Genomic DNA, 144,179 nt, shown 5'->3' on the forward strand with positions numbered 1-144,179 from the left:
GGGTAAAATGAGTGAATCTTAGATGGAGTCAAGTACCATCTGGTGAGAAGCTTCAGGGGGGGTTCTCTAAATGCAGCTGCGCAATTGCTTTTACGCAGGTTGTCAAACATGTTGGACCAGGATTCAGTGGAGAATGTGCAGTTTATGTCGGATTCCCAGCGCAATATGAGGCCAGACTTTTCAGGTTGATTCAGGTTATTAAGGTGGCTGTATAATAGTGAGATTAGACCCTTGTCGCGTGAGGAGGATATGCAAATGTGCTCAAATAAGGTATTTGGGGGGTCAATGGACAGAGAGTAGTGAGTTTCATAGAATTCATGGATTAGAGTGTATTGAGACAATTCTGAAGGGGGAAGTCAAATCTAGAATGTAAGTGGAGAAGGGGAGGAATTTTGCATTAAGTCTGAAAGACTTCAATGTGGTGAGGTTGTGGTTAATTCAGTTATGGAATGGTGTGTTGTCCAGGAAGGCAGGGGGGAATCTGGGATCGCCTAGGTATGAGGCTAGGGGGGGGGACACGGAGGAGAGTTTAAAAGCAGCTTTGATTTTATTCCACAGTTGTATAGAGTGGGCAACTATTCTATTTTGTTTGGTTAAAGTGTGATGAGGCTTCGTGTTCGACCACAAGATGCCTGCAAGGTTAAGAGGTAAAATGGAGATAGATTCAAACTTTAACCAGGATATATTAGTGTCAGGGGAGGACCATTGTGCCATCTGGACCAGTCTGGCAGCCAGGAAATAAAGCCAGAGGTGAGGAAGTCCCAGGCCACCATTGAGGTGTGTTCTATGCATAAGGGAGTAGCTACATCTGGGTTTTTTAATATTGTAGATAAACTTATTGATTTCACGTTGGAGAGCATCCAATCTAGTTTTGGGAACATTGATAGGTAGTGACCTAAAATAATAAAGCAGTTTGGGGAGAATGGTCATCTTAAATGCACAAATCCTACCAAGAAATGAGATGTGGTAGGTCGACCAAATTTTTAATAAGGAGCTAATATGAGAGAAGAGGGGGAGGTAATTGGATTTATATAATAGATTATGGGAGGCTGTAATATTTACTCTAAGATATTTAAGTGATATTGGGGACCATATGAAATGAAAGTTTTTTTTCAGTAAGGATAAAAGATCAGGGGGGCAGTTGATGGCTAAGATGTAGCATTTGTTTGTATTAATATATAAACCAGAGAGTTTGTGGAATGTATGGAGTTCTGATAGGAGGTTTGGAATAGAGATGAGTGGGTCTGTAAAAAATAAGAGAGCGTCATCAGCATACAGACTAAATTTGCATTGGTGTAGGTCTTTTCTGTAGCCTTTAATGTTAATATTATTTCTAATGGCTTATTCTAGGGGCTCTATGGCTAGGGCAAAGAGGAGGGGAGAGAGGGGGCAACTCTGTCTGGTTCCCCTACTTAAGGGAAATAAATCTGAATTATTTCCAGGGATTTTAATTCTAGTTTGAGGGAGATGGTAAAGGGCATTGAAGCCATGTATAAATTTATCAGAGATACCAAACTTGGGTAAAAGGTGGTTTAAGTAAGACCAGTTAACACTGTCAAAGGCCTTATGTATGTCAAGGCTAAGTAGACACAAGGGACGGGAGTGAAGGTTGGCATTTGAATCAAGTTGGTGACCAATCTGATATTGTCAACTATGTGCCTGCCTGGGATGAAGCCAGTTTGATCTGTGTGAATTAGGGAGGTGATAACAAAAGCTAGTCTATCCGTAAGCAGTCTGCCAAACAGTTTGACGTCATTGTTGAGGACTGAAATGGGGAAAAAGTTTTGTGGTAAGGTATGGTCTTTTTGGGGTTTGGGTAGAAGGGACAGATTAGCCAGTAACATGTCTGCTGGAAAATGACCACCTTGAAGAATATGATTGAACATTTTGGTAAGGCTAGGAGTAATTTTTTTATAGTATGTGGCCGAGAAGCCATCAGGGCCAGGTGCTGTTGAAGTTTTAAGGGATTTTATCATCCTAGTGATTTCTACATCTGTGCAGGGCTCATTTAGGGAAGAGATTTGTATTTCATTGAGTTTTGGTAGATGTAGGGAGTTCAGCCACTCCAGAGTGGAGGGTTGGGGATCTGTGCGAGAGCCTGAGAGAAGGTTTTTATAGAAGGATGTGAATATTTGAAGGACATCATGTGGGTGGTTCACCAGGTTACCCTTTTGGTTACGAAGTTTGTAGACATGAGGGGGCTTAGTGTCATGTTTCAGCTTTCTGGCAAACATTGCTGAAGATGAATTGCCATGTAGCAGAAATATAGCTTTGGAGAATCGCAGGGATCTTTCGGTGTCTTCTGACAAGATTGTGTTTTAAGGCTTGGAGTTTGGTAAGGATAGATTGTGTTATTTCTGGTGAAGCGTTGTTGCTTAATTTGTTGTATAATTTACCGAGTTCCCTAGTAAGGCTCTTAGTTTCTGCGAGTTTAGCTTTTTTCTTGTCTGCTGCAATATTAATTAAATGTCCTCTCAGGACGGCTTTGTGGGCAGCCCAAACAGACGTGGGTAGCAACTCCTCTGAGGTGTTGTTTTGGAAGTATTCTTCAATATGGGTACTAATTAGCTGGTGAGTAGAAGGGTCCGAGAGGAGTGAGTCATTAAGACGCCAGTTAAAGGGGGTGGGGGTCATTCCAATATGGGAAGTTTCAAAGGCTACTAAATTGTGGCCTGACCATGGGCAGGGGTGGATAGTAGCTTTGGATGAGTTTGCTAAGAGAATAGGTGTACAGAATATGTAGTCTAAACGGGCATAGCAATCGTCGGGGTGGGAGTAGTGAGTATACTCCTTAATTCATATGTTGTGTGCTCTCCAGGAGTCGATCAACTGGAGTTTACTAAGTGTGCAATTTAAGGATTTGGAGAAAGCTTTGGAGGAGGGAACCACTCTACTTCTGTCTAAGGCTGGGTGAGCAGATTGAAGTCTCCTCCAACTTTCATGTGGGCGGAGTTATATTGATCAAGGATATCCAGGAAGTTTGTAAAAAATGAAGACTGGGCTTCATTGGGAGCATATAATGAGGCTATTGTGATAATACGTCTGTTCAGGCTGCCTTTTAGGATTATAAAAATAGCAACACCTCTTGATTTATTAGAGAAGGTTGTATAGTGGAATTGGTTAAAAGATTTGTCAAAGTACTGTGGGTGGTTTGCCGTGGAGAAGTGGGTCTCTTGCATTAAGATAATGTCTGCCCCTAGTCTCTTGTAGTGTCTAAAGGCTTTTTTACGTTTGTTGGGGGAATTAAAACCCTGAACATTTTAAGACCCATAGTTAGGGGGTAAGGGGTCACTAGGTAAGTGAGGAGTGATAAGATGGGGCAATATGGTATCTCCTATTAAGTGGTAGGGGGCAAAATAGTGTTGAATCATAGAATCACATCTATGTAATTATAGGGTAACACAGTAGTGCCAACTATAATTAATTGTTGGAAAAAGTGAAACCCGTAAAAAAGGTGTAGTGTAATACCAAATCTGAGAAAAACGGATCTAAGAAATATAACATGTCTTCCAATATAAGAGAATACTGAGTTTGTTGCCATAAAGGCAAAAAGAGTAACAACAGAAAAATAGAAAAGAAGGGGGCATGGGAACTGTGAGTCTCCCAGCCCAGCAAAACTATCTGGAGTACTATGCAGTCCTAATTCTCCCGGGGAGGCCAGCAACCCCCCCCCCCCCCCAAAGGGGGCGGGGCAACAGGCCATTAACAGTGTTTCTTGTCTGCTGTACTAAAATGTAGGGCTGTGGAAATTAAAGATTAATTCCTCGATTAATCATTATTATTTTTTTAACGATCAAAATTCTTTTGATCGGTACTAGTGGTGTAATGGATTGTAAATGATCCGTGATCCGAACGGGTCACCATATGCGGATCGGCACACCACGTTATCCGCGGAGCTCCGCTGCTGCCTCGGCCATAGGAAAGGCCGCAGCTTCGGCCCAGCTCCCGGAGTGGCAGCCATCTTGGTCCACCCAGCAGGGAAAACTAGGTGAGCCTAGAGCGGCACGCTGACGTCATCACCCGGCTTCTCTGGTATGACTAAGCAATCACTTATCTTCCTATACAGTGTGTCTGTGGATTACAGTGGGGAGATGTCTGTGGATATTACAGTGGGGGTGATTGTGGATATTACAGTGGGGGTGATTGTGGATATTACAGTGGGGGTGATTGTGGATATTAAAGTGGGGGTGATGTCTGTGGATATTACAGTGGGGGTGATTGTGGATATTACAGTGGGGGAGATGTCTGTGGATATTACAGTGGGGGAGATGTCTGTGGATATTACAGTGGGGGAGATGTCTGTGGATATTACAGTGGGGGAGATGTCTGTGGATATTACAGTGGGGGAGATGTCTGTGGATATTACAGTGGGGAGATGTCTGTGGATATTAAAGTGGGGGAGATGTCTGTGGATATTAAAGTGAGGGAGATGTCTGTGGATATTACAGTGGAGGAGATTGTGGATATTAAAGTGGGGGTGATGTCTGTGTATATTACAGTGGGGGTGATTGTGGATATTACAGTGGGGGAGATGTCTGTGGATATTACAGTGGGGGAGATGTCTGTGGATTACAGTGGGGAGATGTCTGTGGATATTACAGTGGGGGAGATGTCTGTGGATATTACAGTGGGGGAGATGTCTGTGGATATTACAGTGGAGGAGATGTCTGTGGATATTACAGTGGGGGAGATGTCTGTGGATATTACAGTGGGGGAGATGTCTGTGGATTACAGTGGGGGAGATGTCTGTGGATTACAGTGGGGAGATGTCTGTGGATTACAGTGGGGAGATGTCTGTGGATTACAGTGGGGAGATTTATGTGGATATTACAGTGGGGGAGATGTCTGTGGATATTACAGTGGGGGAGATGTCTGTGGATATTACAGTGGGGGAGATGTCTGTGGATATTACAGTGGGGGAGATGTCTGTGGATATTACAGTGGGGAGATGTCTGTGGATATTACAGTGGGGGAGATGTCTGCGGATATTACAGTGGGAACTATATATGGTGGCGATCCGAAAAATGTATGTGCATTGTAATTAATCGAAATTAGTCAATCGATTAAAAAAAAATGATTAATCGAACACAAACATTTTAATCAGTAACAGCCCTACTAAAATGTAAACTTTTTTTTCCTTGTAAAATCCTTTCTAAAGAAAAAATGCATAGAAAATAGGTACTGATGTCACTCATCTTGTTTTATTGTATTTCTTTATTCTATTTTTGGATGTAGTTTTTTTGTATTGAGATGTTTTTCTATGGTATATGTGTTTGTTGGGAACAAAAAAATTTTCAATAAATAAAATATAAAAAAAAACATAACTTCTTGTTTCTTGATAAATAAATATTATTTTGTTAAACAATCAGATTTATCTACTTGCAGTATTAAAAAAATAACACATTTAACAGCAGATACCAAAATATATTATTTATTAATTTTACATCGTATTAGTAGGGCACTTGTTTTAGAGACACATAAAAATACAAATCATGTGTACAATGTGTTAGTAAACATCCTTTTTTTTTAAAAGGTAACAACAACAAAAAAAGTCTGTAGAGATAGAAATATATTATTTAGAATATTTTAGGGGAGTTACACACAATTATTTTGAACAATAGCTTCTAATATGACAAATTAAATACATATTACAGTAATAAAACATAAACAAATCATGATGTTCACAAGTGATTTCAAGTGCTGTAAATTCACATTTAGTCAATGAAAGCTATGTGTGCCATAAAGAATGGTACCAATCCAATCAATCTACCCCTTCGCTGTACAAAACGACTGTAACTGGTTAGATCTACTTCTTTAAAAGATTTATGCCGCGTACACACCATCACTTTATGTGATGAAAAAAAATGACGTTTTTAAAAACGTCACTTTAATTGACCGTGTGTGGGGGAAAACGTCGTTTTATGTCTTGTAAAAAACGACAGAAAAAAATTGAAGCATGCTTCAATTTTATGTGTCGTTTTTCAAAAGTGCACTTTTTACTTCACAGAAATTGACCGTGTGTAGCAAAAAACGTCGTTTTCTAAGACGTTTTTTCATCCACGCATGCCCAGAAGCAAGCTTCAATGGTAAAACGTGGTGGAACGTAACCTCACTTTGCAAGATCATTGTGAGAAAACGATGGTGTGTAGGCAACTTCGTCTTAGAAAATTGAAGTTTCAAAAACGTCATTTTTTACTTCACAGAAAGTGTCGTTTTTTTTCATCACATAAAGTGATGGTGTGTACGGGGCATTAGAATCTCCTTGTCACCGTATCAATTATTGCACAAGTACATGGATGGAGCCATACTTTTCATCTACACTTTATACTTAATTATACTTTTTTTTACTTATTTTTACAAATTTTTACTTTATTAATTACAGTACTTAGTGCCTCTTTTATTTCAGTGCAAGTCCAAAGACAGAATTTTGCTTATGAGACCTAAGCAATACTCTCACATTGAACAACAGTCTCACATTAATATATGATGTATTGCTTTTAAAGTGGCATACATTCAGTAAGGGTGTTGACTGCATTGTCTGAGAGTTATTTGCCATTCAAGGATCAACTAAAAAAAATTATATACACAAATCAAGCAAGCAAAAATTGTGAAAATTAATCTTAGTTTAGGTAAACATTAGAATTCTGTTCTGCAAATCCATGATATATGGAAACATCTCTGTGGATGGGGCAGGATCTTTTCTATACACTCTATGCTAATTGGCCATCCTAGGCAACACTTGAATCTTGTATGGGTTGCATATGGTTTAGGGCATTGATCTTCATTTGGTATATCACTCTGTTTTTAACTCTAACGCTAGCTGTTCACAGTAGGCAGTGTTTAGATAGGGAGCATATTTTTTGTGCTAAAACACGCTGTATTTGTTCAACAGCTAAATAGGAGGACTGCATTCTAACTCAATAATATGGGTCTATTATATCTGATCAGGTCTGCCTAAAGTGCTAGTTAAACAGTTCCAGGAACTAAATAAACATTCCCACTCATTACTTCTATGCGTAGTGAGGAATAGGGTCAGTCAGCTTTGTACATAATGTTCTGTAGACGTTAGAGAGCTTTTCACAATGCTTGTTGAACTGTCACATTTTTTACATGGTACACATAGCACTGGGAAAATGAAGAACACACAATCATTATTCTTGTTTTAATACACAGATTAGAAACTATCTCCCCCAATAGAATAGAATTAATTAAACCTACTTTTGGCTAAAGCTTTTACCTCTCATCCATATTAATATTACAGAATCCAACTGCATTTAACGGTCAATTAATAACATTCCCTTATGCCTCGTACACACGATCGGAATTTATGATGAAAAAAGTCACTTTTTCCATCGGAAATTCCGACCATGTGTATGGCCATCGGATATTTCAAGGAATTCCATCAGAGTTTACATAGAGAACATGTTCTCTTTTCCTCCGATGGAATTCCATTGGAATTCCGATGCGAGTTTGGTCAGGCAAAAGCCTGATCGTGTGTACAGAGCATTAGTCATCCAAAATAATATATTCATGGATGATACATATTTACATCTATGTTACAACCTGATCACAAATCAGTACATTTAGATCTAAATGATAATTGATGAATTGGTAAAATATGAAAAAAAAAAATCCAATGTGTTGTATTGTAGTGTTGTAGTGTTGTACTCATACAAGTCAACATGATGTTCTCTGTTAAAAGTAAATGAAGGGTATAATTATAATTCAGCTTTTTTTTTGTGAAATCCTTTATGATACAAGTGAACCCTTCAACCATTTGAAGCATGTAAATGTCCTGACTAATAACCACAGGGTGCCTCGTGCCTTGGCTAGCCAGAAAAGTCTTATCTGTGCTCTCCTCTGACCCTCATTACCCTGTTATGGATGGGCTGAATGACCTGACTTTTATAGCAAAGCTCTTCCCACTATCAATCTCTTTATTTGGCCAGAGTGCCTCAGTTGTCAGTATGAGTGCTTTTATTGGACATAGGATGTCTGGAGAAGGGGATAGTCAATGCCTTACTAACAAAGTAAAACCGGCCCACATAGAAGTGAAACAATGGATGTCGGGGTTATTTTAGTTAATACAAATAATATAAGGTGCGTTTTGGTGCTCTTAGATAAGGATTTTACAATAAACCTGCAAAATAAAGCACAGTTCTTGACTCTCCAGTGATCAATGGATGACAGTATATATTAAATGTATAGGTCACAGAAAATGATTATACACTTATCTTTAATGGGACTCATTTTACAACAAAGTACAAAACTAAGATTGCAACCAGTCATTATTTTGTTTTCATTAGTCTACAATGAATTAGACCGATCATAGAAAATTGCTGATTGGCTGCTATGGATTATTGCACACAGGTAAAGCTTCCCACTTTGCACATTCCATTAATGGAACAGCAGCAACTCTCCTGATGAAGTGAACAATGTTCATGAAATGCGTAGAGAGTTTCAACACTTCTTTTAATGGAATAAGCAAAACATGTGGTTCAAAATGTTATTGGCATGTCTAAAGGTAGATGTGTGGTATATTTTATACAAGGCACCTCCTTTGAAATCTTTTACCAGTCTTCCAATTTTTGAAAATGTATTTGTTGGGTAAAAGAGTCACCTAATTTCTAGTCTGCAAGTTTGTCTTATACAAATCATCTAATGTCTGTGGGTATGATACCTAATTATACAACAAAACAGAGCTCAAATCTCCACTATACAAATGTAGTCAAATTCCACATACATTTACAGTAAAATGTGTATGACTACCTTAATAAAGTACTTCTTTTTTTATGTTTAAAAAATTATATATTTTTATCTGTATTAAAAAAAAATCACTGGCTAATATTTAAGATTTGTGAAGATGCAATAGACCTCTTTTCGTGACTTGATGCAGTAGTTTACATTTCATCCTATTGTTGTCTTCACAATTTTTTTCAGTAAGTCAGTTTGCGTCCGGAATACCACTTATTTCCTAAAAAAAAAGAAATGCAAAAAATGACTTTAAAAATAATACCAGTAGTAATGTTGAACAGTTTAAGTATATGTAAACCTAAATATATTTTTATTATGTGTGGCACCATGCCCTAATCCAAAATATTGCCACTGAAAACCTCAAGCATTTTAAAGTGATTGTAAAATGTTGCAGTAAAAAAAAACAAAAAAAAAATGTTCTCCTATAAGACAATTGCATAATTTGCTAGTATGCATTGCTTACTAGCGCATTATGAAATACTTACCTTAGAACAAAGCCCTCAGCAGTGGTAGAATAGCTCTGTCTTCTCTAGCCGTCTCTTCCCTCTATTCTCCTCCTTGAGCTGTCTAATAAAGGAATTGACAAAAACCGGCTCTTGTGTTTTTTGGTGAATGGGTAGGGTTACGATGTACCCGATACCCAGTCACATCTTTTTTTTTATTCTCTATTTCTTTTATTTTTAAACAAGGGAGGTATATAGAGATAAAAACAAAAGAACCATACAGAGTCCAATGACAATACAAACATTATATATATATATATATATATATATATATATATATATATATATTGTGGCAAAGTCGCTTGGGTTAGTAGAGATAGTGAAACATGCAGCGCAGCAAAGTCACCAAAAATAGCAATAAATATGGCTTTATTGCATCAAAATAATAATACAAACAAAAAGGCCTACTCCAGCTTAGGAGGCTAACTAAACAGTAGTGTCCCTCACTACGGGTTACTGGAGCGGCTAATCCGGCCTCCAGTATAAACAAACAAAAATAATAGTTTCAATATAAACAATAAGTTCTGACAGACCTTGTTCCTCAGATACACAGACAGACTTCAGTCTGCCCATCCAGCACAGCCTGGATCTCACACTGAGCTCTCCCTTCCCCAGCTCTATCAGGTGCAGGCTAATTAATGGAGTGAGAGAGGAGGTTTATCTGTTGGGCCAGGCTTAACCCTTTCTAAGACAGGGAAAGCTGACCTTTCCAATCTCTCACTGACATACCTGGAATTATGTACTCTGTCACATATCCTCCCCCCCAGCTTAACACCTGTGTGGGAAGCGGCCACCTCTGCAAACCCATGTACTCGGGACAGAGCATCTGCGTTACTGTGGAGGAGACCTGCCCTGTGTCGTACCACAAAAGAAAAGGGCTGTAGGGACAAAAACCACCTCGTAACCCGAGCGTTCTTGTCCCTGTTGGTGTGCATCCATTTTAACGGAGCATGGTCCGTGACCAGGGTAAACCGTCTGCCCAACACGTAGTAGCGGAGTGTTTCTACTGCCCACTTAATCGCCAAACACTCTTTTTCGACTGTGGCGTAGCGCTGTTCTCGGGGTAACAACTTCCGACTCAAATATAGGACAGGGTGTTCCTCACCATCCACATATTGGGACAACACTGCACCCAAACCCACCTCTGAGGCATCAGTCTGGAGGAAGAACTCCTTCCCAAAGTCGGGAGCCACAAGCACGGGTTGGGCACAAAGCGCTGCCCGAAGACCAGCAAAGGCTTCTTCAGCCTTGCTGTTCCACTTTACGGTGTCTGAACTTCTGGCTTTAATAAGGTCAGTGAGCGGGGCAGCCCTTGTAGCAAAGTGAGGAATAAACCTCCGATAGTAGCCTACGATCCCCAAAAAGGCTCTGACTTGTTTTTTCCTCAACGGCCTGGGCCAGTTCTGTATAGCTCCTATCTTGTTCATTTGCGGTTTAACAAGTCCCCTGCCAACCAGGTAACCCAAGTATCTAGCTTCAGCTAGACCCAAGGCACATTTAGAGGGGTTAGCTGTCAACCCCGCTCTTCTAAGAGTGTCCAAGACTGCCTGCACTTTGTCCAGATGGCTTTCCCAGTCCGGGCTATGAATGATCACATCATCCAAGTATGCGGCTGCGTATTCGGTATGGGGCCTGAGCAACTTATCCATTAGCCTTTGGAAAGTGGCTGGAGCTCCATGGAGGCCAAAAGGCATAATCCTGTACTGGAACAGGCCATCAGGAGTGGCAAAGGCTGTCTTCTCTCGAGCATGCTTTGTCAACGGGATCTGCCAATAACCCTTTGTCAGGTCCAACGTGGTGAAGAACCTATCTTTGGCTAATCGCTCTACCAGTTCATCTACCCTAGGCATGGGGTAGGCGTCAAACTTAGACACCTCGTTTAACTTCCTGAAGTCATTACAGAACCTGATGGACCCATCAGGTTTAGGCACTAGAACAATGGGGCTGCACCACTGGCTGTGAGACTCCTCTATCACTCCAAGCTCAAGCATTTTCCTGACTTCAGCCCTTACAGCTTCCCTCTTGGACTCCGGAATGCGGTAAGATTTCACTCTTATGACAACCCCTGGTTCTGTAATAATATCATGGGTAATTTCTCGGGTTTGTCCAGGGTCAGGGGAGAAGACATCACTATTCCTCTCAACCAGGCCTCTAGCTTCCTCTACTTGCTCAGGTGTCAGCTCTGGAGAGATTGTCACTGAAGAACTAGGTGCCTGTGGAACAGGCGGGTTGTCACCCACTGTGGCCATGCAGTCCTCTCTAGCCCTCCATGGCTTAAGGAGGTTTATGTGGAAGATGGCCTCCTTCTTCCGGCGTCCTGGCTGACTAATTTTATAATTTACTGGGCTCAGTTTTTCCAGGACCTCATAGGGTCCCTGCCACTGTGCTAGAAGTTTGCTTTCTGCGGTGGGTACTAGAACCATTACTCTGTCCCCCCTTTCAAACTGTCTCACTAGGGCCCTCTGGTCATAGTAGGACTTCTGCCTACTCTGCGCCTGCTCCATATGCTGGCGAACAAGAGGGGCAATCTGAGCCATACGCACCCGCATATCTTCAACATACTGGAGGACATTGGTCCCAGTTACCCCCTGTTCTTCCCAGGTTTCCTTTAGGATGTCCAGTATACCCCGGGGATGCCTACCATATAAAAGCTCAAATGGGGAGAAGCCCGTAGAACTTTGGGGAATCTCTCGAACTGCAAATAACAGGTAAGGAAGTAACAAGTCCCAATCCTTCCCATCCCTGCTAGAGGGTTAGTAGACCCTTGGGTAGTCATCTTATCCAGGGTTGCTTTGAGAACAGCATGGTCTGACTGTTGTGCTTTAGTCAAAGCTTCAATCTGCAAAGTCAGGAGCCTGTTGGTCTCCTGCTGTACTGCAGCTGCTGCAGCTACATGTCTATTAGTTTCTTGATGCACTGCAGCGATCTGTCTATTAGTTTCTTGATGCACTGCAGCGATCTGTCTATTAGTTTCTTGTTGCGCTGCAGCGGCCTGTCTATTGGTTTCTTGCTGCACAGAGGTAGCTTGTAACAGGGCTTTTACAATATCTTCCATTTCTGGGTCCTGTACCTTTAAGGCCACTGTAACTGTAAAGTGACCGGTACAACAGCGAACATCCCACTGCTGACACCACTTGTGGCAAAGTCGCTTGGGTTAGTAGAGATAGTGAAACATGCAGCGCAGCAAAGTCACCAAAAATAGCAATAAATATGGCTTTATTGCATCAAAATAATAATACAAACAAAAAGGCCTACTCCAGCTTAGGAGGCTAACTAAACAGTAGTGTCCCTCACTACGGGTTACTGGAGCGGCTAATCCGGCCTCCAGTATAAACAAACAAAAATAATAGTTTCAATATAAACAATAAGTTCTGACAGACCTTGTTCCTCAGATACACAGACAGACTTCAGTCTGCCCATCCAGCACAGCCTGGATCTCACACTGAGCTCTCCCTTCCCCAGCTCTATCAGGTGCAGGCTAATTAATGGAGTGAGAGAGGAGGTTTATCTGTTGGGCCAGGCTTAACCCTTTCTAAGACAGGGAAAGCTGACCTTTCCAATCTCACACTGACATACCTGGAATTATGTACTCTGTCACAATATATATATATATATATATATATATATATATATATATATATATACACACACACACACATATACACTTTACATTATCCTCTTCAACTCTATTGTCATTCATATGTTAAATCAGAGGGAAATATAAATGTAGCTTCCAGATTCCAATAAGCCCCCTGCACACAGACCCCAACAACCACCGCCTAGGGTTGTCAGGAAGAGGCCCTTGCCCTCATCAACATGGGGGAAAACTGCTTTGGGGAGGGGGGCGCAGAGCCCCCTGCTCCCAAAGCACCCACACCCCATGTTGAGGGCATGCAGCCTGGTATGGTTCAGGGGGGGGGGGGCGCTCGCTCGTTCCCTCCCCTTCCTGACCTGCCGGGTGGCATGCTCAGATAAGGGTCTGGTATGAAGTTTGGGGGGAAACCACGCCATTTTTTTAAAAGATTTGACGTGGGGTTCCCCTCCAAATCCATACAAGACCATTTTTTTTCCGCAAATTAAAAAAAAAATACATTCAGATTTCAGCGGGGAACAACTGATGACTAATGGGTTGCTAAGGACATGGAGGCATCCTTAGCAACCGGCTATATACAGTGTGTTTTACAGTGCGTTTAAAGAGGGGAATTTTTTTAATGCAAAATGCATGGAAACTGCATGCAACACGCATAAAAACGCTGGTTTAAAAACGCAAAATGCACTGAAAAACGTGCCTGAAAATGCATCAAGCGCAGCCGCATAGATGTAAACCTAGACTATAGGAGCACCCATAGCATGCTGTGAAGTAGTGGCTTAGTGTTATCAGCCTACAAGATATGTTGGTGCTGCCGGGTCTCTAGGTAAAACTCTAACAGATTCTCCAAAAAGTATTTGATTAATATACTATAAGGCTAAACCTTAGGCAAAAAGATGAAATGAATAACAAATACATTAGGAAAAATCACAAATGTATCTTCAAGCCATTTGCCACGGTGGTGGTTCATTCATTCACAGAACCATGTTACATGATACACCCTAAATACAGGTGCCAAAAGGATTTATAATTCTGTTCAGCCAATATGTGGTCCAGGAACACCTGCCAGAAAGCAAATCCAGGCCCTGGACCTAATGCAGCCCAGTCCAAGACCATCCCTGCCTATGATAAAACAAGGTTCAGCAGCACTCTGATGACGTTATCCCTCTGCTCTTCCCTTCTGTAAGCATTATCACAGAAAACACCATGCAAAGCAGTAGACATTGATAGTCCCAGATTGCTGTCCATTGTTTTCCACAGTGCTGCGTGAAGTGGATTACAACAGGCTGAAATTCAATACAGATTCAGTGCAATGTATTTACATTTAAGCCTCGTACACATGATTGGATTTTCGTGTTGACAGACTGTTGGCCTAAAATACGACCGTTTGTACGCTTCATCAGACAATTTTTCGCGGGCAAATGTTGGATGGCAGGCTTTAAAATTGTCTGCGGACAATGGTCTGTTGTCGGATTTTCTGATCGTGTGTACACAAGTCCGTCAGACAAAAGTCCAAAGTACAAACACCCATGCTCGGAAACAATGATCACCAAACACGAGGTGCCCAAAGGGTGGTGTTTAAGAGCTGGAACTTCACGTAGTACGTAACTACGTTTGTGTTTGTTGGCCGACAGTTGTGTGCCATTCGTATGCAAGACAAGTTCCTGACCAACGCCCTTCGGACAAAAGTCAGACTCTTTAATCCAATCTTTAGAGGCAGCATTAAATGAATGGAACTATAAATTAGAATTGGCACTAACTTTTGCATACATTTAGTAGACTTACTTCTTACAGCTCCTAACACAAAGTGTTATAGAACAGGCAAGGAAAATAACACCACCAACACATATTAGCACGATCCGTATAATTTCCAGCGCCTTCATTGGCACAGTCACACTTGATTTAAAGGTTTTTGCCGAATCATCACCAATAAGAGCCGTCTAAAAGAAACAAAGCAAAACATTAGTAATTGTATCTGACTTGTAGTAGTCTAGTATAATACATTACATAGAATAGAAGAGAAATTGCGCTGCAACTGGTAACACAATTGCCTGTACAGTGATATTGTAGCCTTTAGATTTAAAACATAAATAAAATAACTAACATTAGAATCCAGGACAAAACTTAGTATATGGAATGTTGATTTCTTCCTATTGTAACTTACAGTTATCACATACAGGAAAACAATAATATATAAGAGATCAGACGCATAACTTTTTAAATCACGCAAACGTTTTTTTTTTCTTTTTACAGAACTATTAAAGGGGTTGTAAAGGATTTTTTTTTCCTAAATAGCTTCCTTTACCTTAGCGCAGTCCTCCTTCACTTACCTCGTCCTTCCATTTTGCTTTTAAATGTCTTTATTTCTTCTGAGAAATCCTCACTTCATGTTCTTCTGTCTGTAACTCAACACCGTAATGCAAGGCTTTCTCCCTGGTGTGGAGAAAGCCTCTTGAGGGGGCGAGCAGGAGTGTCAGGACGCCCACTAACACACAGCTCCTTTCTCTATCTGCAAAGTAGAGAGTGTCCTGACTTGCCTGCTCGCCCCCTCCCCCCTCAAGAGGCTTTCTCCACACCAGGGAGAAAGCCTTGCATTACGGTGTTGAGTTACAGACAGAAGAACATGAAGTGAGGATTTCTCAGAAGAAATAAGGACATTTAAAAGTAAAATTGAAGGATGAGGTAAGTGAAGGAGGACTGCACTAAGGTAAAGGAAGCTATTTAGGGGAATTTTTTTTTTCCTTTACAACCCCTTTAAGGTATCAAGAGATACCACATATCTGTCATTCAAGGCCAAAAGGGGAAATGGATATCTAATGACTGTATAATGTTTGTGGCATACAAACTATAGTAGGTTAAAAAGTAATATATATATATATATATATATATATATATATATATACATACATACATACATACATACATACATATACACACACACACACACACACACACACACACTGTGAATATACAAAATAAAGAAGGATTGCCGCTCTAAGCCCCAGTCCTCTTAAGCACACTCCCTTTTAGGAACTTACAGGTGCTGGCTCTGCAACGAGTTAGGGAGGAAGACAAAAATCCTGGACGGCTGCACACCGTTAAAGGCATCTTTATTGAGATCTTGTGTAGCAGATGAAATTCAATTCAGTCACTTCATGTTATAGAAAACAGGAAAAGCTCCTGATGCGTTTCCTACCGTATGAAGGTGCTTAATCATAGCAAGCTATTAAGCACCTTCATACGGTGTGAACCGCGTCAGGGGCTTTTCCTGTTTTCTGTAACATGAAGTGACTGTATTAGATTACATCTGCTACACAAGATGGCCCGGATTTACAGACACTGGCGCATATTTATGCCGCCGTAGCGTATCTCCTTTAGGCTACGCCGACGCAGCGCAGAGAGGCAAGCACTGAATTCACAAAGCACTTCCTCCCAAATGTGCGCTGGGTTTCCAAGCCGTAAGTGGAAGTGGTCGTGAGCTATGCTAATGAGGCGTGACCCCATGCAAATGATGGGCCGAGCGCCAGACAGATACGAATCGCTAACTGCGCATGTGCCGTCCCGTGGACGGATCCCAGTGCGCATGCTCACAAATACGTCGGAACAACTGCCTAAGATACGCCGGATCACTGCCTACGGCGTGAACGTAACCTTTGCCTAGTCATATTCACGTCCTACGTAAACTACGTAAAATACGTCGGCTTGTGTTCCCTGGTGCAGCCCTTTGAATGGATGCTGCTGAGTTACACCTCCTTTATGGGGCATAACTTTACGCCAGACGTATGACTTTACGCGCACTGCGTCAGACGGACATACGTTCGTGAATCGGCGTATCTCCCTCATTTGCATATGTGAATAGAAAATCAATCGAATCGCCAAATACGTCCAGCGTAAATATGCGCCCACTCTATGCCGGCGTAGGCAAGTTACGTCGGTCGGATGAAGCCTATTTTCAGGCGTATCTTAGTTTCTGAGTCCGGCGCATAGATACGACAGCGCATATTTGCACTTACGCAGCGTATCTCGAGATACGTCGGCGCAAGTGCTTTGTGAATCCGGGCCGATATCTATAAAAATGCCTTTAACAGTGTGCTGCCGTCCAGGATTTTTTCTCCTTTCCATATACCGTATTTTCCGGCGTATAAGACGACTTTCTAACCCCTTAAAATCTTCTTAAAAGTCTGGGGTCGTCTTATACGCCGGTAACCTAACCTTACCTTATCCTAAGACATGCAGAATCGCGGCCGTACGTTTTTTCAAAAGCCGCACCTCCTACGTCTTCTGTTCCATGATAGGCGGAACACTCAGCTTCCCAGGAGACACTGTGTTTAGTGTCCGCCTATCACGGAGGCCCTCTCGTCCTGTGTTTAGTGTCCGCCTATCACGGAGGCCCTCTCGTCCTCGGACGAGAGGGCCTCCGGGATAGGCGAACACTGAACACAGTGCCTCCTGGGAAGCTGAGTGTTCCGCCTATCACGGAACAGAAGACGTAGGAGGCGTGGCTTTTGAAAAAACGTACGGCCGCGATTCTGCATGTCTTAGGATAAGGTAAGGGTACAGTCTGGCATGTAATGGGGCACAGTCTGGCATGTAATGGGGCACAGTCTGGCATGTAATGGGGCACAGTCTGGCATGTAATGGGGCACAGTTTGGCATGTAGTGGCATAGTCTGGCATGTAATGGTGGCACCATGAGGCGAGGCATGACTAGTAGGAAGGGGGTAGTCTTATACGGTGAGTATATCCCAAAACCAACATTTTGTCTGGAAAATTAGGGGGTCGTCTTATACGCCCAGTCGTTTTAATACGCCCGGCAAATACGGTATACAAAATAGTATTACTGTTATCACAAACTTTTATTTTACCTTTATATTTTATTTGTGAAATTATACTGTATTGCCTTTGTCATGTGAATAATAAACATAGAAAGAAACTATGTTTAAAATCACTGCACATCTTGCTTATTGGATTTAAATATATGTGCATTTATGATTGTGCATTAATCAAGGAAAACATGATTGTGTAGCTACTGTATGTACAATTAAAAGTCTACTGACAGGAGGACTCGTGTTCGCTAACTGTGGACAGCGGTATTGACTTGTTGAATGTATAGAAATGGACACATATGATTTATTTATAACTAATATTTTAATAGACACTGTATACTGTAAATACAATATGACAAGTACATAAGTATTTACTTACTTCGTTCAGCCACAACACAGGAAACACAAATTCTGACGTGATATTTGCCAAAACACTGAAAAGTAAAGTTAAAATAAATAAATAAATGCAACTGTATTATTCATACCTGTCAGGGGATCATAACGGCTATCCCTGGATGAAAAACTAAAGTATTCAGCAGGTAGGTTGTGCTATCTGTATGCAGCACAATGTTTTATTTTCTGCTGTGAACACAGTCTACATTTAATGGTCCAAAAATGAGAGGACCATGGCAACAATAAATCTGTAACTACCATACAAAAGTAGGCGTAGAACATAGTAAGATTTAGTTAAATCATTATAGCTGCTATTATATTATATACAGTAATACCTAATTTCACAATGCAAGCCATTTTTTTTTTTTAATCTTGACTCAGTTTGCTAGAGTTGTCTTGCAAGACGAGCTGGATTCAAGCCTCTGGGGTGTGCAGTACCACTTTTGGCCAGAGGTGCGGGGGCGCCGGTGACACTCGGAACGGCTCAAAAAACTTTTGAAGTGTCTCCAAGTGCTTCGGAGCGGCTCCAAGCAGTCTCAGAGTGTTTCTGAGCGTCTCAGGCCCCCCCACCTCTGGCCACATGCAGTACTGCATACAATTGCAGTGCCACTGGAACAAATTATCTGAGTTTCCATTGACTCCTATGGGGAAACTCACTTTGATATACGAATGCTTTGGATTACAATTTCTTCTGGAACGAATTATACTCGTAATCGAAGGTACCACTATATATATATATATATATATATATATATATATACACACACACACACACCTGCCTTCAGCTAACAACTGGATCTTCTATTTCCCTCATCATTTCATTTTTCCCACAGTCACAACCTTGTGTTTCACCAGCCCCTCCCTCGTGGATTGTAAGCTTGCAGGAGCAGGGCCCTTCTAACCCTTGTGTATTGTATTGTATTGTACTGTACTGTTGGTGTATTGTCTCCCTTTATATTGTAAAGCGCTGTGCAAACTGTTGACGCTATATAAATCCTGTATAATAATAATATCATATATGTATATATATATATATATATATATATATATATATATATATATATATATATATATAGATAGATAGATAGATAGATAGATAGATAGATAGATAGATAGATACAGGTATATCAATATTATATATTAAATAATGTTTTCTTAAAGCAGACATTCACTCAGTACAGGTTTGTCAAAGTGACGTTCACACAGTATAGCAGGAATCATAAGGTGCCTCACCTACCTGCCCTAAACTCTACTGCCAACAAAGCTACAGATTCATGGGCCAAGATAAACCCAATTCTTTGGGACACAGAGGCTAACACCCCCACTTCAATTCAGCACTTGAGATCTGAGCACTGTCACATGGAGGCAGGGGCTTTTGTTGTTCTGTGTAGGTTTCAACATTCTGGAAACTGATCTTGTACAGGAATCTCAGGGGACACCAGAAGTAGATTTACGTAGAGGTGGAACTTGGGGTAGGTACAGGTGGGCACCATTTACTTTAAAGCAAACCTCTTAGATATGAGCTATGGTCACACTGTTTGCCAATTGCCCTTTTCAGGCAGTCAATAGTGGAAACATCAGTAAACTTGTGCTCTTTTTTTAAATTTGGAAAGCTATAAAAGAAAGCAGCTCACATCCGTCTTGGTTTTGGCTTTGCATTTATTCTGAATATGCTATACCAAGTGCATTGCATTGTAATATGACTCAACCTGCTGACAGACTCAGTGAAAATATGTTAATATTTCTAATTTATAAGGCACTGCTCTACAAATAGTTGTTTCTTGGCAACAGGTTACTTTCTAAAGTAAAACTCAGCTGACTATTATTTCTAAAATCAGAATCTAAAATGGCTACATAACAACATCACTCATTATAACTATACCAAAACTAAATCCAAACTAAATGTATTATTTCTACAGTGTTCTCAAGAAACACAGAGACATTTGAAATTATATTCCTATATGTAAGCACTCTGAAGCACGCTAAACAGTCTGTTTGTTTTATTAGGAGCTTAAAAATGTACATTATGGACCTAGAAAACGCCCTAAAAGAATACTTAAAAAATAATAAATCCTCAGATATATCCCCACTAACACTATGGGAAGCGCATAAGCCTGTCCTTAGAGGGTATTGCTTACGTCAAGCATCACATCAAAAGAAAGAAAAGAAAAAACTGCAACAAAAACTTGAAACTGAATTTAACAATTGTCATAATAAATTCCAATCTAGCCCTACACCACAGAATAAAACACAACTCGAGAAAGCTAGCTTAAATCTAGACCTATTTTTATCCGAATCTGTAGATAAAACTCTTCGTAAATCCAAACAAAAATACTACTTCCAAGCCAATAAACCTGGCACTCTCCTTGCACGTGCACTTAAAAAACTAAACAACCCATCCAAACCAATCCGACTGAAAATCTCCCATGATAAATATACAAGTAATCCAGTCAATATCCTTCATACCTTCCACAAACATCTCACCTCCTTGTATAAAAAAGAAGGCTCTTTCGACCAATCCTCAGCAGAAACTTTTTTTTCTCAAATAAAACTCCCTACTCTATCCCAAAGTCAATGTGAAAGCCTTGAAAGCCCCATCACTCCCATTGAAATTGAACAAGCAATCAAATGCCTCAAACCTAATAAGCGTCCGGGACCAGATGGGTTTTCAGCCCTTTACTATAAAAAATTCTCACATATATTAACTCCCATGATGTTAGAAGCATTCAACTCCATCATTAATAACCAATCATTCAGATCTGAAACTCTAACAGCAATTATATCTATGATTCCTAAGCCACAATCTGATGACTCTTCCTGTGCTAATTTTAGACCTATATCGCTCTTAAATCTAGATATAAAATTATTAGCAAAAGTGATTGCAACCCGATTGAATAGCATAATAGGTACCTTAATAAGTAACGACCAGGTTGGTTTTATCCCAATGCGCCAAGCAACTGATAATGTTCGTAGGGCCTTGTTGCTGATCCAAGCAGCCAAAAAAAGAAGAATCCCTATGTGTCTACTGTCACTAGACATCAAAAAAGCCTTTGACACGGTAACGTGGCCCTACCTACATTTCACTTTACAAAGATGGGGCTTTGGCCCACATTTCCTTAGTTGGGTCACATCTTTATATAATAACCCAAAGGCATACATCAAGTATGCAGGGTATAAATCAGCTATGTTCAATATTAACAGAGGCACTCGCCAGGGGTGCCCCCTCTCCCCACTGTTATTTGCCTTACTCATCGAACCCCTAGCTCAAGCTATTCGAAAAAATCCATCAATTAAAGGTATAGAACTGGCTGGCCACCATCATAAACTATGCTTATTTGCTGATGATATTTTAATTTTCATGTCCTCCCCCCATATTACAGCTCCCAACGTTATAAACAAACTTGACCATTTTGCCCATATATCTGGATTAAAAATAAACATGCAAAAATCTATAGCTTTAAACGTTTCTTTGCCCCCAGATATACTTCAACAAGCGAAGATATCCCTCCCTTTTACATGGTCCGCGACACATCTCTCATATCTAGGTATTGTACTTACCCCTGATCTAAAAGATATTTTCTCCGCCAACTACCCCCCACTGTTACGGAAAATTTCAAATTATTTAAAGCAATGGTCCACTCTCCCCTTATCTTGGTTAGGTAAAATAAATGTTATAAAAATGACTATATTACCCAAAATGTTATATCTCTTTAGAGTTTTACCCATTCCTATTCCAGCCTACTTCCTCAGAAACCTACAACGAAAAACACAATCATTTATATGGAGCACTTTAAAATCTCGAATCCCTCCACACACCCTATACCTCCCTAAACTTAAAGGAGGTTTAGGTTTCCCAAACTTTGCCACTTATTTTCATGCTGCGCAAATAGCAAACATTCCCAAATACCATGTAAGCCACGAAATTCCACTATGGGTAGTAATTGAAACCATTGATAGCGACCCAATCTCTATACCAAATCTCATATGGTCCACCTCCTCTAACCACAAAATAATCGACAATAAGATTACAAAACATACAATCACTATTTGGGAAAGATTTAAAATGTCCCAGGGTTTACAATCCCCACATGTACCCCTCATATCTTTTATGAGAAACTCAAAGTTTTACCCAGCCCTCACATTTCCTAGAACCTTCACAAGATGGATTTCAGCGGGTCTAAGACAATGTTGTGACTTTTTAAAACCTGCCTCATTTAAAACATTTCCAGAAATACGTGAAAGTCATAAACTTCCGGCATCAGAAATTTTTCGCTATTTACAAATTAAAAATTTCTTTGCACCATATTTACAAGGTAGAAATAAATTGAGTGACATGACGCAGTTTGAACGAATATGTAAACGAGATCCTCATTCAAGAGGACTCATTTCAATACTATATAGCCAACTAAGTACTAAGCTTACCGCAAAATTACCTTCATATGCTGAAAAATGGATGAACGACCTTGGTTTCAATATAGATATATCTACCTGGAATAAAGTATGGTCAAATACTAAAACGTCCTCCCAAAATATACTTGCTATGGAAACAAATTATAAAGTTCTCATGTACTGGTATTTGGTTCCTGTTAGAATAGCAAAATTTGCTCCCCGTTATTCCCCGCTTTGTTTTCGCGGCTGTGGTGATCCGGGAACACATTTACATATTTTCTGGGAGTGCCCTGTTACAAAAAATTACTGGAAAGAAATATTCCTCATGATTTCAGCAGTTTTCAAGAAATCCATTACTCCTGAGCCGACTACCGCACTCCTAAATTTAAAACCGGATTGTATTTCCTATGCTCAATTTAAACTGTTCCTACAAATCACCACAGCCGCAAAGCAAACCATCTCCAAAGCTTGGAAAACAGCTACGCTTCTAGTTTCTGAAACCAGAAATAGAGTACATCAAGCCATGCTCCACTCAAAATCAGAAGCCATAACCAATGATTCCATAGACATATATGAAACAATATGGAACCCATGGGTGACCTATACTATCTCATCTAACCCAGATGATTCTCTATTGAGACCTTGGTAGGATATTGTAAGCCAGTAACATTCTGGATACAGTCCCTCTATATTATTACTATCTCTATTATGTAACGATCCCGGAGCCTTTCCTCTATCCTGTACTGCCTTTCCTATCCTATTGTTTTCATCACTTTCCACTTTTTATACTCCACATTCTGTCCTTTTTCTTTCTTTTATCTCTCACTTCTTCAAATATATAGCTCAAGCTATCTCATTATATAAAATGGTAAATGTGAATATGTAAATACGATATCTAATTTTGCTCCTATTGTTTTAATACTTAACATGAATAAGATCCTTCTCCCCCCTATTTCGGCCAGTTTTTGAACCGATTCATTGCTAAAATTACAATTGCTCCATAGCTATAGTTCATATCATAATTATATCCGGTTCCATTTATATCACAATATTCTATAATATTTTATATGAGTTCAAGTGCAATAGACTAACATGATTGGTTTGACTATAACCTGCTTTAATGATTCCTTTAATATTCCTCATAGGATCTACAAATATTTATTGGATTTGACTATGTTTCAAATACTCTCTTATTACATGATACCATTTTTATTTTTCTGTAATCTTTTATTGTCAATTGTATCTACTGTTTTCTCTTTACTTTAAACCCAATAAACTAATTTGACAAAAAAAAAAAAAAAGTACATTATGCTGCAAGTTAATGCAGTTGATGGGAATCCATATACATACAAATTTTAAGGCTGTCAAGTACTCTGAAAACAACGAAAAGCTCCCTAGATGTGATAAATTGATATAGTCTGATCGGTTAGAACTTGAGAAAAATGTAATATTGTGTATTATAGAGACCGGATTTCTTAATTTCTACCTTAGGAAGCAAAGACTATTGCATTAATGATCGCATGTTTAAGCTAGAGGAAGGAGAAAATGTATAGTGGAAAATGCTTGGAAAATACGATTAGAATGGATGCAGTGATCATTCTAATGCCGCGTACACATGATCATGAAAAAAACGTTTTTAAAAAAATGTCATTTAAAATGATCGTGTGTGGGCTTCACATAATTTTTCGGGTTCTGAAAAACAATATTTATTTTTTTCGAATATGCTGCATTTTTCAACGACGTTTTGAACAATGTCATTTTTCGGGTTGTAAAAAATGATCGTGTGTGGGCTAAAACTACGTTAAAAACCCACGCATGCTCAGAAGCAAGTTATGAGACGGGAGCGCTCATTCTGGTAAAACTACCGTTCGTAATGGAGTAGGCACATTCAACAGACAGAAAAGCGCGAATCGTCTTTTACTAACAGGAAATCAGCTAAAGCAGCCCCAAGGGTGGCGTCATCCGCATGGAACTTCCCCTTTATAGTGCCGTTGTACGTGTCGTACGTCACTGCGCTTTGTTAGAGCATTTTTTTAAAACCATGGTGTGTGGGCAACGTCGTTTTAATGATGAAGTTGGAAAAAACAAAGATTTTTTCTACATGCCGAAAAACGTCATTTTTTTCATGCCGAAAAATGATCGTGTGTATGCGGCATAAGGCATTAACAAATGCACAAAAATATATATAGAATTTATACAATGACTGGCTTTAACTACACCTGATTTTTCACACTTCCAAGATGACAGTTCAAGAACATGAACTATCATGAGATTTTGCCTCCTAAAGACCTATTTATGAAAATTGCTGCAAAAACACTGCAGTTAGAGCCCATTCACACAGGTCCGACTTGGGATCCGACTTCAGGTTGCCCCTAGTCGCCTTAAGTCGCGCTGCATGAAGAAAATAATGTAAGTGAATGGAGCCGTCTTAATGTACACTACTGCAGTCGCTCCGACTTGAAAAAAGGTTCCTGTACTACTTCAATCCGACTTGAAGTCGCCTCCAAGTCGGATCCCCGTTCACAGTGAGGCAACTTTACAGCAAGACCGGGCCCCGCTGGTAAAAGAGCTGAAAGAAGACAGCGGTGGTGCCCGGCAGAAGGGAGAATTTGGAAGACTCCCGAAGTCGCAAGATGACCCCCGGAGCTGCCTAATAAACTACTTTAAAAACCTGTCTAGTGTGATTTTATTCTTGACACTTTTTATTAGGTGATTTGGTAGGGGTACGTTGCCCCATATTTATAAACATAGGGTGGGGGGCCAGGATCTGGGGGCCCTCTTGCCCCAAAGCACCTACCCCCCCATGTTGAGGGCATGCCGCCTGGTATGGTTCAGGAGGGGGGAGTTCGCTCGCCCCCACCCCCTTTTCTGACCGGTCGGTCTGCGTGCTCGGATAAGGGTCTGGTATGGATTTGGGGGGACCCCCACACATTTTTTTCAGCATAAGGGTTCCCATTGAAATGCAGACCAGACCTAAGGGCTTGGCATGCTCCCAAAGGGCAAACCCATGCCGTTTTTTTATTTAAAATTTGGCATGGAGTTTCCCTGTGGGAGGGGCTTGCCTTAGAACTTCCTGTAAAGTTGCCTCACTGTGAACGGGGGATCCAACTTGGAGGCGACTTCAAGTCGCCCCAAGTTGCGTTGTGATTCAAACTCAAGTCGTGTTCAAGTTGCCTCCCAAAGTCGTGCTGAAAGTCGTGTTGCCCCTGTGTGAATGGGCTCTCAGCTACAGAATATCAGCGTTGTTTGTTTCCATCTTTAAAGTTGATAAATAATGGTCACTGTCAAGTAACAGTCCTACATTTTCTCCAGTTTTCTGTTCCTGTTTTTATTAATCAGTCACATTTAGTACACAAATGTAAAAAGACAGAAGGTGCAATCAGTGCAAAAAATCTAATAAAATCAAATAAACTAAAATACACCCACCAAATGCAAGCTGGACACTAAAGAATTTTCACAGAATTCAAATAGCAATGGTAAATATGGATATAAGTGCAGCCCAAAAACAATTAATAAAATAAATAATAACAACAGAAAGAATAATGATGATAAATCTAAAAGCAGTGAGAGAGACAAAATAGCAGTCCAGAGAGACGATAAACAGCCAGTTCCACAAGTTCTTTCACTAGTGCTGAAACAGTCCACAATAACGTGACAATCCCTCCACCTTGGGTCTAACTAATCACTCTCACCTTATAGCATGGACCCTTAACCCTCCTGGCGGTATCCCCGAGCGTGACTCGGGGTTGATTTTTTCTACCAAAATCGGTAACCCCGAGTCACGCTCGGGGTAGATATGCAGAGCCTGCAGCGCGCGCTGGCTTACCTTCTCTTGGATACAGCGATGTCACTACACTGTGTGAGCGAGCGGGACCTCGCTCGATTCACACAGCGTCCTCCTGTGCCGCCGATCTCCGTTCCCTGCGACGTTACGACGCACGGGAGCGGAGATCGGCGCCAAATTAAAAAAAGTTAACAAACACTATACATACAGTATACTGTAATCTTATAGATTACAGTACTGTATGTAAAAAAAACACACCCCCCTTGTCCCTAGTGGTCTGCCCAGTGTCCTACATGTCATTGTATATAATAAAAACCTTTCTTTCTGCCTGAAAACTGTAGATTGTCCATAGCAACCAAAAGTGTATTTTTATGTCAAAAATGGTTTTAGATCAGCTAGAAAACAGCGATAATAAATTATAATCACTTGCAGAATTGTGCGATAGCGATTTGCGGGGAAATTCGTCATAACAAAATAAAAATAATGACAGCAACAATTCTGCAACTGAGCAAATTTCAGTGATTTTGAGTTGATTACATTATTGAATAATTGTTATTTTAATTATATTATTACTTGCTATAATTATTTATAATTATTTATTATATTATAATTTAAAATTTTGTTTTAAAAAAAATACCCGGGATGCCTATTAGATTCTTGTTTGGTCAGATTTAAGTGAGTTATTCCTAAGAATTACAGGCCTACAGTATAAAACGCCAAATTTCCTTGCAAATAATTGTACCGCTTTCAGCATGTTTTTTCAGAAAGAATCATACCTCCAGGGAGGTTAAGAAAACATGTGGTCATGCAAGCGGGTATCCAAAAGGGTTAACACAGACTATAAACTTCTCTCACGTCTCCTTAAATCTCAGCAAGGACGCCAGGTCATGGGTAGAAAGAAAACATCTAAGTGCTCACCGCTTAAGTAATATAATTTATTTTTGTGTTTAAACACAAACTACTCACATAGAGATGATTAAAATACAGCATGTCTGTATTACTTCCGTAGGGCAGCAGCGTGTGACGTCATACATAGCTCCTCCCCGTACGTGTTACGTTCAATCATAACTTCCTCAGCGGGGCAGAGCTTTTCTTTCTACCCATGACCTGACGTCCTTGCTGAGATTTAAGGAGTAGTGAGAGAAGTTTATGGTCTGTGTTAACCATTTTTGACACCCGCTTGCATGACCACCTGTTTGCTCAGGGGTCCATGCTATAAGGTGAGAGTGATTAGTTAGACCAGAGGTGGAGGGAATGTCATGTTATTGTGGACTGTTTCAGCACTGGTGAAAGAACTTGTGGAACTGGCTGTTTATCATCTCTCTGGACTGCTATTTCATCTCTCTCACTGCTTTTAGATTTATCATCATTATTTGTTCTGTTGTTATTATTTATTATATTAATTGTTTTTGCACTGCACTTATATCCATATTTAACATTTAATACACAGAACTCCAACTTTCTGTCCATGCGATACAATGCAAAACAGACAGCACGTATGCTGAGAACACAATTTTTATCTACAAATATTATTACTATAATCCTACATACCACAGCTGGAGCAAAGCACAGGACTACTGCAGGTTAGATATAATATTTGTTGCATACTCACTCTATTTGTTTTGTTGGCTGAAACATTACATTGACCTGTAATCTTTTAGCAAAGTGCATTGTAAACCCGGTTATCTGAAAAAGAAACATATTAAGTGCATGAGACTGGCATATCAGCACAGAAATAAGACTGTAAAATAGCAAGACTTTGTTACTGTTGATTACTATGGAAAAAAGATCAAGTCTTTTCTTGTTTCTTAAAGTCATAAAACCCACAACAGAACTAACCATTCTTTTATTGCATAGCTTTATTTAATATATAGATCACAGTATAAACTGCACGCTGCGCAGTGCATTTTGCACTCTGTTTGGGCAAAACGTTGCCCAATCAGGGCACAGTATAAGCTGGTTGTTAAGGAGCAGGCCGCAGCGTCCTTCACAACCGATGAGTCATCAGCTGTCAATGAGCTTCCCCCCCACTGAAAACTGAAAAAAAAATGCTGTAAAATGTTTTTTTTTTAATAAAAAAAAACTGTGTGGGGTTCCCCCAAAATCCATACATCCCCATAACTGTGGCCGGTGGTTGTGGCGATCTGCGGACAGAGGAATCTGGAAACCCCCTTTAACAAGCATGCACATCAGAGGGGGGTGGTGCCACCAGGTGACGTAGCCAGGTGACATAGCCAGGTAGCCCCACCCCTTACGTATATCAGAACTGTCAAATGACTTAGTCTGCAGTAGGCAGCCAGCCTTCATGTCGGTGAATTTAAAATAAACAGTATTCTGCGCAGACATATAAAACACACACACATAAAACCACAATTGCAAGCTGACACTTAGGTTAATTCAAGATAATACCTTATATGAACAGAAAAATACAGACTAGTGCAGCCGAAAAAATTTATAATCTAAAAATGACTAAACTGTTCATATAATCATCCAAGGATGTCAATTGGAATGGCAGCCCATATAAAATCATCCAAGGGTATCACTTCAAGCACATGGATAAATAACTTCTCCAAGTGATCTTGCAGAGAAAACAATGTAGGGTGAGTGAGGTCCCTCCACCACACATACTTCTAGCCTCTCACCTCATAGATTCAACCTGAATCAGGCCACTGAACCTTAAACCCACTCCTGGGGTGATGATGTAAATCAGTAAAGATGTTGATCTCTCACAACATATGATAAAAGAGAGGAAGGGAACAAAATAGTGCTCTCTGTATAATATAATTTAATGAACGAAAGAAATAATACAATCTACTTACAAAAGGTTGCACTCACAAACGAGTGCCGATAAAGCAAGCATATACAGTTGTTTTTAACCTAGAAGATGGCCGCGGGCGACGTACAATGTGACGCTTTCCCCGTACGCATTAGGCGGGGACTTCTTCAGCGTGGGGTCGGTGAAAGAATCTTTTATTTCTTTTTGGGTGCCGCAGGTGGCATGATTAACAATGTATTTACATTGGGGGGCATTGTTATTTATCTTTTAATAAAGGAATTGTGAAAAACTGTGTGTGTGTTTTTTTTATAACTTTTTGACACTTTTTTGGTAAATGCCCATGGATGATGGTGGCAAGCTTACTGAGGAAAAACAGGAAGTGAGAAATTCAGACAAAGAGAAAAACCATTTAGAAGGGAAATTGAAGGAAAAGATAAGTGAACCAACAATGCACTAGCTTAAAGGAACCTATTTAGAAAATAAAAAAACAACCCCTTTTATCCCTTAATGCAACCTCTCAGTGGCCCTTTAGTTATTTCCATTTTGAACGTTGCATCTGAATTTACTTTAACTGGTCTGTTATATTCGTGATGCCTTTTCTCAATAAACACATTTACAATAAACAAAAACTCCTGTAGTGAAATGCAGGCAGTCATTTATCGGGTTGTTTTACTCACAGGCTCAACATCTACAAAAGTTTCATGTTCTTCTTTACTAGGATTCAGACCAGACACTTGTTCCAACAGGAAGTCACTTCCATACAAGAAGTGAGGCAGAGATAGGAATATGGGCTTACCTAGACGAAAATAAATATATATTATGCACAATGAAAATGTCATTATTGAATCATGACATCTCCCGTTGACCAAGCAAGCTATAAAGATACATTTGTTAGGCAACTACACGGCTATGTACCCATGTAACCAAATCACACAGAATTGTGATTTAAAGAAAAAATACTAATATAATGCCCATGACAGACTTCAACCTCATTTATTTTATGATTTTCGGTTAAAGCCCAACTCTGGGCACAATAGCTTTACCAGGATCAAAGCAGATATACTGTACATTACGTTTTCTCAAAAGCAACCCCCATCATGCAGGTTTTGAGGTGTTCACTTCCATTTCCTCCAGGCCATTCACAAGACACAGACCTAGGTGTCAGTTTGTGAATAGCCATTAGAAAAGGAAAGTAGAGACAGGGGGCCAGATCCACGTAGCGGATCGTAATTTTAGTCCGGCGTAGCGTATCGTAGTAACACTACGCCGCCGCAACTTTAAGAGGCAAGTGCTGTATTCACAAAGTTACGGCGGCGTAGCGTAAATCTGCTGGCGTAAGGGCGCGGAATTCAAATGTTAAAGATGTGGGCGTGTTTTATGTTAATTTTTTAACGGCGCATGCGCCGTCCGTGGGGGTATCCCAGTGCGCATGCTCGAATTTAACCCGCAACAAGCCAATGCTTAGTCTACGCAAAGCCCTATTCGCGAACGACTTACGCAAACTACGTAACATTTTCAAAATTCAACGCGGGAACGACGTCCATACTTAACATAGGATACGCCTCATATAGCAGGGGTAACCATACGCCGAAAAAAGCCTTACGGAAACGACGTAAAAAAATGCGCCGGCCGGACGTACGTTCGTGGATCGCCGTATCTAGCTAATTTGCATACTCGACGCGAAAATCAACGGAAACGCCACCTAGCGGCCAGCGTAAATATGCACCTTAGATCCGACGGCTTACTAAGACGTACGCCAGTCGGATCTAGCCCAGCTTCGGGCGTATCTTGTTTTGTGGATACAATACAAATATACGCCGGAGCAAACTAGAAGTTACGCGGCGTATCAATAGATACGCCAGCGTAATTTCTTTGTGGATCTGGCCCTGGATCTTAGCACTTGGGTCTATGAGACCTGCATCACTTACATCTGAATGACCTGGAAGAACATCTGAGTGGCCTGGAAGTACAGGGCAGCAGCTGTACTAATCTTGGCATGTAAAAAGGCAGAAAAAAGCCTGCATGATAAGGGATTGTTTTTGAGGCAAAGGGATGTATGACTAATTTAACGCTGGTAAGGTGATTGTGCCTGAATTGGACTTGTAAGTTGGGCTTTAAATAAATTGTAGAAAATTATAGCAATACATTGACTTACTGAAGAGACAGTTACAGTTGATCCAGTCAGAGCCGTCTTTAATATGGATTGGACCCTGGGCAAACATTTGCTTGGGCCCCCCCCCCCCCCCCCCCTGCCTATGAAATTTAGCTCTCCACCCCAACATCTCAAAAAACAAACACACATAGAATAAAAAAAAAAAGGAAGTTGACAGGCTGCAGAGACAAAACTGCGCCCCCCTGAATATTGCGCCCGGGAAGCCGTACCGGCTGCCCCCCCCCCCACGCTACTGCATGTAGCATTTTAAAATTTCAGTGGCCTTGAAATCCACCCTGCTTTTGCACCATGCGACTTACCTGCAGTTCCTGCACTGGCAAGCTTTCTGCGTTTTTAGGTATGTGGGCCATGCATTTAAAAACACAGTGCGTTTGCATGACACAGTTAACGCAAATGCACTGTGTTTTTAAATGCATGGCCCACATACCTAAAAATGCAGCAAGCTTGCCAGTGAAGATACTGCAGGTAAGTCGCATGGTGCAAAAGCAGGATGGATTTCAAGGCCACCGAAATTTTAAAATGCTGCATGCACCTTATTTTTCTTCGGGAAACGTAGGCATATCAGCCCATTCAAATGAATAGGATGCTGTGCCTTTGGAAATGTGGCCCCCAACCTGCATACATGTTAATCAGGCCTAAAGTAGGCCCATTAAGCAGTGTCTGGTCTGGTGGTGGCCCAGGCCATGCAAATAAATCCTTCTGGACACAGCCACAGCCTGGACTAGTCAGGATTTACTAACTAATTGTCTGTATTAACTACCTATATGGGGAGCAGGAGCCTAGGGAGGAGAAAGACCTACCTTGTCCGGTCCTGGCCAACTCAGCTCGCTCTGATCAGTGGCTGCCTGAGCTGCCTAACTCACAGGAGCACTCTGCTTCGGCTCCACTGCGCAGTCCGACTCCTACCTCCCCAAGGCCCCCCGCCGTGTAGCGCACACACCATTCACGGCAAGGGGCGGGGTCAGAGCGTCAGTGGAGCTCAAGGCCCCGCCCACTCCCCTCTCCTCGCTAGAGAAAATATTCAGCAGCAGAGACTGCACAGTGCGCCGATGCCAGGGCCGGCCGGGTGCCGGCTTCTGTGCACAGAAAGTGCAGTCAGGCGACCGCGGCTTAAGGAGCAGCTCTGCTTAAATTGGGCCCCTAAAGATTGACAGGGCCCTGGGCAGCTACCCCTTTTGCCCTGCGGTAAAGACAGCTATGGATCCAGTGCTATTTTTAAATGCAACATTTTACACATGCACATTCAAAAACAGAGGTTTGGGCCCCTGGATATGAAATGCATTGTTTTTTACATGTCAAACTTACCACCTTGGCAAGCTCGAAGGTCCAACACACCAGCACCTGTACAGTTTCTGGATAGCACTTGATCAGTGCAAAAGCAATGATTTTCTGGATTGGTGACGGGTGAGGCAAGAGCCGCGGTTGGCACTACAAATCGATACAGTTTAATTCCCTTCTGCATATATTCAGTTTCAAATAATCCATATATGGATCTATAGATGGGGTAAATGAATAATATATTATTAACATTTATAATAGGTACTCTTAAACTTCAGAGGAGCAGCTAAATAGATGAGTTAACAATGCATTTAAACCAGTTGCAGGCTCTGGGCTTGCTAGATACGCCAACAAAAATGTCATCAGTGTACACAGGGCATGTCTAGTACATCCAGCCGATTACACAGAGAAGGTCCAGCTAGAGCTGTTAAAAAAAGCTGTATGACAATGTTTTCAACAACATTGCTCAGCCGCAAATACAGAAAGATACAAAGAAACATGGTTACATTTTGTATCTTTCTGTTCATTCATCTACAGCAGGGATATGCAATTAGCAGACCTTCAGCTGTTGCAGCTGTTGCAGAACTACAAGTCCCATGAGGCATAGCAAGACTCTGACAGCCACAAGCATGACACCCAGAGGCAGAAGCATGATGGGACTTGTAGTTTTGCAATAGCTGGAGGTCTGCTAATTGTCTATCCCTGATATACAGGGTTGAACTTCGATCTGCAGATGAAGTTAGTTAAAAAAAAACTAACAAGTTAAACAACCTAAAATGTTCCTTTGCGTAACGCCTTCTTAACCCTTATGCCGCGTACACACGATAATTTTTCAGGGTTGTAAATAAACTACGTTTTTCAGGCTCTAGAAAAAACAACGTTTTTTTCAACTTGATCATTAAAACGGCCTTGCCTACACACGATCATGAAAAAAAAATACCCTAGCAAAGCGTGGTGATGTACAACACGTACAACGGCACTATAAAGGGGAAGTTCCATGCATGCGGATGGCGCCATCCTTTGGGCTGCTTTAGCTGATTTCATATTAGTAAAAGACAATTTGCGCTTTTCTGTCTGTTACAGCGTGATGAATGTGCTTACTCCATTACGAACGGTAGTTTTACCAGAACGAGCGCTCCCATCTCATAACTTGCTTCTGAGCATGTACGGGTTTTTCACGTCGTTAAAGCCCACAAACGACCATTTTTTACAACCCGAAAAACGACAACGTTTAAAACGTCGTGAAAAAATAGAGCATGTTCGAAAAAAAAATTGCCAGTTTTTCAAAACCCGAAAAATGCTCTGAAGCCCACTTATGATCGTTTTAAATGACATTTTAAAAAAACTTATTTTTTTACAACACGAAAAACATTTGTGTGTACGCGGCATTAGACCCCATACACACTATTAGATTGAAGATAAAAATCTGCAGACAGATTTACCAAAACCATGTAGTGCAAGGGCCTGCCTACTTACATACAAATTGAAACTCTTATGTCTCGTACACACTATCGCGATTTCCGACAAGAAAACTGCGTTTTTTTTCAGCAGGAAAACGGCTGAAACTTGTCTTGCAAACACACGGTCACATCAATCTTGGATGAATTTCCGAATGTCTAGAACGTGGTGACGTACAACATGTACGACGAGCCGAGATCAATGAAGTTCTTCTGCCTGATTCTGAAAATGCACGTTTTTTTGGGCGTCTTAATTGCATACAGACGATCGCGATTTCCTGTCACGAAAATTGAGATCATGCTCTCAATCTTTTTTTGGCCGGAATTCTCACAGAAAAAGTGCGATGGAGCATACACACGGTCAGAATTTGCGACAAAAAGCTCACATCACACTTTTCTCTTCGGAATCATGATCGTGTTTACGAGGCATCAATATTATATGGTTTTGGTAAATCTGAATACAAAAATCTGCAGAAAATCGAATAGTGTGCATGGGGCATAAGGGATGATTTACTACAGATTTCAGAAAGCCTACTTGGCAACGTAAAGCTGTATGCACTTTAGGCACCAAATCATTAGCAGAAGAATAAAACATAACTTTGGATGATTGGCACGAGCATTACTCAACTTTGCTAAGTGAACATTCTCTACTGTTTTAGTTAATAAGTCGCACTGATAAGCTACACTGTATTAGGGTGGAGAAATTGTCTATAAATTAGCACTTGGTTATTTTTTTTTTAGCTAAATGATGCCTAACATGAAGTAAATAAAAAATAAAACCTTACCTGCAGATTTCAGATGAAAAGAAATATAAAGGTTTCTTTTTATTAACGGATGGAGGAAATGAAGCTGCATCTGTTATACAAAAAATGCTAATATTAATTTTGTTGTAAACATTATTTAATACAGCCCAGTGGCAGTTAATTAGGTGAGATTTATCTTCTGTTTCTAGGATCTCTAGGACTCTAGGAATGTGGCCATAAACAGGCAGCTCTCTTGACAACAATGTGAAGTGGGAGTTCTGCACACGTTTACTCAAACTGTATGCCTACCAAACCAGCCACAGTGCTTTTTCCCAGCACAATCAGTAAGCGGCTTTGCATAGCACAATACTTGTGTAAAAGATTTGTGATTTTCTTTGTGGAGAAAAGCAAACAAACAATCTGCAGATGTTTGCAAAGATTTTCCAGCCTATCAAAAGGTCTCTACATGAATTAAAGCTGAATTATAGGCACATATAAAAGGCACATATTTATGCAGCTCAATTTTTTTTTGTTTAATGCAAGCGGTTTATTCGATTTATTTTCATTTATTTGTAAAAACAGGTTTCTGAATTTGACCTGGTATCATCAGGGCGGGATAAGGGGTGGCTGCCCTGGGTACAGTGGTTTCTTGTAGGGATGAGGGTGCCTTCCTTATCTTACAAAGCTGATAGGAGTAGTGACAACAGCAGTGATTTTGACAAGCTAGTGACTGTTGGGCATAGGAACCCCTAAGCTTGCACATCATGAACAGGGGAGGGGGAAACTGTTTGGCATCTTTTTCCTCAGCTCTGTATAGCAGGGCTGGTGTTTAAAATTAAGTAGCACTACAATGATCCAGGGAAGATAAGTTATTTAGCTTCCCTTGCTAAGCAACTCAGAGAGGCCACACCTGGTAGCTGGGCAAGAGATCTGAAGCCAAGTGAGCCAAATTAAAGTGGTTGTAAACCCTTACAGACCACTTTTACCTACAGGTAAGCCTAGATCATGGGTCTTCAAACTATGGCCCTCCAGTTGTTCAGGAACTATAATTCCAATCATGCCTAGTCATGTCTGTGAATGTCTGAGTTTTACAATGCCTCATGGGATGTGTAGTTCTGCAACAACTGGAGGGCCGTAGTTTGAGGATCCCTGGCCTAGTTTAAGGCTTACCTGTAGTTGCAAGAAATATCTCCTAAACCTGCACGGTTTAGGAGATATTTGCAAAAGACATGCACCGATATTTACGGCCCACTGAGAGTGCCGCTTCTAACAGAGGGCGCCTACAGCCTCCCTGTCATTATTATCATATCCTCCACAAAGTCCAGCTCCGATCTGCCCTAGGACCCAACAGCCATGCTCCAGTACTGGGCTTCCACTTTGCCTTCCACAGTTCACACCCCTCTGTTCTCATTGGCTGGGGAGAAGCTGTGAGCCATTTCCTGAATGGAGAGGAGCACAGGATGAAAACAGCCCAGGATGGGGAAGTATCTGTGCTGTGTACTTGCAACATGGAATGGTAACCAGTGGCAGTTTGTCTATAGAGGGTGCTGGAGCGCCGTCCCCTTTGGATCTCTCACCGCACTGATTCATGCATTGCTTTAGGTATTGAAATTTCCTTTTAAATTTGGCTGTTAGTGAACATATAAAAACCCAAATTTATCCGAAGTTACGAATTATCTGAAATAACGAATGCCGTATCTAAACAACTGGAACGTAACTAATTAATAATAATAAATAACAATAATAATAATAATAATAATAATAATAATAAAAAGGTTATTATGTTATTATTATTTAATTTGTTTTGTTCCATTTGTTTAGATGGGGCATTCGTTTTTTCTGATAATTTGTAACTTTGGATAAATTTGTATTCGTTACGTTCACTAACAGCCAAATTTGAAAGGAAATTCCAATCCCTATGATTTAATAGTTAGTTATTATTAGCTAGTTAGTTATTCTTTTTCGAATTTTCAGATTTTCTTTCTTATTTTTGAATTTATGAACTTACGAATTGTGATCATAACAAATGACCCGAAAAACCGGAAAAAAAAAGACAAAAACGAATGTAACAAAAACAAACATTTTTTTCGACAGTGCACATGTGCACTGATTTCAGTCCTGTGTAGTGTGGAGGGGAGGAGCAGTGACCTGTCAGGGGTCCCTGTGCTTTGATTCTTCAGTGTGGAACCCTGTCCTCTGGTGTAAGGAGGAACTCTGGGAGCCCAAAACTATTAGGCCCCGTACAGACGGGCAAACATGTACGATGAAACCGGTCCGCCGGACCGTTTTCAGCGTACATGTCTGCCTGGAGATATCTGTTTGATTGCTGTACACACCATCATACAGAAATCCGCGCACACTCGATACGCGTTGATGAGACCGCGCCATCGCCGTGACGATGACGCGGCGACGTGCGCGGCCCTGGCAGTTCAATGCTTCCACGCATGCGTCAAAGTCATTAGACGAATGCGAGGGATGGCGGCCGCTCGGACATGTACGGTACAGACGACCAAACATGTCCGACGGACAGGATTCCAGCGGGCATGTTTCTAAACATGTTTAGAAATATTTGCCCGCTCGAAAAAGGCCCGGCGGGCAAATGTAAGCTGGAATCCTGTCCGCTCGGCTGTACAGACGACCGAACATGTCTGCTGAAACTGGTCCGCGGACCAGTTTCAGCAGACATGTTCGGTCATCTGTACGGGGCCTTAAGCCACTTTGAGTTTCTTGGCGCACGGTGGGTGTATCTGCAAGCACGGTGGAAGTGGTGGGTGGTAGTGAGGGGGACCCAGGTCGACTTTTGCATCAGGGCCCACAAGCTTCAAGCTACGCCTTTGCACCAAACACTTCTGTGCTTGCCACAACAAAAAGAAAAGACTGGTGGTTCCTCATTGGCAAAACATGGTGTTTCCCTTTATTTATCAAAGAAGAAGTGCAGTACTTATAAAGCATAAATTATATCCAACTAATAATATTGTGCATAAAGTGCATGTATATCCAACAAGTGATAGAGATTTACGTATATCACATGTGTATTACATCAAAAATGTATGTATCAGAATGAAAAACAAATCACACTAGATAATCGCACCAATAATAAAAGTGCTCAGAAAAGCGTCTGAAAGGTTCTGGTCCTTTAAATAGCCAACGGGTAGGGCTCCACTTGATAAGTTTTGTGTGTATGTAAAATATTGTTTCTATGGTTGTTTTTATGGATGTACTGCAATACAAACAAATACTACACTATATACTTTTCTGGCTCCAATGGGTGTGCATTTACCTAACAGGATGGATGTTTGGCAGCACTTTATACTTGGAAGGTGGATTACGATAATAGGCTAATATCTATTAGGCCCATTTTACACTGGGGCAGTATGTGCAGTGGCAGTATAGCGTCGCTATTTATAACGTCGGAATTGCCGCTGAATTGCGGCGGTATTCGGCCGCTAGCGGTGCAGTACTAACCCCTCTGCAGAGGCGCATTGACAGCGGTATTACTGCGGTGTCCCATTGTTTTCAATGGGAGGGAGCGGTATACACACCGCTCCAAAGATGCTGCTTGCAGGATATTTTTTTTTCTCCCACCAGCGCATCGCCTCAGTGTGAAAGCCCTCGGGCTTTCACATTAAGAATGCTGGGGCAGGAGTATTTCAGGCGTTATTTATGTGCTATTTTTAGCGCTAAAACATCTGAAATACTCCTCAGTGTGAAAGGGACCTTAGTCTTCTGGTGAGTGCATGGTGATGGAGGATTTGCACCAGCGGATGAGTGTATGTATCACACACTTTTCCTTTTGTATACTACATCAAGGCACTTTATGGTTGGCAACTTGGAGCGATAGCCACATTTTAGGATTATTTTATTTTGGACTACTTAAAAGGAGCAGCACCTTTTCTAAGCGCTTTTATTACTGGTTTTAGTGTGATATATTCTTCATTCTGATATATATTTTTGATGTAATACACATGTGATATAAGTCTCCAGCATTTGTTAGATATACATGCACTTTATGCAAAATATTATTTGTGAGGTATAACTTCACTTCCTTTTTGATTTATTGCTTTAGGGTGGTCACCTATTTAGTGTGAGTTGCTCTTTTTGTTTTTGCGTGTTTACTGTTTCTTTTTTTTATTATAAGTTTCATTTATTTATGTCTGCACCTTTCCCCTTCTGCTCCAAAAAACAAACAAAAACATTTTACATCAGAGTCAGCATTTTTTGCTTTTAAGAATTTTTTTGCAAAAACTGATTGAACGTAATTACACACACCTGTACCATTTATCATGTCACAGTAGATATCATCCCAGTATGAGAGATTACTGAAAAAGAAACATTCATTTAAGTATGATTTGTAACTTGAACAAAACATGGGAAAATAATTAAATAAAGTTTATAGTAAACCTTTGTTTGTTAACATTGTGCGCAATACATTGGCATGCAGCCCCCTAATACTTACTTGATTTTCTGCTGCTGTCAATCACAATCAGTCAGCCAATCAGGAGAGAAAGGGGGTGGGGCCAGGTAGCGACTCCGTGTCTGAATGGACACAGGGAGCTGTCACTCAGCTTGGGTGCCCCCATAGCAAGCTGCTTGCTCTGGAAGCACTCGTCAGGAGGGAGGGGCCAGGATCACTGAAGAGGGACCCGAGAATAGGAGCATCTGGGCTGCTCCGTGTAAATTCAACTGCATATAGAGCAGGTAAGTATAACTTATTTGTTAATTTGAAAGCAAAAAAAAAAAAGAGACTTTACAATCACTTTAAACCTATCATGCATTTATACTGTATATATATATATATATATATATATATATATATATATATATATATATATTATGTACAAGGAACATTTGTCTAGGAGAGTCCTGGTAGCAGTGTTAATTTTGTCAACTAAAATATTTTCCCAGATGAAATTACCATTATTTTAGCCAACAAAAATATGACTAAAACAATTCAGATGATTAATGATTATATAATAATATCCGCGCAAAATGGAAAAAAAATGGCTGCTGACCCCCTTACAAGTGTCCTAAGATAGGAACCAGAAAAAATAATAAAGAATGTGTAATAGAGGTAGTGGGGCTGCCTATGGGCTACAAGAGCGTCAGCACCTTACGGCACACTAGGTGACGTATCACCGCACTCCTAGCGTACTGTGTGAATATTGTGCGGCCCTTAGGCTGTGTATGAGATTTAACCTCCCACAAAATCAAAATAAGGCGTGAATAAAATGAAAAGGGCTGCGTAGTAGTGTTAAAGTGCAATGTTCTAATAAGTAAACAATCCCTTAACTACTGTATAAATACAGGAGCATAATTTGCAAAAGGTTCACAAAAACAGCTAGGCTGAAAAATATTTCATGATTTTTCAGCCTAGCTGTTTTTGTGAACCTTTTGATCTCCAGAGTTGTTACTTTGGAGACATTCCCTGGCACCGCCGGTTTTCAGTCCCATTATGATTCCCTGTGAATGCACGCCAGGCATTGGCTCTTGGAGGTGCATCTCTGGGACTCCCTTCCCCCACAGTTCTTGCCCTGTTTTGTATATCACTGGGCATCTGTCTATTCCCTTTGTGCCTCTATACACTGCTTTCCCTCTTCCAAAATGGCGGCATCGGCGCTTCCGGTTGAGGCGCGCGGATGCCGCTATTGGTGGTTGGAGGAGGGTTTTTTTTCATCGAAGAGAATCTACTTGTGTTTGTGGTTTCCATGGACGCGGTGGGGGAGTTTCTCCTTCTTCCACGTCCATGTACCACGGGGTTCTCTCAGTGCATAGAGCCTGGGTGAGACTCGGTGACTGGCGCGGCTCATGAGGTGGGCGGTACCACGCCACCCTTCATGTTGCAGCTCATACAGTGATTGGTGCGACCCGCAAAGCGAGCGGGACCGCACTTTGATTGTCATGTGACGCATCCCTCATACATAAGGACACCGGGAGACTGTATGGCATCTTTCCTTCTCCCCAGCAGGTTGGCTGTGGAACTTTTTGTCCTTAGAGGACCTTATGTGTGCAGCCTTTGCGGAAATATTGGATGGAGATTCCTATACATCTTTTTGGGATCTAAGTTTTCATCTTAGGTAAGCAGTATCCCTTTTAGGATGCATATATATCCAGATGCATCTCTGCCTTTCAATATCAATGGGCTATTTTCATACTACCCTTCTCCTTAGATACAATATGACGCCATGGATATTGGATCCTTGTTCCTAGTCTCTGATGAGACGGTTGGGTGACCCATTATCTGATCAGAGTGGTGTTTTGGATTGGGAGACTCTTTTTGACAGCGCGGAGACTGCTGGGGGTTTTAATGCATACACACAGGCATTTAATGAAGTGAGTTCTGTTATTGATATTTTTGTATGATTCTATATTGGATATGATTAGTTTTATTCTATTCAATTTATTTTTCTTTATCTAGATACAATAAGACACAATATGATATCCCTGAAGAAGATCATTTTGTAATGACTGTTTTGAAACGCGTTGGGTAAGCCACTTTTTCTCATTAACCCCCAAGGGAAAGTTTGTATTGTGGCATTGTGTCTTCTTGCTTATTTATATGTCTGTTATCTTGTTTTTATATAAAATTGTATTGTTGTGAATTTGTTCTACTATTTTGTAAAGTAAATATATTTTTATATATTTTTTTGATTATTATTAGTTGCCCACATAATCCCAACCCTAGAGGTTTTCATTTTCGCAATTTCCAAGGGATGATGGCAACCACATGGTCATTGGTTTAGGCTGGTTTATCTATAGTATATGTTCATACCTTAATACCATAAATAATAATGATAATAATAATTAATGTTATTACATTTTTAGTCCAGGAGTATATAATGAGTTTGGCAATTTTAAGGAAATGTTTAAGCCCCTGTTCACACCAGTGCGACTTGCAAAGTCGGAATCAGTGTGAAAGGGGCCCTAATAATGCATTACAATTTAACTAACCCATTCGATTTTAGTCGACTAAAATCCCCAGTCCATTTTAGTAGACTAAAATCGAATGGGTTAGTTAAATTGTAATGCATTATTAAAGGAGTTGTAAAGGAAAAAATGTTTTTGCCTAAAATTAATGTTTGCAAGACAGACAGAATAGTGTAATGATTCTGTTAAAAAAACGAGTAAATACCTATTAAATTCCTTCATGTATATCACCTACGGCGTTCTAGTTTCTGTTCTCTCATTCACTTCCTGGTTTGCGGCGCTCGTTCATGTGAGAACTACATTTCCCAGTATGCATTGCGGCACGCCCAGTAATTCACACCACCTAGAAGTCTCTAACAAGTAGAGAGCGTCCTGCCACACAGATGTAGTTCCCAGGAGGGGGCAAGCACGTCACTGATCACCGCAGTAAAGCCTCCCATCACAGTGGTGAGTAATAATGAGACAAGCAGGAAGTGAACAGAACAGAGAAGAAATAGAGCAACTTCTAAGCAAAAACGAACAATGAGGAAGTGAAAAGAGGAATGTCTGCAGGTAAAGGATGCTTATTATGAAAAAAAAAAATCCTTTACAACCCCTTTACTAAAATGAAAACAATTTAGATGACTAAAATACGACTAAAACTAAAATGGAATTTTGATCAAAAGACTTTGACGTAAACTAAATAAAAATTTGTCGTCAAAATTAACACTGCCTGGCAGGGATGATTTCAGAAGAAAGGGTGTGCTGGAATGTGGAAGTAGTAAGTATTTACCAGGGCCGGCTGCACTATGGGGGGATTTATTACATGATAAGATCACTAAAACCGAATGTGTCCCTAAAGTGATAACGTTTTTTTTTTTTCTTTAAAAAAATAACAAAAATGTTATACTTACCTCCTCTGTGCAGTTGGTTTAGCACAGAGCAGCCTGCATCCTCCTCTTCTTGGGTCTCTTTGCTGCTCCTAGTTCCTCCCTCCTTTGAGTGGCCCTCAGCCAGCAGCTTGCTACAGGGGTCACCCAAGCCGAGTCAGAGTATCCATTCAGACATCCCAGCCTTATGCCGCGTACACACGGTCGTTTTTTGTGATGAAATAAAACTACGTTTTTTACCATGAAACAAAACAACGTTTTTCAAACTTCATTTTAAAAAACGACGTTGCCTACATACCATTTTTTCAAAATGCTCTAGCAAAGCGCTGTTACGTACAACACGTACGACGGCACTCTGTTCCATTCAAGCTCCGTCTCATAACTTGCTTCTGAGCATGCGTGGGTTTAAAACGTTGTTTAAAACGTCGTTTTAGCCCACACACGATAATTTTTTATGACACAAAAAACAACATTTTGAAAAATTTAAGCATGTTCTAATTTTTTTTTTGTCGTTTTTCAGAAGACATAAAACTACGTTTTCCCCACACATGGTCATTTTAAATGACGTTTTTAAAAATTTCTTTTTTTTTCATCACAAAAAACGTCCGTGTGTACGTGGCATTAGTCTGTAGGGCTCAATATGAAGTTGGCCCACCCTTTGCAGCTATAACAGCTTCAACTCTTCTGGGAAAGCTGTCCACAAGGTTTAGGAGTGTGTCTATGAGAATGTTTGACCATTCTTCCAGAAGCACATTTGTGAGGTCAGGCACTGATGTTGGACGTGAAGGCATGGCTCACAGTCTCCACTCTAATTCATCCCAAAGGTGTTCTATCGGGTTGAGGTCAGGACTCTGTGCAGGTCAGTCATGTTTTTCCACCCCAAACTCGCTCATCCATGTCTTTATGGACCTTACTTTGTGCATTGGTGCGCAGTCATGTTGAAACAGAAAGGGGCCATCCCTAAACTGTTCCCACAAAGTTGGGAGCATGAAATTTCCCAAAATGTCTTGGTATGCCGACGTCTTAAGAATTCCCTTCACAGGAACTAAGGGGCCAATTCCAACCCCTAAAAAATAGGGGTTTGCATTGTGTGTCTGTGTGTGCCACACTAAGCATGGACAACAGAAAGAAGAGAAGAGAACTGTCTGAGGACTTGAGAACCAAAATTGTGGAAAAATATCAACAATCTCAAGGTTACAAGTCCATCTCCAGAGATCTAGATTTGCCTTTGTCCACAGTGCGCAACATTATCAAGAAGTTTGCAACCCATGGCACTGTAGCTAATCTCTCTGGGGTTGACGGAAGAGAAAATGTGATGAAAGGTTGCAATGCAGGATAGTCCGGATGGTGGATAAGCAGCCCCAAACAAGTTCCAAAGAAATTCAAGCTGTCCTGCAGGCTCAGGGAGCATCAGTGTCAGCACAAAATATCTGTCGACATTTAAAAAAAATTAAACACTATGGCAGGAGAGCCAGGAGGACCCCACTGCTGACACAGAATCATAAAAAAGCAAGACTACAGTTTGCCAAAATGTACTTGAGTAAGGCAAAATCCTTCTGGGAAAACATCTTGTGGACAGATGAGACCAAGATAGAGCTTTTTGGTAAAGCACATCATTCTACTGTTTACCAAAAACGGAATGAGGCCTACAAAGAAAAGAACACAGTACCTACAGTGAAATATGGTGGAGGTTCAATGATGTTTTGGGGTTGTTTTGCTGCTTCTGGCACTGGGTGCCTTGAATGTGTGCAAGGCATCATGAAATCTGAGGATTACCAATGGATTTTGGGTCGCACTGTAGAGCCCAGTGTCAGAAAGCTGGGTTTGCGTCCGAGATCTTGGGTCTTCCAGCAGGACAATGACTCCAAACATACGTCAAAAAGCACCCAGAAATGGATGGCAACAAAGCGCTGTAGAGTTCTAAAGTGGCCAGCAATGAGCCCAGATCTAAATCCCATTGAACACCTGTGGAGAGATCTTAAAATTGCTGTTGGGAAAAGGCGACCTTCCAATAAGAGAGACCTGGAGCAGTTTGCAAAGGAAGAGTGGTCCAAAATTCCGGGTGAGAGGCGTAAGAAGCTTATTGATGGTTATAGGAAGCGACTGATTTCAGTTATTTTTTCCAAAGGGTGTGCAACCAAATATTAAGTTAAGGGTGACAAGAATTTTGACCAGACCATTTTTGGAGTTTTGTGTGACATTATGTCCAATTTGTTTTTTTTTCCTTCCTTTTTTTGTTTTGTTCCAATACACACAAAGGGAATAAACATTTGTATAGCAAAAGATGTGTTACTGCAATACTTTTCTGTGAGAAATACCTGATTTTCTGGAAAAATGTCTGGGGTGTCAACAATTTCGGCCATGACTGTGTGTGTGTGTATATATATATATATATATATATATATATATATATATATATATATATATATATATATATATATATATATATATATACATAACCTGAAGTTTAGCTAAAAAAAATCCTACAGCGTTTGTGGCATCACTTACCTGTAATGAAGTATGGCCATGTTGTGCAGGCTGCTGAATTCTGTAGAACTTTTCATTACAGGGATGCCCTACTTAGAATGAACATTTCCTGTCTCTTCAGGGTCTGCAATAGTTAACAGCTTCAAGCAGAACAACTTATGGTGCAAAGGGGACACACCCCTCCTTCTTCCTCCTCAGTGAGACAAGTTATTTCATTGATTACACTTGTAGCACTATCTGTGAATATGGAATAGTCTGATCAGACACAGGATTCTCTCCCCCACACACAGACAGGTCTCATGGGTCATCTGTAATACTGTTCTGCCTGAAGACCCAAAATTGTTAACTTTTGCTGTGTCAGAAGTTTAGAGAGGAAGAGGACAGGCACTCCTGCAATGAAGATTTCTTCAGGATCCTGCTGCCTGCACAATGTGGGATATCCTTCATTACAGGTAGGAGATGTGACTGAAGCTTTAAGGTACCTTACTTTATCAGTCCTATAACAGTCTAACAATATAGTTGTTCATTAAGCTTCACAAAAGTGACAGATCTACCGGTAGTAGCAAACAAAGCAAACAATACTACAATATTTACCTTGATCCCTTATATGTGGTAATTATGGATACTCTACTGATATCATTCTTGCCATTATACACTGTGTAAGGCCCGTCCATTGTTCCATTGTACTGCAGGTAAGAAACTATAGTTAGTTCAAACATTAAAGCAATCATTGCTATTTTTAGAAGACAAAAAAACAACACACACTGAAAATATATTGTAACAAGAACTTAAAGTGAAGCTCCACCCAAAAGGGGAAACTCTGCTTGTTTGCTGCCCTGGTTTTGACAGGTACCCGCTCCCACTTCTGGGTGACTTTGCCCTGGCGAAGTCACACGGAAGTTTGGCCCTCTCTTCCTTCCCCCCGCAACCAGGCCATTCACAAAGAGCAGCACGCTTCACACATGCACAGTAGGGAGCGGCTTTACTGTCGGTTTCCCTTACAAGAAATGGTGGCGGCATCACCCAAGAGATGGATTCCTGGACAGATAAGTGTCCTAATATTAAAAGTCAGCAGCTACAGTCCTCTTCACAGTGTGCACCCAAAGCTACCTGAATACAATTGCTGGTGGTCTCATACTAATACCACAGGCAGGGATCTGCAAGTATTTTCACTTGGTGTACTGTGTCCTCTGCACAGTGTGCACCTAAAGCTACCTGACTACAATTGCTGGTGTTCTCATACTAATACCACAGGCAGGGATCTGCAAGTATTTTCACTTGGTGTACTGTGTCCGCTGCACAGTGTGCAACTAAAGCTAACTGAAGACAATTGCTGGTGTTCTCTTACTAATAATACTACAGGCAGGCAGTTGATTCTGCTAGCTGCAGTATAATCAGTATATATATACATTCCAGCTTTGTGCAGCTACATCACCCTGCTGGCCATTAGTATGTCTGGAAGGACAACAAGAAGAGGCAGACAGTCACGATCCGATAAAAGAGGGCAAGCAAGCTCTGCATCTAGAGGCAACAGTGCTGGTCGTGGACACGGTGCATCCTCATCAGCAAGTGGCCATGGGATACGCTTGTCCTTTTTTTCGCCAGCTGGCCATGCTGAGCCACAACATGCCGAAGACTTGGTAGAGTGGATGACCAAGCCATCCTCATCCTCCTCATCCTCTCTCACCCAGGATCAGGGTACTTTGTGTGGCAAAGCAGCTGCCAACGCGGCCTCTTCCCTCTGCTCAATGGCATCACTCACTCCTTCCCTAGCCCACCATGTCCTCCTGAGGAGTCCCTCGAACTGTTTGACCACAGTGTTGGGTACATGCTGCAGGAGGATGTGGAGCGTTTTGAAGGCTCCGATGATGGTACCCAGCTAGAGGAAGGCAGTAACTTGAGTCCAGAGAGAGGGGGTGCCCAAGAAGGACAGCAATCTGGCAGTCATGTTCCCCCAGCTGCATCATACTGCCAGGTTTGCTCCAGTGATGAGGAGGGAGGGGATAAGGTCACTGACTCCACATGGGTGCCTGATAGGAGAGAGGAGGAGGAGGCACCAATGAGGCATGATGCCCTCCAGGGGCCAGCTTAAGGGCAGCACACCGACTGCATCACACCGCAGAGCTCTGCATGTGCAGGGCGCAGCTGTCTCTCCGCGTTATTCCAAAAGTTCTTTGGTGTGGTTTTTGAGACGAGTGCATCAGATCGCACTGCTGCAGGGACCAGACATTACATTAAAGCCACAAGCAGTTTAAATGACTTTTGTCCTATAGAAATGTCATTTTGTGCAGGGACAGTTCTAGAAACGGGAAAAATATATTAATAAAAATGCCATAAAACTATCCCCTATTTTGTAGATGATATAACTTTTGCGCAAACCAATCAAAAAAGCATATTGCAATTTTTTCAATTTTCAAAAAAACATTTGTCATTGGGACAGAAAGTGAGGTGAAATTTTCTGAACAGCAAAACAAATGTTACAGGGGTAATAACCCTTCCCTATGTTTTCCAAAAAGCTTAAAAATAGATTTGTTGGCTGGAGCTACACTTTAAAAATGTACCAGTTCAAAATTACAAACAGATTCTACTTAAAGGGGTGGTTCACCCTAAAAACTACTTTTTTTTATTAGACTGGCCCCCCACATTACAATACGATTAAGGCTATTATTATTTTTTTGATGCTGTACATACCTTTGTACAGCATATTCACCCGTTGCTTCGGGGTTGCGAGTCCCGCGGGAGTGGGCGTTCCTAACATGTCTGTGATTGACATTTTGACCAAAAACGAGCTCCCCCCGTCGCGTAAGCTGCGTCACGATTGGCGAAAGGAGCTGAACGGCAATGCGCATGTGCAGTATAGCGCCGACTCGCCGTTCGGCTCCTTTCGCCAACCGTGACACGGCTTACGCGACGGGGGGAAGCGTTTTTGGTCAAAATGTCAATCACAGACATGTTAGGAACGCCCACTCCCGCGGGACTCGCAACCCCGAAGCAACGGGTGAATATGCTGTACAAAGGTATGTACAGCATCAAAAAAAAAAATAATAGCCTTAATCGTATTGTAATGTGGGGGGCCAGTCTAATAAAAAAAAGTAGTTTTTAGGGTGAACCACCCCTTTAACAACAAACCTATAGTCCCTGTCTTGTTTGCACCGCCTGTATACTACTGTTCAGAGTATATAGTATATTTACAAGAAAACGCCTTTCCTTTTTTTAAGTTGGTTGTGGGGTTCCCCTTAATATCCATACAAGACCCAAAGGGGCTGGTAATGGGCTGGGGGGGGGGGGTACCCATGGCATTTTTATCAATGATTTTCATCCATATTGCAGGGACCAGACATTACATTAAAGCCGCAAGCAGTTTAAATGACTTTTGTCCTATAGAAATGTCATTTTGTGCAGGGGCAGTTCTAGAAACGGGAAACACGTGCCAGTTCACAGGCATACTATAGACACCCAGCAGGTACGATATTTAAAGGAATATTTCACTTTTTTTTTTCACTTTAAGCATCATTAAAATTAGGGTTGTCCAGATACCGATACCAGTATCGGTATCGGGACCGATACCGAGTATTAGCGGGAGTACTCGTACTCGCGCAAATACCCCCGATACCTAAATAGAATACTTTTCCCCCCCCTTTCCCCCCCCCCCCGCCGCTGCCGCCGCATCGCGCCGCCGCATCGAGGGACATTGCTGCATATGTGAGGGACATGGCTAGAGGGACATTGCTGCATATGTGAGGGACATGGCTGCATATGTGAGGGACATGGCTAGAGGGACATGGCTGCATGTGTGAGGGACATGGCTAGAGGGACATTGCTGCATATGTGAGGGACATGGCTAGAGGGACATGGCTGCATATGTGAGGGACATGGCTGCATATGTGAGGGACATGGCTGCATATGTGAGGGACATGGCTAGAGGGACATGGCTGCATATGTGAGGGACATGGCTAGAGGGACATGGCTGCATATGTGAGGGACATGGCTGCATATGTGAGGGACATGGCTAGAGGGACATGGCTGCATATGTGAGGGACATGGCTAGAGGGACATGACTGCATATGTGGGGGACATGGCTGCATTTGGGGACACATTTAAAAAAAGTATCGGTATTCGGTATCGGCGAGTACTTGAAAAAAAGTATCGGTACTTGTACTCGGTCCTAAAAAAGTGGTGTGATACATTTGCCTATATGTCTCAGTTTACTGCTCCCTGCTAGCCAGGTTATTGATGTGCTAATGTCCCCTCACTATTTCTAAAGGTTAATTGATCTATTGTGTTGTGTGAAGGAGAGCTGGGTTTAAGTGGCTTGTGTTAATTATTCTGATTGCTTCATTGTGGTAATTATCTCTCTATATGCGGGGTCGAGCGGTCTGGTTGATGTATTCAGTACAGCTAGTGCTCAGCGTCATTGATGTCATTGTCTAAAGAAAATGTGTTTCAGCATCGGCCCCGTCGTGTCTACCTAGTCATCTGTATGGAAGCCCCAGTGTGAGGGGGGCGGAGATTTGTCATTGTAACAGTTTTGGAAATGACATATAAGCTGTGTGTGTTATAACATTAAAGTCTGTGTTGTTCAAGCAGTAAGCTTGTCTCATGTGTGGCTTTCTGGGCGATTCCAGGGATATCCCTCCTCGTGGAATATTGGGGTGATTTTCGTTATGGGAAGAAGGGAACGTTGACGGGGATATCATACCGTCACAATTGGTTGGTAGCAGTGGGATTTTTCCCTTCTATTCCCCTTCACACCCGGATTCCAAGCAGACACTGGAAGAACTACTGGAAGTTCGTGGAAGGATTGCTAGCAACAAAACCAAGCGGGTCATCATAGCAGAATCAATGGAGCTAGACCAGGAGGACGGGATTGCAGCAACGCCAGCAGTACAAGAGATGGAGACACCAGTGATTCAGGAGGAGGAATCGCCAGCCAACAAGCTAATGAGAGAGAAGCTAGCGTGGTTCGGCCCGAACCCAACGCCAGATGTGGTACTAAAAGTGATGGACCTGTTAGTAAACGCAGAGCTACAGAAGGATAAACAAATAAGAGACGCAGAGCTACAGAAGGATAAAGAAATAAGAGACGCAGAGCTACAGAAGGATAAACACATAAGAGACGCGGAGCTACAGAAGGATAAACAAATAAGGGACGCAGAACTACAGAAGGATAAACAAATGAGGGACGCAGAACTACAGTTAAAACTGGCAGCAGTCCAACAAGCAGCCGCACCTTCTCCAAACAGTGAGTACAGCACAGCAGACGCAAGGAAGATTCCGTTTAGCGCTTTTAAAGCTTTTGATGAAAAGGACTGTGAGATTGATAACTTCCTGGCGGATTTTGAGCGACAATGTAACCTGCACCGAATAGCTAGAGGAGACTGGGTTGCAATATTGTCAGGCAAACTGTCAGGCAAAGCTTCTGATGCTTTCCGGACCGTGCCAGATCAGGATATTCATAGCTACGCCCGGGTTAAAGAAGTGCTCCTGGCTCGTTATGCAGTAACCCCAGAGTCCCACCGACAGAAGTTCAGGGACTCACGCAAAACCACGAAAGACTCTTATGCGGAATGGGCATGCCAATTGTCCCGGTCGGCCTCTAACTGGGCTAACAGCAGCCAGGCCACCACCGCAGAGGACATTTTGCAACTAATGCTCCTGGAGCAATTTTACAATCACATCCAGACGGACGTCAAAGATTGGGTGAGAGATCGCAGGCCCATGACTCTACCAGAGGCCGCGAAGTTGGCGGATGAATATGCAGATACTCGCAAGACGAACCAGGTCACACCACAGGAACAACCTCCACCACAAACGGTGCCCTCACACCCACCAACCGCTAGATACCAACCTCCTAACAGACCGGTGACATCTAGCCCTCGCTATCATCGCCAGGAGGGCAACGAACAACGCTGCTTCCGGTGCAAACAGCTGGGTCACTTCAAGCAGAATTGCCCCATGAATGACAACACCAGGTCAAATTGGTCTCAACCTGGGTACCGCCCACCAGCAGCAGCCCATTGTGTAGACTCGGCTTGGGATCCAAAGGAGCTGGGTCAGGAAGAACCATTGGGCACCCCTTACGAAGCCCTCATGGTACAATCTGTTATTACGGACAACAGGGAACACCATTGTCAGCTGGTCATGGGCGACAGCCCTGAGCCGGAGGGGCCCTGGAGGGAGCTGGGCAGAAAGAGGCACCGCCGGCCACCCTTCAAGAAGAAGAGGTCCTGGAAGCCGTATAACAAGCTGACCTGGGAGGAGAAGAAGCGACTGGAGGAGAGGGAGTCGCAGCGGGCGTCCCAGATGCGTGCCGAGATGTTCGCCAAGGGCCCACCGGTGGCCCCTTACACCACCACCCAGTTCCTGATGATGAAGGACCATGTGGAGAGCCTGCAGGACATGAGCAAGCAGGAGCTGATCCGTGAGTACATAGAGCTGGAGGAGTGCATAAGCCGCATGGAGGAGGAGAACAACCACCTGAGGTCACAGCAGCATGAACTGGAGATGGAGCTGGAGAAGCTCCAAGAGGAGAACCGGCGGCTGCGGAGGGAGCAGGGGGTGGCTGACCTTATGGGGCTCTGATTCCCCTTCCCCCCCCCCCCCCCGGACTCTGAGCACCAGTGCTACAGCATTTCAACAAATATAACTTTTTCTTTTTATGAATCTCCTGGGATTGTCACTTCAGAGCCATAACCTGCCCCCTCCCATAGCGGGACACCTAGACGGCGGCGCACAGACCCATTCGCTGTCTTCACACTGACTTCTGGTGACTTTGCAGATCGCACAAAGACTTGGGGACTGACCGGCGTGTGATCTGACGACCCGGTGACATACCTGAGTCTGAAGCAGTTGCCAAGGGAGGTCAGTCATGCCAAACGGAGTTAACCTCTGACTAATAGCTCTGAACCCGTCAACCCTACTGGACCAGGGAAGGTCCAACCGGGTTTGCCGGAGCAGGGAGCAAAAGGGGGGCCATTGTGATACATTTGCCTATATGTCTCAGTTTACTGCTCCCTGCTAGCCAGGTTATTGATGTGCTAATGTCCCCTCACTATTTCTAAAGGTTAATTGATCTATTGTGTTGTGTGAAGGAGAGCTGGGTTTAAGTGGCTTGTGTTAATTATTCTGATTGCTTCATTGTGGTAATTATCTCTCTATATGCGGGGTCGAGCGGTCTGGTTGATGTATTCAGTACAGCTAGTGCTCAGCGTCATTGATGTCATTGTCTAAAGAAAATGTGTTTCAGCATCGGCCCCGTCGTGTCTACCTAGTCATCTGTATGGAAGCCCCAGTGTGAGGGGGGCGGAGATTTGTCATTGTAACAGTTTTGGAAATGACATATAAGCTGTGTGTGTTATAACATTAAAGTCTGTGTTGTTCAAGCAGTAAGCTTGTCTCATGTGTGGCTTTCTGGGCGATTCCAGGGATATCCCTCCTCGTGGAATATTGGGGTGATTTTCGTTATGGGAAGAAGGGAACGTTGACGGGGATATCATACCGTCACAAGTGGTATCGGGACAACCCTAATTAAAATCACTGCTCCCGGAAAAACTTTCCCTGGGGCAGGACCCGGGTCCCCAAACCCTTTTAAGGACAATAACTTGCAATAACTTGCATAACTTGCCTTTAAAATTAGCCCTTTTGATTTCGAAAGTTTGAGTCTCATAGACTTTAATGGGGTTCTAAAGTTCGCGCGGTCCGTTCGAAGGTTCTGATGCAAACCCAAAATGGTGTCAAAAGTGTCCGATGTGTCCACCATAATGTCGCAGTCACAATAAAAATCGCTGATCGCCGCCATTACTAGTAAAAAAAATATATTAATAAAAATGCCATAAAACTATCCCCTATTTTGTAGATGATATAACTTTTGCGCAAACCAATCAAAAAAAGCTTATTGCGATTTTTTTACCAAAAATATGTAGAAGAATATGTATTGGCCTAAAAGGAGGAAAAAATGTTTTTTTATATATTTTTGGGGGATATTTATTATAGCAAAAAGTAAAAAGTATTGAATTTTTTTCAAAATTGTCACTCTATTTGTGGGGAAAAAAAAAAAAAAAACAATTTGGTTTGGGAGCCACGTCGCACAACCACGCAATTGTCTGTTAAAGCGACGCAGTGCCGAATCGCAAAACCTGGCCGGGTCCTTTAGTGGTTAAAACGTCATTAAAAAATGCAGGATGTTTGAAAAAAATTTTTTCGTTTTTCAGAACACGGAAAATTATGTGAAGCCTACACACGATCATTTTAAATGACATTTTTGTAAAACGTCGTTTTTTTCATGCCGAAAAACGATCGTGTGTACGCGGCATAAGACTAAAACTAAAAACTGGAAATTGTAGAGAAATGCTTAAAGAATGCATTACAATTTAACTACACCCATTAGATTTTAGATGAATAAAATGAGTTTTAGTCGACTAAAATTATTTTATTCGACTAAAATGTACTGGAGATTTTAGTAGACTAAAATGTCCTGGAGATTTAGTCGACTAAATAAAACTAAACAATTGCAGAAGACTAAAATGGGACTAAAACTAAAATGCTATTTAAGTCCTAAGACCCCTTTCACACTGGGGTGGTTTGCAGGCACTGTTGCGCTAAAAATAGCACCTGCAAACAGATCCGAAACAGCGACTGCCGTTTTTCCAGTGTGAAAGCCAGAGGGCTTTCACACTGGAGGGGTGCGTTAGCAGGACCGCTCCAAAAGTCCTGCTAGCCACATCTTTGGAGCGGTAAAGGAGCAGGGTGTTCACCGCTTCTCCACTGCTCCTTCCCTTTGAAAGCAATGAGAAACCGTGGCTATACTGCCGGCAATGCGCCTCTGCAGAGGCACATCGCGGTTGGTATTAACCCTTTTTCGACCGCTAGCGGAGGTAAAACCGCACCGCTAGCGGCCGAATACTGCCGCAATTCTAACGGTAAATCGCCGCTAAAAATAGAAGCGCTTTACCGCCACCACACCTCCCTCCCCAGTGTGAAAGGGGCCTAAAATGAAATAGAAATTTGCTGCCAAAATTAACACTGTAAAGTACACAATAAAAAACAAAACCCATCCCTGCCTTGTCCCACTGCTTGTCCAAAAAAATCAAGAGCTTGTTATGAACCCGAGTTCTATAAAAGATAATAGAGTAAGTTAGTAGGAAGCAACTTGCTTCAGGGTTGCCCACTATTTTCAAGGCAGACCTCATAAAATATAACAGCATCAAACCTTTTTTCAGTTCTGTTGCAAAATTTATGCACAGGAGGGATAAATATGTGTATCACTCATTTTCGTGTGACCTTTGTTGAAGTGCATACAGCCTAGCTTTCAACTGTCCCTGATTTCGAGGGACTGTCCCTGATTTCGAGAAATGCCCGTTTGTCCCTCTGTTCTTCTCATCTGTCCCTCATTTTGGTCTGATCTATATAGATGTATATAAAATGCACCTTTTATCGATTAAAAAGTGTTTTCCAGCGCAAAGCATTTCATCTGATTTCTAAAATTGCTGCATTTGTAAATTCTAAGAGCCAATATAAAGGAATAGTAGTGGTAAAAAAAAGCATTTTGGGTTCAACCAAGTTCTAGTTTTTTTTGTACAATTCTCCTTTAAGGGGCGTGGCAATGGGTGTGTCTTATGCCCGCATACTTTTGCGGATAGGTGTCCCTCATTCCCATCTCAAAAAGTTGGGAGGTATGCATACAGCTAAGGAATGATGTTAGACTGGTGTCTAAGGCCAGGTTCACATTTGTGCAATGTAGTAACGCATGCAAAATTGTGCATTTTCCTGCAGTGTATAAAAACATGCATTTCATTTGCAGGTGTGGTGGAGTCATTAACTCTTAATGGCACCCCAACCCACCTTGCTAAAGTGATGTCCTACTAAAATGTGTTTTCATGTATAGGGCAGCCCATTAAAAAGAAAGGGCTCCCCTTATCATGACTCTACAAAACGCACATAAACACACACTGACACACCTACATAAGTGTGAACATATACACACAGGCAAAGGTGACAATAGTTTTGATAGAAACAGTAATGTGTAAGCTTTAAAAATGTACCTGAGTTTGTTCTACAACTTACTTGAATTTGCTTGCTTAATTTTGGAACTAATAGAAGAATTTACAAGAGGGGACTTATTAAATGAACGTGGAATCATTGGTCTGAGGAACCACAAATAAATATGTGATAAATATTACACTTGCATTTAGACCTTTGTATAGCTTTATCATCATTTTTGATGTTTTGTGATATACTAGTTTTATACTTACCGGATAGAATACTCCAGTGGTTTTATCTGGTAAGATGCCACCTAGTATTTTTTCCAAGAATGGATCTCTGTAGCCCCACAGTAACTCCTTCACACTTCTGACTTGAAACAACGATGAATTGGAATTTTTTATGGCATCGTTTATCATTCCCAATAACGGAAAAATGCCTGGAGCAGCCTGATGTGCAAAAATAATAGTAGGTGATCAGTAAAAAGAAATCGAGCAGTATATGGCAATTCATTAATTTAATGATTTTAAAGTAGAAATAGTGAAAGTGTAGAAATGCATTTTTTTTTCAATAATAATATATCATTTTACTTCAACGGTTTTGCCTAACATGGCTAATCACCAGGAACTCCCCCGATGGGGTTCTTGCATATAGTCGTTGTCGGGCATATTTGCTAAACATGTGCGGTTCGTTTCGAATTGAAATTCAAATACATTTTTGATTTGCGGAAATTCTGATGTACCCGAATTACAATAGTACCGAATTTAAACAAATCCAAAATAACAAATTGTTTCCAAATACTTTTTGAATACGAATAGTTTTCAAATTCAAAATCAAAAAGGTTTTCAAATTCGAATTAGAAAAAGTATTTGAATTTGTTTTCAAATTTGAATAGTTTTCCAATTTCCAAACATAATAAAATAGAATATAAAATAAAGGAATAGAATAGAAAAAAAAATTAATACAAAGGAATATAACAGGAAAACAAGAATAGAATATGATAGAGTAAAACTGAACAAAATAGAATAGAAAATAAAAGATGAATATACTAGAATATAATAGAAACAAATAGAATAGAATAACAGAAAGAATATAACCATCTTTTGAGATTCAAATTTCAAATAGATAAAATTTGAATACAAAAGAAAAAATTGAATGGAAAATAATAGAATAGAAAAAAAGATTAAAAAAGAACTGAATAGAATTAAAAAAAACAATAGACTAGAATAGAAAGAATATAACAATTTACCAAAATTCTAATAGAATCAATTCAAGAATCAATTCAAATTTAAATAGAATAGAAAAAAAATAGATAAGGATCGAATAGAAAATAACAGAATAGTATAGAAACAAAACAACAGAATAGAATACGAAGAATATAATCATCTTCTGAAATTCAAACTTTGAATAGAATCAATTTTAATTTGAATATAAAAGAATAGAATAGAAACAAATAGAAACGAATAGAATAGAAAATAAAATGTAATGGAATAGAAAATAATAAACAAATAGAAAAATAATATAATTAAAAAACAATAGAATAGAAAGAATATAACCATTTCCCAAAATATAAATATAATTAATTTGAATAGAATAGAAAATAATAGATTAGAATAGGAAGATATATTCATTCTATTCTGTTTTTTCTACTATTGTGTTATTTTTCTATTCTTTTCCACTCTATTCTTTTCTATTTTATTCAAATTTGAATTGATTCTATTTGAATTTTGAAAAATTATTATATTATTTATATTCTATTGTTTTTTTAATTATATTCTATTCAAATTTCAGAAGATGGTTATAAACTTTCTATTTAATGTTATTCCTTTTTTATTATATTATATTCCTTTCCATTCTATTCTATTTCATTTGATTCTTTTTTTATTTTATTTCCTATTTTGTTCTGTTTTACCCTATTATATTATATTATTTTCTTTTAAGTTATATTCTTTTCTATTCTGTTATATTTTTTTCTATTCTATTCCTTTATTTTCTATTCTATTTTATTCTCTGGAAATTGGAAAACGATTAGAATTCGAAAACTCAAATCGTTTTGAGTACAAAGAAACAAAAATTTTGAAAATGAATTAAACAGATTAAACAAATTTAACAATTTTTTTTATATAAATAATGAATCGAAACAAAACAAATTTTTTGTTCTGCACATGTCTAACATTCGCTAGTGTGAATATAGTCTAAATAAAATATGACATAGTAGGGTTGATTTACTAAAAAAACAGACTTAACTTAAAGAGGTCTGCCCACTGCTGAAAAAAGGAAAAGCCAGCAGCTGCACATACTGCAACTGCTGATTTTTAATAATAGGACACTTACCTGTCCTGGAGTCCAGCGATGTCTGCACCGCAGCTGATTTTTCTATCAGCTGTCGGGTGCTGCCGTCACCATTGCCAGTAAGGGAACCTAGTAATGAAGCATTACAACTTCACGCCGAGTCCCTACTGCGCATGCGCGAGGCACGCACTGCGCTCTCCTACTGGCCCGGCGGTGGAGGAAAGAGGAGGGAGGAGGAGGGAGCCATTGCGCTGATGTCAGCGACCGAGACTCCTGGAAGTGGGGACAGGATACCTGTCAAAGGCAGGTATCCTCTCCCCCCTCCCCATCGAAAGGTGCCAAATTTGGCACCAGAGGGGGAAGGAGACAAATGAGCGGAAGTTCCAGTTCCTCTTTAAAGCCTTATGCCGCGTACACACCACCGTTTTTCATGATGAGAAAAATGCAATTTTTTTAATTGGTCATTAAACGATCGTGTATAGGCTCTAGAGCAGTGATGGCGAACCTTTGAGCCCGAGTGCCCAAACCGCGACGCAAAACCAACGTATTTCTTTTAAAGTGCCAACACAGAATTAAACCTACCAGCGGCTCTGTACAGAGGATGGGACTGAACATCCTCTCTGAATGAGCCCTAAGAGACTAAAAACGTAAGATTCTGACAGATTTGCTCAGAATGCAGGGTTCAGGAATGCATTGTGCTCAGAATGCACTGTGCAACATACACTGACCTACCTGACACATGCACTCACCTACCTGACACATGCAATGACACCAATAATGAGGCACAATGACACCAATAATGAGGCACAATGTTTCCCAAAGACACTAATAATGAGGCCAAATAATGGGGCACAATGACACCAATGAGGGGGGTAAAATGTTTCCCAATTACACTAATAATGAGGCCAAATAACAGCAATGATGGGGCACAATGACACCAATGAGGGGGGTAAAATGTTTCCCAATTACACTAATAATGAGGCCAAATAACAGCAATGATGGGGCACAAGGTTTCCAAATGAGGCACAATGACACCAATGAGGGGGGGTAAAATGTTTCCCAATGACACTAATAATGAGGCTAAATAACATCAATGATGGAGCACAAGGTTTCCAAATGACACCTATACTGAGGCACAATGAGGTGGGTGAAATGTTTCCCAATAACACTAATAATGAGGCCTTTTTTAAGATAATTCCTGTCTCACCTTGTTCCGAGTCCGGCAGCACATTCCCGCACGTCTAGAGGTCTCTCAGCATGTTCTCCCGGTCGCGTCCAGCATGTCAGCACTGATTTGTATGGGCGGTGTGGATGAGACAGCTTTTTTAATTTGATTTGCGTTCTCACACGCATGCACGTCACCTCTGTGGGCCTATTCTGTGTCACACCCACTCCGACGCGTCACCGCTAGCCCAGAGAACCGTGGGAGATGTTGTTTGCGGGTGCGTTGTGGCGATTCAATGCTAGGGTAGGTTTTATTTCTCCTACCTATGGAATTTTGCTGACAGCCCCCTCTCATGGGCTGAACAGCATTGGCTGCTACCAGGCTGTGGATATATGCGCATTTGCTCCTATGAACTTTGGTTTCTCTTGCCCCGCCAGAGATCCCAGCCAAACTTTTGTTTGTACTCTATATACATGACATGTTTTGTTGAACATATATAATCGAAGTTCTTTTAGAGCTTATAATGTATGCATATGTTAAAATTGTTTTATTCTTTTTCATCTCTTTAGAGTAATCTAGAGAGACGATCTTGTCCTAATTCCCCTGAAGAAGCCAAGAGGCGAAACTAGTAGGGTCGACCTGATCGAAAAAATTATTTCTAGATCTTGCTCCCACAAAATAATTTATGCACTATCTGTATATTGAATTACTATATTTTGTAAAAATTGAATGAATAAACCTTTTTTATATATTTTTATATATACATACATACTTTGTCTGGTTTTCTTCATCGCACCGCAATAATCCCCCCAACTCTTCCAAAAAATTCCCCTCCTTTGAATCTATTTTGGGATGAGGTGCTGTATCCTTTTTTAGGACTCTCGATCACATACCCCCCAATCTACCCCATGGCGATTCAATGGTTTTTCGGTGTAATTTCTTGATCTTCATGGCGTGCCCACAGAAATGGCTCTGCGTGCCGGCAGCGGCACGTGTGCCACGCGTTCGCCATCACTGCTCTAGAGCATTTTTTCGACGTCATTTTTATTGTCGTGAAATATGGTCGTGTGTAACGACGGGGAAAAAAACGAGCATGCTCAGAAGCAAGTTATGAGAAGGGAAATTTGCATAATCAGCCCAAAGGGTGGCACCATTCTAATGGAACTTCTCCTTTATAGTGCCGTCGTACGTGTTGTACATCACCGCGCTTTGCTCGAGCATTTTTTTTCACGATCGTGTGTATGCAACCAGGCTTGAAAAGAATCACGTCGAGAAAAACTTTTTTTTTTTTTTCCATGACATTAAAAACGGCCGTGTGTACGCGGCATTGCACTTTGAAATAGTCCCCACCACCAATTCAGAGCTGTTCCCCACAGTAATTCTGTGTTGAATGATTCTGTCTTAGAATATACCATGAATGCAGGGTTTCATGAACCTGTCCCCTGAGGAGGCATAACCACAGCTTTTAACATTCAAAGTAATGATTAGGAGAGTGGCAATAATGTAATCAAGTCAGATCCCCTGTACTGTAGAGCAGTGGTCCCCAACCTTTTTGGAATCGGGGACCGGCTGCGTGGAAGAAAATTGTGCCAAGGACCAGGGGGGGGGGGTCACGATTTTTCTCGGGCAATGGCTGGTGTTAGCGCTTCAATCATCCCGGCACCATGCTTGTTATGGTGTCAGGGTGATTGAAGCGCATTTTTTCTATTATTACATTGTAGTAATAAATTAAATAGTTCAACTTACCATAATGTAGAATCAGTGGAAGCCCTGACGTGTCACTTGCCACTGGCGCCTGCTACCAGATGTGGATAGTCACTTGCCACGATGCCTGTCACCAGATGCGGAATGTCACTTGCCACATGACCTGCCACGCTTACTGCCACAAGATGTGGATTGTCACTTGTCACGTTGCCTGTCACCAGATGTGGAATGCCACTTGCCATGCCACAATATGTGGATTGTCACCTGCCACGTTGCCTGTCACCAGATGGGGAATGTCACTTGCCACATCACCTGCCACAAGATGTGGATTGCCATCTGCCACATTGCCTGTCACCAGATGTGGATTGCCACCTGCCACATTGCCTGTCACCAGATATGGATTGCCACCTGCCACATTGCCTGTCACCAGATGTGGATTGCCACCTGCCACATTGCTTGTCACCAGATGTGGATTGTCACTAGCCATGTTGCCTGTCACCAGATCAATAAAGCATAGCATCTGGTCTCCCTTCCCTTGTTCAGAGGCAATCTGCACCGGCAAGTTTCACACAGCGAGGAGCTGCAGGAGAGCGGTGATGCGGGCAGTATGAAATGATGTCATCTCTCTGCTCCCCGCTGCATCTCCGACACAGACATGGCACTGGCTTTGAGGGCGGAAGAGCGGTGATGTGGGGGGGGCAGAGAGAGATATCATCTCTGCTTGCCCGCTCGCTTTTTCCCATCCACACAGCGCTCTCATGCCGGTGTTCTGCGGGCATTATGTGCCGGGGGACAATTCTCGGCAGCACACCGGCAGCCCAGCATCTCCCTTGCCGGCCGCCTGCACCCGTGGCCCGGCTGCAGAAGCGCCACGGCCCGGTAGTGGGCCGGGGGTTGAGGACCCCTGCTGTAGAGGACTGCTCAATTTCCATCAGGAGAAAAGAAAGAAGACCCTGAGTGTGATTTAACTGGTCTGAAAACAAAGATACATATAATGAAACAAACAATAAAGGGGACCAGTGGCAAACCTCTACTTCATATTCCCATCACACACACATTCCTGGATGAGCTCTCAAATTAGGGTGCTGCAGCAACAACCAGCTGGAAACTGGTTCAAATCACAATGTAGATATTTTTGCCAGCACACCATGGAACGACGTGAATAGTGTTCAAACGGATGATTTATTGCATGATCACAACACAAGGAGAGTGAAACGTTTCAGAGTCACGCAGGACCCCTTTGTGGCAAAGCCAGACATTCTGTCACCTAGCGAAAATACTTATTTTGCAACCCCCCCCCCATACCAGAAAAAAAGTTATTTACTGCCAAGGGCAAGGATACCAAACTGTCAAAAATGCCCCTGATGTCTGATTTTTGAGACATAGAAAGGGACTGAGGACAGATTCCCCAATCCCCTTTTCTGCAGTCTCAGCTGCACTAAACAGTGACTGAATGGGAAGTGCTCTGTGCTGAGTGGCTTCCTATTCATTCCTATTCATTCACAAACTGAAGCATAGTAAACACAACTGTGTTCATTCAGAAAAGGAAGGGGCTGGTAAATTACATACTTACTGGCTCTCAAGAGAAAAATGAAACTACGACAGGGTGGCAATTACTATACTGTATGCCAACTCACAAAATGTGTGCATTGTCCTGGTGGTCATCAAAACAATCAACTTAACTACAAATCAAGGCATAGACACCCTGAACTGAAGTGCCTATGTCCGATGGACTCCCGTGGCATGTGCACAGTTAATTAGGACAAAAAATATTTTTGAATTGAATTTGGGTCACACATGCCTAACTAAATACAGAACAGCTCAAACAAGCATATTAATCCCTTCCTGCCGACGTAAAGCAAATATGCAGCCTTGGCTTGAAGGGGTTGTACTGGGGTGATGCCTGCAGCTACAGGCATCACCCCCCAGTACCGTTTTTTTAGAGCCAGCGATCGGCTTTGTGATAACAACTGATGTGGCTAAGAAACTAGTCGGCTGTTATCCCAAACATTGGTAAGGGATGTCCCCCTCCATCTACCGCCTTCCGCAGTTTGCCCAGGCTCTCATGCCCCACCAGGAGGCCTGAGCGACCAGCTGGCGGTCATGACCGCTGGCTGGCTGGAGACCCGAACGATGCATTATCCAGCAAATATTTATTAAAAATGATGAGATAAATAAAACTACTCACAAGTGTAGGTAGTATGCTTGCACAAAGAGACACTAAAGGTGGCAACAAACTCCTAACTTTGTCATAACCTCCGGCTTGAGGGGGACCTCACCAGGCTACCTGCTGCTGAAGCGTTTTAAAGGTTTTCCTTCTTCATCAGAGCCCAGTGCTCTGTTTGGAGTTTGTTGCTACCTTTAGTCAGTAGTGTATTTAGGTTTTGTGCTGCCCTAGGACTGACTAAACTCATGCCCTCCCTAATTTAAATATGACCCAACTCTTCCTGTCAAGGCCACACCCCTTTGTTTAAGATCCGCCCTGAATTTTTTTAAGTTGGGACCCTAGTTCTGAGGGCCTGGGGGCAATGGATTTCCTTAATTTGCATAGATTTCTTCTTACTTCCTGTTTGGTTATGGGGCAGGAAGTGAAGGGAAATCTCTGCAATGGGACAGGGATGGTAAAAAATAAACTGACAGGGGCTTTAACCCTCCATTGCTCATTCCAAAATTAAAAAATAAAGTGTTGCCTATAGTTCTACTTTAAGCACAAATTTCTGATAATTTTATGGAGAGGACTAACAGATAAAGCTGACTTTCATCAGTCTTGCCTACACACCATCAGTTAAAAAAACACAACGACGTGCTGAGAAAAATTAAGTTCAATGCTTCCGAGCATGCGTCGACTTGATTCTGAGCATGCGTGGATTTTTGACCGATGAATTTCCCCACAGACGATCGTTTTTTTCTATCGGTTTTTTAACCATCAGATAATTTTAAGTTTTTTCACCGATGGGTAAAAAAACGATGGGGCCCACACACGATCATTTCGTCCGATGAAAACGGTCCATCGGACCGTTTTCATCAGACGAACCAGTCGCGTGTACATTAGGAGATATAACCATGCCAATGGTGCATCAGAAAACATATAGCACAGTGAGGAAGGTTTGTGGTCCAGGATGATGGGACAGTCAAAATTAGCCCCCCCCCCCCACAGTTGCAGCCACTTTATGGGGACGCTGGACTAATTTGCCCCTCAGCCCAGTCCGCCCTATAAGCCGGCAGGGACTCTTTCTATGCTGCCCCCCTGCAAAGTACTGCCCTAGGTCTGAGCCTTGTTAACCTAGGCCAGGATACAGTGTTGCCTTTAGTGGCTCTTTGTGCAAGCATATACTACCTATACTTGTGAGTAGTTTTATTTACCTTATCATTTTAATAAATATTTGTTGGATAATGCACTAGGCCAGTGTGCCCTCTTTTCTTTTTTTTTTTTTTTCTAAAGTAAGCCATCTTCATACCTGACCATATTTAGGGTGGAACATGTAACATGTTCTAGCTCCTGACCCCACCTCCCTGTGATCTTCTCCTCGCATCAGAAGACACAATTTAAAAACAGCGTGGCTGTGCATAGCTCGCCCACAAGGCTGTGTCACTCATTCAAAGAGTTATGTGAAAGACTAGACTACAAATAACATTGGCCAACACAGCTGATGGCTTGTACTTCTCAATAGACTGTGAGGGCTCTGGTGAGCATCCTCTTAGTTAATTGTTTCTTCCTGCAATTCTGTAACTGCCTTCCCATGTACAGGCAGACAATGGACTGAGAGTCTGCAGAAACCTGTCATTACATTTGCAATCTGCTGATCATAAATGCAATGCTTCACAGACTCCGGTGTAGAAAAGCAAATTTTTTTACCTGCAAAAAGTTTTTTTTTTTTTTTTTTTATACGTTTTTTTCTTTCAATTCAAGTTTTACACATTTTTTCACATTAAAAATACAATACTGTATGTGCAAAAGTGTTCGTGGTAAATACACACAGTATCAAATATAAAACTTATTCTGTTATAGTACAAATATTTGCAAACTGAAAATCTATTTTTTTTTTTTTTTTTTTAGGTATGTTCTTTCAATTAGGGGTCTTTGCCAATGATAGCATTAGCATGGTCCATATTCCTATGGGGTAACTCCGATATTTATTCGTCCTTTTTACTGGAGCATTATCAAGATATTGTCAATCCTCTTGTAACACTCTATTTCGTATGGATCTATTGAGTATTTATCAGATGCTTCCCCAACAGAAGTCTACTCACTCTAAGGCTGGCTTCACACTACGGTTTTCCCGTCCGTCAGCCGCATACGATTTCAGTATTGAAAACGTACGGGCCCGGACGGGAAAACGTATAGATAGACAATGCATTGCAAATCGTATGCACTCAGATGCATCCGGGTGCGTACGATTTGCTGGCAAAACGTTTTTAAACGTACGCAAAACCGTGTTCAACCACGGTTTTGCGGCCGTTTTTAAAACAGTATGGCAAACGCATACTTTTTCTTTAACATTAACGTCAATGGAAAACGCACATATGTGCGGTTCCATACGTTCCCGTCCGTTTCAGCCGCATACGGTTTTTCATATAAATCGCATGCAGCTGACGGACGGGAAAACCGTAGTGTGAACCCAGCCTTATGGAGAGATCCCTATCCCTGAGTCCTCAGGTGAGGACCCCGGTAAGGAAGTTATCCCCATTCTGGGTGTTTCCAGGCATCTATAAGGTGACCCTCATCATCTTGTCAGAGTTCAGGTAGGGTTAGAGAGAGAAAAGGTTAAGTTTGAAGGAAGAAAGATAGAAAGGGAAATAAAGGAGTAAAGATTTAGAGAATGACCTCGCTCCCTGGTTCCCGCCCCCCTTCGGCCTCTCTATGTTGGCGCAATTTGGGGGTCCCCCGTTAGATACCGAATCCAAGGATCCCAGACCTTTTCAAACAGCTGCATTCTATCATTTAACCACTTAAGCCCCGGACCAATATGCTGGCTAAAGACCCAAGGGGTTTTTACAGTTCGGGACTGCGTCGCTTTAACAGACAATTGCGCGGTCGTGCGACGTGGCTCCCAAACAAAATTAGCGTCCTTTTTTCCCCACAAATAGAGCTTTCTTTTGGTGGTATTTGATCACCTCTGCAGCTTTTATTTTTTGCGCTATAAACAAAAATAGAGCGACAATTTTGAAAAAAATGCAATATTTTTTACTTTTTGCTGTAATAAATATCCCCCAAAAACATATATATAAAAAAAAAATTTTCCTCAGTTTAGGCCGATACGTATTCTTCTACCTATTTTTGGTAAAAAAAAATCTCAATAATCGTTTATCGGTTGGTTTGCGCAAAATTTATAGCGTTTACAAAATAGGGGATCGTTTTTTTTGCATTTTTATTTTTTTTACTAGTAATGGCGGCGATCAGCGATTTTTTTTCATGACTGCGACATTATGGCGGACACTTCGGACAATTTTGACACATTTTTGGGACCATTGTCATTTTCACAGCAAAAAATGCATTTAAATTGCATTGTTTATTGTGAAAATGACAGTTGCAGTTTGGGAGTTAAACACAGGGGGCGCTGTAACATTTAGGGATCACTGTGTATGTGTTTACTAGTGTAGGGGGGTGTGGCTGTAGGATTGACATCATCGATCGAGTCTCCCCTATAAAAGGGATCACTCGATCAATGCGCCGCCACAGTGAAGCACGGGGAAGCCGTGTTTACACACGGCTCTCCCCGTTCTTCAGCTCCGGGGGGCGATCGCGACGGAGCGGCTAAAAACAAATAGCCGCGCCGTCGTCCCGGATCACTCCCCGAGCGGACCCGACCTCCGCATGTACCGGGGGGGGTCCCGATCGGACCCCCCACCCACGTCTAGGCAGGCACGTACAGGTACGTTGATGTGCCTGTCCGTGCCATTCTGCCGACGTAAATGTACATGAGGAGGTCGGGAAGTGGTTAAGGTTGATGTCATACGTTCATTAAGTATGATCCAGGAAAGTTTGTGTTTGAGCTGGTCAAATGGCACAACTGCCGATTTACATAATTTTGTTGTTATTATTTTTGCTGCTGTAAATATAAACTCTATGAGACGTCTCTAGGGTTTTGATGCCGATTCCACTTTGTTACCTAGCAATGCCTGTCTTGGGGACTTGATAAGGTTTACCTTGGTGAGAGTGTATATAAGGTTATACACCCGAATCCAGTACCGCCTCACCTTCGGGTACTGCCACCACACATAGGTACATCGTCCCCGCCTGTCCGCAATCACGGAAACACTGAGGAGACACCAGAGGCCTCGCAACCGTCTAATTTGCCTGACAATGGGAGAGGAGAGCGCAGCATCGGATAGGATTGTACTACTTACGAATGGGCAGGGCCGATCTAGAACACCGGGACTCTGCACTGTCTGCTAACACCCTCCCCCGCCCCCTTCTCATCTCTTTCACGAGGCCCCCGTGCCACTATGATTCCTGTAAAAAAAAGCACCAGTGGTTACAGGAGAGGTGAGCAGTGTCAGCCTGTCCTGTACAGGTCATCTATGACGAAGCTGGAGTCAGCTCACACACCGCCTGCAGAAAATGCTCTGTCTTCTGCACATCCTGCAGATAGGTGTGCTGGAACGCTGACAGGTGGGCGTGGCCAGTGGAGGGAAAACCATCTCACTGCTCGCCATGCTCTGAGCGGAGACTAATGAGCTGCAGACTGCGGTGATGACTGCTTGGTGAAGCCCTGCCCCCCACGTGTGCTGTGGATTCACCCCAGTAATGCAGAGGCCGCTCAGAGTGCCTGAGTGCCGGTAGTCTGATGAATTTGGGGGATTGGGGTGAGTCCGATGACAGGGACAATACTGCATGACCGCCCTGTCCATCACGAAGCAAAGCACTCCTCTTCCATTTGACCCCTTCCTCTCCCGCCTCTCTCTCTCTCTTCCCCCCCTTCATCCCCATCCCCCTCTCTCTTTCCCCATCTCTCACCCCCCCCACCCTTCCCACCTCTCTCTCTCCCCCTCTTAATCCCCATCCCCCTCTCTCTTCCCCATCTCTCCCCCCCTTCCCACCCCTCTCTCTCCCCCTTCTTCCTTTCTCCTCCCCTCTCTCATATCCCCCTTTCTCCTCCCCTCTCTCCCCCTCCATCTCTCTTACCTCTCCTGCCTCTCTCTCCCTCTGCCCCTCTCTCCCACTCCTCCTCCCTCTCTCTCTCTCTCTCTCTCTCTCTCTCTCTCCCCCTCTCCTCGCTTCTCCCTCTCTCTATCCCCATCTCTCTTCCCTCTCTCCTCTCTTCCCCTTCTCTCATATATTCCCCCCTCTCTCCTCCACCTCTCTCTCTCTCCATTCCCCCTCTCTCTCCCTCCTACTCTCCCTCCTACTCTCTCTCCCCTCTCTCTCCTCTCTTTCCCCCCCTCTCTCTCTCTTTCTCTCTAACAAAAGGATCTACAGCCTTTGTTAGGCAATGTAAAAATGTAGGCATAATGTAGAGCTGTCTAGTAAGTGACGTTCACTATACAGAGGGAGCTTGTGTTGCAGCGCATACCCCAGTGTGATATGATCCAATGACATGCTGGAATCCTTGAGGACTGATCATGGGTAAATTGCCATCAGTTCATTGTACACTGTACCATGCAATATATACATTTTTATTGCTTGAATTATTTTTATTATGAGTGGGGCATCATATCTATGTTTTGCCTAAGGCCTCACAAAGCCTAGAGCCACTTTTGGGAGATGCCTCTTGAATAAAGGTAACCAGTCTTGCCGGGACCATGTACCATCTTATTATTAAGGATGAGCCGGTTCGGTTTGCACCAGAACTTGCGAACAGGCAAAAAATTGCTAATTTTAACCACTTAATCACCGCCTCATAGACAAAATACGCCTACAAGGTGGTTCCTTAATTCTGGGAGGACGTCCTTGGGCACGCACACAGGAGTGTCTGTGACCGCCGGGTCCAGAGGTCCAGAGGCCCCGCGCATCATGGATCATGGTAAAGCGCCGCTGATAGCTGATCCAATGACGGAGCGATCACTTGTTAACAAACCGGCGTCATGTGATGACGCCGGTTCCTCCCTCCCCTCTCTGTACCGAACGGTACAGTGTGAGAGGAGAGGGGAGAGAGCGGATGCAGCAGCTGTGCTGTGGGCTGTATCTGTGACAAATGCAGTCACAGATTTAGCCATCCATCCATCCTTGCTCAGCCATCCCTGCCCCATACTGTGCAGTCCCCCACAATACTCTGCAATCCCCTGCAATCCCCTGCAATACCCCGCAATACCCTGCAATACCCCGCAATACCCTGCAATACCCCGCAATACCTCGCAATACTCTGCAATACCCGTTATTTATTATTTTTTGCGGGAAAAACGTGTCAAACTAAAATACAAGTAAAGTGAACAATAAAATATATATATTTTTTAAAGCACCCCTGTCCACGTGTGCTTGCATGCAGAAGCGAACGCACACGTAAGTCCCGCCCACATATGAAAATGGTGTTCAAGCCACACATGTGAGGTATCGCTGCGAATGTTAGAGTGAGAGCAATCATTTTGGCCCTAGACCTCCTCTGTAACTAAAAACATATAACCAGTAAAAATATTTAAAACGTTGCCTATGGGGATTTTTAAGTAGCAAAGTTTGGCGCCATTCCACGAGCGTGTGCAATTTTGAAGGGTGACATGTTGGGTATCTATTTACTCGGCGTAACTTCATCTTTCACATTATTCAAAAGAATGAAGAAAAAATAAAAATTTTCAAAATGTTATAACAGAAACAAAGAAAAATTCATTTTTTTTTTTACCGAATTTTCAGTATTTTTTCTCTTATAGCGCAAAAATTAAAAAACCCAACAGTGATTAAGTACCACCAAAAGAAAGCTCTATTTGTGTGAAAAAAAGGACGAAAATTTCATTTGGGTACAGTGTTGTATGACTGAGTAATTGTCATTCAAAATGTGAGAGCACCGAAAGCTGAAAATTGGTCTGGTTATTAAGGGGGTTTAAGTGCCCAGTGGTCAAGTGGTTAAAGGCTTATATGCAAGTTATTGCCATAAAAAGTGTTTGGACACCTGGGTCCTGCCCCAGGGGACATGTATCAATGCAAAATGTTATTTTGCTGTGGTATTGTTATAAACACAGGAAAAATGCGCGACTTTACAGGCATACTATAAACACCCCCCAGGCACAATATTTAAAGGAATGTTTAACCTCCCTGGCGGTATGATTCTGTCTGGAATTACCTACCAAAAGCGGTACATTTATTTTGCAAGGAAATTGGCGTTTTATACTGTAGGCCTGTAATTTTTAGAAATAACCAAGCAAGAGTCTAGTAGGCATCCCGGGTATGATTTTTTTTAAAACAAAATTATAAATTATAATATAATAAATAATTATAAATAATTATAACAAATAATAATATAATTATAATAAAAATTATTCAATAATGTAATCAACTCAAAATCACTGAAATTTGCAGTTGCAGAATTGTCGCTGTCATTATTTTATTTTTTTTATGACGAATTTCCCCGCAAATCGCTATTGCACATTTCTGCAAGTGATTATAATTTATTATCGCTGTTTTCTAGCTGATCTAAAACCATTTTTGACATAAAGGGACACTTTTGGACAATCTACAGTTTTTAGGCAGAAATGACATTTTTTATTATATAAAAGTACATGCAGGGCACTGGGCAGACCACTAGGTACAAGGGGGGTGTGTATTTTTTACATACAGTACTGTAATCTATAAGATTACAGTATACTGTATGTAAAGTGTTTGTTTACTTTTTTGAATTTGGCGCCGTTCTCCGTCCCCGTGCGTCGTAACGTCGCAGGGAACGGAGATCGGCGGCACACGGGGACTGTGAATCGAGCGAGGAGGTCCCGCTCGCTCACACAGCGGGTGGCATCGCTGGATCCAGGGACAAGGTGAGTAAACCAAGCCTGTGGATCCAGCGAAAGGTAAGCCCGTCCAGCCCGAGCGTGACTCGGGTTTGCCGATCCTAACATGTAAAACCAACCCCGAGTCACGCTCGGGTTTACCGTCAGGGGGGTTAATTATTATTGTTTCACTTTAAGCATTATTAAAATCACTGCTCCTGAAAAAATTGCAGTTTTTAAAACTTTTTTTTGCATTGATACATGTCCCCTGGGGCAGGACCCGGGTCCCCAAACACTTTTATGACAATACCATGCATATAAGTCTTTAAAATGAGCACTTTTGGTTTTTCATGTTAGTGTCCTGTAGACATTTGCCGCGAACATCCTGCTCATCCCTACTTATTATTATTTTATAATTTACTTCTATCAGCAATGTGTTTATGATAGATGTCGAGGCCTCCTGGGCTATCATATGCCATTATTCCAGCTCAATACTCTCCTGGAGATCTGCTTCCTATCTTGTCATGTATTCTAGCTTTTCAGATGAGTGCTTCAGAACAGTGTATAATTCAGAGATATGTTCTTTAATCTTATCAAATTTCATACACAAATATTCCAAATATTCCATATTCCATAGTAGTTATATCTGAGTTCCGCAATAAGGTTTTTAAGAAATTAGTGATCTGTGTATATCTAAAGTATTCTGAGGTTCGGCAATTGGTATTTCTCTCCTAACACCCTTTTTGTCAGTATACCTTTATGGTCACATAGGTCTGCTATTCACCCCAGCCCTCACCCCCAGAACATTTGAATGGTGGACAAACAAAGGGCTGTTGAGAAGTTTACATTGCCCAAAATAGGGGCCAGTGGAGTATGCACGGATTTAAATGTATGAGATTTTATCATTCTGTCCCATATGTTTAAAGAGATAGAGAGAGCTGGGCATACTATTGGGGACTTTGCTTGGGCGATAGCCAGATTATTTTAGTTTTTTTATAAAAAAATTAATTGATCCCTTAATTTTAAAATGAGTGTTATTTGCATCTAATTATCCCTGTGTTGCTTATAGTATTAGCTCTATCTGAAGTGCTAAGCAATTCCTAAATTTGTTGTACGAGGTGTCTTCAAAAAGTTCCTGTACTTTTATATTTTCATTGGAAACGGTGAGGACTGGAGGAGTAGTAATTAATTGTGTCTGAGAGTGTCATGTGACTAGTCTGCCTGGCAAACCGGTTGATCTTGAAGTTTAGTAAAACTGATGTATTTTGTTTTTTAAATTCTTGATAAAAGAGTTTAAAAAAGTATGGAAACTTTTTGAAGGACTCGTGTGTATAACATTTTACATTGGTAACTAAAAGTAAAGCTAAAAGCTCATTTTTATTTTTATTTGGACAGAGTGGAAATGGATTAGAACACCTGTCAGGTTTTTATTGTTATCTGTGCTCCATTAGGGAGATTTACCCTCTCTATTTGTCATGTTTATCGTTCTCATTGAAAATGATTTCCCTTAATTTGCAGGGATATCCTCTTACTTCCTGTTTGGTTATGGGGCAGAAAGTGAAAATAAATCTCCCCAATGGGACACAGATACATTTTTTTTACAGGTGTTATAAATCTCCACTATGCTATCCAAATGAAAAAAGTTTTGTCTATTGTTCTTCTTTAATTGTTCGTACTTACAGCCACACCCAGATTAAGAACTGTATATGTATCTTCTTCGGGTCCAATAGACAAATGCCGTTGAAAGATGGCTTCATTTGGCTGATTAAACGACACTGTATCATTTCTGTTCTGTGTCACATTACTCTTTTTTACGTGCCTGACCCTTTAAAAGAAAAAATGTTTATACATATTAGTGAGAAGTTAAAAGAAATACTGTCGTTTTCTCTGTAAGTTTCATTATAAAAAGTAGTCAGGGTAGAAATATGAAACAATGAGTGGATTGCGTTAACTTTAAAATGAGTTACAATAGTTTTCTTACCAATCCTATTTGTTGCCATAAAACATGTATGTTATATATGGGTCTATTCCCTGCTTGTTTTACGGAGGCTTCTAGTGTTGATGCCTCCAAGTTTCCACTAGGGATTTCAGTTGGTCAATGTATGTGTTTACCCAAACTCGGCACACTACTGTGTCTAAAAACTTGTTTTTATGGAAAGATATCTGAGTGAATGAGCATATATATATATATATATATATATATATATATATATATATATATATATATATATATATATATATATATATATATACACATACACACACACACACACAGGGCTCAAAATTTCAAGTCCTGAGCTACTAGCCAGGCCTCAAGGGTTACTCGCCACCAGTTCTCCCACCCAGCCCGCCCCTAATTCCACCCCTAAACATGCTCTCATAAAATGACACTGAAATGTATTATGCAGAAATAAGTTATTAAAATAAATATTAACAACAACGGTATCCGTGCCCACCAATGCAGGCTGCGTGTGTCCACCATGCAGCCTTGTGCCCACGAATGCAGCCTTGTGCCTAGTGCCCAACAATGCAGCTGTGTGCCCACCAATGCAGCTGTGTCCCCACCAACAAAGCCATGTGCCCAGTGCCCACCAATGCAGTCGTGTGCCCACCAATGCAGCCATGTGCCCACCATGGAGCCTTGTGTCCACCTTTCAGCCGTGTCCCCAGTGCCCACCATGGAGCCGTGTGCCCACCATGCAGCTGTGTGCCCAGTGCCCACCATGGAGCCTTGTGTCCACCTTGCAGTGGTGTGCCCAGTGCCCACCATGCAGTTGTGTGCCCACCATGCAGTCGTGTGCCCACCATGCAGTCGTGTGCCCACCATGCAGTCGTGTGCCCACCATGCAACCGTGTGCCCACCTTGCAGCTGTGTGCCCAGTGCCCACCTTGGAGCCGTGTGCCCACCTTGCAGCTGTGTGCCCAGTGCCCACCTTGGAGCCGTGTGCCCACCTTGTAGCTGTGTGCCCAGTGCCCACCTTGCAGCCGTGTGCCCACCCTGCACCATGGTGCCTTGTGTCGACCTTGTAGCCTACCTGTGGAGCCGAGGAACAGGAGAGCCGTCCAGGTGATGAGAGTGCAGCGGGGGAACACAGTGCTAACAGCTTTCATTTCAATAGCCCCGCCGCGCAACGTCATATATAGCCCTGCCCCCTGGCTGGGGAACTTTGATAGACAGATCACCCGTCCAATCCCAGTGACGGGTGATCTGTCAATCAAAGTCCCAGGACCAGGGGGCGGGGCTATATATGACAGCGAGCGGCGGGGAACACGGCTATTGAAATGAAAGCAGTTATCTCTGTTCCCCCGCTGCGCTCTTAACACCTAGGCGGCTCTCTCTCTCTTCCCCCTCTCTCGGTGATCGCTGGGAGCAGGACTCCCATTTAAAACACCCTCACTGAAGGCACCTTAACCACATGAGATAAAGGGAAAGGAAAAGGAAAAAGAGATGAAAGATTAGGAAGTATAGGATAGACCCATGTTGGTAATGTAGTTATTTTTGCTATTCATGTATATGTAATGTTGTTTGTATTTTAAATGTGATCCTTTTCTGTGTATGTTTTTTGGAAATGTATGTAAAGTATATCTGTGTTTCTTAAAAAACTTTGAATAAAAACAAATGAAAACAAAAACACCCTCACTGCTCGCCCCCCCCCCCCCCGACTCCCAGGCAGCCCCTCCTCGCCAGACCTCAGAATTCACTCGCAAAATGCGAGTGGATTTTTGAGGGCTGTGTATATATATATAGTACTAACTACGAACAAGGAATGAGACCATGGGAATGAGCTGATCACTCACTCACTGAGGACATTCATCGTGATTTGTCACACATTTTTTTCAGTTGCACAAAACATCTACTACTTTTTTTGTGTATTTATAGCAGTTTAGTCCATTTCATTTTATTGTTCTTTGTGTTTTTTTGTTTTTTCTTTTTGTGCATTGTCAATTTCGTTTTTATTTCACTCTTTTTTTGCTGTCTGTTTTTCTCTTTCTTTGAAAAAAAAGGTAAAATAATGAGGCTAATGAGTGGCTGTTTTTGGCACAAGAATAATTCCTGAATAGATGACAAGAGTGTCATTTAAAGCCCATTGCATCCTTACAGAGACACTGTCAGCTTGCCCAAATATGAAGTACAACATTGTGTGTGTATATATATATATATATATATATACACACACACACACACACACTTACAAATATGCATAAGGTCCCTTTTGTTCTAAATGTGGTTTTCCTCCTGTTAAAATTGCATCTGGATTTGTAACATGGAAAATCCAAAAATATCTATAGACGGGACTTCCAGGTACGATCCAGTTGTCATAAGCAATAGTTCCTTCCTCGATGACAGCTTCCTAATACAAAAAAATAACAAATACTGAGATGAGATGTTTAATAAATCAAGATAAGAATAAATGACTTTCAATACCGATCTCCAGTTCTCAACCTACTGACTTTTGGGGGTATTTTGAGTGAAACACACCACATCACTTTCTAAAATGTGTAGGTTACAGAGGAGTACCTGATTTACAGTCATATAAAAAGTAAGTACACCCCGTAGAAATGTTTGCCTTTTTTGTTGACTTGACAGATATTTAAACAAGCAAACACTAGGTTCTAATTTTAATCCATGCAATATAATTGAATAAAAATACATAAAACTATTTTTCTTTTCAGTCATTCATTTAACAAAATAATCTGTAAAAGAAGGTGGTATTGCCCTGTTAGCAGATATGTGTTTTGCGTTGCTGTCCACTAGTCTGGAATTTACCACTCAACTATGTAAATTTCATTCAGTTTCAAGATATTTGCACCCCACAACATTTTAATATGATTTAAATCAGAGCTTGGACTAGGCCAGTCCATAACCCTTATGTTCCTCTAAAATAATACAAATAAAATAAAACTTGCAGCGCTGAAAACACCAAAGAGTCCAAACAGTAATCAACTCTAACAAGTAAAAATAATCCTAGCAGCTAATTAGCTGCAGGATTGCTTTTACAGGAAGTGGAAGGGGGTCCCCCCTCCTGCTACCCTCAGATGCCTTTCAGGCTCTCCTGTCCCGTCAAGGAGCCCGGCATCTGACCCGGCACCTTTGCCGGCTTATCAACAGTTCATCAAAAGTGTAATAGGTTGTTAGGAAATGTTATGTGTAATTGATTCTCCTAGAACACCTGACGGTGCTCCCTGCATGTTGGACCACTCTATGTAGCCAGGCTGTAAAAAAAAGTCTGACAAAGGTGGTATTGCCAAACTCGGGAGGATTAGCAGAATGTATTATGGGGTGTAATTGGAAGTATGCATCTGCTGTGTGTAAGAAATAATTTGTTATTATGACAATTTTGTGTAAAAAAATAAATACAATTATAATTTCTAGGATTCCTAGAATTGTGGGCAAAAATTACACTTTCAAAAAACTCGCCATGCCTCTTACTAAATACCTTTGACTGTCTACTGTTTAAAAAGGGGTCATTTGGGGGATAATTGTACTGTCCTGACAGTTCAGAGCCTCAAGAAATGAGATGGGCCATCAGTGCATCAGGTGTGATCAATTTTCAATGATTGGCACCATAGCTTGTAGACTCTATAACTTTCACACAGACTAAATAATATCCACTAATTTGGGTTATTTTTACCAAAGATGTGTAGCAGTATACATTTTGGCCCAAATTTATGACAAAAGTGTTTTTTTTTTCCAGACTTTTTTGCTCACCCAGTGGTGATTAAATACCACCTTGGGTACAGTGTTGCATGACTGAGTAATTGGCATTCAAAATGCAAGAGCACTAAAAGCTGAAAATTTGTCTGGGGAGGAAGGGGGTATTAGTGCCCTGTATTGAAGTGGCTAAAGATGCTTTCTTTATTTTTTTTCAGCACTGCAGCTATTTGCATGTGACTCTAAGGCCCCATACACACGAGAGGATTTATCCGCAGATACGGTCCAGCGGACCGTATCCGCGGATAAATCCTCTCAAGGATTTCAGAAGATTTCTATGCGATGGCGTGTACACACCATCTCATTGAAATCCGCGCTGAAATCCTCTGGCGATGACGCGTCGCGCCGTCGCCGCTATTATGACGCGTCGACGGGCGCGACGCTGTCATATAAGGAATTCCACGCATGCGTCAAATCATTACGACGCGTGCGGGGAATCCCTTTGGACGGATGGATCCGGTAAGTCTGTACAGACGAGCGGATCCATCCGTTGGAATGGATTCCAGCAGATGGATTTGTTGTGCATGTCAGCAAATATCCGATCTGCTGGAATCCATCCCAGAGGAGATTTCTCCGCGGAAACAGATCCGCTGGCGTGTACACACCATAGGATCTATCCGCAGAAACCCATTTGCTGGGATTTATCTGCGGATGGATTCTATCGTGTGTATGGGGCCTATGTAAGAACAGCACAGAAAGACAATTTTTAGGAAGTACCTATTGCATCCCCATAACTGCCAATGAAACAAAATAAAGTTGATTTACTAAGGCCAACAGGCACTGTTCACTTTACAAAGGAAATTGCACTTTCTGAGCGAATGAGGTGAGGCTCTGCTGACTTCCAACATCCATTCATCCAATTATGGGTAAGTAAAAATGCTTTTTACAGTATGTTACTTGCACCTGATTTGGTATTTTTTGCAAAGTGAAACTGCACTACATTCACTAAGCTTTGAGGAAAATGTCTTTGCACAGCTCAATCTCCAATGCTAATTGAACAGTCTATTTCTGTTTTTTTAAAATTAACCCCACTGTGCTGGATTTTCTTTCCTTCAGAGCTCCTTCACAGTTTGCCCAAGTCTATTCATGTGTATGGTAGGTGTAATCCTCACTAATTTATTGTTAGCTTATGTATATTGTATGTGACCACTGTCAAACATTTTTTTGTAAACAACCCCATGTGCATTTATTTTTTTTATTTAATAAAGTAAAGTAAAGATAGAATGGGGTGCATTACTTGAAGGAATGAATTGAGTAAAAAGGTTAAACTGAGCTGGATTTCTAGATCTTCATTTTCACTGCTGTTAGTATAATTACATTTACTACTACAACTACCATTGCTGCTATTAGCTGCTATTACTGTTACCTCTGTTGTTACTAATTTGGCTACTCCAAGATAGTGGTAATTATTTTCTATGTATTAAAAGACTAAATAGTCTTGGCAACCAAACATAAACCAAACATAAGATTAGACAGGTGATGGTCCATGCTAAGATTGAGACAACTCTACATTACAGAGTCCATAAGTGCCAGAGAGTATGCCAGCCTTGGATCGATGTTTAATTACCTCGTTATTTTGATACAACCTTAATGGAGCCTTTGCAGCCTGACCTCTCTTTTTCACATTCCTGAGTGCTATAAATTAGAGAACCTACCCACCCTAATCCCCTCTTCTCTTCCCCCCCATCTACTACACTGTTATCTTTAAGGGGGCTATCTGTCCCATCAAAACCCCAAGCTATGGCTGAGGAGGAAAGGATACCCACCGCCTTTCTTATTAGTCTTGATATCTTTAATATATGAATATATGAACATTTTCAATGTTATTTACCAAGAGTTAATGTTGTCAATAACGCTACGACTTGTTTTGTATTGTACTAGGCAACCACAACCCAGGTACCATTATATGATATTGCTCCCTGTGCGGAGACGATTGTTGTACACGGTTGCACAATCTGCTGTTAAAGTGATGCATTGATTTTCTCGCTTAATAAAATGTTTAAACAAGAAAAGAAAAGAAGACTAAATAGTACCTATAAGGTACGGAGTCTGTTAAATGTTAAATAACTCATATGAAAATCATAAATTAAATATTCAGTTAACACTGAAATAATACACATATGTTTAAGGGTTGAGGTATGTTGTATTTTATTTAAATGCACTCTACAATAATGCTATTTAAATTATAATAATGTAACACAGCCATAGGAATAACTGCAAAATATATATACAGTTGTGTTCAAAATTATTCAACCCCCAATGCTGTAAAGGGTTTTAGGGAATTTAGTGTACATTTGTAATTGTATTCAGAATGAAATCCTACAAGGACTTCTTAAAGAACCATATGCAACTAAAATTACATCAATTGGTTGTGTAATACAGTAGTAAATGTTTATTTTGTGAATTCTTCATTTACACAATTATTCAACCCCTTAAAGACTAGAACAGAGGTTCATTGAAGTGTTTTCAATCAGGTATTGAAAACAACTGTGGATGTCAGGGAGCAGCAATAAAGCCTAATAAGCACCAATCAGGCAGCTTTAAAATGACTGTGATACTCAGCTCCTTCTAGACATTTACTGGTGTGGTTACAAACATGGTGAAGTCAAGAGAATGGTCCGGGAAGACAAGAGAATAGGTGATTACTCTTCACAGGAAGGGCAATGGCTATAAGAAGATTGCAAAGATGTTAAACATACCAAGAGACACCATAGGAAGCATCATTCACAAATTCAAGTCAAAGGGCACTGTTGAAACGCTACCTGGTCGTGGCAGAAAGAAGATGCTGACTTCGACTGCTGAGCGCTACCTGAAGCGTACAGTGGAGAAAAGTCCCTTTGTGACTGCTGAGGAACTGACAAAAGATTTGTCAGATGTGGGTACTGAAGTTTCTGCTCAGACAATACGGCGCACACTGCGTAATGAAGGCCTCCATGCCAGAACTCCAAGGCGCACCCCCTTGCTGTTTTCAAAGAATAAGAAGAGTCGACTGCAGTATGCAAAAATCATGTGGACAAACCACAGAAGTTTTGGGATTGTGTTCTGTGGACTGATGAAACAAAATTAGAACTGTTTGGGCCCATGGATCAACGCTATGTTTGGAGGAGGAAGAACAAGGCCTATGATGAAAAGAACACCTTGCCTACTGTGAAGCATGGCGGGGGGTCAATCATGCTTTGGGGCTGTTTTGCTTCTACAGGTACAGGGAAGCTTCAGCGTGTGCAAGGTACCATGAATTCTCTTCAGTACAGGAGATATTGGATGACAATGTGATGCAGTCCGTCATAAACCTGAGGCTTGGGAGACGTTGGACCTTTCAAAAGGACAATGATCCCAAGCATACCTCCAAGTCCACTAGAGCATGGTTGCAGATTAAAGGCTGGAACATTTTGGAGTGGCCATCGCAGTCACCAGACTTAAATCCGATTGAGAACCTCTGGTGGGACTTAAAGAAAGCAGTTGCAGTGCGCAAGCCTAAGAATGTGACTGAACTGGAGGCTTTTGCCCATGACGAATGGGCGAAGATACCCGTAGATCGCTGCAAGACACTTGTGTCAAGCTATGCTTCAAGTTTAAACGCTGTTATAACTGTAAAAGGATGTTGTACTAAGTACTAAGATTGAATGTCAATTGGGGGTTGAATAAAACTGATAATGATGTGAGCACAGAAAAGACATTTGTGGTTATTTCATTATAAATGTTATGTTATATTTGTCTGACCTACATGTGCCTCTTTGATTTAATTGTAAGCAGGATGACAGGATGATCAAAATCAATTTCAGTGGGGGTTGAATAATTTTGAATACAACTGTGTGTGTATATATATATATATATATATATATATAGATAGATAGATAGATAGATAGATAGATAGATAGATAGATAGATAGATAGATAGATAGATAAAGTGAGCGCTAAAAGATATACAGATGCTAGCACAAAAAGTGTGACTATATAACTATAGAACACTATGGAACGCTTTACCAACCAGCGTTCGGTTGGAGGAAAACCACCTGACTTTCAGAAAACAGATTAAAACTCTGCTCTTTTGATGTCATGAGACACGAAACATCAAGCGCCCAGAGGCGATTCAGTTCGCATGTGCCGCGCTATATAAGTTTTTCATTCATTCATTCATTCATAACTCCCTCTATAACAAACAAAAACCTATGGGTGCAGCGCTATAAAGTGATTAATTCATTATGTAATTAAAAAAAATCCAAAAATGTATGATACAGTCCAAGAATGTGATGTGAACACAGTCCTTGACATAAAATAGGTATCCACTGTGCATAAATGATCTACCAGATGTTAAACACAGTTCAATTATGCACTCACCGCCATTACACTCCACCAGGTGTAATGTAGACAAAATCAACTTCAGTGAGCCTCCACCAACATATACACTTACCAGGGGTCTCAGTCACCGACCTGACTCCTCTGCCTGAGCCTAACTCAGCTGCGGGTTAGGAAGAAACATTGGGCTGGAGGGAGAAAAATCAGGCTTGCTTCATCATAGAAACCAATCAGCTTCAAGGTTTTATTGCCAAAGCTTAATTGAACAATCTGAGGTTAGAAGCTGATTGGCTACCATGCATAGCTGCACCAGATTCTGAGTGCACCAGTTTTAGTAAATCTACCCCATTGCCCTTATTGTATTAGGCAGTAAGTACACATCGGGAGAGATTTACTAGGACTGGAGAACTCAGAATCTGGTGCAGACGTACATGGTAGTCAATCAGCTTCTAACCAGCTTGCTCAATAAATATATGACAATAAAACCTGGAAGCTGATTGGTTTCTATGGAGAAGCTGCACCAGATTTTGCATGCTCCAATTTTAGTAAATCCTCCCCATCATTTACAAAAAAAACAGCTACTCTTTAAATACTTTAAATGATCACAGAATTAATGATGATTTAAAACTAAGACAGATTATATTGTAAACCCTGGATCCAGTTAATACAAATAGTTATCAAGAGGTTTCATGTACTGGTATTTGTAGGTACCAGTTAGCAGAAAGCTGTTAATATTTATATCACGCAGGATGTTTGCTATATCACCAAGTGTTGGAATAGGAAGAAATAATAGGCATACTGTACCTTTTTTATTGTATTACTAATGATTAAATCTCCCCCAGGAAACAAGACTCCTCCAAGGATAACCAGTAGTCCTCCTACCACAGATCCCACTACTAGCCAGCATGTTTTATTGCAGCACATGTTGTTTTGTTAAAGTGAATCCAAACAGGGTAGAGAGACAAACTGAAAGGCATCAGTCCTTTATATAGTGAATTTTTGTACCATGATAGATAACTCCCCCATTACCAGTAACTACAGTGATAAAGAAAATGATATCTGTTATTATGGACCAAAGTTCAAGAAACCACAAGTCTATGATAAGATAATAGGTTTTCCATACACAATAGTTTACTTTGTTACATTGATTTTTAAAGGTACAGTATACAGTCATAGCATATGTGGTTAAAAACAGTATCCAGTTTGTGTGTAAAATATCAGCGTGTAGTTTTGCAAAAAATGTAAAAGCACCTTTGTGTTTTTAGAGGAGGGGTGGCATTCTGTCTAAAGCTAGCCATGTATGTTACAATATGATTGTACTATATACATTAGAACAACCAACAGCTTTTTTACTGTAGAATTTGTTTTATTGATTATTAAGTCAAAGATTAACCACTTAAAGCGGAGTTCCAACCACAATTAGCATTTTTTTTAAATGTATGTCCTTTCATCCTGCTTTTTTATAATATAAATCTGGTCACTTACTATTTTACAATCCGCTGCCGATCCGCATAGATATTCAAAAAAGATAGTTTATAAAACTATATCTACACTGTTGTCATTTTGCTTGTGGGCATTGTGAAGCCTACAAGCACTTACTTCCTGGAAGTCTTGGATGGGGAGTGATAATTGGACAGCGCACTGCATCCTGGGAAATGATGACACACATTTCCCAGGAGCATTAGAGGGAGATGATGTCAGAATCCTAGGTGGTTTCAAAGGCAGATTTTGTGGGACCGCATAGCAACAGGCATTTCCAGATGAGTAAAAAAACATTTTTTTTTTCTTTTTTAGTCGTAAGCTACAGTTTAAAGCAAAATAGTTTTTTTGATGGAACCTCCACTTTAATGCCTACCCACCCACATTGAATAAAAATATAAATAATAGTGCGCTATATTACAATGTGTTGGTGAAAGAATGTGAATCAAAAAATGTGTAAGGCTGCCAGCACAACATGGAAAAACTGTGAAACAAAGTATAAAGAAAAAATGCGACGCCAATAGAAACACAAATGCCCGTTGTGTTTCTATTGGCGCCACATTTTTTCTTTCTACCCACCCACATTGTACTGCAGGCGAGCGGCAGCTGTAGGCAAAGCGATGTACCCTTATGTTGCTGCCTTCTCCTGGGTTTAGGGCGCAAAAACGTGCGCCCCCTGCGTAATTCCCGCTGTGATTGTACACAGCGGGAGCCTGCCAGCAAGTCCCAGGCCAATGATTCACGGCCGAGACCTGCTGATTGGCTGTGTGTAAACTCAGCGAGAGCTCTGTGTTGGTAAACAATTCAGATCTCTGTCCCGAGGGAGGAATCTGTAAATTGTACATCCCTGCAAAGCAGGCATATAAAACTGAAGACAATATCAGAACACTGCACACACATTACACATAGTTAGGCAACTTTTATCACCTTAATCGCCCTAGATGTTAACCCCTTCCCAGCCAGTGTCATTAACACAGTATTAGTGTACAGTATAATTAGCGATCACTGCTGAGTGAACATGATTAGCCACTTCAGCCCCGGAAGGATTTGCCCCCTTCCTGACCAGGCCATTTTTTGTGATACAGCACTGCGTTGCTTTAACTGACAATTGCGCGGTAGTGAGAAGCTCTACCCAAACAAAATTTACTGTATTTATTGGCGTACAACACTCACTTTTTTACCTTGAAAATAGAGGCTAAACTGTGCCTAAGTGTTATACGAGGGGGCTGTGGAAATTTTGTTTTCCCGAAACTTCCCTCTAAAAATTAGGGTGCGTGTTATACACGTGTGTGTGTTACATGCCGATAAATACGGTATGTCCCTTTTCCCCCACAAATATAGCTTTCTTTTGGTGGTATCTGATCAACTCTGCGGTTTTAATTTTTTGTGCTATAAACAAAAAAAGAGCGACAATTTTGAAAAAAACACAATGTTATTTACGAAAGTCAAATCCACTTTGCGCTACAAGTGCAAACTACAAGTGCAAAGTGCAGTCACTGTAGATCCAAAGGGGTAGATCTGAAATGAGGGGAAGCTCTGCCGATTTTATCATTTAATCACGTGCAAGCTAAATTGCTGTTTTTTTATTTTCCTTGCATGTCCCACTCGGATCTACAGAGACTGTACTTCCAAGTGCACTTTCAAGTGCATTTTGCACTTGTAGTGCAAAGTGGGTTTGCCTTTAGTAAATAACCCCCCATATGTTGTACTTTTTGCTATAATAAATATCCCCCCCAAAAAACGAATTTCTTCATCAATTTAGGCCAATATATACTCTTCTACATATTTTTGGTAAAAAAAAAATCGCAATAAGCGTATATTGATTGGTTTTGCGCAAAAGTTATAGCGTCATTTTTATTATAATTTTTTTTACTAGTAGTGGCGGCAAACTGATTTTTATCAGGGCTGCAACATTGTGGCAAACAGATCGGACACTTTTGACACTATTTTGATACCATTGACAATTATACAGCGATCAGAGCTAAAAATAACCACTGATTACTGTATAAATGTCACTGGAAGGGAAGGGGTTAACGCTAGGGAGTGATCAAGGGGTTAACTGCATTCCCTAGGTGTGCTCTAACTGTAGGGATGTTGGGATTGAATGGGGGAGGAGACCGATCAGTGTTTTTACTTAGTAGTAACACACAACCTGTCTCCTCTCGCCTGAAAGAACCGAGATTTGTGTGTTTACACACACACATGCCCGTTCTTGTTCTGTCACGAGCGATCATCGCAGGTGCCCGGCGGACATCGCGCCTGCCGGGCACGCGCATCGGCTTCGGGGACACGGATGTCTATAGTGTCTTAAAGAGGGGACGTATACAGTAGCTACGAAGATTTGCGCAGCCGTGTCAACCTGCCACAGTTTAACTGTGCCAGTTGGTCAGCTAGTGGTTAAATTAGGAAGGAAAAGTGGCAGTTAGGGTCAGATTGACTGTCACACTATTGCAGCCCCATTATAAGTTACTGATCACCTCCATTAGTAGTATAAAAGAAAGAAAGTTCCAATATGTATACCATCATTTGTAGATGCTATAACTTTCACGCAAACCAATAAATAAACACTCATTGGGATTTTTTATCAAAAACATGTAGCAGAATACATTTTGGGCAAAATGTTTGAAGAAATTAGATTTTTTTTAATTTTGTTTATTGGATGTTTTTATAGCGGAAAGTAAAAAATATATATATTTTTTTTTTCAAAATGCTCAGTCTTTTTTATATTGCCAAAAATATAAAACCTAGTGGTGAGCAAGTACCCCCAAAAGAATGCGCTATTTAAGTGAAAAAATTATATAAATTTGGTTTGGGTGTATTACTGGGCAATTACCCGTTAAAGTAGCGCAGTGCCGAATAGCAAAAAATGGCCTGGCCATGAAGGGGTAAACTCCTCCGAAGCATTAATCACTGCTTAAAAATTGCTAATTCTAGTGGTTAACAGCCATTGATTTAATCACTGGAGATTTGCTACAGCATTGGGTTGTGTTCTGCTACAAATCACTCTCTTTCAGTGATTTGTAGCTAAGCCTAGCAATTGCTGCAACATTTCATAGAAAATGTTGATGAATCTCTGAGACAGAGCAACAAATTGCTTTAAAAATGTCACTGTTGGTGACCGGACAACAAATCATCATGAGTTTCTCAGTGACAAATTCCTGTAACAAAATTGTGGGGGTGGTGGCTGCAAAAAAAAAATTGCCTCTCAACCAAAAGAAGATTGTGCAATTAGATTGTAAGGTGTATGGCCAGCAATGGGTTTTACTTAATTTTTCCTCTTTCTGCTCTATTTCTGTTCTTGGAAACATGCCAAGCAAAGGGTGCTGAATGAACATGGTTGAATTAGGAGGGAAAAGTGGGACATGACAGCCTGAGGATGTAATGGCCGTGGGTTGGCAACACAACAGCTACAGGTGGTAATGGTGCTGGTGATCATGGTTGCAATGAAGGATGGAGTTTCTACCAAGGCAAAAGCCCTGATTTGGTGGAAAGATTGCAATGAATGGTCTACTGGATGAGTTTTTATAAACTTTAAACTCTTTCTCTCTTTTCCTTTGGTCATCATGAGGGCCAGTGTTACAGAGTAGTTCTAGGACAGAAAACCACTCTTGGCTTATATGTTCAGCTGTGGTTAGGGACAAATGTCCAAGCCTTGATGCAGCTGACTGCGTCCAGGCTCAAACATCTGTCCCCAACCGCTCTGTGTGCGGCTTCATGCGAATAGCAGCAGCTGCGCTCAGACAACTATTGCTGATTACATAACCTGGTCATTTGAACAGCAAGAATCCATTGATTCTTGCCATAGGAATTTGGTTGCAGCCGCTACCCGGGAGTAAGAAAGAGGGTTTATTCCGCTGATTGGTCACTGACAGTTTCTAGTGGTATAGTTGATATTTTGTATATATGGTATTCATTTACATCTGATTACTGTGTTTCTTGCCAGTTTAGAATGGAGTACTTGTGTTTTGATGTATTTTTATAGCATATTACACACTCCTGGTTGCTACAGTAAGTCTACTGTCATGTGAATGATCAATCAGCTGTACATCTGTGAGATCATTTTCATGCACCCCTTGTACATTCGACCCCCCACAAGTGACCCTCTCACCATCCTTTACAGGTTCCTCTTTCCCACCTGCAGGTAGAGAACCCCTTGGCGGGTCATCTGGGTAGAGGGGAGTTAGACCAGTGAATGTCAGTTCATTGATCTCCCCTACCTAGTAAAAGGCCAGGATCAACATGCATTACATCACTTCTGGGTTCGGCTGTCTATTTTCCCACCAAGGCTACAATGGGGGGCAGGTGGGACATCAGGGGTTAGCTTCCCCAGCTAAATAGACCAACATCATTTGTTAAGGATACTCCTCATTTGATCAAAAAAGTGGATGCAAAGGAGGTTTCTCCTTATACCCTCTTGGTGAGCCTAGAGGCACTCTATGCTGTGAAGATGATGAGAATGGGCTAAGCAATCAGCTTAGTAGTTCTCTAGGCTAACATTAAAGGGGTTGTAAACCCTTATTTATTTTTTTGAAATAACAAACATATCATTCTTACCTCCACTGTGCAGTTGGTTTTGCACAGAGTGGCCCCGATCCTCAACTTTTGGGGTCCCTCAATGGCGCTTGTGGCTCCTCCCCGCATTGGAAAACCCCCAAAGAGAAGCACTCTCCATGGGGGTTACCATGCGGACGCACTCGAGAGTCTAGCATTTGCATCCATAGACACAGAATGCCAGACCCGACCCCGCCCCCTGGTGCCCACATCATTGGATTTGATGGACAGTAGGGGAAGCCAATGGCTGCCCTGCTATACATCTATCCAATCAAGAGCCTAGAGAACAGACAGAGAGGTAGAGCGTGTCTCTGTCGTTGGGAACGAACGGCTCAGGTGAATAAAATGGGGGGCTGGGGGGGGGGGGATGCATTAAGGTGAAAAAACACGCGGGTTTACAACCCCTTGAAGTCTTGCAATTTAAATCCACAAAAAGGCATGCGGTGTCATTCCATAAAAGGAAATTAAAAGTGAATTTTTGGCAAATCAACTGATATTTTACTCTATTTGCAGAATCTTTAAAGCCCAGCTTTGGGCACCTTGATTTTTTTTTTAATTATAACATTTTTACTGTTTTCTATAACTTCTATAACTTTTCTATTACTTAATTAATGGCAGCTGGGCTATAATGGAAATATATACTGTATGGAATATACAGTAGATGGCTGCAACACCCTGAATTTCCTTTTCTCTGGCTGCTATACTTTTTTTTGTTCTTTAGATTTGAAACGGTTTAGTTGGTTATGGTAGTTGCAGTTGCATCACTTAAAAAATAAAAAATGTAAAAAATAAAATGCAAGTACAATTTTTAATCATTTTGTAAACTCTTGTTTAAGCATTTGCTGATAACTTCTGCTTGACCTGTATCTTCTACTGATTGCTGCTTAGTACATTTGCTGACTATACAGCATAATATAATAGTGACATCTGGTGGCTATATGTCAGTATTACACAATGTGCACTTAGGGCTAATACATTATAAAGTAGTAACAAATCAATTATACACAAATGAAGTGCCACATAAAGTGGTACAGTAAAACCTTGGATTGCGAGCATAATTCGTTCAGAAACATGCTTGTAATCCAAAGCACTTGTATATCAAAGCGAATTTAACCATAAGAAATAATGGAAACTCAAATGATTCGTTCCACAACAATTTATTCATAGGTCCTTCAGTTTATAACCCATATAAAAATTATAGCAATGTGATAGGTTGTGTAACCATAAAATGTTCATCCAAAAATGGCAGCCTCTACAAGGGGATTAGAAGCAAAATCCAGCAGGAGCTACAGAGTATAAAAGAGAAGAGAGGCGCCTCTAATGCCGTGTACACATGGTCGTTTTTCGGCATGAAAAAAAAAAACGTTTTTCCAACTTCATCATTAAAAACGATGTTGCCCACACACCATCGTTTTTGAAAAATGATGAACAAAGCACGGTGACGTACAACACGTACGACAGCACTCTTTAGCTGATTCCTTGTTAGTAAAAGACGATTCGCGCTTTTTTGTCTGTTATAGCGTGATGAATGTGCCTACTCCATTATGAATGGTAGTTTTACCAGAACGAGCGATCCCGTCTCATAACTCGCTTCTGGGCATGCGCGGGTTTAAAACGTTGTTTTAGCCCACACACAATCATTTTTTACAACCCGAAAAACGAAATTTTAAAAAACGACGTTAAAAAAAATGCAGAATTTTTTTTGTCGTTTTTCAGAAGCCAAAAAACAATGTGAAGCCCACACACAATCATTTTAAATTACGTTTTTAAAAACGTCTTTTTTTTCATGACGAAAAACGACCGTGTGTACAAATGGCATTAGTGAAGCAATATGTTTCTAAATGTTGTACCTTCATTAAATTTAATATTGCTACACTTAGAGGTGCCTCTCCTCTCTTTTATACTCAGTTGTGACATGGCACTACTTGTATATCAAGTCAAATTTTATTTAAAAATGTTGCTTGTCTTGCAAAACGCTCTCAAACTATCTATCTATCTATCTATCTATCTATCTATCTATCTATCTATCTATCTATCTATCGCCGTCTTTAATATGGTTTGGGCAAAAAAAAATTGGGCCCCCCTCCAGCTTATTTTGGACCTGGCTGGTTCACATGTGCGTGTTTTGGCGGCCCTCATTTTTTGCAGGCACAGCAGCCCATTGATTTGAATGGGCTGCCATGCCTTTGTTTCCTGCAGAAAAAAGGTGCATTCAGCATTTTAAAAATACAGTTGCCTTGAAATCCATTTTGCTTTTGCACCATGCTACTTACCTGCAGTTCTTGCACACACAAATGCACTGTGTTTTTAAAAGCGTGGCCTAAGCGTCTAAAAATGCAGCAAGCTTGACAGTGCGGGAACTGCAGATAAGTCACAGCAGACAGCAGAATGGACAGACAGTGATGTATTTCAGTGCTTGATGGGCATAGGTGTGCCGTGTGCGCAGCCTATTACATGAGGCATGCGCTTTTCTTTGCAGGAAACGCAGGCATGGCGGCCCATTCAAATGAATGGGCTGCTGTCCCTGCGCAAATGTGGGCCGCCAAAACACATACATGTGAACCAGCCAGGCCCAAAATAAGCCCATCAAGCAGTTAAATACAGACAGTAATGCCATGTGCTCTGAGGCCTTACTCAGCCTGGACTGCAGGTCTGGTCTGTGATTTAAAGAGTTCCTCTATTTTACACATGGCATGGCATGGGGTCCCATGGTGCTAAAGCAGAATGGACAGACGGTGCTGTGACCCCCATGCCATGCCATGTGTAAAATAGAGGAACTTTTTAAAACACTGACCAGACCTGCAGTGAATCATCAAATATTATAAAGACGTTGGGCACACTCTACAGAAAACTTATATTTACAATATAGATTAGCAAACAGTGACATACCTTGAGGAGCAGGAAATGAAGAAGTCAGCCTCGGGAAGAGCAAACTGGGGATGTTATAAAATCACATTCTAATTCACTTTTATATACAAGCAGCACCCAGTGGCAGGAAGGGAGAAGTGCACGTCTAAAGGGAAGCCAGGGGTGCTGTACATTTTAAAACACTGGAAAGGGAAGCAGTACTGTCACTAGCTGCGTGCCGCTGATGATCTTCAGCCTGATTTGTGGGCAGCACAGGGGCTTAACGGGCGGCAGGGCCGCCATCAGGAATTATGGGGCCCCTTACACAGCTTCAGGCATGGGCCCCCTCTGGAGCAGAGAACCGGGGGGGTGCTGCCGCCTGAAATTGAGAAGCGAGGGGGGTTGTCACGAATTTAGAAGCGGGGGCCCTTTACAAAAAAAAGGAAAAATATATATAAAAAAAGGGATGTAGCCATCCGGGGCCCTGGGGACCTCTGGGCCCTTTAATAAAAAGAAATAAAAAACATATAAAAAATATATATATTTTTTTTAAAAAGGGGGCTGCCATCTGGGGCCCTGGATGGCAACCCCCCCCCCTTTTTTTTAATATAAATGTTTCTTTTTTATATATATTGTTTTTATTTTATTTTTTATTAAAGGGCCCAGAGGTCCCAGATGGCAACCCCTATCTCTCACTATCTCTCACTGTCACACCATTTCTCACTGTCACACTATTTCTTACTGTCTCTCGCTGTCTCTCAATATCTGTCACTGTCTCACTATCTCTCACTATCTCACTATCTCTCACTATCTGTCACTGTCTCACTATCTCTCATTGTCTCTCACTGTCTCCCACTGTCTCACTAACTCTCACAGTCTCACTATCTCTCACTGTCTCTTACTTTCTCACTGTCTCTCACTATCTCTCATTGGGGCTGATTTACCAAGCCTTTGCTCCATGACTCATGGAGCAAAGACAGGCGTAAAAGCCGTTTTGTCATTTACTAAAGAAATACGCTGCCAGAGCAGCGTATTTCTTTAGTTACTATAATGCCTAGTGCGCCCAGGAGAGGGCGCATGGTGCGCCTCTATGGACCTGGCGTACGGCATTTCAAAATGTAAATACAAGGGGTTTGGGCGGGAGTTTATCAGGGGGGGGGGGGTGTGGGGTGTAGTGGGGAAGTGTAGTGACATGTTTGTTTAAGTTTCCCGGGCCGAATTGAAAGTGAAAGTGTTTTTTTGTGAAATCGAGCGCCGTACGCCGCAAGTAGGAATAAACCTCCGGGAGGTTTATTTGCATACTGCGCATGCGTGCAGGGCAATTACGTTCTTTCACGCACGCCGTCTCACTACGCCGGGAAAATCTTGGTAAATTCCAAGCGGCGTAGCTGTATTTGCGTGGCATGAATCGGCGCACGTGAAAGGCCGAACTGTTTTCAGCTTGCGCTGACCATGAAGGGGAACTCCGCGGCAAATTTTTAAACAAAAAAACGGCGCGGGTTCCCCTGCAATGGCACATCAGGCCCTTCGGCTTGGTCTGGATCATAAGGGGTTAACCTACGCTGAATAAAACAGCGTGGTGTTCCCCCAGGATCCAGACCAAACCCTTATCCAAGCACACAGTCTGGCCGGACAGGAATGGGGGTGGGGATGAGCGAGCGCCCTCCTGAGCCGTACCAGACCGCATGCCCTCAACATGGGGGAGTGTGTGCTTTGGGGCGGGGGGGCACCCCAAAGCACTCTTGTCCCCATGTCGATAGGGACAAGGGCCTCTTTCCGACAACCCTTGCCGTTGGTTGTCGGGGTATGCGGGCGGAGGCTTATCGGAATCTGGGAGCCCCCTTCAATAAAGGAGGCCCCCAGATCCCAGCCCCCCACCCTAAGTGAATGAGTATGGGGTACATTGTACCCCTACCCATTCAACTGGGGTAAAAATGTAAAGTAAAAAAAACCACCACACAGATTTTTAAAATAATTTATTAGTCAGCTGGGGGGTCTTCTGCCGGGCCCCCCCTTTCTTCTTTAAGCTCTTTTACAAGGGGGGTGTAGGCCCGGTCTTCTCTCTTCCGCCGGGGCTCCAGGATTCTCCGCTGTCTTCTGCCGGGGCCCCCCACCCCCTTTAAGCTCTTTTTGATTCGGGGGGGGCATCCGGGCTTCACCGTTTTCTGCCGGGGGCTTCGCCGTTTTACGCCGGGGGCCAGGGCTTCTCTCCGCTGTGTTCTCTGTTGCCTCTTCTGCCTGTCTCCTCCGCGGAGCCCAGGGCTTCTTTCCGCTTTCTTCTCTGTTCCCTCTTCTGCCTTTCTCCTCCGGGGAGGCCAGGGCTTCTTTCCGCTATCTTCTTCCTTCTTCTGTTCCATTCGATGTTGACACGATGAGCTCTGCCTTATATAGGCATAGGGCGTGGTCACGGGTGATGCCACCCTGCGACCCCAACCTTTGTGACATCACATTCCCGGGGCATGATGGTAATGTGATGTCACAAATGTTGGTGTCGCAGGGTGGCATCACCCGGTGACCACGCCCTATGCCTATATAAGTCGATGCGGTCCGCTCAGACGCCATTATAGCAGCAAAGCTCGTCATGTCCCCCCGCCCCAAAGCACACACTCCATCATGTTGAGGGCATGCGGTCTGGTACGGCTCAGGAGGGGGGGGGCTCGCTCGTCCCCACCCCCATTCCTGTCCGGCGAAGGCTGTGTGCTTGGATAAGGGTTTGGTCTGGATTTTGGGGGAACCCCACGCTGTTTATTTCAGCGTAGGTTAACCCCTTATGATCCAGACCAAGCCGAAGGGCCTGATGTGCCACTGCAGGGGAACCCAGCCCTTTTTTTTTATTTGGTGTGGAGTTCCCCTTCAGCGTCCCCGCTCGCCCCTGGTCCCAGAGCAAGAACCGTGAGTTGTGTGTGTAAACACACAGCTCCTGGTCCTGTCAGGGGGACAAATGCCTGATCGTCATAGCGATCAGTCATTTCCCCTAGTCATTCCCACCCCCCCTTCAGTTAGAACACACACAGGGAACATAATTAACCCCTTCCTCGCCCCTAGTTTTAACCCCTTTCCTGCCAGTGTCATTTTTATAGTAATCAATGCATTTTTAGAGCACTCCTCGCTATAAAAATGCCAATGGTCCCAAAAATGTGTCCGATGTGTCTGCCATAATGGCGCAGTACCGATAAAAATCGCTGATCACCGCCATTACTAGTAAAAAAAAAACGTTTAAGAAAAATGCCATAAAACTAACCCCTATTTTGTAGACGCTATAACTTTTGCGCATTTTGCGATTTTTTTTTTTACCAAAAATATGTAGAAGAATACGTATCGGCCTAAACTGAGGCAAACAATTTTTTTATTGATTTTTGGGGATATTTATTATAGCAAAAAGTAAAAAATATTATTTTTTTTGTTTTAAATTGTCGCTCTATTTTTGTTTATAGCACAAAAAATAAAAAGGTGATCAAATACCACCAAAAGAAAGCTCTATTTGTGGGAAAAAAAGGACGTCAATTTTGTTTGGGAGCCATGTCGCACGACCGCGCAATCGTCAGTTAAAACGACGCAGTGCCGAATCGCAAAAAGTGGCCTGGTCATTGAGCAGCAAGTGGTAAAAAAATAACAAAACAATAAAATTAGCCCAATTTATTACACCGAGTAAATAGATACCTAACTTGACACGCTTTAATATTGCACACACTCATGGAATGGCGCCAAACTTCAGGACTTTCAAATCTCCATAGGCGACGCTTGTTTTTTTTTTTTTTACAGGTTGCCAGTTTAGAGTTACAGAGGAGGTCTAGTGCTAAAAGTATTGCCCTCGCTCTAACGCACGTGTGAATACCTCACATGTGTGGTTTGAACGGCGTTTACATATGTGGGCGGGACTTACATGCATGTTCGCTTCTGAGTGCGAGCTACTAGGGACAGGGGCATTTTAATTATTATTATTATTTTTTTTACGTAATAATTCAATAAGACCTCACATCTTGTCCTTCAGGCTGAAAAGCATGCGATCGGGAAAAAAATAAACAGAGATCTTATGCTTTCAGCCGCGATTGCAGCTTTGTTCATGCTTCTGCCTCTGCATTTCTGGTGAACTGAGCATGCCCAGGGACTTAGAATTTTTGATGTTGCTTTTTGTGTCTCATAGAGCGTGTTTTTTGGGTTAGTAATTTAAGGAGATAGTTAACAGGTGCAACAAGTGCACCCAATGCAGAGACTGAACTTTGTCCATGTGTTTTCAATTGCTCATTAACACACAAGCCTATGTTATATAAAGCGTGTAGAGCAGGGATATGCAATAAGCGGACCTCCAGCTGTTGCAGAACTACAACTCCCATGAGGCATAGCAAGACTCTGACAGCCACAAGCATGGCACCCAGAGGGAGAAGCATGATGGGACTTGTAGTTTTGCAACAGCTGGAGGTCCGCTAATTGCATATCCCTGGTGTAGAGCATTTGTCAGCTGCCCTGAAAGAGGGCAGGTTGTGTGTGTGGGGGCTGGCAAGAATGTCTTTGCAAAAAGATATGTTTTTGATCAAGGTTTTATTTGGTCAATGTATGTTTTTTTTTGTATGGTGTTCACTCACTTTGATATATTTGTACTGCATTATTTTGCAAAATATTTCTCAAGATGTTGTGACTAATATTTCATTCCAGTGTATGTGTCTCTATTGTGTTTTTTCCAAAGCATAAACCATATTCTGTTTAATGTCTCAAATGAACCTGTTTATTTTTATTTTTTATATTTATTTATTTATTTTTCTTTTGTTTTTTTTTGCTTTCCTTGTTTTGTTGACCAATAAAATTACTTTCAAATTTTGAAGTTTGTTTTTTGTTACTTTTTCATGCTACATATTTTGACAGCTGCAGCTGAATTAGGGCTGATTGGTTACAACAATCAGTTGTGATTTTTGTCTGGAAGCTTTTTTCCTGGTGTGTATGCATGAAATGTTTGCGGTCATGTTTATTCACCAGGGAAAAAAAATACAGTGCGGTAAGTTTTATTTCCTTTTTACTGCAGTGGGCCTCAGCCTCAGTCAAGTACCCCTGACAGGACATGTTTTGTGGATTTATCTTATCAAGAATTGCTGTCCAGACTGTCTTTTAAAGCAAATGTGCAAGATGAAGGAAAACCTGCAAACATGGCCTGTGGGGGGTGTGTTGGCGCACAGGCTTGAAGTGCTGATTTACAGCACTGTGCTTAAATCTAGCGCAAGGCAATCCTATTCTAATGGTGGGTGTTTGAGGGAAGCCAAGTGAGTGTTAGAACCCCTGCTTGTGTTTTTTGGGTTGGGCTTTGTGTCCCTTTTCTTAAAATTGGCTTCACTTCCTGTCACACAGCTGAACAGGAAGGGAGGTTAAAACCCAACCAATGTCTTTTCTTGGGGACACAGGTCAATCTAACTAGTGTCCCCATTAAGCAAATTGCACTCCAGCACTGCTATGTACACCCCAAATGATTATTTAGTTTGGGGTTTAGTAAAAGCAAAGCCACTCTGCAGTAGAAGCGTAGTCGCTGAAAATCAGAGGGGAAGCACTGATGGTTTTAACATCCAATCCTGTAGAAGCAAAGTGTTTTTTTGTTTTTGTTTTTTGTTTTTTGTTTTTCTTTGCTTGTCCACTTGTAGTGCAAAGTGGATTTGCCTTTAGGAAATGGACCCCAAAGTCCAAGACCCCTAATACTTTGGGGTGTACACAGCAAAATGCTAGAGTGCAATTTACATAATGGGAAACTATTTAGATTGATCTCTGTGTCCCCGAGAAAATATATTAGTAAGGTTTTACCCTCACTTCCTGTTTGGCTTTGTGACAGGAAGTGAATGAATTTGAATTAGAAAGTGACAACATTTGTAAGGTGTCTTCAACCTTCATCAGGGGTGCAGACATCCCCAAAAAATGAGCAGATGATACTTATTTGCAAATTCAGAAACATTTTTATTTAACATTGGGTGGTGTTTGTGGGGGTCCCTAACACACATTCATACATATTAGCAATGCTGTATCCTGGCCTATTGGCATGGTTATATTTTCTTAGTCCTCTCAAAAAAATTATCAGAAATTTGTGCATAAAGTAGAACTATAATCACTTTTTTTCTTTCATTTTGGATGGAGGGAGGGAGGGTTATAGCCCCTGTCAGTTTATTTTGTATCATCCCTGTCCAATTGGGGAGATTTGCCTTCACTTCCTGCCCCATAGCCAAACAGGAAGTGAGAGAAAAACTATGCAAATTAAGGGAATCCAGTGCCCCCCTCCCCCCCAGAACTAGTGTGTGTGTGTGTACCCCCGTGAAAATTTATGGGCGTGTCCTAAAAAACAGGGTGTGGCCTTGACAGGAAGTGTGGGTTATTTTTCTATTAGGAGGTGCAGAAGTTTAGTCAGGCCTAGGGCAGCACAAAACCTAAATATACTACTGCATATTAGGGCTTATTTAGACAGGATCCGATTTACAGCATGTTTTTATATGGTGGAAGGAAACCCACGCAGGCACAGGGAGAACATGCAAACTCCAGGCAGATGGTGTCACAGGTGGGATTCGAACCAGCGACCATTTTTGCTGCTAGATGAAAGTACTATCCACTACACCACTGTGCTGAACGAACATGATCGCGGCTGAAAGGATGAGATCAGTTTTTTTTTCCCATCTCATGCTTTCCAGTCTGGAGGACAGATGTGGGGTCTTATTGACCCCGCCCCTCTCCATAAAGAGGACCTGTCAAACACTTATCCAATTACAAGGGTTGTTTACATTCCTTGTAATAGTAATAAAAGTGATAAAAAAAATGGGACAAAAAAGTGCAAAAAGAAAAATATTACGTAACAAACAATAAATAAATAAATTAAAACGCCCCTGTCCCTAGTAGCTTGCACTCAGAAGCAAACACGCATGTAAGTGCCGCCCACATATGTAAACACCGTTCAAACCACACATGTGAGGTATTGACGCGTGCTCTAGAGCGAGAGCAATAATTTCTAGCACTAGACCTCCTCTGTAACTCTGAAATGGTAACCTGTAAACAAAATTCAAGCGTCGCCTATGGAGATTGTTAAGTCCCGAAGTTTGGCGCCATTCCATGAGTGTGTGCAATATTAAAGCGTGACAAGTTAGGTATCTATTTACTCGGTGTAACATCATCTTTCACATTATATCTAAAAATTGGGCTAACTTTACTGCTTTGTTATTTTTTAATTCATAAAACCGTTTCTTTTTTTGGGCCAAAAAAAAAGGCGTTTGAAAAATTATTGCGCAAATACCGTTGGAAATAAAAAAAAATGACTGCCATTTTATTTCCTAGGGTGTCTGCTAAAAAAATATATATGTTTGGGGGTCCTGAGTAATTTCCCAGGAACAAAATATAATTTTTACATGAAGGAGAGAAGTGCCAGAAAAGGCGCGGTATGGAAGTGGTTAAAGTGAAACAATAAAAGTGAAATATTCCTTTAAATTTCCTACAGGGGAGGGGGTGTATAACATGCCTGTGAAGGTCTGGTATGGATATTAAGAGGAACCCCGCTAGTAATTGAGCTAACACGAAGAAAGCGGCGGCCAGCCCTGAAGCAGAAGGCACCGGAGAGCTAGCGGGAGAAGAACCAGGGAGCGCCGAGACAACATCGGAGAAGATGGAAGAAGACCCCCCGGAGAGCGGAGAAGACCCCCCGGAGAGCGGAGAAGACCCCCCGGAGAGCGAAGAAGACCCCCAGAGAGCGGAAGAGAACCAGACGGTGGTGAAGACCGACACCCCCCCCCGCCGAAGAAGAAGGCCCCCCCTTGTAAAAGAGCTAAAGAAGAGAGGGGAGGCCCTCGGAGCTGACTAAAAAATTACTTTAAAAACCCTGTGTCATGTGTTTATTTTCTTTTACACTTTGCCTCCAGGTGAATGGGTAGGGGTACGATGTACCCCAGATTCATTCACCTAGGGTGGGGGGCCGGTATCTGGGGGCCCCCTTATTAAAGGGGGCTCCCAGATTCCGATAAGCCCCACGCCCGCAGACCCCGACAACCAACGGCCAGGGTTGTCAGAAAGAGGCCCTGTCCTTATCAACATGGGGACAGGGTGCTCTGGGGTGGGGGGCCGCAGTGCGCCCCCCTGCCCCAGAGCACCCAACCCCCCCCCCCATGTTGAGGGCATGCGGCCTGGTACGGCTCAGGAGGGGGGGCGCTCGCTCGTCCCCACTCCTTTCCTGACTGGCCCGGCAGCGTGCTTTGGATACGGGTCTGGTATGGATTGTGGGGGGACCCCCACACCGGTTTTTCAGCATAGGGGGTTCTCCTTACAACCCATACCAGACCTAAGGGCCTGGTATGACCCTGGGGGGGAACCCATGCCGTTTTTTATTTAAAATTTGGCATGGAGTTCCCCCTCAGAAATTATACCAAACACCGCGGCTAGAATTGGCAGGAATCCAAGTTGGATCCCCGTCACTTCTATGACGGCTTTGTCTCCATCACGGCAAGCCGGCTCGGCGCTGGCTCCCGTGATGGGGCTCGCAGGTAGTCAATCTCGCCGAAAAAGGGAGCGAGATTGACACAATATGGCGGTCACCCACTGTATCTTTCACTGTCTCACTATCTCTCACTGTCTCTTACTGTCTCTCACTGTCTCTCACTGTCTCTCACTGTCTCTCATCGTCTCTCATTGTGTCTCACTATTGGGGATGAGCCGAACACCCCCCCCCCCCGTTCGGTTCGCACCAGAACCTTCAAACGGACCGAACGTTCGCACGAACATATCGAACCCCATTGACGTATATGGGACTCGAACGTTCGAATTCAAAAGTGCTCATTTTAAAGCCTAATATGCAAGTTATTATCGGAAAACGTCTTTGAGAACCCGGGTCTTGCCCCAGGGAACATGTATCAATGGAAAATATAGTTTTAAAAACGGTCGTTTTTTCTGGAGCAGCGATTTTAATAATGCTTAAAGTGAAAAAAAAATGAAAAATGTCTTTAAATATCGTACCTGCTGGGTGTCTATAGTATGCCTGTGAGGTGGCATGTGTTTAGAACTGTCCCTGCACAAAATGAGATTACTATAGGAAAAAAGTAATTTAAGACTGCTTGCAGCTTTAACCACTTACCCCCCGGACCATATTGCTGCCCAAAGACCAGAGTACTTTTTGCGATTCGGGACTGCGTCGCTTTAACAGACAATTGCGCGGTCGTGCGACGTGGCTCCCAAACAAAATTGGCGTCCTTTTTTTCCCACAAATAGAGCTTTCTTTTGGTGGTATTTGATCACCTCTGCGTTTTTTATTTTTTGCGCTATAAACAAAAATAGAGCGACAATTTTGAAAAAAATGAATATTTTTTACTTTTTGCTGTAATAAATATCCCCCAAAAATATATAAAAAAACATTTTTTTTCCTCAGTTTAGGACGATACGTTTTCTTCTACATATTTTTCGTAAAAAAAATCGCAATAAGCGTTTATTGATTGGTTTGCGCAAAAGTTATAGCGTTTACAAAATAGGGGGTATTTTTATGGCATTTTTATTAATATTTTTTTTACTAGTAATGGCGGCGATCAGCGATTTTTTTTTCGGTATTGCGACATTATGGCGGACACTTCGGACATTTTTGACACATTTTTGGGACCATTGGCATTTTTATAGCGATCAGTGCTATAAAAATGCATTAGATTACTATAAAAATGCCACTGGCAGTGAAGGGGTTAACACTAGGGGGCGGGGAAGGGGTTAAGTATGCCTGGGTGTGTTCTTACTGTGGGGGGGGGGTGGCCTCACTAGGGGAAACACTGATTTTCTGTTCATACATTGTATGAACAGAAAATCAGCATTTCCCCTGCTGACAGGAACGAGAGCTGTGTGTTTACACACACAGCTCCCGTTCCCCGCTCTGTACCGAACGATCGCGTGTGCCCGGCGGCGATCGCGCCCGCCGGGCACACGCACGGGAGTCGGGGGCGAGCGGGGGGCGCGCGCGCGCGCCTCCGGCGGCGCGCGTGCGCCCCTAGTGGCGGCTAAAAGGTAGGACGTCCATTTACGTGGTCTCGCCTAGGAGAGCCACCTTGTGGATGTATAATGACGGTGCGGCGACGGCAAGTGGTTAATGTAATGTTTGGTCCCTGCAATATGGATGAAAATCACTGAGAAAAATAGCATGGGTTTCCCCGCCCCCCTCCCCCCAGGTCATTACAAGCCCCTTTGGCCATATATACTTTGAACAGCAGTATACAGGCAAGACAGGGACTGTAGGTTTGTTGTTAAGTAGAATCTGTTTGTAATTTTCAACTGGTACTTCTTTAAAGTGTAGCTTCAGCCATAAAAAAAATTTAGCTTTTCTGAAAACATAGAGAAGGGTTATCACCCCTGTAACATTTCTTTTGCTGTCTGTGTGCATATGTTCAGAAGATTGCACCTCACTTTCTGTCCCAATGACAATTTTTTAATTTTTTTTTGTGAAACAAGGATTGTGATAAAGCATCAGTGGACAGGAGACACCTTTTACAGAAGAGAATTTCCCTCCCTAGGGGTAGATTTCCTCTCTCTTCCTGTTGTCTCCTTTCGTTTGCAAGTAAGAGTGGTTTGTAAGTTGGATGTTTGAAAGTAGGGGCCTGCCGTATATACTCTGCATAAATTTTGGCCCTAGGTGTTGGTGTTGCCACAACACTGCAAGCCCTCACAGTTAGTCTTGGTGGGCGCTGGAACGCCCTGCTGTGAAATATTAGATCAAGAATTGTAATTACATGCCCCTGTTGAACAGGGGCAGAAAAATTGGGCCTTAGGCACTGGTGCTGGTGCCACAACACTGCAACCCCTCACAGATACTCTAGCTGGAGTGCAGGATTGAGCCCGCTGCAAATTATTGCATCAAAAATTGTAATTACACGCCCCTGTTAAATATGGGGCAGAAAAATTGGGCCTGCAACCCCTCACAGAGACACTTCATTGTTAAAAAAAGTTCAAACCCCATTCAAACCATAAAAAATAAAACTGACTGGGTGCTTGAAACAAGTGCAGCTATGCTTAGTTGGCAGAAAACATATTCTTATACTAAATAATCCTCAGGTTGTCAGATCTCAACAAAACATCATTTTGAGAAAACTGTCTTTCCATTACAAACCACTAGATGGGAGCCAAGAGTCTTCTTTGCTTTCATAAATTATTCACTAAATTCCATCTCCATGATTTGGACGCTTTCTTAGTTCTTGCATAAAATATTTTTGGGGAATTTTTTTAAATCTCTTTATTTATTATTTCACAAACAGTTTAAAACATCTGATAGAATGAGAACCAACTTACTACAGTATACACTTTAAAATTTACATAAATATAAAAAGACATATATTGGTTGTATGATAAAAAAAAAACATACATACATAACCTAACATTGTGGAATTGAGTATAAGATGTTGAAGAATTGGTGGTGGAATCTATTGTTAAGGGTTAAAATGGTGAACGTGATATGGGTTATATGGTGGTACCATTACTAACGGTAAGAGTGGTGAAGGTGATATGTTTTACAATATATGGTGGCTTCATAGTTAAGGGTAAGGTGAGATTGGTGAGGGTGAAATTAATTGTGTGACAGTTCACAAAGTGAAAGATGGAAAAGAATGTCAAGAGCATCAAGGGTATGTCAAGTTGGGGGATGGACATGGGTGGAAGGCAGGGGTCAAGTCCTGGGGAAAAAAGTGTGGGAACTCCCACCCAAGATCCACTCCCCCACCAAAAAAATAAAAATAAATTATACGCTCATATGCATAATTACTAAACCGCATGTTTTTTTTTTTTTTCGATCCACTGTACCTTAGTAATCCTTTATGTTACTGGCCGCTTGCTGTATATGGATTCATCGGGTAGTGTGCGGGTATTCCGTCACTTCCTCGATGCCGCAATGTCTCCTGGGAGCTTTTGTCATTGTTCCCAGGAGACATTGCGGAGGTCTGATGCGAGTTATCGCGGGATTTAGAAAGAAGCAAGTTCTTTCTAAATCCCGTGATAACTCGAGCTGGACATCACCGCTTAGTGAAGAATTGGCTCGGGCGGCTCGGCTGCTCTCGGCCTGCAAAGGGAACTGAGTTCCTGCTGTGAAAAAAGTGCAGGAACTCCATTCCCACGTGTTCCCGCAGGACTTGAGCCCTGGTGGAAGGAATATATGAGGGTGGAAGGAAAGGGAAGCGAAATGAGAAGGAAAGGAGGAGGGGTATTGAGAACTAGGGAAAGAAGGTTTAGAAAAAGAAGCAGAAGGGGTTGGGAGGTGGGAAAGAGGCTGATGGTACCCAGGGAAGTCTCAGAATGATTTGAGCCAGGGACGGGTTCAGGTTCCTGATGTTTTTCCATTGTGTTGAGTTATTGTAGCGTATCCAGGATGCTCCTGCAGTACTAACGTTTTCTTTTTGTTGTTCACATTATTAGGCATAAATCTAGAATGTTTGTTTCCATTTGTCTGAAATGCAATATCTTTCTGAAATAAGAAAGTGCATAGGTGTGCAGAGGGGGTGTGCCAGGTGTGCCTGGGCACACCCTAATTACTATGTGCGGTGTTGATTCCCCCTGCTGGCAAGGGTTCCCCCATGTGCTATCCCTGCAGTGCTGAAGGCTTCCCTCCTCTCCTTTCCCCCCAGGCTGCTGCAGGGGATGTTTCAGAATGGAGAACGGGGGAAGGGAATAGTAAATATTTCATTTACCGTCCCCTTACTTTCTAAATAGACACAGTGAACACACCCGCTCACTGTGTTCATTCATAACTGAAGCATAGTAAAATTTCTTCCCTATGCTTTAGTTTGTTAATGAACAGGAAGCACAGAGCACTTCCCATTTATTCACTGTCCAGTGCAACTGAGGCTGAGAAAAGCATTTGTTTTTGCGCTTTGGGGCACACACCCTAATGCAATAGGCTGTGCACACCTATAAGAAGCTACAGTATATAGTAAGGGAATTTGTGTATTTTTAATAGGGATAGTCATTCCAATGTATAAAGTATAACTGGGTTGTCTCCCGAGTCCATTAATGTCACTTCTTGGGTTGTGTGTCTAACTCCCAGAAAAATCGATTATTTTGGCAAGACTAAAAGATATGTAACAAAGTGCCCGCTTCAGATTTACAACTGAGGTACTTGTTTATGTAATTTTTTGAGATCTGCTCAAACTCAAAGCCAATAGGACAAGATCTTTTTTTAGAAATGCTAGGAGTGAGCCAGCTCGTAAAGCTTACTTTTTTGTTCAGGGAGTATTTGAATCTCAAGGTCTGAATCCCATTTGCAGATATAGACGGGAATAAAATCAGGTGGGGAACTAAGTAATTTGTAGATACAAGAAAGAGAATTTGAGATTGGAAACTAATATTTGCAAAGAACCTCAAATTGAGTGAGAGGGTGGCAAAGGGAGGAGGTAGGTATTTAATTTGGAGAGACCTTCAGTTGTCTAAGAGGGGGGTTATTATGTTTTGGATGTCTGATTGAGAGAGCTAACCCACTGACAAATGTAAGGTTGCTAGTATGAATTTACTGAGATAAAGAAGATTGTTAATACAGTGGAACCTCAGATTACAAGCATAATCTGTTCCAGGAGAATGCTTGTAATCCAAAGTACCCTCATATCAAACGCGAGTTTCCCTATAGAAGTAAATGAAAACGAAAAAATAATTTGTTTCCGCATTGACTTCAATGGCATGCAATACTGCATTTGGCCAGAGGTGGGGGGGCGCCAGAGAGCCTCAGAAACACCCAGAAAGGCCCGAGAACAGCTTGGCTGAACTTGGAAAACCTCAGAAAGGCTCGGGAACTGAGTATTTATATTTACAAGGTTTTCCAAGCATTTCCAAATGGCTGCGATCGGCTCTGGTGCATCCCCCCATACCCCAAAAAAAAAAAGTTTTGGTACTTGTACTCGCTTAAAAAAAGTGGTATCGGGACAACCCTAGTAATTATCTGACTAAAACTAAATATGTATTCATTATTTTAATCCTAACGAAATAAGGAAAATATGTACAAAACCACTGTGCCTTCTTTTTAATGGATTTCTTTGGAACTTTGGAATTCCTTAGAAGAACCCTCTCTCTGCAGGTGCACTAATTGCTGTGGCATTACTATAAGGTGAGCCTTTCATTGCTGTCATTAATTCCTCACTCCCAGCAATAGAACCTCTGTCTAGAGTCAACTGAGGGTTGCCAAATCTCACTGGGAACGTTATCCTGATACAGATGCGTTTGCTGTGGTGTACAGTGGTGTGTTCAGTATGATTTGCGTGATGCTCATAGAGGTGCTTCTCTCCATTTTCTTTTGGAGTTTCCCACTATCTGTTTGGAGCTGCCTCAGAAGATTTTACCTGTTTACCATACCACATCTCACAAACAGGACAGTCTTTTGCTTCCTCAGTTATATGTTTTTCCTACCTTTTAATAAGACTGATATAAAAACATTGTTAGACATAATTGGGAGATAGTGGGTTGAAAAAAAGTATCAAGCATGAATAAATCTATCAAACCAAATAAGTATTGTGTCCATTATCCCACAGAAGAGACCCAACCCTTAGCTCTTGTATATTGCAAAAAAAAAAAAAAAAATGGAAAAAAGGCCCTCCTACTGGAGAAAGGGCACTCAGTAAGTTTACCTGGGCACCAAATGTTTGGGAGATTGATAGGCCTTTCCCATCAAAACTCAATTAGCTAGATTCAGAGAGGGTGTCCTAACTTTGCGGCGGCGTAGCGTATCGTGTTCACACTACGCCGCCGTAAGTTAGCGAGGCAAGTACATGATTCACAAAGTACTTGCCTAAGTTACGGCGGCTAAGTTATGTTTTATGTTAATGGAGCTTGACCTGACGTGATTGACGTTTTTTTGGAACGGCGCATGCGCCGTCCGCCTGCATATCCCAGTGTGCATTGTGGCAACGTACGCCGCACGGGCCTATTGGTTTCGACGTGGACGTAAATTACATAAATCCCTATTCACGGACGACTTACGCAAACGACGTAAAATTTTCGAATTTCGAAGCGGGAATGGCCATACTTTAACATTACTATTCCAAATATTTGATGGAATAACTTTAGGCCTGATAATGCGTTACGTAAACGGCATATCTGTACTGCGTCGGCCAGGCGTACGTTCGTGAATAGGCGTATCTAGTGATCTACATATTCTACGCCGACCGCAATGGAAGCACCACCTAGCGGCCAGCCTAAATATTGCACCCTAAGATAGGACGGCGCAAGCCGTCGTATCTTAGATAGGTTTTAAGTGTATCTCTGTTTGAGAATACACTTAAACTTAGGTCGGCGCAGATTCCGAGTTAGGTCGGTGTATCTACTGATACGCCGACCTAACTCTATGTGAATCTAGCTAATTGTCTATGTCTGGTATGTATTTTCTTTACTAAGAATATTTTGTAAAAACTGCAAGGAGAACCACATAAAAAAGTTAGCATTAAAGAGTAACTCCACTTTTGTTAAGAAAGAAATCTTCCTCTCTGGGTGATCTATGTACATTGTATAAATAAAAGTGCAGCGCTAGATAAGTAAAGTGCAATTTGTGGGAATAACACAATGCACCTGATGTGGTTTTATAATTATCAATAAGCTGCTGCACCTGCAGGGCTCTAATAAGAAAACTTGCCTTATTAGACAAGGTTTCCCTTTGAGCGCATCTCGCCAAAATGAATTTTTTGTTGCAGGGGATGCTCAAAATCTGATTTGTATCTTAGTGCAGACTTCTTGGAAAATCAGTAAGCCAATCACAAAAGCAGGCAATGACATATCTGGGGGGCCGTTCTGTACATATACTTTGTACAGAATGCCCCCAGGTTGCCATATTGCATTTCAGAGAAAATTACCATAGATGCAGATTGAAAAGGAAAGGTCATTTTTAATAACATTCAATTACAATATGACTTGTGTCGCAATTGTATACGCTATATTATTTTTTTTTTATTCACTATTTTTTTCCAAAAAAGTGGAGTTACCCTTACACTGTAATTCTAAAGGAATAATTGTTTTTTACATTTGAAAAGCAGGCATGTGGACCACAATTTATTGGAATTAATAACCAGAGGTATGTTAATAAAAAAAATGATGTTGTGAACGTATATACAGTAAGTGGTGTTCTTGAATCTCGATCTATCATGGTCGACCGCTAAACACCCTCTATACACACTGCTGTTTGACCACAGTGCTGATTGACAATGCTCATCTCTGCCAGCAGGCACATGCTGGAGACAGGTGCTGTCATTCAATATAGTAGCAAGGCTTACCTCCATTCATAACACAAGTAACTAGAAAAAGATCACTCAGCGCTGGTGGGACTGTGTTATTTATCTGCCAGTGTTGTAGATGTTTGCTAGCAGATAGATCACACAGCCCCATCAGTGCTGATTGATTGTTTACTATTGTTAATGGACAGTCAGTGCTGGTGGGGCTATGTGATAGGTGTCTCAGCTGATAGTAAACATCCACTGCTGTATCAAATAGAACAGGCAGCCCTGCCAGCGCTGACTGATTGTCTACTATTGTGAATGAATAGTCAATGCTGATGGGACTGTGTGTAATAGATCTGCTGGCTGCTAGTAAACATCCACTGCACTGGCACATAGATCAGACAGCTCTGCCAGTGCTGGCTGTTCATTCACAATAATAAAAGAGCAATCAGCACTGATGAGGCTGTGTGATCTGTTTGCCAATGCAGTGAATGATTTCTAGCAGCCTGCAGTTCTATCACACAGCTTAACCAGAGATGACTAGAATAGAGTACATGCATGGCAATGGTAAAAGCATGTAAATGTATACATTCATTCTCATTTACAGTTAGAATCTTGTAGAGAGGGTGATGCTTAGTGCTGGGCTGTATATCCCTAATAGGAATGTCCATATTTAGTTTGGGGTATAAAGATAAAGATGATTTAAGCTCTGTGAAAATTAGACACAAAGAAAGTGGGGTTCCCCTATTGATGGGACTTTCTAGGCACTAAAGTATATACCAAGTGAAAAATTAATTTCATAAAAAACAAAAAATTTTATTGATACATCACTAGATAAAAGAAACATAGACACATGTTATGAATAGCCATTAGATACACCAACTGTGAGAATGATGATGATACAGTATAGCTTCCTCTACCCAACGCATTTCAGAGACTAAGCATCTCCTTCATCAGGGGAGTATAAGGGGTATCATTCGTCTACAATATAAATGCATAAATCAAAAACATGCCTATATCAAAAATCTATGGCTTAGGCAACATTGCTGTCAAATCCAAGACTTAGGCCGCGTACACAGGATCAGTCCAGTCGATGAGAACTGTCCGAAGGACCGCTGTCATCGGTTAACCAATGAAGCTGACTGATGGTGCGTACACACCATCAGTTAAAAAACTGATCATGTCAGAACGCGGTGACAGTGTGTTCTGACAGAAAGGTCACCCTGCTGTCAGAATACAAAGGCTTAGCAGGGAGGAATCCCCCTGTCCACGTGGAATGTGTGGTTGGGGTAATCAAGTAAAAAAAATCAAGTAGTCGCTTGTGTTCCAGGTCTTGTGATTGCTCCTGTGCCTGTGTCTGTCTTTTCTGGATCCTGGCACCCACACACATCGAAGGAGAGCAAACAGGCAGTGCAGCAAGGTTTTTGTTCGCTTTCAGATAATTATGAACAATAGTAAAACTCATACACAAGTTGGTGATATTGCTCATTTATAACTTATTTTTTTTTTTAACTTGTGTATGAACTTAATATGAAGCTTAGGAATGATGTACATGTAGACATGACATCCACACACCAATTTCTAAATTCCCTGACTTAGGCCAGGCATACATGATTCGAATCTCGACCGGTTCAGCAGGGACCGGCTGAGATTCTAAATGTTAATGGGCAGGCTGATTGTACCAAGGTAAGTGAACGTGTTGATGGAATCGTGGGTTGGGATTGAATCCTTGATGGGAATCGTGTGAATTTCTTTCCTGCAACACGTGGTTGCAGGAAAGAAATTTGCACTATGTATGGCCAGCCTTAAAAATGTGAAAAAATGTTCTGCTGTTAAAGACTTTGATTAAGAGTTCAGAACAATTAATGTTTGTACTTAAAAATGATGAGGTCACAGAAATTAGATGGTGGTTGTAGGTTAGGAAGCATTCAACTGCCAAGAAATCTTTAGTATGTCCCTAGTTAAAGCTGAACTCCAGAATAAGCATATATTGTCTAAATACTAGAGGCATGTGTATTCTTTCTTGAATCTTAGTTTCTTGGTGTATTTTTTCCAGATCTGTGGGATAATTCAGTCTGTTGTCTGTTGAATAGGTAAAAAAGAATGAGAGTCGTATTGCTCGTTTGTAGGTAATCCGATTTTCCCATGCACAGCCATTGATAGACAGTGCCTTAAGGCAATCATGTGCTATTGTAGCACATAGGAATTTGATCATCCACAGTGAAATCATATTTAGCTCAGAGACCAGTGCTATTTAAATGTATCAAGTCTTGTAACATATCATTTACTATAGTTGTGTAAATTGTAGTGTTTGTAGATTTTTCTCTAGTATTCCTTACAGAATGATTACTTAAATATAGCTATGTGTTTTACGGATGGCAGATGACTATAAGGATCTTGACATTGCATATTAAGTGTAGTTATGTAAGAAACTGTTCTTTTGTTTAATGCACTTAGGTTATGTTGATTTTTAAAAGCGATATGGAATGTTTCTTTTTGTTTGGCTTGGATTGCTACACAAAGATTTATTTTTTTACTAAGATTATTGGAAATATATAAATTTAGATATATTCAAAGTTTAAAGTGATTGTAAAGGTTATATATTTTTTTTTTAAATAACAAACATGTCATACTTACCTCCGCTGTGCAGCTCGTTTTCACAGAGTGGCCCCAATCCTCGTCTTCTGGGGTCCCTCAGTGGATGTCTCGGGCTCCTCCCCGCATCAGATAACCTCCCGAGGGGGTTACCTTGCGGGCGCTCTCCCCGAGTCCAGCATTTGCTTCCATAGACATGAATGCCGGTGCCCGTGTCATTGGATGTGATTGACAGCAGCAGGAGCCAATGGCTGCCTGCTATCAATCTATCCAATGAAGAGCCGAAAAGACCGGGCTGAGATCCAGCGCGTTCTTGATTCAGGACTTTCGAGGGCTCAGGTAAGTAAATGGGGGGGGCTGGCAATTAACGGATATTTTTTCACCTTAATGCATAGGATGCATTAAGGTGAAAAAAATGGGAAGATTTACAACCCTTTTAAGACATAAATATAATAGATTTAGGGATCAGTAGATTTCATCACAGCATGGCAAATATAACAATTTAGAACCCTAGACATGGGCTTTACAGATGCACATGACTTTTAGCTCCCTCTAGTGCAGGGATCCTCAAACTACGGCCCTTCAGCTGTTGTAGAACTACACATCCCATGAGGCATTGTAAAACTCTGACATTCACAGACTAGGCATAATGGGAATTGTAGTTCCTGAACAACTGGAGGGCCGTAGTTTGAAGACCCCTGCTCTAGTGCTTCCAACTTTAACTACTCAGTCAGCAGGCTACTGACTTTGCTATGTGTCTTTTATTCCTGAATCTATACTTTGTTTTAGAGAAAACCAACTGCGCTAAAAATTAAAACACAACAAGACTGTAGCAGCAAGCACACCAACAGATATAAATTGGTCACAACAACAAATTTACAAAAGTGCTGCACATATACAATATAGTGTAATTTATAAATAGCAAAGAAAACTACTGAATTCAATGATATCAATAAATAGAGTCCAGTAAAAAAAAGTCCAATGAAGTGCCAGATGTGAACGGGGTTAAATCCTACCAATGTGTACCTCTATTAAACACTCAATGGCTCCCGTTTACCAGAATGCTTTGACCCCCATTACTGAGCAGTGAAGACGGCCAGATAATGACCAGGCTTCTACAACAGAGCCGCCCATAATCGCCATTTCAGGTCAGGACTCACTGATCACCCTCCGGTTCAATTATAATTAAAAGAATAACCAGGGGAACCACAAAGTGTGAAAGCAGTAAAACTGGCACATATGTGAATCACAGCCAGTCTCAGTAGAGGGTCGGGCGGTCTCGCAGAGCGTGACATCATAAACTTAGATTCCACCCTATGGCATGTACCAAAAAATGCTATTTGTAGCAAAACACGTAGGGTGGAGTCTAAGTGCATGACATCATCACTTTTTTGCATGGGGTTTATACATGTAAAGAAAGGACATGAGTATAAGCTACACTTAAAAAACACGAAACTAAACACCTCAAAAAACAAAAAAGTAGAACTAAAAAAGAATGCTAGGTCTATTCAAATTAAAAATGAATCAGGTGGGTTTACACTGCACTATCCCTAGCCACTGCAATTAATTAGTGTCATGCCAACCCCTAGCATAGGTGGTCAGGCATTTCTAGCTGGTTCTGTGTTCTTCATCTATAGCAATCCCCATAAGGCAAGTAGGCCTACCAGTACTCGGTTGCCCAGGTTTTAAACAAAATGCTATAGTGCCTGGTCACCATGCTTGGGCAGGAGTGAGCTAAGCAGGGTAAACAGGTACTTGTGGTTGGCAAACAGGCCGAATCAATGGTCAAAAGGCAGGCAGAGTAGATAGGGCTTGGGTGAAGGTAAAGGTCAAAGCACTGGAACAAGGCAGGTAAACAGGGAGCCTGAAGTATGTGTGGCAAACACTATCACAAGCATGACACTAAGGGCTCACAGGCTTAAATCTGGTTTGGACTCCTACACGTGTCTACATCAACCCCCTGCAGGTGGGCATTCAGACAGGGAGAGTGCAGGCCAGCCAAAACTGGATGCTACCAAGAGACCAGCAGTTGTTATAGAACAGGAGTGTTACAAGCTCTTAACAATTAGTAGCAATATACAGCACTGAATATAGTACTGTATATAGCAATATATAGCTCTAAAGTAACACAATACACTAGCAAATACGCAACTTTCTCTCTGAAACACAGGCAGTAGTCCTTTACTCTCACTGAACTCCAACACACAAAGGGTTGCTGGGAGAGCTGCCTTTTATAGTGTGTGGACTGAGACTTTGGCCAAACTGATGTAAGACTTTGGCCAATTATGCTTTTTTTTTGGCAATGCATTGTGGGATGATCCGCTGGCCAATTCCAACTGAACGCTCTTAAAGGAAAAGTATGGAAACAAACATACATACTCACTTCCATGTCCCCTGCCATCTCTAAATTTGAGACTTAGGTGATCACATGACTGCCAATTACACAGTTCTTGGTTTGCTCAGAGCTGAGAGCGGTGACTGGTTCTCCCTAGTTTGCTTACTTCTCAATACTAATGAATGAGGCGAGAGTATCTTTGGGCTATGACTAAGCACTGATTGTTTGTGCGAAACGCGTCAGCTTTTTTACCCCACTGCTTGCTGTGCTGTGCTTTGTAGTGCTTTTTATCCTTTTTACACCAATAAAGGCTACCTTTTTAGGTTTATTTTGGCTGTCCATGAATTATTTTCATAAATTTTTTTGGCTTTTATGTTGGCCATCAACTTTTCGCTTTTTTGCAGTTGCCAACTACTTACAGACATACCCTACTTTTAAGTACACAATGGGGTTTTATTTAGTAAAGCTGGAAAGTGCAAAATCAGGCCCACTTCTGCATAGAAACCAATGAGCTTCCAGGTTTAATTAACAAAGCTTAATTGAACAAGCTGGGGATAGAAGATCATTGGTTTATATGCAGAAGTGAGCCTGATTTTGCATTTTCCAGCTTTAGTAAATAAAACCCATTGTGTACTTAAAAGTGGGGTATGCCTGTACTGATCAAGGAATCCAATCTCTGTAGTTAGTGTACAGGGTGGGCCTTAATGGGAAGTTTTGGATTTGTTTTTTGTAGTATTAGGAACACTGGGCCAGATCCACAAAGAGCAGCCGTAACTTAAATATTCTGATTTAAGTTACACTGCCGCAAAATTTCTACCTAAGTGCCCGATCCACAAAGCACTTACCTAGAAATATTCGGGTGTGTAACTTAAATTCCGCCGGCGCAAGGCGTTCCTATTCAAATGGGGGCGAGTCCCATTTAAATTAGGCACGCTCCCGCGCCGGACGTACTGCGCATGCTCGCGACGTCAATGTTCCGACGTGCATAGCGCGAAATTACGTTACGCTGAGCTTCCTGAATCGCGCCGGGTCAAAAAAATTGTGTCCGAAAAAAAAAAAAAAATAACAGCGTTGCGGGTAAGAAGGGTCTGCTTTTACAAGGTGTAAACAGTTTACACTTTGTAAAAGCAGCCCTAATTTTACACATGCAACTTAATACTTACGGAGAAAAAACGAAGCTGAAAAGCTTCGTGGATCTCCGTAAGTGCTAATTTGCATACCCGAAGCGGCATTTCGACGCGAAATGCCTCCAGCGGCGGATGCGGTACTGCATCCTAAGATCCGGCAGTGTAAGTCCCTTACACATGTCGGATCTTCTGTCTATCTCTTGGAAACTGATTCTGTGGATCAGTTCCAAAGATAGAAACAGGGATACGCAGGCGGAAGAGCAGATCCGCCTGCGTATCTCTTTTGAGGATCTGGCCCACTGTTTAATCTCTTGCGCTGTATTTGCCATTTCATGCAATACAGTGAGGGAAAAAAAGTATTTGATCCCCTGCTGATTGTGTACAGTGGGTGACCGCGATATTGTGTCAATCTCGCTCCCTTTCTCGGGGAGATTGACCACGAGCCCCATCGCGGGAGCCAGCGCCAAGCTGGCTTGCCGCGATGGAGACAAAGCCGTCATAGAAGCGACGGGAGATCCGACTTGGATTCCCGCCAATTCTACACGTGTGCGGCGTTTGTTATGAATCCTGAGGGGGAAGTCCCCGCCGGATTTTAAATAAAAATCCGGCATGGGTTCCCCCCTCAGGAGCATACCGGGCCCTTAGGTCTGGTATGGGTTGTAAGGAGACCCCCCTACGCTGAAAAAATGGCATAGGGGGTCCCCCTACAATCCATACCAGACCCGTATCCAAAGCACGCTACCCGGCCGGCCAGGAAAGGAGTGGGGACGAGCGAGCGCCCCCCCCTCCTGAGCCGTACCAGGCTGCATGCCCTCAACATGGGGGGTTGGGTGCTCTGGGGCAGGGGGGCGCACTGCGGGGCCCCCCCACCCCAGAGCACCCTGTCCCCATGTTGATGAGGACAGGGCCCCTTCCCGACAACCCTGGCCGTTGGTTGTCGGGGTATGCAGGCGGGAGGCTTATCGGAATCTGGGAGCCCCCTTTAATAAGGGGGCCCCCAGATTCCGGCCAGGGAGGAGGAAGTGGTGGAGGAGGCCGTTATCCTCAATCTGGAGGAAGCAGTGTCCCTCCAGGAGGATCCCACCATCCCTGACCGACCCACCACCCCCCCCCGACCATAACATCATCCCCCTCCAGGGCAAGCCCCTCCAGTGTCCCTCCCTCCAGTGTCCCTCCCTCCAGTGTCACTCCCTCCTGTGTGACCCCCTCCCCTTCTGCTCCCTCAGTTCGTGCCCCAGCCTCTTCTCCAAGGAAGGCTCTTTCTAAAACTAGGGGTGTACCCTCCAGCCTCCGTGGGGGTCTGCAGGAGGAGCAGGCCTGGCAGACCCACCATATAGGGGAGATGGTGGGAGACCTGAGGTGGGTGGCGGACAGCCTGGCATCCTCCTCCTCCTCTGTCCAGCAGGCCCTCACCCACCATGCTGACCGGGGGGACCGACAGAATGAGACCCTGGAGGATGTTAGTGGCAACTGCGCAGCCATTGTGACCTGTCTGGTTGAACAGCAGGATGCCACTGCATTATTAACTTCGGAGGTGAGCAGGTTGGCAGGTGCGGTGGAGGCCAACACTGCTGCTGTGCGGGAGGAGGGGAGACTTACCCGACGGCAGTTGAGGATCACCACCACATGGCAGATGAGGATGTTGGGACAGACCAACACCGTCCTCAACCGCCTGGCCAACGCCATGGAGGGCTTGCAGGCACCACCTGCCAGGAGAGATGAAGTAGGGGTTGATTCTCCCCCCCCCCCTCCATCCCCACCCCATGCTCCACCACGGCGTCTGAGGAGCCAGAGCCGGGGCACCTTTGGGCCAAGGATGTCCAAAAGAAAAAAATAATTTATGACCATTTTTTTTTTCTTGGTGGCACAGATTATGAGCTTGTTTTTTGGTTATGCTCAGATTTTGATTTTTTTTTTATTGATGCTCAGATTATGAGCTTTTTTTTATTTTGTAGCTGCCCCTGGCATGTTGGCACACAGATGTGAGATCCAGAAAGTGTGGGTGCTCTGCTTGTTCAGCTCGTCCATCTTGGTGCTGCTGTAGTTGCTCTCCAGCTGACCTGTGGCCATCTGTTGCTAACTTGCCCCTGCTTTTATAAAGTGCAAATTTGCCCCGGCCAAACAGCTTGCGCGCTTTGGGCGCAAAATGCGCCTCACACGCGCAAGTTTATGAATCAGTGGCAGTTCCTCATTTGCATATTTGCTGAGGGAAAACCATGAGAGCGCAAGTTGCTCCCTGAGCAAAATTGCCCCTTAATTGCGCCGGGGCAGAGAAACTCCTCCGTGCAAAAATGCCACATTTCAGGCTTAGCTTGCTTTCTGGGTCACCCGCAAATTTGCCTGGTCGCAAATCCGTACTTGCGCGGCGCAAATCGCACTTGCTCCCACGCAAGTCGTACCTGAATCTGGGCCAATGCTTCCAAGCATGCGTCGACTTGATTCTGAGCATGCATGGATTTTTAACCGATGGTTGTGCGTACTAACGATCGGTTTTGACCTATCGGTTACCAATCCATAGGTTAAATTGTAAAGCAAGTTCTCTATTTTTTAACCTAAGGTTAAATAACCTATGGGGCCCACACACGATCGGTTTGGACTGATGAAAACGGCCCTTCAGATCGTTGTCCTTTGGTTAATCTATCGTGTGTACGAGGCCTAACTCTTTTACTAAACCCTTAATATGTATGATAATGTGAATATTATCATCTGGAATATCTCCGGAACTCTTAACTCAAACAATCACTTGTGTTCAATTTTCCTTTCGCAAACCACATATTGTATGCTTACAGGAAACTCACCTAGTGGGTTGTAAAATCATAGTGCTTAAAAGCACTATATAGCTAAAATATTAATGACACACATTAATATTCCAGGTGAGTCTCTATACTAAATGGTAAATCACTTCCAGCGGACAGTCTATACAGATACGTAAAGTTGCTATGTTATACTTAAACTAGAGATAGCACGCAAACAAATAACTAACCCTAGTAAATATTTACCCCTCCCCCAAACCTTTCTGATCAAAATAGGTGCTTGATATAGCAGAAGGACCTCTCCTAATAGGAGATTTTAATTGTGTTCCAGGGGCTATAAGAGCTCACTTGGGAGGTTCAAGTCAACCTCGTACTGTATCTGTGGACTGGATACCAAAATCTGATTTTGCTCATGGAGATATCTCACTGACAAATTAATAAATAAGACACAAATTGTTCATACGATATGAATGCCTTGGGTTACCACGACCCACACACGTTCTCTTCTGGAACCAGGTTTACTATGCTTTAATTCTGTGCATAGATCTGGAAACCCTACTGCGCTCTTGCACTTTTTGTTGTTAATGTATGGTACAAGTCTTTAAAGATTTTTTTTTATAGATATCTGTGTCCTTGCTGGGAAGATTTAACCTTCCTTTTTTTTTTTTACAATTGTTACCAAGAGAAAAAATTGAGTGGTATCTTTCATTTTAAAACTGTCACAGGATGGTACAATACCCCAGATAAAATGGCCAAATTCGGAGTAGGGGAGTCAGAGGAATGTTGGAGAGGATGTGAGGCAAGAGGAACGATGGCCCACCTGTGGTGGGACTGCGTAAAAATCAAAACGTTCTGGGGAAAAGTTTTGGCTTTGATAAAAGAGATAACTAAAAAAGAATTGGAAAATAACCCTTGGATAGTCCTCTTTCATGGGGGAGATACGCCAGTGAACGAATATAAGGGATCACTAATTCCGCATTTGTTGAACTCTGCGAAACGATTGATACCCCAAAAATGGAGAAACCCGGCAAGCCCGCAAATATGGGAGTGGATCGACTCCGTAGAGGGTACTTATAGGAGGGAGAAAGTAAAATACAGTGGCGAAAAGAACAAGGCAGGAAATAAGGATATCTGGGAAACATGGATTGTTTTCAAAAAGTCTCGGAAATACGCAGAAAATATGAGAGAGGAATAAGAATGCAGCATTACAGGAAATAAAAATACTAGGTGGAGTCGGGAGATGGTCCGGGAGGGTATTAGAGGAGTTGAGGGTGAAGGCGAGGAATTGCCCTTCCAAGGCTCATAGGCCAAGAATAGGCCAGGGGGGAGGAGGGAGGGAGGGGGGATGGGGAAGGAGGGAGGGAGGGGGGAGGGGGGAGGGAGGGGAGATGGGATGGAGGAGGGAGGAGGAGGGAATGGGAAGAGTGGGGGGGGAGGGGGGAGGTAGGGAGACCATCTGACCGACTTCACAAGAAAATATCCCAAACACTTAAAAAAAAAAAAAAAAAAAAAGATATATGACAGATGTCAAGTTTCTCTCATATAATGTAAAGGGACTAAATTCCCATATTAAAAGACACAAAATTCTCTGTGAATTAACACAGTATAAAACAGACATTGCCTACCTTCAAGAGACCCATATTACCTTGGAATCTAATATAAAGCTCTACTCAACAGAATATCCGATATGGTATTATGGGGATACAATCTCATCGCGATCTCGGGGGGTTGCTATTGGATTCGCTCGTAGAATCCGATTTACACTGGTGGGTAGACAAACAGACCCGGAGGGGAGATTTCTGTTCCTGAAAATAAAACTTGGAGGAGAGATCTATACCCTAGCTAATGTGTACGCCCCCAATGTAAACTCGGTTAAATATATGAGTAAAATTATGAGAAAACTAAAAGAATTTGAAGAGGGACATGTAGTTTTGATGGGAGATTTCAATTTCTGTATGAGTCCAAGCCTCGATAGTACGTCCTGTGCACAGGGGACAAATAGTGAACAACTAAAAATACTGATAAAACAAATGACACAAAATCAAATGGTGGATGTATGGCGGATCCTCAATCCGAGGGCCCGTGACTACACGTTTTTCTCACCTGTGCATGGGACGTACTCGAGGATAGACTACGTCCTCGTCGACCACAGACTTCTGGAGAGTGTGATAGAAGCAAAGTGTGAGATCATGACGTTATCAGATCACGCCCCTATAGCCTTAAAAATAAAAACTTCTATACAAAAAGACACACCACCAGAATGGAGATTGGATGAGAGTCTGTTGGGGGACGAGGAGGTAGTGGAGAGGGTACAGAAAGAGTTGGAATGGTATTTTCTGGAGAACGATAAGGAGGGTATCTCCAGAGCATCTCTTTGGGAGGCCCATAAAGCGTATATAAGGGGAATCTTCATCGTAGAAGGGGCAAGGAAAAATAAAATAAGAACGAGTAAATTAAAAACATTAAGGGAGGAGATATATCGGCTAGAACAGGAGCATAAATCACAGGGGCAAAAAGGGGAAATATTTCATAAGTTGAGTATAAGTAGGGATGAATACAGAGCTCTGGCGGAACAAGAAACTAAGAAATATATAGACCGGACAGAGAGAGAAAGATATGTCTGGGGAAACAAACCTAGTAAAAATTTGGCTAGAATGGTAAGAAAAAAGAAAACTAGGAATTTTATAGAAAAAATCAGAGACAGGAATGGTGACTTAGTACATGCGACAAATAAAATAGCAGAAGTATTCCGGGGGTACTACGAAGAACTTTACGATATCCAACAAAAGATCAGGTGCCCACGCGAAAAAATGGATAAGAGTAGGGAAATACTACAGTTAGCCAATCTCCCAAAATTAGAAGAAAAGGAGGTAGAAGAGATGGAAGGTTCAATAACGGAACAGGAAATAAGGGAGGCCTTAAAAAATACTCCTAAGGGGAAAAGCCCCGGGCCAGATGGCTTTACATCTGCCTACCTACAAAAGTTCAGCACCATCTTAATCCCCAGACTTTGCCAATACTTTAATGGTCTTGGAACTGATTATGAAATGAGTAGAGAGGCTTTAACAGCAACGATTACAGTGATCAAAAAAGAGGGAAAGGACAATACGACTTGCTCGGGTTATCGACCGATTTCACTCCTGAATGCAGATACGAAACTATATGCAAAAATTTTAGCGGAAAGAATGAAGGGAGCGATGACAGCCATCGTCCACCCAGACCAGGTAGGTTTTATACCTGGGAGGGAGGGAAAAGACAATGGTGTGAGGGCGCTTCTTCTCCTGGAGCAGATCAAAGAAAGTGGGACCCCCGGTCTATTCCTGTCGGTTGATGCTGAGAAAGCGTTCGACAGGGTAGACTGGGGATTCCTGATACAAACCCTAGAATTCATAGGATTAGGTCCAGGGATGATAAGGAGAATCAAAACTCTATATTTCCATCCGTGTGCAAGGATCAAAATTAACGGATCCTTATCCGCTCCTTTTGAGATGAAAAATGGGACTAGGCAGGGATGCCCCCTATCTCCCATCCTCTTTGTCTTATCATTGGAACCCCTCCTGGCGATGGTCCGACAAAACCCAGAAATCTATGAGATAGAAGTAGGTGAAGACGAGCATAAACTGTCAGCCTTCGCAGATGATGTATTATTCTACATAAGCAGCCCAAGAATCACTCTCCCGAAGTTAATAGATACCTTAAAACAATATGGAGAGGTCTCAAACTTTAAAATGAATATAACAAAAACGGAGATTTTGAATATTAATATCCACAAGGACGAAGAACTATACTTGCGGAAGAAATACAACTTCTCCTGGCAAAGAGAGATAAAATATTTGGGGATTAAAATGGCAAATAGTTTGAAAAAAATATATAGAATAAACTTTATCCCCCTTCTCGATGAAATCAAAAGAGAAATTAAAACTATATATAATAGACCAATATCATGGTTTGGGAGGATAAATGTGGTAAAAATGGTACTTATCCCCAAAATTTTGTATAAATTCCAAATGGTCCCAATTTATCTGCCTCCGTCATATATTAAAATAATGAATTCCCTCCTAATGAAGTACATATGGAACAATAAAAAACACAGAGTCTCTGCCCAAATACTAAAACGAACCAAGAAAAAAGGCGGCCTGGCTGTACCTGACATTAGATTATACTATAACGCTTCGGTCCTCACACGTGTCATAGAATGGGCTAAAGAGTCACAGGATAAAAGGTGGATAAGTATTGAATGCACGTTAGCGAGAGCACAGTTAGGGAGATTAATTTGGAATCCTCCACACCGTAGAACCCTATACACGTCAACACACGCAATCACACACAATGCTTTAAGGATATGGGATCGATTACACAAACAATTAAAAACTAAATTCAACTCACCCCTTATGGATTTGAAAGAAAACAAATATTTTGCACCTGGGACTAAAGAGATAGGGGGTAAGTGGATCAAAAACAGAACACAGTTAAAAGACATAACACTAGAGGGCAAAATTATGACCCTCCACGAAATCAGGATGGAAATGGAGGCACTCAGCGAGTGGAGATACCTTCAGTTGGTGTCATTCGTTAAGTGCCTCCCACACCCATTGAGGTCACGAGAGGAGTACACTATATTGGAACAGTTGTGTAGTACCGAAAGCTCAAAAGGAAATATCTCCAAAGTATATAAATATTTGCAGAAAATAGACGAGTCGGATACGCTAAACTACATACAGAAATGGGAGAGAGACCTGGGAGTCCCAAGGGGGAAGACGACCATAGGGCGAATCCTTAACCTGACTCATACTTCGGCGGTAGATGTAAAAACCGCCGAGATGAATTTCAAGTGCCTGACAGGGTGGTACATCACCCCAGATAAAATGGCCAAATTTGGAGTAGGGGAGGCAGAGGAATGCTGGAGAGGTTGTGAGGCAAGAGGAACGATGGCCCACCTGTGGTGGGACTGCGTAAAAATCAAAGCATTCTGGGGAAAAGTTTTGGCTTTGATAAAAGAGATAACTAAAAAAGAACTGGAAAATAACCCTTGGATAGTCCTCTTTCATGGAGGAGAAACGCCAGTGAACGAATATAGGGGATCACTAATTCCGCATCTGTTGAACTCTGCAAAACGATTGATACCCCTAAAATGGAGAAACCCGGCAAGTCCGCAAATATGGGAGTGGATAGACTCTGTAGAGGGGACCTATAGGAGGGAGAAAGTAAAATATGGTGGCGAAAAGAATAAGGTAGGGAATAAGGACATCTGGGAAACATGGATTGATTTCAAAAAGTCCCGGAAATACGCAGAAAATATGAGAGAGGAATAAGAATGCAGCATTACTGTCAATAAAAATGCTAGGTGGAGTCGGGAGATGGTCTGGGAGGGGGGGGAAGGGTAGTGGGGGGGGGAGGGAGGGGAGGGAAGGGACTAGGAGGGGGGGTTGCGCCACGTCACCACGTAATGATAGCATGTTGGACCCCGTTTACATGAGGAAAGCTCTAGCCTGTCTAAATTGCTATAGGGCTGAAAGAAGCTATGTTTGGGAAAAAAATAAAATAAAAAAAAAATAAAAAAATTTTTTTGCAAATAGCAGAATAACAAATATGGAATCAAGCAAAAAAAAAAAATAAAAAAAAAAATAATAAATAAATAAATAAACTACCACAAATGATGCTATACCTGAAATAGAGACGGAATTATGAATAAAATCATGAGCAGGTCTCTTGCTGTGGTTATGTCTGACGTGGAAAAAAAAATAAAAAAATAAAAAAAAAAATAAAACTGTCACCAGAACAAATAGTGAGGCTAAATATTCCAATGGGGCACCTATTCTGGTGACAACTGTCTAAAGCCTTGTACACACGACCGGTTTTCCTGCCAGAAAAACTGCAGGTAGAGTTTTGGCCGGAAAAACCGGCCGTGTGTATGCTTCCTCGCAGTTTTCCCGACAGGGCAGGAGAATAGAGAACCTGCTCTCTATTTTCCCGCTGGGATTCCCGGCGGTTTTAAACCCGGCAGTTTTCCTATGGGAAAACACTGTGAGGTAGCATACACACGGTCGGGATTCCTGGCCAAAGCTCTCCCCACAGTTTTCCAGATGGGAAAACCTCTTGTGTGTACACAAGGAAACTTACCAAGCAGGTTCCCGAGACTCCAGGCGGACTTTATACCGCTGGGAATCCCAGTCCTGTGTACAGGGCTTAAGAGGGGAATACCCCTCATTTTAAAAAAAGTGCTCTAACTTCCTGTTCACCTTTGGGAACATGGTACAAGTTACACCTGTTTTTAGGGTGGGCCCACTCCTGCAGCATCTCTCTGATTGGCTGCATCTAGTGACAGCAAATGGATGATCTTCTCCCCCTGCTCACTGTCACTATTTAAAAAAGATGCAGCCGCACGGGGCTCTGCCCGCATCATTTATTCACAGAGTTCGGTGAGTGGGAAACTACAACAACCTACAGACTTTACGGATGTCGCCTTTTAGTTCTCATTGAACTACCAGGGTGCTGCTGAGTGCTCTGGTAGTGCATTTATTCTTCCCGAGGCATGAGCAGACAGATACACTGAAAAGTCTACAGGAGTCCCGCATTGCACCCGTAATCTGCTGATCGTGGGTACAATGCTTTCCAGGCTCCTAGTAAAATATTAATAAATGCATTTTTTTTTAATACGGTAAACTTATCCTTTAAAGTGTAAGTTCAACTTGTAAAGTCAACTTCCAAAGTTCCCCCTTGCACCCCCTACCCCCAAGTCCCGCTGACCCGGACCGCCGCAATCTCCAGTTCTAAGCCCCGGTATATCCGCCCCAGGGCTTAGAAATCCTCTCTTCATCCACGCAGCTTCTTCATAGCTGACTGGACGGGCTGTTGATTGGTCGGCGCTGTCCACGTGACAGCGCTGATCAATTAGAATGCTATAAAACGTCCCCCTAATGGGGGACGTTTTGGACATTCAGCTTAAAGGATTTTTAAGCCCCACATCTGGCATAGATATACCGGGGCTTAGAACCAAAGATTACCGTGGTCCAGGTCAACTGGACCAGGGGGTCAAGGAGGGGTACCTGTGTAAGTTCACCTTACAGAGTTTTCTGTAAAGGTGAACTTTCCCTTTAAGTATACTTTAAGTGTATGCAAACTAAATTATGTCTAAGGCCGTGTACAGACGACCAAACATGTACGATGAAAGCGGTTCGCCGGACCGTTTTCACCGTACATGTCTGGCCGGGGATTTCTGTACGATGGCTGTACTAACCATCGTACAGAAATCCGCGCGTAAACAATACGCGGGGCGTGTCTGCGGTGTCGCCACAACGATGACGCGGCGACATGGGCGGGCCTGCCAGTTAAATGCTTCCACGCATGCGTCAAAGTCATTCGACGCATGCGAGGGATGGCGGGCGCTCGGACATGTACGGTAGGTCTGTACAGACGACCGAACATGTCCGAGCGGGCAGGATTCCAGCGGACTGTTTTAAAACAAGTCCAGGAATATTTGTCCGCTGGGAAAAGGCACGGCGGGCAAATGTTTGCTGGAATCCTGTCCGCGTGGACCAGTTTCAGCAGACATGTTTGGTCGTGTGTACGGGGCCTAACAGTAATACATACAGGTATTTATTACCTCTCAGAGATTACAGTACTCACCTTGACAATGTATTCACTGCTTTTCTCTCCAGAAAAAAAAGTAATTCTCCAGAGTCAGCAATGATTTCCTGTACTGAGCTAAAGCTTACACTTTCCACCGAAAAAGTGAAGATTTTCTATGTTATAGGGAACATATAGAAATTTTGTTGATGGCTAAACAGTACCATAAAAATCTACCTTTTATAGCGGATGGTTGCTACTAGTTACTAACATCCACCATGTTCACCCTGCTGCCAGACTTCCAAACATCGCTCTCCAGTATAAAATGAACAGTCATTTGCTTTTGATTTGTTTTTGTTTATTAGGGGGGATATAAATTGGTTGGGGAGGGGTATAGGATGCCCATAGAACAAATCACTTTTGCCATCATTAAAGAATTGTTGAATAATGGACTCTAACATTTACAGTCTCTCCTCTGCACAAACTCCTGCAGACTGTTACCCCCAGGACCCTTCTCCTCCTGCACAAACTTCACTGTACAATGTTAGTCTCTCCTCTCATCTTTACACTGCACCAGGGATTGCTGTGAACAGTCCCTGATGGATGCTGAACTTTCTGACTTCTAATAGGCCAGGGGCCTGCAGTACTCCTTGGCAGCCTAGTTTTTTTTAGCAGCATTGGATAATTGGTGAAATACTGATCCCAGCTAGACCAACTTGCAAATCCTGTGCCCATAGGCCACATCGATTTGACACAAACCCCATAGTCTCTCCTCTGGCCTTGCACCCAGCTCCCCTGGCATGCCTCTTCCAGATATCCACTGTGCCCCACTCACCGACCTTCTACTGCCCTGAGTCCTTGGTGAAGAATTTACCTGGAAATGCATGCCGACTGCTTTTCCGGCTCCTCTGTTCCAGAACACTCCCTCCATAACTGTAAGGAGAGATGCTTCCTCCCAGCTCCCAAGATCCTCCGCCAAGGCACGTACATTTCCCATATGGGGATGGGTCTCCGATAACTCCTTTTTTTTGCATGCTAGTCTGGAATGTATCGAAAAGGAATAGGTTACTGAAATTACGAAAATTCTTGTACAACAGTATAAAAAATCTGGAAGTGATGTAATGTATTTGTATTGTATTTTTGGATGAAAACTGTACTGATTAAGCAAAAATTGTACGATCTGGTATTGTATGGGAACATTTTTTGTTTGTCTGCTTAGAACATTTTGGACGAAAGCTGTGTATCAATGATCCGATTATCATAAATCCTTTTAGAAAGCTGTATTTTTGTATGATATTCTGATCCTGTGTACAGGGCTTTAGCCTCATGAGATATGAATTGAGATTTGGTGGTGTCACTACTGTGTGGCTTCATGGAGAGGAATCTGTACTGCATGTACCCTCCTGCTTCTGCTTTAATTAATTCTGTGAACATGTGCTTTCTGCACCTCTCCTGCTACTTTTTTTAATATTGACAAGCCTAGTCCTGCTCCTAATAGACAAACACAATGTGCTTAAAGTGGAGTTCCACCCAAAAGTGGAACTTCTGCTCATCCTCCCCCTCCGGTGCCACATTTGGCACCTTTCGGGGTCTTTGACAGGTATCCTGTCCCCACTTTCATTTGTCCGGGCTGTGGCGAATTACATCACAGCTCGGCTCCCTCCTCTTCCCTCCTCCTTCCCCCGCTGCTAAGCCAGTAGGAGAGCGCAGAGGTGCCTCGCGCATGCGCAGTAGGGACCCAAAATGAAGCCATAATGCTACACTGCCGGGTTCTCTTACCAGCAATGGTGGCGGGAGCACCTGACAGCTGATGGAAACATCAGCTGCGGTGCCAACATCGCTGGACTCCAGGACAGGTAAGCACCCTATTAAAAGTCAGCATCTGCAGTATGTGTAGCTGCTGGCTTTTAATTTTTGCAGGGGTGGGCGGACCTCCTCTTTAAGTTGATAACACACAAACAAGTCTACTTTCTTGTGTCTTTTTTTAATACATCATTAAACATTTACAGTGCAGGAGGAAAAAGTGCACCTTTTGAGTTAATAGTTGGTTGAACCTCCTATGGCAGCAATGACTTCAAGCAAGCACTTTTGGTAGCTCCGGGTCAGACATGCACAACATTTAGAAGGAATGTTTAACCATTTTTCTTTACAAAACTGCTTTAGCTCAGGCACATTTGTAGGATGTCTGGTGTGAACAGCTCCCTTAAAGGTCATTCCTCAGCATCGCTATGGGGTAAAGGTCTGGCATCGGACTGGGCCACTCTAAAAGGTGCATTTTTTTTATAAAGCCATTCTGTGGTGCTTCACTGACATTATTCTGGAAGATATACCAAGTTTTATGAACATTTTTAATTTTTTTTACAAAACAGGAAGTCTATCAAAATAAATAAAAGAAGTTCATTGGCCTAACAAGGTCTTTACATGGATTTAAAGTGTATACTATAAGCCACAATCCAGGACGGGAGATTACTCATACTACAAATACATATCTCTATTGCAATAGTTCTGAATACAGCAATGGCAAGAGTGGGGGCAGGAGAATGGGTAGGGGAGGGCGGGGGACAAAAGAAAGGCAGGGTGGAAAAAAAAGGGCAGATAAAGAAAAAAAAAATAGAGAATTAATTTTCCCCTTAATGATGGCAAGTCGTCCAGGCCCTAAGGCAGACAAGCAAACCCAAATCATGATGTTCCCGCCATCATGTTTCACTTTTGAGATGATGTTTTGATGTTGGTAAGCTGTGCCCATTTGCGCCATACATATAAGCTATTACATATATATTAAGAGTTTTCTTCCCGAACAATTAAACTTTTGTTTCATCAGTCCACAAAACATTTTCCCAATAGCGTTGCAGTTTACCAAGGTTCTTACCAAACGCTTAGCAATGTTTTTTTTTGTAGAGCAGCAGTTTTCTCCATGGTGTTTTGCTATGAATACCCTGCCAGCTTAAAGACTTATGTAGACTCATGAACAGGCATGTTTGCCAGTTTTAGTAATGTCTTCAAGCCTTTATCAGTTGCTCGTAGGTTCTTCTTTATTTCATTGAGGATTATGCATTGTGCCTTGGAAGTCATCTTGGCTGGGCGCCCACTTCTAGGAAAAGTAGCCACAGTACTAAACTGTCTCAATTTACAGACAATTTGTCTAGCCATCAACTGATGGATTCAGAGAACTGGGGTCACATCAGCTAAAACTTCTTATGAACAGCAATCTAAAAAATTTTGCGTGTCTTTTATCAATCAAAGTAGCTTTTGTTAATTAGTCTATGGGTTCACTTATTTTATTCCTTCAGCACTGTGAATGTTTAATGGGTGTGTTCAATACAAACACAATTTAATTGTTTGTGTGTTATCAGCTTAGGCGCATTGCGTTTGTCTAATGTTGTGACTTAGATGAGGATCAATCAGATCAAATTTTTTGCAAATTACTGCAGAAAAACAGTCGATTCTAATGCCGCGTACACAAAAAAACAAAGTTTTTCTCTACGTGATTCTTGTCAAACCTGCCTTGCATACACACGATCGTGAAAAATGCTCGAGCAAAGCGCGGTGACTTACAACTGCACTATAAAGGGGAAGTTCTATTCGGATGGCGCCACCCTTTGGGCAGCTTTTGCTGATTTCGTGTTAGTAAAAGTTTGGTGAGAGACGATTCCCGCTTTTCAGTCTGTTACAGCGTGACTACAGCGTGACTAATGTGCTATCTCCATTACAAATGCTAGTTTTACCAGAACGAGTGCTCCTGTCTCATAACTTGCTTCTAAGCATTCGCATTTTTTTCCCGTCATTAAAGTGTACACACAACCGTTTTTCACTTCACATTCAAAAATAGAGCATGTTCTAATTTTTTAATGGCCATTTTTCACGTCGAGAAAAATGCTCTGGAGCCTACACATGATGTCTCGTCATGAAAAAATGGTCGTGTGTATGCCGCATAAGGGATTCACATATTATTTTCTTGCCACTGTACTTTATGCACTGTGATTTTCTTATTCTCTGTTTTTTTTTCCTCTCATGTTTTGATCTCATGTTCTCTAAGGCCTCGTACACACGGGCAAGAATCTCGTCAGGAAAAAAACGTTGTTTTCCCTGACGAGATTCTTGGCAAGAAACTCTTGCTCCCAGAGTGTACAGACTCTCGTTTCAAAAGGAACCGCGGTTCTCTTGAAAGGAAAGAACGCTGTGACGTCATTGCGTACGACGAGCATGCACTTGTCACATTCAATGCCGTCGCCGCCATCTTGCTTCACCGTACCTATGCGTCAAAGTCATTTCGAGCATGCACGGGTTTCCACGGTGACAGGTATAGTACACTCTCGGGTTTCTCGTCGGGAAACAGGCCGACAAGAATCTCGTCGAGAAAAAAAGAGCAGGTTCTCTTTTTTTCTCATCGAGATTCTGGCCAGATTTCCTGACGAGAAACCTGAATGCCCCCTAATCTCGGCAAGAAGCAGTTTTCTTGCTGGTTTTTGCCGAGAAAATTGGTGGTGTGTACGAGGCTTGAGCTGCTGATCTCCAACAAGTTTATCGATTAATAGTTCTGGCAGCCCCCATACTTCATGACAGAGTCACTTTAACTACCAAGTGTAAACGTACCTTACATTTAGGACACATCTGCATTAATCCTTTGTGTGTTTTTTGTTTCCTTTGTATCTCCATTTAACTTTTTTTTTTTCAAATACACAAATATAGTATTTCCTACTGTTATTCCACATCATATTTTTTCCCAACTAGGTTCTGGGTCTGTTGCTATCAAAGAAGCCATTAACTGGAGCTGAGCAAAGCATTTCTGCAAATATAGATTCTTCTATGAGTCTCAAAGGATTTTAGCAAGCTTATCATTTTACAGACACAAAGTAAAGTTTTTGCAATTCAGAACAAAAGTTTATTTTAAAATGTTATTCACTAAAATTATCTTAAAACATATAATCTATACAACTAAATGGGAATATATAATTTAAAATGTGTTAACAAGGACAGTAAATTTGCAAAGTTTGTAATATAGTCTCTAAAAAGTTTTGTAGTTGTTAAAAATAAGCATTTTACATACAGTAATCATCAGATTAGATGAACAATGTTAGCATCAGAGTTGCCAACCTACCAGGTAGAAATTTACTGACACAACACCTAAAATTTAGTGGCACAGCCAAGTTTTTACTGGCGTTTCCAAAAGTTACAAAATTACAGTTTTAAGTCCAAATTAGAGTATTCAGGCTACACACAAATACAATTAGCAATATGATTTAACGTAGATAATAAGGCAAAAAACATATTTCCTATTTTATTTTCGATATAGTAAGTAAGTAACTCAGGGACAGGCTTTAGGAGGGATGACATCTAGCAACATGCTCAGGCACCACCTCTGCCAGAGCCATCCGATCACACTGTAGTAGGCACTGAGATGGTCTCAGTTCCGGACCAAGCTGAGCGTCACAGCCATATTTTTTACTGGCAACCTCTTACTTTTACTTCCATTTACTGGCAGGAGAAAATTGCCTGTTTTTTACTGGCTGCCAGTAAAAATACTGACGGTTGGCAACACTGGTTAGCACAGAGTGCTAATATAAGGAATCCAGACCGCAGGGGTTTTACCTTTCTCTACTGTATCCAAAAAATAAAGTTTGGGCTTAACATTTGCTTTGATGCTGACTACAATGATCATAGTGATGATCTTTTAAATATCTGTATGATATTTTTTCTGAGATCGAAAGTGAATGTAATCCTTATCAAATTTTTTTTTTTTTTTTTTTAATTTGTAACTTTCAATAATATAATACATCTGCTTTAAAATGTTGTGCTACTGTAAATTTTGTTGTTTTCAGCTTTAGTGTTGCAGTATTATTTAGCCATGAACCCGTATCTACAGATCACATTACTGCAGACTTTTTCCAAATAAACTGGCGTTATAAACAGAATCTAATTCATGCAGCTCCACGTTGCTATTAAGTAGAAGGGTTGGAGACACTCTATGAACCCAGCTGTGCTCACCAGTTGTTTTGTTAACACACAGACTGGTAGGCAGCTGATGAAATCCCTTTGCATGGGTGCCAGCTCAGTGACTAACACTTCTGGCCAGCAGTCTCCTATGGAATAGGAAGAGATATGATGTCCTGATTAATGCCATTTGAACTCTAAATGAATATGTGGGTCTGGATGGAGAGAGAGAGATTATATATATATATATATATATATATATATATATATATCTCTATCTATCTATCTATCTATCTATCTATCTATCTATCTATCTATATAGTGTGCATGTGTATGTGTATAAACAGGCGTAGAATGCAAAATGAATATAACTTTTGAAAAGAAAATACTCTCAGGCCCCGTACACACGACCAGTTTCCTCGGCAGAATTCAGCTTCCGACCGAGTTTCTGGCTGAATTCTGCCGAGGAAACTGGTCGTGTGTACACTTTCGGCCGAGGAAGCCGACGAGGACCTCGGCGAGGAAATAGAGAACATGTTCTCTATTTCCTCGTTGTTCTATGGGAGCTCTCCTCCCGCCGAGGTCCTCGGCGGCTTCAGGGCTGAACTGGCCGAGGAACTCGACGTGTTTGGCACGTCGAGTTCCTCGGCCGTGTGTACGAGGCCTCAGAGGCATATTCATAGCAATAAGAACAAATTGGGTTCAATCTCATTGGCTACCTGCTTTTATGCAATTGATTACATTTACCAGAGTTGAATGCCAACATAGCGAATTAGCATTTTAGGCTAAAACAACACTCATTTAGGGAGTGCCAAATGTATGCAGGATTGAGTGGCTCAGTATCATAAAGAACATATTGAATCATTAATGAAATCAATAGCTTTTATGTGATAAATAAACTGTATAGGGTGTCCCAAAAAAATGTATACACAATTTGAACAATTATAAAGTCAAAGGGGCAGATCCACAAAGCAAGTATGCCGGCGTATCTACTGATACGCCAGCGTACTTTCAAATTTCCCGTGTCGTATCTTTGTTTTGAATCTTCAAAACAAGAAACGACAGCACCTGGGTTAGATCCGACAGGCGTACGGCTTCGTACGTCTTCGGATCTAAGATGCAATTCTTCGGCGTCCGCTGGGTGGCGTTCCTGTTGTTTTCCGCGTCGAGTATGCAAATTAGCTATTTCCGACGATCCACGAACGTACGAGCGTACGTACCTCGTCTCTAGACTGCTTTTTTCGGCGTATAGTTAAAGCTGCTGTTTGGTGGCGTACTCAATGTCAAGTATGGCTGTCGTTCCCGCGTATCATTTTAATTTTTTTTTTTTCGTTTGCGCAAGTCGTCCGTGAATCGGGCTGGACGTAATTTATGTCCACGTCAAAACAATGACGTCCTTGCGATCAATAGATACGCCAGCGTAACTTCTTTGTGGATCTGGCCCAAGGTCTTACTCAAAGATGAATGCACTGTCATTGGTTTCCAGCTCTCGTTATTACTACTCCCAGACTTTTTGATACAATAGAATTTCTGGACCTACCAGCAGCCTTATAAATCTCACCCTTTAGTAGGGTAAAAGCAAACAAAAAATGGACTTTACATTTTTACTGGACTGTAACTTTAAAAACCTTGTGCTCTCTCAGTCTTTGAAGAACTTTCTGATGCTGTCCACCATAGGACAGAAAAACTTGAAATAAGAAAAAATAGTGGGCAATCTCAATGTTCATATTTAGTGGACGTGATGCAAATATGTATGTGATTACAGCAATTTATTGTCAACAATAGGATGTTTATGTACACCTATGGCTATGATACACTGAATTTATTACTTTAATGATATTGTCTCTTAATAAATATTTTGTATATTTATTACATCAGTCTTGAGTGAATTTCTATATGGTGCACCTTTAAAGTCCTATAATTCCAACAAAATTCCTTTAAAAAAGGTGTGTATATGTAATGACAGATCACGTGACACGTAGATTGCACACAGGTGGACATTATTTCACTAATTTTGTGACTTCTGAAGGTAATTGGTTGCACCAGAGCTTTTTATGGGCTTCACAACAAATACACACATGCCAGTTATCATTTTTTATTTCTGAAAAAAAAATGTATATATTTTTCTAATTTTACTTCACTAACTTAAACTATTGTGTTATGATCCATCACATATAATTCAGATTAAAAAAACATTGAACTAAAGACTGTAATGTAACAAAATATATATAATATATAATGTGGCTGATTTACTAAAACAATCTGGTGCAGCTCTGCATAGAAATCAGATTGCCATAACAAAGGTAAAAAGAAGCACTTTCCATTTATAAAAAACCTTTATATCAAACACCTATTATGAGAAAAAGCAGATAGATATATTTTTTATTTTAGTTACCCAACTACACTAGACGTTAGTGCTATATCTGTTTTTTATACTCTTGATCTGTCTGTGTTTTGCAAGACTCCCCACAAAAGATGACAAAGATGACAAATAAATGAAAACAAGGCAGAGGGGAGAGCAGTCATTCAGCATATTAGATATAGTCACTGTTGCCAGACATCTGCATCCAATTAGTAACAGAGCAAGTCAATCAGAAAACATGACCTAGATTTACGAGGAGTTATTCCCAAAGCAAGTAACATCACCAAACATGTAGGATACCTTAACAACTTGGCATACCTTCTGTTAAAAAATCTCAGTACACGATTTTGAAGTTCATATATAGCTATAATATCTATCTAAAAGTGGATAATAATTTCCTATGTGCAGTATATAAAAGTGGACTTCAATCAGAAATGATATAGCTCCTGTTTGCTGTGTAAAGGCAGATACAGTTTAATTCAGTTATACATTTAGTGGAAATAAGGATATGTAGTTTTACATTGAACTAGCCTTTTGTAATACAGCAGCAACCAGAGTGATGCCCTGTACACACGATCGGTTTGTCTGATGAAAACGGACCGATGGACCAATCCTTTGCCAGGTACATATATGTATTTCAACGGTGTATTTAGCTGTTTTTCTGGAATTCGGCTTTAAAGTGGAACTATAGGCAAAAGTTTTTTTTTTCATTTTGGATAGAGTAAGAGAGGGTTGTAATCTCTGTAAGGTTTATTTTTTCCATCTTTGTCCTATCGGGGAGATTTACCTTCTGACACGTACCTTGGGAGTGAGCCTGACGTGCAGAGGGAGACCTCTCGTACCGCCCTGGTTCCGGGATCACTGGGGTTGAGACAGTGACCGTAGGAGCACAGTGGGGTATGAGTGCCTGCAGAGTCTCTGAGATTGGAGATGAAGTCTAATGAGAAGGGCTGGAGCGCTGTAGGTGCAGGTCAGCTGGATGCAGATCAGCGGATGCAGATCAGCGGATGCAGGTCACCGGACACAGGTCAGCAGATGCAGGTCAGCGGATGCCGATTAACTGGTTAGCAGGATGCTGGTCACCGGGATGCAGGTCAGCGGATGCAGGTCTGCGGACACAGGTCACCGGATGCAGGTCAGTGGACACAGGTCACCAGATGCAGGTGCGCCTGAGAGCAACATGCAGGTGCAGGTGACAGAAGGAGAGGAGTCAGACAGGCCAGGTCATACACGGAGGATCAGTACAGACAAAAGCAGCAGGCAAGGAATGGTCAGATTTCAGGCTGGATTCAGCAACAGAGGATCTTGCAGACAGGTAAACAGAGCAGGTCAGGACTGGAGATGGCAGCGGAGTAAGAAAGCCAGGTCAGAATGATGCAGGTTCAGGATCAGATCTCCGGATAAGATGCAGATCAGACAGCAAGGACACAGTGCTGCTGAGGGGTTTAAATAAGGCAGCCTGTTGCCAATCATTGGAATCAGTCTGCACTGTTAACCCTTAGGTGGCAGATTTCTGACACCTTCACTTCCTGCCCCATAGCCAAGCAGGAAGTGAGGGAAAATCCCTGAAAATTAGGGGAATCTTTTTGGGTACCCCCAGGTCACCAGAACTAGTGACCCCATTGGAAGGGTTTCCCCCATTACTTTTCTGGGGACAACCCAAAGTTTGGAATTTTCTTTTACTTTCACATTCAATGATAATGGTAAACAAGACAAATAGAGGGGGGGGGATTCTCCTTAACGGCAGCAATAAAAACCTGACAGGTGTTCTAATCAATCTCCACTCTAAAACTAAAAGAAAACATGTTGGCTTTAGTTATACTTTAAGCAAAAACAAAGGAGACAGTTCTAATACAGCAATGTTATGGTATTTAAAAATCTACCAGGTATATAATATATGAAGGTAAACAGTAGTGCTGAAGCTAAAAATATATACCAAGAACACATTAAATTACACACCAAACTGATAATGTGCAAAACAAGAAATAGTCTATATATGAGATCGATGGGAAAAAACTCTATGAGCCGTCAGTTGATGTACTGATCCGACACCACACCGAAGTGAGTAAACGTCTCTCCACTCCCCAGTTGGATGTAAACTCACCAGCAAGTATTGCCTCACACTCTCGTGTTTTGGCATAAGAGCAGTTAACCACCTCAGGGTTTAAGTGAATTCCGTCAATACACGTTCCAAAGTAAGGCAATATGCGGAGGAAATGAAACTCCAGATTGTGTGATATTGTCAAACCAACAAACACATTTAGTTAAAACACACAGCCGATGGTATTGCACTTACAAACAGGCAGAATAAAATTGCATTACTGTAGTAGAGATGCCAGAATTACCCAGTCACGGCGGACATAGGGTATGTGCCAATTCTCACCTGACCCACTGTTCATAACACATGGAACGTCACTTCAGGTGGTGTTTGAACGTCACTTCCGTTTGCAGTCACGTGATGACACTTTTAATCATAGTGACTTTGTCCTGGGATTGGCTGTACGACACGGCAACCATCTTTAAATACTCCTACCTATGTAAATGTCAGGAATTTACTTATCCACCCACACAGTGTCCCCACGGCAATGATATGTCTAGCATCTGCCACACGCAAGTCACTTTACAATGCATATCATTCATACCCAATGATCTAAAAATTAATGGTGGAGTGGGGTTTTAAGATGAGAGTTCTAAATAAAAAGGAAACAAGATTTTTGGTCCTAGTGCATGTAGGATATCAATAATATATACACATTGACATATACCCTATGTCTGCCGCCACTGGGTATTTCTGGCATCTCTACCACATTAATGCGATTTTATTCTGCCTGTTTGTAAGTGCAATACCATTTGGCTGTGTGTTTTAAATAAATGTGTTTGATGGTTTGACAATATCACACAGTTTTATTTCCTCCATATATTGCCTTACTTTGGAACGTGTATTGACGGAATTATCTCAGGTGGTTAACTGCTCTTATGCCAAAACACAAGAGTGTGAGGCAATACTTGCTTGTGAGTTTAGATCTAAGGCCCCATTCACACCTGAGCGTAGCGTTTTTGAGGTTTTTTTTCCTGGGTTGTCGCGCGTATTCGCACGTATTTGCATGTTTGCATACAGCGTTGTCCGACGTTTTTGAACTTCGTCGTTTTTTATTTTAGCCAATAGGAAAAATTACCATCTCTTTCATCATTTGTTGCTATGTTTGTAGATTTTTTTTATCTTCTTCCTGGGTGAATATTCTATTTCATAGAACGACAAAAGGCCAGTAGAAATGCTCATTGTCGCGCTAGACGCTTGAATCGAGCGTTTCCATTGGTTTCTATGGGAATACAAACGTTCAAAAATGCCCAAATCAGCCCAATTCGAGCGACAAAAAAGGGGCCAGAACTTGTTTGAGCTTCAGGCGTTTTGGAGTGGAGATGTGAACAATCTCCATTGAGAATAATGGATTTTTTCCCCCTCTATGTTTTATAGCTTCAGACTTTAGGCTAAAAAACCCTAAGGTGTGAATGGGCCCTAACTGAGGAGTGGAGAGACATTTTCTCACGCTGTGTGGTGTTGGATCATTATATCAATCAATGGCTCAGATTTTTTTAGTTTTGCACATTATCACAGTTTGGTGTGTAATTAAATGTGTTCTTAGTATATATTTTTACCTTCAGCACTACTGTACCTTCATACATTATATATCTGGTATATTTTATATACTTGTATTCTTTTATTCTTTGAAAGTGGCTGCTGAATTATATTTATTCTTCTATTTACTGTATCTGTGGCGCAGTGTATTATACAGTTGATTGCATTTTATGAGATCTTGTTTTTTCAATGTTCAATGTTATGGTTTTCCCTTGGTTGCTTTATCACACTCCAATGCCAAAATGTTTTTAATGTAAAAATCTGGATAATTGTGTGGTAATCACATACAGATGCAGATGTGATCAACCATCAAACTGATTTCTGATACCACCCACTGATTGACCAAGCAAAGCATAATCAGGTGGGTTAGTTTGATTCATCCCACATATCTTCTAAAGGAACCTAACCTTGTCAATACTTGACACACGTATGAGCAACTTAAAAATATAAGTATTTGCTGTATAGAACTACCGTAGCCTAAACTATTTAACTCAATTAAATTTGGCGGTCAGGCAGTATATCTGCTATCTGTTACTTTTGGTAATTGTATATTAAAGATTTAATATCGGCAACATATCCTTCATCCCAAAATGGCCAGACTCATGGTGCTGGACATCTTGATAGTACAACTTGCATTACTTAGGAAAATCATCAACCTCATTTTTTTCTTACATTTCTAATTGTCTTGTTCAAGGAAGTGGGAAAATCCTCACTAGAATTTAAATTCTGAAGCTAGTATTCTGTCTTGTCAGAGCACTTATATTCATACTTATTTAAAGAATATTGAAGTTCCTTGACCTCTCTATGCCCTTCCCTCTTCAGATACATTCTGTGGCATAAAATGTAATTTGCAGGGAAAGCACAGTTAATGAAACATGTATCTCTGTTTTAAGTGTGTACTTTACATATCTCTGTCGTTCTAGAATTCATGAAAATAGTATGCTGTACAATCCCAGGTTTACAATTTTGCCTGTGGCAAGCATACTAAATTAGCACAATGACGTTAAGCTAACAGTGCATGCTTTACCCTCTACCAGGTAAGGCAGCTGCCTTAATTAGTAACCTTTATAAGGGACTGACAGCCAAATTAATTGAGGCTTAAAGAGGTCTTAACAGGATTCCAAATACTTTGCAAAGTGTGACTATACTGTAAAGAAGCAAACGCAGGGTTTGTTAAACGTGTCATGGTAATGTTATGGATAGTGGGCAAGAATATTCATCATCATTACTACTCTCCCCCTATCCATCCAGTGTAACTCATACAGTATAACAGAATACTTACCTTCAGCCATGCTTCACACAAATTCACTAAGTGGCCCAAGGCATTCTTTGAACAAAAAATATCCCGGCCATGTCCTGCATTTTTTGACATGTTAAGATCATCTTGTCTGGTCTGGTTTTCACTGAGAGCATAGAATGATTCAGTAAAGAACAACATTTAGACAGGTGCCTACAGAGTAATGTGGCATATGTCTTTGTTTGTTGTATGTCATAAAAGTTATGTTTTCCATTGTAATGTTCAAATACTGCATATGGTTGCCCCTCGGTTTGGGAGCATTAATAAGTTTTGATTATTATGCTTAGTCATGCTGTTCTTAGATGTTCATGTATCTGAGAAGTGCATAAATGCAAAAGATCAGCAGTCTGAGAGATTGGTTGTTGCTTTATGATGGGAACTAGAGAGGAGATCTTGTCACAATGTGATTGATTTTTCTGTATCTTCATCCCCCTTGGCGGGAATCCAGTCAGGGTTCCCAGGACATGGACATTATGGACTATAAAGACTTTCTGCATTATGAAGGTGTGATAACTAATGGGGCAGGGGCTACCAGGAAGCACCACAGTTAGAGAGTTTTGATTGACATTTTAAAACATGCTGGAAGAATTATAATATTCTTTGAGCTGTAACATGTAAAGCTTTGGGAAAAGTAAGATTTCATTGCCAATGGCGATTACCTGGCCTGAAGTTATTCCACCATATAGAATAGGGGTGCATGCATGGCATATCCCCAAACAGGGTTCACACCTGAGGACAGGACAACATTAAATTAAAATACAGTACAAAGGTCTGATGTGCAGTCAATCTAAACATGAAAAAAAAAACTATGTTGCTGTTGGTAATGACTACACTACTAATGTCTATGTGCATAATCAGCCAGCCAGTCTGAAAGCTGAGGCGACATGGCATAGGTGATGGATGGCTCTGGTAGAGAAGGAGCTTAGAGTTCCCTCCCTAGTGACTAAAACCCCATTATGGGTTTGACTTGTGACATAGGGCATCCTAGGGACCCAGTCTATAATATCAAATTATATTTTGAACTACAGGTGAGTTATTAAAGAATTTCCGATTCATTTATGTGATTTTGTTCATTAAGCGCATAGCCATCATAAGCAGTGAGCACCTTGTGCAGTCGGCAGTGCCACCATCCTATGTTTTTTTTTTTTTTTTTACCACTGCAACAGATACAGTAAACATACTCTCCGTATTTCCCACTCTCAATTCTTATTATCTGTTACCTTGCCACTCTTCAAGATCAGAAATGTGCAGTATGATCAAGATTGCTCTGTTAATATCAGCTTTAATTCAAATTGTTATAAGAGCAACATTTGCTTACTGCACAGAAGGAGGCACAATAGTAAAATATTAGATATGCTTTGATACAACCAATAGCTGGCCTTGATAAGCAAAACAAAATAAAAAGCATGTGCTTATTGGAGAGCCCTGAAAATCAAATATTGCAAATATCTTGGTTACTATAATTGAAACGTAATGTCCAATGAAAATGTAAAACTGAAACCTTGCCATCTTGAAAATTCCATAAAGTATTACTGTCACAAATGTCACGTCTACCCCAATACAGGTGGTCAGACACTATAGCTAGCTACTGTGTGCTTCACCTATAGCAGCCCCATTTCCCTTAAGACAAGCAGGCCTACCGGTACTTGGTTGCCCCCAGGACTTATACACAATGCTATAGTGTCTGACCATCACACCAGGGCAGACGTGAATAGAGCAAACAACAGACTACATGCAGTTTAGCAGACAGATGGAGAGGTTTTATGACAGACCAGGTAAATGGCAGGCAGAGTTCAGGGAATAGTCCAATATCCAATCCAGGTCATACACAGGGAAAAAATCCAATAGCAAAGCAGGGCAGACAAACGGGAGGCCTAATCAGGAACAATGCAGGTAACTCTGTCTATCACAAGCATGGGATAGAGTGTTTGGTTTGCTTATATCAGGTGACTGACCAGATCAATCACCTTGCAGGTGAACACAGACAGGGGGAATGCAACAGCCAACACCCGGATGCTGGAATGAGGAACAGGAGCACTAAGTGATCCTGACAGTTACCCATTACTGGATTTTATTTCTGTCTAAAAACTGGCTCATTCCAGACTATAGTTGCACAGGCAAATTGGAAGAATCAGGAAAACATAGGAACAAGGGGCCAAATCCTCAAAAGAGATACGCAGGCGGAACTGCTGTTCAGCCTGCGTATCCCTGTGCCTATCTTTGGAACTGATCCTCAGAAGCAGTTTTCCAAAGATAGGCAGAAGATCTGACATCTGTAAGACACTTACACTGTCAGATCTTAGGATGCAGTACCGCATCCGCCGCTGGGGGCATTTCGCATTGAAATGCCGCTTTGCGTATGCAAATGAGGACTTACGGAGATCCACAAAGCTTTTCAGCTTTGTTTTTTCGGCGTAAGTTTACGTTTGCATACGTAAAATTAGGGCTGCTTTTACAAGGTGTAAACTGTTTACACCTTGTAAAAACAGACCTTTTTTTCGATCGCCGCGATTTTTTTTTAAATTAGATTTTTTTTTTCGCCGTATCTTTTTTTTAACCCGTCGCAATTTTTTAACCCGGCGCGATCCTCAAAACTCGGCGTATCGTAAAAACACGCGATGCACGTCGGGAAAAATGATGTCACGGGCATGCGCAGTACGTCCGGCGCGGGAGCGCGCCTAATTTAAATGGGAATCGCCCATTTGTATTAGGAACGCCTTGCGCCGGACGGAGTTAAGTTACACTGCCGAAAATTTACAGGTAAGTGCTTTGAGGATCGGCACCTAACTTGGGAGATTTGCGGCAGTGTAACTTAACTCGGAAAAGTTAAAGCGGGAGTTCACCCATTTTTAAAAAAAAAAAAAATCTCCCCTTAGCTTCCTGCTCGTTCGGTCTAGGGGAATCGGCTATTTATATTAAAATATGTGCAGTACTTACCCGTTTTCGAGCTGCATCTTCTTCCGTCGCTTCCGGGTATGGGTCTTCGGGAGCGGGCGTTCCTTCTTGATTGACATTCTTCCGAGAGGCTTCCGACGGTCGCATCCATCGCGTCACTCGTAGCCGAAAGAAGCCGAACGTCGGTGCGGCTCTATACTGCGCCTGCGCACCGACGTTCGGCTTCTTTCGGAAAATCGTGACGCGATGGATGCGACCGTCGGAAGCCTCTCGGAAGCCTGTCAATCAAGAAGGAACGCCCATTCCCGAAGCCCATACCCGGAAGCGACGGAGAGGATGCGTCTCGTAAACGGGTAAGTACTGCACATATTTTAAAATAAATAGCCGATTCCCCTAGTAATAATGAGCAGGAATCTAAGGGGGAAAAGTGCCCTCTAAGGGTGAACCCCCGCTTTAAGTTAAGCACGTTTTTTGAGGATTTGGCCCAAGGTAACCCACACCCCCCCAGTTGTTGAAGTGTTCTATCATATGAGCTGTTGCACATGGTGACACTATATGGCATTTTCCCACTGCCCTGCATGGGCTACCAATAAGGGAACCTACAAAATAATTTTCAAATACAGATACTTCATAATAAATACATTTCACAATATAAATGTGCATCAGAAGTATATATTCAATAAGGTTGCTTCAGATCCACTTAATGAGCTTAAAATACATCATATGACTCAAAAGAAATGGCAATTTCACAAATTTAATTGACAGCATTAAAAGTAATACATTAATATGAAATGTGTGTTTCTCTGCTTTCTATTAGGATAGAACCAAGGGAGAGGAACATGTTGATCCATTGCCAAATGTACTGAAGAAAGCCGAACTGCTTGTAGTTTTATAAAAAATGAATATTTTTTTGCAGAAATGGATGTCCCATGGAACTTCCATTGACAAAAAGACTTAAATTATTTAGGAATGTATTTAAATGTTTATTCTTGAGCCAGCTGGAGTCATACATAATGGATCGGTAAGAAGGAAAGGTTCTGAATACAGTCTTGTAAAAAGGGAAATTCAGATTGCTGCCAGGCGTTAGTTATAAATCTGATTATCTGGTAAAAGAAAGTGGATTCCTGTTTAAAAAAACATGTCACTGTAAAACCATAAACTAAAATGTTCAAATACTTTCCACATTTTGACACAAAGTAAACTTTGTGAACACTTGATCTGTTACATGTCCTTGGTCAGTTATCTATGCAAGATTTAGCAAAATATTAAAACAAACCGAGGCAGTCTTTATATCAAAGAGGGTGAAGGCTTTGAGCATGTGCAGTAGCTTTCGGCAGAAGCCAGCCCACATTCTCTATCATTTTAAATTGGTTGGTGTTTTGGAGCTTTTAAACAGTGACATGTTTTTTTAAACAGGAATCCACTTTTCCTTCTTGCATGATGGCACTGATGTTATGGATTTTATTTTAATCTAACTTTTTGGATGTATTCATTATGTGTATTGGATGTGTTTAATAATTTTACTATATGCACTTTATTAATTATATGAGGATATGAATATGTTTAATGGCAGTGAACAATTTTTTTCTTTTTTTCTATAAATTAGATATTGGTTTGTACAATATTGTGAGTGCAGCTGTCGGCATACACTGATTTTATCATTACCTTCCCATTCAGCACAGATAGTTCTTTTTAGGTTATACATTATACATGCTGAGGACACTTTAGTCCAGTCACATGATCTGTCCACTGGGCCAGCTTTAATGAAGAGGAAAGATCTCTGGCAACAGCTGCAATGCCTGGGCGGTGACATCACTCATAGTCTTACTATGGGGCATCTGTTATCTGCTGTTCCTCCTCTACCCTGAAGCTGCCATTGGGAGCTAATCATGTGACCGGACTGGACCCCCCGAGAATAAGTAAATATAAACATCTTTCCTTGAGGTGGAAGCAGGCTTAAAGGGGTTGTAAAGGTACACTTTTTTTTCCTAAATAGCTTCCTTTACCTTAGTGCAGTCCTCCTTCACTTACCTCATCCTTCGATTTTGCATTTAAATGTCCTTATTTCTTCTGAGAAATCCTCACTTCCTGTTCTTCTGTCTGTAACTCTACACGGTAATGCAAGGCTTTCTCCCTGGTGTGGAGTGTCATGCTCGCCCCCTCCCTTGGACTACAGGAGAGTCAGGACGCCCACTAACACACAGCTCCTTTCTCTATTTGCAACGTAGAGAGCATCCTGACTCTCCTGTAATCCAAGGGAGGGGGCGACCACGACACTCCACACTAGGGAGAAAGCCTTGCATTACTGTGTGGAGTTACAGACAGAAGAACAGGAAGTGAGGATTTTTCAGAAGAAATAAGTACATTTAAAACAAAATGGAAGGATGAGGTAAGCGAAGGAGGACAGCACTAAGGTAAAGGAAGCTATTTAGGAAAAAAAACTTATACCTTTACAACCCCATTAAAAATAGCTAGGATTTGACTGGACACTTTCATATATAATATAATCAGATTTTTCCTGAAGTAATTTGACAGACTAAAGAATGCTATGTGAAATAGTCCAAACAGTAGAGAGCCAACCCCACTGTAGCCTAATAGATGGAGGAACTGCTTCTGATTGCCTATGCTCTTATTGATAATGCTAGTTGCCTATCCGGTCATGTTGATCTGGAGGCTTTACGACTTTCCAATTTACTTGCCCAGAAAAATTGTGCAGATTTAGGAGTTCTAACGTTACTTGCTTTACTGGCTAAAAAATGTAAGCCCGGCAGGCAGAACCTAACAAGACCCCATATTTCTATGTATACTATGTACACATATTGTCTTTATTATACGGGATGTATGTCCAGTAGATTCAGATACCATCAAACTAGGGCTTACAATATATTGAAAATACATAAAATGTATTCTCTGCTTTACTTACTTTTACTTATTTTATTGGATTCTAGGAAATGTGGTGCTAGATTATATAAATACCATACAGCAATATCTGAGCACTCTGTGCAGAAAGTTGTAAATTAAATGCAATGTCTTCTGCGAATCTACAGAATTGTGTCAATTATAGTGGACGTAAACCTGATTCATGAAATTTGACCAAGGCACACATACAGTTGTGTTCAAAATTATTCAACCCCCCAATGCTGTAAAGGGTTTTAGGGAATTTAGTGTACATTTGTAATTGTATTCAGAATGAAATCCTACAAGGACTTCTTAAAGAAGCATATGCAACTAAAATGACATCAATCGGTTTTGTAATACAGTAGTAAATATTTATTTTGTGAATTCTTCATTTACACAATTATTCAACCCCTTAAAGACTACCACTCTGAGGAACAGAGGTTCATTGAAGTTCAATTTCAATCAGGTATTGAAAACACCTGTGGATGTCAGGGAGCAGCAATAAAGCCTAATAAGCATTAATTAGGAAGCTTTAAAATGACTGTGATACTCAGCTCCTTCTAGACATTTACTGGTGTGGTTACAAACATGGTGAGGTCAAGGGAATGGTCCAGGAAGACAAGAGAAGAGGTGATTACTCTTCACAGGAAGGGCAATGGCTATAAGAAGATTGCAAAGATGTTAAACATACCAAAAGACACCATAGGAAGCATCATTCACAAATTCAAGGCAAAGGGCACTGTTGAAACGCTACCTGGTCGTGGCAGAAAGAAGATGCTGACTTCGACTGCTGTGCGCTACCTGAAGCGTAGAGTGGAGAAAAGTCCCTGTGTGACTGCTGAGGAACTGAGAAAATATTTGTCAGATGTGGGTACTGAAGTTTCTGCTCAGACAATACGGCGCACACTGCGTAATGAAGGCCTCCATGCCAGAACTCCCAGGCGCACCCCCTTGCTGTCTCTAAAGAATAAGAAGAGTCGACTGCAGTATGCCAAAAGTCATGTGGACAAACCACAGAAGTTTTGGGATTGTGTTCTGTGGACTGATGAAACTGTTTGGGCCCATGGATCAACGCTATGTTTGGAGGAGGAAGAACAAGGCCTATGATGAAAAGAACACCTTGCCTACTGTGAAGCATGGCGGGGGTTCAATCATGCTTTGTGGCTGTTTTGCTTCTGCAGGTACAGGGAAGCTTCAGCGTGTGCAAGGTACCATGAATTCTCTTCAGTACCAGGAGATAGTGGATAACAATGTGATGCAGTCCGTCACAAACCTGAGGCTTGGGAGACGTTGGACCTTTCAACAGGACAATGATCCCAAGCATACCTCCAAGTCCACTAGAGCATGGTTGCAGATTAAAGGCTGGAACATTTTGGAGTGGCCATCGCAGTCACCAGACTTAAATCCGATTGAGAACCTCTGGTGGGACTTAAAGAAAGCAGTTGCAGTGCGCAAGCCTAAGAATGTGACTGAACTGGAGGCTTTTGCCCATGACGAACGGGCGAAGATACCCGTAGATCGCTGCAAGACACTTGTCTCAAGCTATGCTTCAAGTTTAAAAGCTGTTCTAACTGTAAAAGGATGTTGTACTAAGTACTAAGATTGAATGTCACTTGGGGGTTGAATAAAACTGATAATGATGTAAGCACAGAAAAGACATTTGTGGTTATTTTATTATAAATGTTATGTTATATTTATCTGACCTACACGTGCCTCTTTGATTTAATTGTAAGCAGGATGACTGAATGATCAAAATCAATGTCAAACTGGCCAAAACAATCAATTTCAGTGGGGGGTTGAATAATTTTGAACACAACTGTATCTGTAGTGTTTAATTATCTCTCTCAAAAGCCCTAAGTCCTGTGTCTTTCTGGTGCTCCGTTCTTCTGTTATCAGCATGATAACTTCTGACAAGTTCTCCGACACAGGAGATAAAAGCAGCTGAAAATTTGTGTCAGGGAGGTATCGAAGAGACAGGTAAGCAGAGAGCGTGTCTATTCACAGCACAGCGTTGCAAATATCTCCGATCCTCTGCCTATGTGGAGGAGGGGTGTGTGCCTTTCCTCCAATCAGCTGTCACACAGTGTATGCCAAGACTCCACTTCCACAGCTGAAACAGGAAGAAAAAATTCTAACATGATGTTCACTTTCTAAACAGTATATAAAGACAGCAGATATACAGATAAAACTTATGTAGGATTTGTTTAATCTCTGTGTATCATCTGAGGTTGTTCACTCCCCTGGGTTCAGGAGAGGGTTTACATCCACTTTAAAGCGGAGGTCCCACGAAATTTCTTTTATTAAAAGCCAGCAACTACAAATACTGCAGCTGCTGACTTTTAATAAATGGACACTTACCTGTTCAGTGCGCCCGCGATGTTGGCAGCCGAAGCCCGAGCAATTGCTCGTCTTACGGCTGCCCCACCACCATCCTCAGTGAGGGAATCAGGAAGTGAAGCATTGCGGCTTCACTGCCCGGTTCCCTACTGCGCATGCACGAGTGGCCCGTCCTCACTGGTCCCTGCTGTCTCCTGGGACCAGTGTGTTTCCCAGAAGACAGCGGGAGGGACGGGAAGGGGCATGACTCCTGTGGGAGTCTATTCCCAGAAGTGGGTGCGAATACCTGTATTACAGGTATCTGCACCCCCCCCCCCTCTGAAAAGGTGCCAAATGTGACACTGGAGGGAGGAGTTCACTTTTTGTGTGGACCTCCGTTTTAAGTTAATGTGTTAAGAATAAGCATATTCCCCACACATTTTTCTTTTTCATCACAACGTTTGCTGCATTTAAAGCAGAGCTAAATGTAACAAATACAAATTTGCGAACAGACATGGTTTTTATTGCAGAAGAGACATACAAGGTCTCTTCTCTTCTGCAAAAAAAAAAGTACTTTACCTTATTGCATGCGCAGGAGTAACTTCATCTCCTGCTGACCAATCAGAACAGCTGAAGACAAGCACTCGGAAGAGCCTGAGGATAAGATGCAGGTGCTGGTGAGGGACCTTGAGGAGTTGGGCTATTGGAACTAAGGTAAGTATGTGTGCCTTTAGTTACGCTTTAAGCAATTGTTACGACATGCAGTGTTATGCCACCATTGAATTTCTTTTGGGCTTCGTTCATATATTCAAATGTTTAAATGTTCTTGGCTAAACTTATCTAAAGACATAATCCAGACCTCCAAGATTTCCTCTTCTTCTGCTGTCAAGCTGTGTTAAATCAAGAAAACATCTAAAGAATATTTACTTTTACAGACATTTTATGAGTACAAGCTTCCGTGTTTCACTTACTAGTTTAAAGTATATTCATAGTGTTTAATATATATTTTCTTAATTTATTATGTTCAGCCTTTGATTAATGTAAACATAAAAATTATGCATTTGGATATTTCATATTTCTCATTTGGAGTAGCTGATTTACTGTTACATTGTGAAAACCCTAAATAGCATATGCGTACAGCAGGGAATACAGTTATGCCCTCATATTAGACATGTGCGTTCCCATTCGTAACAAATGGATTTTCGTACAAATTTGTTCGTTTTCGTACATTCGTATCAATTCGAACATCCGAAAAGCTGAAAGACCCAAAATACGAAAATTACGGAATTACGAATAAGCAAAATAACGAACAAGCCAAAATACGAACGTATGATTGGAAAATCTTACTAAAATATGAAACACCGAAAAAGCAAAAGAACGAAAATGACATCTATAACGAACGATTTGCATTCCGTCGGATTTTTTGGAAAACGCTCATTTTGACGTTTGTTGGCAAAAAGTCCGACCGTGTGTACAGGGCTTAAGAGAAAGTATATCTTAA

At 41.8% G+C, this 144,179-nt stretch overlaps 1 protein-coding gene across 1 annotated transcript; it reads right to left on the reverse strand.

Moving 5' to 3' along the window:
* Positions 1-8,219: 8,219 nt before the first annotated feature.
* Positions 8,220-80,914, reverse strand: CD36 (CD36 molecule). Its single transcript, XM_040343454.1, has 13 exons — positions 80,749-80,914; positions 74,130-74,287; positions 71,616-71,760; positions 55,195-55,371; positions 45,539-45,630; positions 38,934-38,983; positions 34,707-34,776; positions 32,492-32,679; positions 29,691-29,809; positions 27,850-27,923; positions 18,051-18,105; positions 14,632-14,786; positions 8,220-8,974 (listed from the first exon to the last, which is right to left on the reverse strand). Exons 1-13 carry the CDS (start codon positions 80,866-80,868, stop codon positions 8,968-8,970), a joined length of 1,410 nt encoding a protein of 469 aa, XP_040199388.1. The 5' UTR covers positions 80,869-80,914; the 3' UTR covers positions 8,220-8,967.
* Positions 80,915-144,179: the final 63,265 nt, after the last annotated feature.

The sequence above is a fragment of the Rana temporaria genome, chromosome 3 (genome assembly GCF_905171775.1).
Source record: "Rana temporaria chromosome 3, aRanTem1.1, whole genome shotgun sequence".
Lineage (NCBI taxonomy): Eukaryota > Metazoa > Chordata > Amphibia > Anura > Ranidae > Rana > Rana temporaria.

Bases quoted from the DNA above. Each gene is read 5' to 3' on its own strand.
- CD36 (XM_040343454.1), bottom strand. From the start codon at position 80,868: ATGTGCTGCAATAAAACATGCTGGCTAGTAGTGGGATCTGTGGTAGGA. The intron at 45,631-55,194 runs GTAAGTATAAAA...TCTTACCTGCAG, and splicing joins CCACTGGAGTATTCTATCCG to TACAATGGAACAATGGACGG. The intron at 27,924-29,690 runs GTGAGTAAAACA...TTTCTTTTTCAG, and splicing joins CTTTTGTAGATGTTGAGCCT to ATAACCGGGTTTACAATGCA.